At 38.2% G+C, this 137,796-nt stretch overlaps 1 protein-coding gene, 1 non-coding gene and 1 pseudogene across 4 annotated transcripts; all 3 read right to left on the minus strand.

The window, feature by feature from the left end:
- Positions 1 to 4,989: 4,989 nt before the first annotated feature.
- On the minus strand, positions 4,990 to 84,203 carry GCFC2 (GC-rich sequence DNA-binding factor 2). 3 transcript variants are annotated; one of them, XM_068976404.1, is made up of 18 exons: positions 83,950 to 84,203; positions 83,886 to 83,893; positions 80,139 to 80,264; positions 57,401 to 57,511; positions 56,128 to 56,225; positions 44,127 to 44,242; positions 36,854 to 37,040; positions 32,173 to 32,296; positions 31,102 to 31,183; positions 30,530 to 30,642; positions 29,302 to 29,501; positions 27,447 to 27,597; positions 21,490 to 21,611; positions 14,214 to 14,290; positions 12,338 to 12,404; positions 10,394 to 10,540; positions 6,060 to 6,184; positions 4,990 to 5,239 (listed from the first exon to the last, which is right to left on the minus strand). In XM_068976404.1, exons 1-18 carry the CDS (start codon positions 84,201 to 84,203, stop codon positions 5,119 to 5,121), a joined length of 2,229 nt encoding a protein of 742 aa, XP_068832505.1. In that variant the 3' UTR covers positions 4,990 to 5,118. The 3 variants fall into 3 exon arrangements, with proteins under 3 accessions (XP_068832505.1, XP_068832497.1, XP_068832487.1); XM_068976396.1 differs by having other exon boundaries at positions 57,290 to 57,511; XM_068976386.1 differs by lacking the exon at positions 83,886 to 83,893 and having other exon boundaries at positions 57,290 to 57,511; positions 83,933 to 84,203.
- On the minus strand, positions 59,476 to 60,898 carry LOC138090523 (vasculin-like protein 1 pseudogene; annotated as a pseudogene).
- Positions 84,204 to 109,940: 25,737 nt separating the features above from the next.
- Positions 109,941 to 110,048, minus strand: LOC138093645 (U6 spliceosomal RNA). The gene has a single exon (XR_011146127.1). It is a non-coding gene; the product is annotated as a U6 spliceosomal RNA (small nuclear RNA).
- Positions 110,049 to 137,796: the final 27,748 nt, after the last annotated feature.

Below are 137,796 nucleotides of genomic sequence, written 5' to 3' on the forward strand. Positions count from 1 at the left end.
AAGACAAGCCAAAAGCAAAGGAGAAAAGAAAAGATATACCCATTTGAATGCAGAGTTCCAAAGAATAGCAAGGAGAGATAAGAAAGCCTTCCTCAGAGATCTATGCAAAGCAATAGAGGAAAACAACAGAATGGGAAAGACTAGAGATCTCTTCAAGAAAATTAGAGATACCAAGGGAACATTTCATACAAAGATGGGCTCGATAAAGGACAGAAATGGTATGGACCTAACAAAGCAGAAGATATTAAGAAGAGATGTCAGGAATACACAGAAAAACTGTACGAAAAAGATCTTCACGACCAAGATAATTACGATGGTGTGATCACTCACCTAGAGCCAGACATCCTGGAATGTGAAGTCAAGTGGGCCTTAGAAAGCACCTCTATGAACAAAGCTAGTGGAGGTGATGGAATTCCAGTTGAGCTATTTCAAATCCTGAGAGATGATGCTGTGAAAGTGCTGCACTCAATATGCCAACAAATTTGGAAAACTCAGCAGTGGCCACAGGACTGGAAAAGCTCAGTTTTCATTCCAATCCCAAAGAAAGGCAATGCCAAAGAATGCTCAAACTACTTCACAATTGCACTCACTTCACACACTAGTAAAGTAATGCTCAAAATTCTCCAAGCCAGGCTTCAGCAGTATGTGAACCGTGAGCTTCCAGATGTTCAAGCTGGTTTTAGAAAAGGCAGAGGAACCAGAGATCAAATTGCCAACATCTGCTGGATCATTGAAAAAGAAAAGAGTTCCAGAAAAACATCTATTTCTGCTTTATTGACTATGCCAAAGCCTTTCACTGTGTGGATCACAATAAACTGTGGAAAATTCTGAAGGAGATGGGAATACCAGACCACCTGACTACCTCTTGAGAAACCTATATGCAGGTCAGGAAGCAACAGTTAGAACTGGACATGGAACAACAGACTGGTTCCAAATAGGAAAAGGAGTACGTCAAGGCTGTATATTGTCACCCTGCTTATTTAACTTATATGCAGAGTACATCATGAGAAACGCTGGGCTGGAGGAAGCACAAGCTGGAGTGAAGATTGCCAGGAGAAATTCCAATAACCTCAGATATGCAGATGACACCACCCTTATGACAGAAAGTGAAGAGGAACTAAAAAGCCTGTTGATGAAAGTGAAAGAGGAGAGTAAAAAAGTTGGCTTAAAGCTCAACATTCAGAAAACGAAGATCATGGCATCTGGTCCCATCACTTAATGGGAAATAGATGGGGAAACAGTGGAAACAGTGTCAGACTTTATTTTTGGGGGCTCCAAAATCATTGCAGATGGTGACTGCAGCCATGAAATTAAAAGACGCTTACTCCTTGGAAGAAAAGTTATGACCAACCTAGATAGTATATTGAAAAGCAGAGACATTACTTTGCCAACAAAGGTCCGTCTAGTCAAGGCTATGGTTTTTCCTGTGGTCATGTATGGATGTGAGTGCTGGACTGTGAAGAAGGCTGAGCACCGAAGAATGATGCTTTTGAACTGTGGTGTTGGAGAAGACTCTTGAGAGTCCCTTGGACTGCAAGGAGATCCAACCAGTCCATTCTAAAGGAGATCAGTCCTGGGTGTTCATTGGAAGGACTGGTGCTGAAGCTGAAACTCCAATACTTTGGTCACCTGATGCACAGAGTTGACTCACTCGAAAAGACCCTGATTTTCGGAGGGATTGTGAGCAGGAGAAGGGGACGACAGAAGATGAGATGGCTGGATGGCATCACCGACTCGATGAATCTGAGTTTGAGTGAACTCTGGGAGTTGGTGATGGACAGGGAGGCCTGGCGTGCTGTGATTCATGGGGTCGCAAGGAGTGGGACATATCTGAGCGACTGAACTGAACTGAATACCAAAGACTTGATTACTGTAGCTTTATAGTAAGTCCTGAATTCAGAAAGAACAAGTCTTCCAATTTGTTATTCTGTTTCAAGATTGTTTTGGCTATTTTAAGGTCTCTGTACATCTAGATAAACTTTAATTTTTATGTATTTTAATCAATCACTTTGTTCTTTTTTTTTTTAAAGCCTGATAGAATTTTGATAGGGACTGCATAACAATTGATATTAACCAATATTAGCAGAAGATACCTGAAACAATAACTGAGGTTTCCAATTTATAAACATGATGTCTATCTTTTTATTTAGGTTTACACATTTTTTTCTCAGCAATTTGTGTACTACACAGTGCACAGTCTTTCTATAGATTTATTCCTAGATATGTGATGTTTTCCAGGCTACTGAAGTATTACTGTTTTAAAACTTGTTTCCAATTAGATCACTAGTACGTCCCTAGGCTTTGAGTTTTGTAAGATCTTGCTAAATTCAAAATTTTTTTTTGGTAGAGTGCATAAGGTTTTCTATGTAAACAATCTTGTCATTTGAGAATAATGATTCAACTCTCGTGTTTTAATTTTTATGTCTCTTTCTTGACTGACTGCATGGTTAGGACTTACAGAACAATGCTGAGCAGAAAAGGTGAGAGGAGACCTCCTTGCATTAATACTTTACTATTAAGTATGATGCTAAATATGGATGTTCTTTTCCAGATGCTCTTTATTAAATAATTTATATTCTTGTTTTTGTACTGGGAAAGGGTGTTGAATTTTGTCCAATGCTTTTTCTGTAATCACTGGATAATCGTATGTTTTTCCTCTTTTATTCTGTTCATAGGTGAATTATACTGATTAAATTTCTAATGTTAAGCCGAACTTCCCTTCCTGGAATAAAACCTATTTGGTCATAATGTATTATTATTTTCCTTTTTATATATTGTTGGGTTCAGTTTGCTAGTATTTGAAGGACTTTTATTTCTATATTCATGAGGAATATTGGTCTATTTTGTTGTAATATCTTTTTCAGATTTTAGAGAGTCATCTACATAAAATAACCCAACTGTTCTGAGGTATATTTTCATGGCCACTGAAAAGTTCCTAAAAGCCATATAAAAAAGTAAAACCAAAAAGGTAATTTATCTGATTCTGTAAAAATTTTACTTTCTTTAAGTGAACAAAAACCTGAAAAAATCCAGAGAAAGAACTGAAGTGTGAGGTAAGTTGTTAACTCAAAGGTTTGTTTTTGTTAGTTGGCGTTTCTCTTCTTCATTCCATTCCATTTCTTCATCCATTTCACAGTAACAAGAAAAAACAAACAAACAAGAACTCTGCACTGAGGATTAGGCAATCTTCACAAACGTTTTTGAATATCCTTAGTTACAGTATATGATGGATAAAAATCCTGAGATTCAAACCCCAAGCATAATGAAATTTCAAAACTACTGGGAGTTTAAATCAGTTTGCAGTTTTAAAAGTAGTTCTAATATTTTCAATTTTACAAAAAGCAAGAGAAATCTCTCTACCCAAGTTAAAAATGTAAGGGATCATCTAACACACTTTTAATTACAAAGACAAAAATCATAGGGAAATTTCAGGTGTACACTTTTAACAATAAAAAATTATAAATTTAATAATAAAATATTTTCCACTTATATAAAAAATAAAGCTGTGTATAGACGCGTGTACATACTTTTTAAGTAGAGAAAAGTTCTGATAGGATAACTAAGTGAAAACAGCAGTTACTTCTGGGAATAATAATTGTGTAAGAAAACTTGACTTTTTTTAGCAATGGCTTGAATTTTCTAGATGAGATTCTGTTCTGTATAATTTGTATAACTAAAACAAACTTTAAGAAACTATTCATACCAGTGAGTCATGAATCTTCACTATAGTAGAAATCACATACCACTCTGCAAAAATTTATTACATGCAGCTTCAAAACTAGTGTTGATGATGTTAGAAGCCACATGCTCAGACTCTACATATAGAGTTCAAAGGCTGGTTCCTTATTCAAACTATTAAGCCGGACATATAATCAACTTTTTCCTGATTTATCTTTTGGGAAACAATTTGCAGAATACATTTAGGACTTCCTGAAAGTTATTTAAACAAATAGATTTAAGAAAAATTATCAGTAAACTTACTGTGAAAAATGTTCTCAATTTCTTTTTGATTCAATGACCTTACATCACATTCTTAATCACACACATTTTTAAAAAATGAATCATATGTTCTGAATATTTAAAATATTTATTTCCTCTCTAAGCCTACCACCACTGTGACACACACACAGAAAAGCATAACAAAAAATAGTAGTAACTACTGAACAAGCAATAACTTGGTACACCAAAACTCACACGCAAATTTAAAGAAAACGGCAAATGAGGAAAACTGTAACAGTGTGGGCACAACGTCAGTTATCTTTTTGTTTTGTTTTAATTTTGGGCCATACCATGTGGCTTGTGGGATCTTCCCTGACCAGGGGTCAAACCCATGCCCTCTGCAGTGAAAGTGCAGAGTCCTAACCACTGGACTGTCAAACCATCAGTATTTTTAAACTATAAGGCTCTTATAAATCCATAAGGAAAAAAAAATACTTCAAAAAGAATTACATATGGCCAAGAAAACAAGAAGTCACTCTCTAATAGTCAATATAAATAATTAAAATAAGATTTTTTTTTTCACCTATTAAGTACAAATGAGCTAAAAAAAATACTGCTGGCAGAGATTCATTGGCTGTTCTCAGACTTGTGTTAGAACAATATACTGGTATAGATTCTGAAGCACAATCTGACAACCATTGGTAGCTTTAAAATGCCTTAATCAGAATACTTACTAAGTAATTCATTCCAATTAAGATTTTCATTTTAACTCATACAAATGAGTTAAAAGCAGAGATTGCTAAAATGAAGAGAACTAAAAGATGTTTTTATGGTTCAGGCCAGAAGACTTAGCAAATCCAAAGCAGCTACAATAAGCTTCAAGTCCTTTCTTAAACTGGAAAAGTCATCAGAAGAATCAAACGGAAATATGTTAAACTCCTACTGTTCCTGTGTATTCAATTCCTGCAAACACTCATAAAGGGGAGGCTCAGTCTTTCGTGATACCAGAAGGCAGAAGATGGAGGGAATGGAGGGACAGAGTGCTATGCTTTTGGTTTAGGAAATCTCTCCTCCATTACTGGGAATAAAGAAAAGGCAACACCTTTTTTTCTTTTTCTACAAGCAAAACAGCCAAGTGTGACTATATTAAAATCTCATTTTAGTACTTTCCCATAAAGTTTATTCAAATTCTTTAATTACTGATCTAAGATGGTCTAGGTGATATTCTTCTATGAAGGATTCTGCTTGATTCAAAGCTTTTATTTTCACCAGAATAAGAATTATTTCTTTGACTTCATCCCTGAAAAAAACAACAAAAGGGCATTTTCCCTCTTAGAAATGCAGTGTATAAGGGCACAGTGAAACATCAGTAGTTAATCTGAAACAAAAACTTTAACTGATGCCAATATCTAAAATATACTGTGTAAAGTATTTAGATGCTACCTTCTCCACATAATCATGAAATTCCATCAGAGACTATTAGTGGATATATTCTGGCAAATTTTAATGTGAATGACTATAAAAAAGTAGAAAAAGCACAGAAGAAATCTATCATTAGAAATCTGAACAGTGGTGTGCTGCTATCAGCAGTTTATATGGACTATCATGGTGGAAGTATTTATCCCACAGATATAATCAGACGCTACAATTTGAGGGTTTTTTGTTTGTTTGTTTGTGATTTGAGGTGGTTTGCCAACACCACTGTATTCAAGTCCTTAAACATCTAGTGCTGTGAATGAGATCCAGCCACTGCTGGGTAAATGCCAGGTTGCAGATCTATACTTAACAAATGTTGAGATTTTGAAATGGCTGGGAAAATTAGAAAGACATGAAAAACATGCTTAAATAAAAGGCTTTTGAGTTACAGTTTTAATTCTAAATTCCCCTGTGATACAGTTTTCTGGAAGTGCTTATTTTGGAAGAGATTTGCATTTAAACATACGAACTAATATGCCTGAGGTGTAAAATACTGAGTGATTCTAAAGTTGCATATGAAAACATCTCCTAATTCTACAGTGACAGTCTCAGATTTTTAAAAGTAAAGTACAAATCTTTCTAAAAACTGCCAAGAACAGAAGCCTAAATAATGCTTATGGAGGTACAAATAAAATATGCATTACCTGATTTCATTTCTAGATAATTTACGTGCAGACTGCAGTAAAAACTGGATGAAATTTTCTAGCTGGGGAATGGATGTTCTCATGGCAGAGCTTTGGAACCACTTTTCTGGTAAATATGCTGCTATCTGATAATCAAAACACATGGTTGATTTTTAATGACAGTTATTAACTAAGTACTTTAACATAATCTCATTTAATCCTTATACTATTCATGTTAAGATTCCCTGGAAGATCCCCTGGAGAAGGGAAAGGCTAACCACTCTAGTATTCTGGCCTGGAGAATTCCATGAACTGTGTAGTCCATGGGGTCACAAACACTCAGACACGACTGAACAACTTTGACACACACACTACTCATGTTGGTTGTATTATTCTTCCATATTCTTTTATTCATGGTAAATAACTTTTGAGAATTTCCCCTTTCTTTGTTAAGGTTTTATACTTTAAAGAAAAATCATATTTGGATACCGAAAGCTTAAAGGAGACTACTCTTTATAAATACTTACTAGTACTTGTAATACTTTCATTACTCTCTATTCCTGAGTGATTAAATTGTACAAAACATAATCTATAACTAAACACCAGAAATGTGTAGACACAAAACACTTAGTTAACAAACCTATATTTGGCCCTTTAACAATGCAGGGAGTTAGGGACAGTGACCTATGCACAGATAAAAATCAGTATATTAACTTTACAGTTGGCCCTACATATCTGTGGTTCTGCATCCACAAGTTTAACCAACTGTGGATTGTGAAGTACTCTGGTATGTACTGATATTTATTGAAAAAAAATCCACATAGAAGTGGACCCATGCAGCTTAAATCTGTGCTATTCAAAGGTCAACTGTATAAAATAGGTATATTTAGTGTGATTTCACAATATGACATTAGATGACTTTGTGTATAACCTATATGAACAAATTAGAGTTAAGAAATCAAGGTCATTCTAAGATACACTGTATAAAAAATATATTACAGTTTTCTTCTAATTTAATACATTGCTTTAAATGTCAGTGGCAGCAGAAGGAGTCAATGTATGTGCATTCATTTGTTTCTTTTGGGGAAAAAAACCTCTCAAACAACACTTACTATCATCATGCTAAAGGTAATACATGACTTGGGGAAAAAGTTTTAGAAAAAACCAAAAAATGTAAACAAAAAGGAAAACTTCCTTTTTGGAGAAGGGAGAATTTTTTTAAAAAAGGAGAGAGAATGGGAGCAAGGAAAAATCTGAGATCATACTCTCTCTCTTGGTTATGTTAGTTGCTAAGGTCAGGATCAGTATGCACCTCTAGAAAGTAGAAAGTTGTACTATATATATATATATTAAAATACATTAAAAGAAAGTTCTGGAATGCATGTTTTCTAAAATAAATCTAGTTGGTCAACAGGGAAAACACAGTTGAAAATGATTTATTCTATTTCTTAATCACTTTTTTCAATTATCTAGAAAAAACAGATACACTAGTGGCCTAAGGCAGAAAGTCCTATAAGTCTTGTTATACAAACTCTATCTTTTTAGTTTTAAAACCAGCCCTTAACTGATCTGGAATTTAATGTCATTTACACTTGCTTTTCCCTTGTTTTGTATCACAAGGCTCAATAAAATTCTGAAGGAACTATCTAGCTTTCCCATAAATGATCCTGGGACTTAAAGCCACAGTGTTTTGATCTTGTTTTCCAGCCATAAACTGTGAAGAGAATGTCATATATCCTCTACTGCATAGTAGAGCCTTCTGGTGAAAGAGAACTAAACTGAAATCTGAAACACAACAGGATGGATGAGGATTGAACTATCTGATGAATAATATAGTTAAAAACTACACGATACGAAAACCATAGCTGGGAAAATAATCATTGTCTAGGAATCTGCCTGCAATGCAGAGACCCTAGTTTGATTCCTGGGTCAGGAAGATCCCCTGGAGAAGGGCTAGCCTACCCGCTCCAGTATTCCTGGGCTTCTCTTGTGGCTCAGCTGGTAACGAATATGCCTGCAATGTGGGAGACCGGGGTTCAATCCCTGGGTTGGGAAGAAGTCTTAGGGCTTCCCTTGTGACTCAGCTAGTGAAGAATCCACCTACAATGTGGGAGACCTGGTTTGATCCCTGGGTTAGGGAGATCTCCTGGAAAAGGGAAAGGCTACACACTCCACTCTACTCTTCTCTTGCCTGGAGAATTCCATGAATTGTACAGTCTATGGGGTTGCAAAGAGTCGGATACGACTGACTTTCACACTTTCAGGAACTGCTATCTAACATTACATATACATGTATACTAAAAAAAAAAAAACCTTATATAAGAATATAAATATTTTCCCACATTCTTAGAAAATTACGTCCATTGATTTTTTAACTTAGGATAATTTCCTAGAAGCAAAATTGCTATGTAAAAGTATGTGGACTTTTTTTTAATTTTGGCTGATGGTTCTGTGTTGTGGTGGACGCTTCTCTAATTGTGGCATGCAGGCCATCTAGTTGTGGCACATGGGCTTAGCTGCCCCGTGGCATGTGGGATCTTAGTTCCCTGACAAGGGATTGAACTCAAGTCCCCTGCATTGGAAGGTAGATTCTCCATCACTGAATCACTAGGGAAGTTCCCTAAAAGGGTATGAACTTTAAAGGTTTTATATCGATTGTGCCAAAAGAGTCTCCAGAGTTGTATTCCTCTTCCCACAGTGCAGAAACTATTTCCCAGAATTGCCTCTCCACACTTTCTAGGTGAATGATGTTCCTGGACAGATGTGGGGCTGTTGTTTCCCTGTGCTTATGACAATAACGGAATTACAATGAAAATAACAGCAAAAAAAACAAAAATCCTTACTGAATTATTTACAATTCTCTGATAATATTAATACTATTATATTATATTAATTATTACTATTAATATTTTCAACATGTTTAGAGGTTATTTTGGCATATTCTTTTTTGGGGGGGGATTGCTTTGCCTTTTGGTCATTTTCAATAAGCACATTCAAATTGTGTACAGATTTGTAGAGAGCTTTTAAAAAAATGTGGGTATTTATCCTTGTTATGCACATTATAACTTATTTCTCTGTTTTTCAACTTTCTTTCTATTTAACTTTTTATTATAGAAAGTTCCAAACATAAACAACAAGAGAAAGAATAAGTATGTGCTCAGTCGTGTCCAACTGTTTTGTGATCCATGGACCGTAGGCCACCAGGCTCCTCTTCCATGAGGATTCTCCAGTCAAGAATACTGGAGTGGGTTGCCATGCCCTCCTCCAGGGGATCTTCCCAACTCAGGGATCAAACCCAGGTTTCCCACACTGCAGGCAGATTCTTTACTGCCTGGGCCACAAGGGAAGCCACGAGGGAAGAACAGGTATGGTGAGCCCAATAAACCCATCTTCGAGTTTTAACAATAATCAAACAATCCTGCTACCTTTATTTATTTAATTGGAGGATAATTACAATATTGTGATGGTTTTTGCCATACATCAATACACCAATGAGTGGGCCAGGGGTATACATGGGTCCCCTCCATCCTAAACCCCCTATCCACTTCCCGCCCCACCCCATCCCATCCCTCCAGGTTGTCACAGAGTACCCTGTGTCACACATTAATTTCCCGTTGTTTGGCAATGTACATTTTTCAGTGCTATTTTCTCAAATCATCTCACCCTCTCCTTCTCTCACTGAATCCAAAAGTCTGTCCTATACATCTGTGTCTTTTTTGCTGTGTCGAATACTTCATGTTGATGTATGGCAAAACCAATACAATATTGTAAAGTAATTTTGTGTCTCCTTTGCTGTCCCACCCATAGGATTATCAGTACCATCTTTCTAGATTCCATATATATGTGTTAATATACAATATTTGTCTTTCTCTTTCTGACTTACTTCACTCTGTGTAATAGGCTCTGGGCTGATCCACTCATTAGAACTGACTCAAATGCAATCCTTTTTACAGTCCTGATACCTTTCTGTTTAATGTTTTTTGGTTGACCAAAAATCTTATCAAATCTATTACCTTTTCTCACCACTTTTTTTTTTTGCACTAAAGTTCAGAAAGGACTCCCTTAACATCAGGTATAGTCATTTATCTTCCTAGTACAATATTTTATAGTTTTTTTTTTTACACTTAAATTTTTTACTTTAGCTATACTTTACATTGGTATTTAAGTGAGAGGTGAGGCTCTAACAGTCATTTTGTAAATAGTCAACCAGTATACTAATTTTTAAATATTGGATTCTCCCGGATTTCTAGTCTGTTAAATTAATTTGTTATTAAAGTAACACAATTTAAATTATTTATAAAATTTTAATAACTTTTAAAAATGATAAAATGATGATCAATTTCTATACAACTTACCTGGCTGCACTTTTTAACAACATCTGGGCCAGGTATGGCATTGACAAGAGCTATAATAAGGTAACGATTCAGCAGCTTCCCTAGTCCTAACTCTTGCAAGGTGTCTTCTGGGAGGAGTTCATTCCAAAGAAGAATATTGCTGAAGAGCTAAAATACAACAAAATTTCAAGTGACTATGTACCTTTTCTCCAAAGGAAAACTGTAATAGTCTCCAACAAACAAAAAGCTGGTCAAACTGTAAAACTCTCACCACAATTAGCACTGTTGGGACCATCAATTTTAGAATAGAAAACATTTCTGAGTAAACACTTGATTCTTTTCAACCTGCACATATTTCTTCATCCTATCTTCTTTTTTTTTTAGGATAATTGCTCAAAATCTATTTCAAATTACCTTGCTGGAGCTTTTCCAGATCAATAATCTTCCTTCTCAATCAGTTCTCTCTTGGAGGCTGGGGCCATCGGATATAAGACTGCAGGACCCCAGGATTCATAAAAGCACTGATGTTAAAGCCAGTTGTATTGTTACCCATATGTGACCTTGAGAAATCAATCAAACCTGAGAACCTCACTGCTCTAATATAGAAAATAAGATTAATAATAACCTGTGAGTTTGGAGATATTTTGGGTAAAATCCTTTTAAGAAACTCTAATAAAATTCTAATCAAAATAATATGGGTTGCATTTCTCTCCTATAAATGCAGATCTTTATGTGAATTTTATGGTAGCTTCCATCTTCTTTCCATTACTAAATTTATTACATAAGTGCTAAACTACATCCTATTGTACTAACATGCAGTGCTTTTTCACAATGTCATTGTTGATGTTGCTCCCTCTTCCTGAAAAGCCTTTTTCCTGACCCAACCGTATGACAAGTATTGATTCACCCTATCAAAACTATTCTTGCTGAGGTCATTCATGACCTTATAATTATGGGCTTCCCTGGTGGCTCAGAGGGTAAAGCGTCTCACCTTGTAATTGTGAAATCCAGTAAACATTTTCAGTCTTCCTTCTAATTCTCTTCAGTGGCATTAATACTTTGTTCTCAAAAGCCCTTCATTTAGTTTTCTGATGCCACTCTCTTGTGACCATTCTTAGTTTAACAGCTTATTCATAAGGCCTGTCTGAAGACTTCACTTTGTCTGCCCACTGCTTCTTCTGCTCAGGTGTTGTCATTCATGACCATGCCTCCAAACACTGCCTAAATGTGACTGACTCCCAAATCTCCAGCTCAGATCTGTCTCCTGTAATTCAGACTCATGTATTCAAGTGCCTCCCTTTATCCCAAAGATATCTTACATCCACTATGTCCACTTATCTTTCCTTCCAAACATTTTCTTCCTTCTCCAATGCCCTCAAAGAATGCCACCGTAAGTTAATAGGGTACCAAAGTCAGAAACTTGGCTAGCACTCTACATTCTTCACGGTAGGATTAATTCTGTAATCAGTCATTGGGTTCTTTTGATGCTTCATCCTAAAAATCTTTTGAAACACTCTTTTCCTTACTGTCCCCATTGCCACTGATTCAGCACCAATTTCATCCTTTATTGTTTAGATTAGACCCAGGTTAGAGAACTATGGCCTGTGAGTTAAATCCAGCTTATGTTCTGTTTTCATAGAGTTGGTGAACTAAGAATGGCTTTTATAATTTTAAATGATTGAAAAATAGAGTACTTTAAGACATGAAAATTATATGACAGTCAAATTTCAGTGTCCATAAAGTAAAGTTTTACTGAAACACAGACATGCTCATTTATTTACATATTGTCTATGACTGCTTGCACTACAGTGACAGAGCTGAACAGTTCAACAGACATTATACGACCTACAAAAACTGAAAATACTTACTGTCTGGTTCTTTATAGAAGAATTTTTCTGATCGTCATTATATAGTAAACTTTTATGGAAAGAAAAAATTTTTTTATTTTTGCAGTTTTCTGCTTACCTTTAGACCTGACCAGAACTGTCTTTCTTGAAACTTTGCATGTGGTGATGTTCTGTTTTCTACAGCACTAATTTAAAGCAAAAGAAAGAAAATGCAAGTAACTGTTCATCTTTCAGAAACAGAGTTTAAAGAACTGAATGGTTACTTTTTTTTTAATCGACCAAACTAAGTCTTAACAATATAATTGAAGGTGCTCTGGTGATATCTAATAAAATTACTAATGTATGTACACTCTTATTCAACAAATCCATGTTTGAGAATGCCTTCTATAGATACATTTGCATATGTACAGGATACTGTGTCCATAAAATTGTTCACAACACTGTAACGGTTTACTGCTTACATGTTCATCAACTACAATTTGGCCATATAATGGCATATTGTACAGCTAAAAAAGCATGAGGAAACATCTGTGGATGATACAAAAAGATCTCAAAGATGTACTAAGTCAAAGTAAGGCACAAAACAATGGTTGTGACTATAATATACTTACTTTGCTACAAAAAAGAGGGGGAAATAAGATTAATTCTAATTGCATTGTAAGTATTAAAATTCTATCTAAAGTATTTAATTCTAAATGCAGAGAGAAATTCCAAAAAGGTAAAAAAAAAAAAAAATTACCAACAGTGAGTATTCCTGCATGTATACAGAAAAGAAGGCAAAAACTGGGTGGATGGAAGTCACGAGCAGGAGAGAATAAGACTTTTCATTCTAAACATTAGTAAAAATTTTAAATACACATTCTTACTTTTTAACTGTGCAGATATATTAGTTACCTAAAACATTGAAAGTGAAAGTCGCTCAGTCATGTCTGACTCTTTGCGACCGCATGGACTATACAGTCCATGGAATTATCTGGACCAGAATACTGGAGTGGGTAGCCTTTCCCTTCTTCAGGGGATCTTCCCAACCCAGGAATCAAAGCCAGGTCTCCCGCATCGCAGATGGATTCTTTACCAACTGAGTCATCAGGGGAGCCCTGAAGGCTCTAAAACATTACAAATCTTAATTGTTGTTGTTAAATCAGGTCTGACTCTTTTGTGACCCCATGGAAGGTAGTCTGCCAAGTTCCTCTGTCCACGGGATTTCCCAGGCAAGAATACTGGAGTGGGTTGCCATTTCCTCCTCCAGGGCATCTTCCCAACCTAGGGACTGAACCTGCATTTCCTGCATTAGCAGGTGGTTTCTTTACCACTGAGCAATCTGGGAAGTCAACAAACCTTAATTCGGGTGAATTTTTACATGCAGGCATCTTTTCAGGATTCAAATTAACTAGCAAACTTAGTTCTTTTTTCCTTTCCATAGAACTCTTTGATCATGTGAGTACTCACTGTAGAGTGAGCTTCAGTCCATAATCCATTACTACAATTAATGCTTTCTTAGCAAATTACCAATATGCATCAAATACTCCTTGTCTGATCATTTAGAAGTATATATATATTTCAAAGATGTAGTTTCTGGCCCCTCAGTGATGTTCCAGGCCTTATTTTGAGCTTTCCGTGTCAGGCATTATTCTAAGCACTCTCTTCATCTTCACAGTCTCCTATGAGATAGGCATTAATTTAATGTCCATTTTATATACAAAGACACTGATGCATGGAAAGACGCTTGGTCTTGACCCAAGGCGAATCTGCACTCCAGAGTCTGTGTTTCTAACTACCTGGCTATCCAACTGTCATGTTCTCAGGACTATCATTACATCATACATGGCATATAGAAGGGGATTAAGAAATATTTGCTGAAATATCAATTTACATCTTAATAGGTATGTGTGTTTTGAAAACAATATGTTTAATTTCTTCTACATTATACTCTTAAATGAATCTGTATTGCAGGAGTAATTATTTCATAAAATCTAGAAATTAGCAACTCTTACCTCTTTGGATACAGAGGAATAAAAACATCATCTTCTATTGCCTTCTTCATTCTTGAAACAATGGATTTAAGTAAATCCTATTTTTAAAAAATGCAAAAGCATCAGTGACAGTCATAGATAGAAAGGTATGAACCAAAAAAAAAAAGAAATGTATGAACCAAAAGAAGCAATTTTAACAGAATAGTGCAAATTTGTACACACTCAAAGACCTAGGTGTTACAGTAATTGTAAATTAGATACATGAGAACTTCATTCATCCATGTGGTTGCATACTGCAGTGGCTGGTGCCTTTTCATTGCAGCATAGTATTCTGTTGCATGATAGAACATTTATTTAGCTGGTCTTTGGTTTAGGGGTTATTATGAATCACGTTACTATATAAATTCCTGTAGAGCATGTCTTTTAGTATGCATGGGCATATATTTCTAATGGGTATATATGTAGAGATGGAATTGCTAGAATCCAGTTCATGTCAACATTGGAGAGAATGCCAAGTTGTTTTCTGAAATAGGGGTATCCCATTTATAGTCCCACTCATCAGTATGAGAAATCCTGATCCCCTACACCTTTAATAAGTCGTATTTTTAGGGTTTTTAAAAGCTTGCAATTCTGGTGAGTATGTCAGTTAGTCGGTTCAGTCACTCAGTTGTGTCCGACTCTTTGCGACCCCATGGACTGCAACAGGCCAGGACCCTGTGTCCATCACCAATCCCCAGAGTTTACTCAAATTCATGTCTATTGAGTTGGTAATGCCATCCAACCATCTCATCCTCTGTCGTCCCCTTCTCTCCCGCCTTCAGTCTTTCCCAGCATCAGGATCTTTTCCCGTAAGTCAGTTCTTCACATCAGGTGGCCAAAGTTGGGAGTTTCAGCTTCAAAATCAGTCCTTCCAATGAATATTCAGGACTGATCTCCTTTAGGATGGACTGGTTGGATCTCCTTGTAGTTCAAGGGACTCTCAAGAGTCCTCTCCAACACCACAGTTCAAAGCCATCAGTTTTTCAGTGCTCAGCTTTCTTTATAGTCCAACTCTCACATCCATACATAACTACTGGAAAAACCATAGACTTGACTAGATGGACTTTTGTCGGCTAAGTAATGTCTCTGCTTTTTAATATGCTGTCTAGGTTGGTCATAACTTTTCTTCCAAGGAGCAAGCATCTTTTAATTTCACTGCTGCAGTCACCATCTGCAGTGATTTTGGAGCCCCGCAAAAATAAAGCCTGTCATTGTTTCCACTGTTTCTCCATCTATTTGCCATGAAGTGATGGGACCGGATGCCATGATCTTAGTTTTCTGAATGTTGAGTTTTAATCCAGCTTTTTCACTCTCCTCTTTCACTTTCATCAAGAGGCTTTTTAGTTCTTCTTCACGTTCTGCCATAAGGGTGGTGTCCTTTACATATCTGAGGTTATTGATATTTCTCCTAGCAATCTTGAGCCAGCTTGGGCTTTACCCAGCCCAGCATTTCTCATGAGGTACTGTGCATATAAGTTAAATAAGCAGGGTGACAATATATAGCCTTGACGTACTCCTTTCCCAATTTGGAACCAGTCTGTTGTTCCATGCACAGTTCTAACTGTTGCTTCCTGACCTGCATACAGATTTCTCAAGAGGCAGGTCAGGTGGTCTGGTATTCCCATCTCTTTCAGAATTTTCCACAGTTTGTGGTGATCCACACAATCAAAGACTTTGGTATAGTCAATAAAGCAGAAATAGATGTTTTTCTGGAACTCTCTCGTTTTTTCGATAATCCAACGGACATTGGCAATTTGCTCTCTGGTTCCTCTGCCTTTTCTAAAACCAGCTTGAACATCTGGAAGTTCTCGGTTCATGTACTGTTGAAGCCTGGCTTGGAGAATTTTGAGCATTACTTTACTAGCATGAGATGAGTGCAATTGTGTGGTAGTTTGAGCATTCTTTGGCATTGCCTTTCTTTGGGATTAGAATGAAAACTGACCTTTTCCAGTCCTGGGGCCACAGCTGAGTTTTCCAAATTTGTTGGTATATGGAGTGCAACACTTTCACAGCATCATCTTTTAGGATTTGAAATAGCTCAACTGGAATTCCATTACCTCCACTAGCTTTGTGCATAGATGCTTCCTAAGGCCCATTTGACTTCACATTCCATGGTGTCTGGTTCTAGGTGAGTGATCATACCATTGTGATTATCTGGGTCATGAAGATGTTTTTTGTAGAGTTCTTCTGTGTATTCTTGCCGCCTCTTAATATCTTCTGTTTCTGTTAGGTCCACACCATTTCTGTTCTTTATTGAGCCCATCTTTGCATGAAATGTTCCCTTGGTATCTCTATTTTTCTTGAAGAGATCTCTAGTCTTTCCCATTCTATTGTTTTCCTCTATTTCTTTGCACTGATCACTGAGGAAGGCTTTCTTATCTCCCATTGCTATTCTTTGGAACTCTGCATTCAAATAGGTATATCTTTCCTTTTCTCCTTTGCTTTTCACCTCTCTTCTTTTCACAGCTATTTGTAAGGCCTCCTCAGATAGCCATTATGCCTTTTGGCCTTTCTTTTTCTTGGGGATGGTCTTGATCCCTGTCTCCTGTACAATGGCACAAACCTCCATCCATAGTTCTTCAGGCACTCTGTCTATTAGATATAGTCCCTTGAATTTATTTCTTACTTCCACTGTATAATCGTAAGGGATTTGATTTAGGGCAGACCTGAATGGTCTAGTAGTTTTCCCTACTTTCTTCAATTTAAGTTTGAATTTGGTGATACTGAATAGTTTGCCTTGGAAATGAACAGAGATCATTCTCGTTTTTGAGATTGCATCCAAGTACTGCATTTCGGACTCTTTTTTTGACTACAATGGCTACTCCATTTCTTCTAAGGGATTCTTGCCCACAGTAGTAGATATAAGGGTCATCTGAGTTAAATTCACCCACTCAAGTCCATTTTAGTTCACTGATTCCTAAAATGTTGACGTTCACTCTTGCCATCTCCTGTTTGACCACTTCCAATTTTCCTTGATTCAAGGGCCATTAGATGTCAGTTAAGAATGAGAAACAAACTTCTCTCCTACACCTTCCACAGATTGTTCTTAGTATACCTCTCAAGATTATGCAGAACAAATCTAATCATCCTTCCATATGAAAACTTCAGATTTTAAGATTGATATCTCACTTTTCTATATTTTCTCTTTCTCATACCATCTTAGGCACTCTCTATTTAATATACTTTAACCTAAAATTAAATGCAAATAGCCCAGGGAAATGAAGAAAGCACATATAACAATTTTATTCAAAAGAGCAGACACCTAAAGGATGAACTTCCATTAGTCTTTCTGCTACTCAAGTGACACTGTTGACTCATACTGAGTTTATGGACAATTACAATCCCCTCTGTTTTTCCTGTATTGCTTTAAAGTTGTGCCTCTCCCATCTTTTATTTATGCAGTTGAATTTTTGAACACAGTGGCAGGACATTATGTATATTCTTCTTACATATTATATTTTGAGAGTCAGTCCTTTTCTCAGTGTTTTGAAATTCTTTTGGATTCTAATTCTGTTATCCATAGATTTATGATAGAATTCCTAGTCTTCTGCCATTGAGAAATTTCATTAGCATGTATTTTACATACTCCAATTCAATAAAAATACCAAACAGAACAAAGCTGAGAGGATTCCAGCCTTATGAATCAGTATTCTTTAGGTATACTTTTACTGGTTTTCTTTGTATCTAACTGTACCCTATTTTCCCCCCATTTGATCTGTAAGAAAATTATAACATATTTAAATAATTATTTACTGTACCTGTACAGTATCTTACTTAGTGGAAGTAACTGAGATATTAGGAATATGGAAGAATATGCTTTGACAAATATTTGGTTTTAGGAACCCTATCAATGAGAGGTTACAGTAATCACTGCTTTCTTAAGTGTTCATAATCCATCTCTGCAATAATCTATTTTAGAACTTCAGAATTAAAACTATTCTCACCAGGCATTAGCTTACAGAATCATTTACTTTTCACTTGAAAATCAGGAACTGTGGTGTCTGATTGGTGCTTTTGGAGCCTTTCTCATTCTCTTCAATTCTTTGAACATCACTAAGAAAAACAGAGTAAGCTCACCAGCAAACTGTGTTACTAACCTGGAATATTACATAGTACACTGATTCTCAAGTAGGAGTAACTTTGCCATGCTTCAGAATATTTTATAAGTCTAGAGATATTTTTGGTTGTCAAGACTGGGAACTGCTACTAGCATCCAGTGAGTAGAGACCAGGGAGCTTACTGCACAGAACAGACTCACACAAAGAAATATTGGTTCCAAATGCCAAGAATGCCAAAGCTGAAAAGTCCTAATATAGTTGTAGTCTCCTACTAAAGCCAAAAACCCATTTCCAACATTCACAGTAGGAGGGTTTTCAGAATTAAGATTACCAGTATAAAAACTTCATGAGTGAATCCATAAACTGTTTAAAGACTTCAGTGGTTACAAAATGCCAGGCCTGCCACTGTTAAAAGTGATCTTTTAAAGTGACTTGGCCCTCTAGGCCCCAGCTTCCTCACCTGTAAAAATGTAATTAAAATCAACATGTTTTACAAGGTTTTGAGGATCAAATGTGGAAAATGTGGAAGTGTTTAAAAAACTGTACATGTAAATGTACTATTTACATTTAGACTATAATTACATAATCCCATGTAGAGAGCAAATATAGGATTATATAGCTGTTTGCTTGTTTGCTTGCTCTAACATACTCGTCTTGGTTCTATGCTTTGTAACAACACAAAATAAATTTATTCCTTCATCAAACATAAACATTACCTCCAAGTACATCTTCTTTCAAGTTGAATCTAATTCTTGCATGATTTTCACATGTTTTTATCCTGTTGGAGGTGAGTGGAAAATGCCCTTTCTCCTTCAGTTGCTATGATGTTCAAATCCTATTCTTTCCTTTAGGTCCTTGCTCGATGCCACATGTAACAAAAATTCTTTCACTGCTGAAATTTCTCTCTCCAGGCTCTTTTTTGAAGCTTCACAGCACATTATCTGAGCCTCTCATGGAGAGGCAACGTGGTCGGTGAGATGAGTTTGGGTTTTAAAGTGAGACTGAGTGCATGTGTGCTTAGTCGCTTCAGTCGTGTCTGACTCTTTGCAATCCCATGGACTGTAGTCTGCCAGGCTCCTCTGTCCATGGGATTCTCCAGGCAAGAATCCTGGAGTGGGTTGCCATACCCTCCTCCGGGGGATCTTCCCGATCCTGGGATCCAATTCACATCTCCTGTGTGTTCTGCATCACAGGCAGATTCTTTACCACTGAGCCTCTGGGGATGCCCAAAGTAAGACTAACCAAGGTACAAATCTTAGTTCTAACTCAAGGTACTGTGAACAGGTTTCTGTGATTCAGATTCTTCATCTGTAAGATGAAGCTATCATCTGTTATTTAAAAATTATTTATTTTTGGCTACTCTGGGTTTTCGCTTCTACTCAGGCTCTTCTCCAGTTGCAATGAGCATGGGCTTCTCTTGTTGCAGAGCACGGGCGCACAAGCTTCAGTGATTGCGGCTCCCAGGCTCTACAGCACAGGCTCAACAGCTTGGTACATGGGCTCAGTTGCTCCACTGCATGTGGGATCTTCCTGGACCAGGTATCAAACCCATGTCTCCTGCGCTGGCAGGCGGATTCTTTACCACTGAGCTACCAGGGAAGCCCTATCACCCATTTTTAACAGGATTGCTGGGACTAAGTGGGCTGACACAGGAATAAGACCTAACAGAGTACCGAGTACATAGCAGGAATTAGACAAGTAAGTCTTGCAATTCCCACTTACTTCCTACTTCAAATAACAGTTTATATGTAGCTTTTTTCCTCTAAGATTACATGATTCTTGATGGCAGAATCATGCTGGTATCCTCTTCTCTCTTTTTCTTCTTACAGCTTCCCTCCTTCTTTACTTGGAACTTATTGGTGCACAGAATATGAATATGACATGTCTCCTCGCTTTTCAACTACTCTGATTATTCCACTCTGGGTTTCCTCCAGTCTGTGAATCTCTCTCTTAATTCTCTTAAAACTCAACATAAAATTGTCTTACCCTTTTAACTGCATCAATCTACAATATTATTATCAACAAACAAAATGATTTTAAAAAGAGTACTGCAATAAAAGATTCAAGAAACTCTCACCACAGCCTCTGAAAAGTTCCTTCCTCTTTATGTCTTATGTTCAGTAAAACTCAATTCTACATTATGCTGAGAATCTATCCTATTAAACTTTGAATCCTCAAAGAGCTACCTGTTCTTGACTATGCAGATTACAGACAACGAATTAAAATACTGAATGTTAGTCTAGTTTTAAAATTACTTTGCCAACAAAGGTCTGTCTAGTCAAGGCTATGGTTTTTCCAGTAGTCATGTATGGATGTGAGAGTTGGACTGCGAAGAAAGCTGAGTGCCGAAGAATTGATACTTTTGAACTGTGGTGTTGGAGAAGACTCTTGAGAGACCCTTGGACTGCAAGGAGATCCAACCAGTCCATTCTAAAGGAGATCAGTCCTGGTTGTTCTTTGGAAGAACTGATGCTAAAGCTGAAACTCCAGTACTTTGGCCACCTCATGTGAAGGGTTGACTCACTGGAAAAGACTGTGATGCTGGGAGGGATTGAGGGCAGGAGGAGAAGGGAACGACAGAGGATGAGATGGCTGGATGGCATCACCGACTTGATGGATTTGAGTTTGAGTGAACTCCGGGAGTTGGTGATGGACAGGGAGGCCTGGCGTACTGCGATTCATGGGGTTGCAAAGAGTTGGACATGACTGAGCGACTTAACTGAACTGAACTGAAGGTCCTAGTATTACTAGATTTTTGCCAAAAGAACAAATGTAATTAGCTTTCTTTTCTTTTAGAAGGAATCAATGTGTACTAATGTATTTATGCTTGTTCATCTCTGCACGGCCAATGTACATTCACAAATCTGAAAAACAGGTGGTTGGGCCATGAGACCTGTTGAACAAATCAGACCATTGAACAGAGAGAAATATGCTAATAAGAATGAAAGTAATAATCTGGGTCTTACTGCATGTTTGTGTGTTCTATGATAATGATTATGATTTCTGTAAGAACATTTGGAAATATCAAGGTGTATCCTTTCATATTACTAATTATATTGAGCAACAAATGGTCGGTCCTAAATATTTTTCATCAATAGTGTTCTGATAATTGCTTCTGCATCGTCTGAAAACAAAGATTTATAATAAATTATATTGATTTAAAAGTAAATTAAGAAATTTATAATTCTAGACATTATTACCTGTTTGCCTTTATTAACTTCATTTTCACAAGTGGACTGTTCTTCAAGAATCACTCTGCACTGCGTTATTAAACTTGTTGTCTGTGTGGTTGACAAGGGATCCCAAATGAATTCTACAAAGCCTGAAACAAAAATTTTCAGTGGTACACAGTTTAGTTACTGGACTACTTTGCTTGTCACATATAAACAATTAAGGCCTTTTGCAAATGCTACTTCCCTCCTCTTGTGGTTTAAAAAAATCAAGGCCAATTGTACATTATGTATTTGCATACGTACTCAATTTTCTTGTCTTTTGGGGTTTTGCTGAAGTTGTATGGCTCAACTGCAACTCTAGGTATATCACCTTGTCACAGTGTTGGTGCCTGCAACCATGCAGTTAAAACATGACTGGAAAAAAGTACACTTTAAATTGATCACCATGACACTCCCGTGAGATCAAAACACTGCCCAGCGATCACATTTTGTTTCTCTGGCCCATTCTCTTTCCCTCTTGCAAGACAGTTATTTCCTGCCTTCTCCTTCCTCCTTGCTCTCAGTTTAATGGACTTTACTCTTCCAGATGACTATTTCTTATGATTTCTTTTCTCCACCCTTGCTCTCACTGTGAGTTGATTTGATGAGAAAAACAGAATCAAAGAGAAGAGAAGCTCCACAAGCACCTACCATAGCATCTACGACTCTAGCAGCATCTGTGCCCATAAATTCTAGCTTGCCTCCCATTTCCATGGATGAAGCACTAGCCTCCTTGCTAATGCCAACCTTTTATTTGTACAAAAGACTCCAACCCCTTTGGCTTACTTGAAGATTCTGCTCCTGGAATTCTGCCCTCTCACTTCAGTATCACCATCACTTCTACTGGATCTTTTCCATCACTCTACAATTTTTTCTCTTGTATTAAAAATAATCCCTCTGTTGACTCTACTTTCCTCTCTAGAGCTGCCCTATTTCTTTCCTCCATTTTACAACAAAATTACTCAGCAAATGTTGAAACTTTCTATCTCCAATTTCTTTCCTCAAACTCCTGAATTCACTTCAGTTAGGCCTTAGCTCCAGCTGTTCCCCTAAACTACTCTTATCAAGTCACAGATAACTTTCACATTGCAAAATCTAATGGCTGATTCTAGTCTCCGTCTGATTTAACAGCAATAACTACAACATTTTTTTTTTAAACTTGGCTTCCAGGATACTGCTGGTTTCTCACTGACCTCTCTAGTCTCCTTTATTGTCTGCTTGTATTCCTGTTTTCTTTCTAAATGCTGGACCTCAGGACTCAGGTCACTTATCCTCTCTTTCCTATTTATATTTATACCGTTAGTATGTCAAGTCAGTTTTGTGGCTTTAAATGCTATCTATGTGCTGATACACTCCAAATTTAAATCTCCTACATAGATCTGTCCTTTAGACTCATATATTTAACAGCCTAGTTGACAGCTCCATTTGGATGACAGGCATCTTAAACCCAACAGGTGTCAAACTGAGTTCTTGCCATACCTCCTACCCAAAACTTGCTCCTCTCAGTCTTTTCCATCTGAGAAAATGGCAACTCTGTCCTTCCAGCTGCTCAGGCCAAAAACCACTTAGTCATTCTTGATTCCTCTCTTTCTCTCTTGCTTCACAATCCATATCAAATTCTGTTAGTGTTAATACTTTTGAAATATATACAGAATTTGACCACTTTCCAGCCACCTCCATTTTTAACACTCAAGTCAAACCACCGTTGCTTAGATTACTGAAAAAGCTTCATAACTGATCTGCATACAGTTCATTCTTAACACAGGAACCAGAAGAAGTCTGTTTTAATGATAAGGCAGATCTTGCCACTTCTCTGCTCAAAACTCTCCAATTGCTTCTTGCTCACTTACAGTAAAAGTCCTTACAAACGATTATTAGGCCCCATATGACACAGCCACTGTTATCCTGCTAACCTCTTCTTACTGTCCCTATTGCTCACTCTACTAAAGTTACTCTGGCCTGTCTGCTGTTTTTCAAGTAAATCAGGCTAGCGCCTGCCTCAGGGCCTTTGCCTGTGCTGTTTCTACTGCCTAGGATGCTGTCACCTCAGACACTCATTTGGCCCACTTCTTTACTTCCTTTTGGAAATCTGCTCATTTGTGACCTTCCCAGGAAGCCCTTCCCTGGCCAAACTATTTTAAATTGCACTCCTCTTTCATAATTTGTATCTTTCCTCCTTACTTTATTTTTCTCCTCGGCCCTTGTAACTAACACACTATAGATTTTACTTGTTCATCGTTTGTCTCCTTCACAGAATGAAAGCTCCATAACATCAGGGATTATTATTTTGTTCACTGATGTATATGCTGAAGTTAACAACTGTGCTTGACTCTTGTAAAATACAAGTTAAATAATTTTTAAAAAATTTAAATAGGTAAAAAAAAAAAACACTCCAAACCAAATATAAAACTGATTTCTCAGGCATCTAGAAGGTTAGGCTTGTAATAATCTTGGAAATATTTGGCCAACTAATACTGAGAGTCTATTATGTGCCTAGCATTAACTATTAGAAATACAGCAATAAGATTAGGTTTGCCTCAGAACAATTTTGTCTAATGTCAAATACAAATATATTATATACATATAAGTATAGTTGTTTAGGTAAGCAATTATAATGTACCATCCTAAGGATTAGAGTACTTCAGGAACCCTGAGAAGGTATGCCTAACCCAGTTCCTAGAAATGATGTCTATACAGAGTTCCGAAAGATGAAGAGGAGTTAGTTAGCTACATGAAACAGGTATAGAGTTAAGGGATTTGTCAGGTGGATGGAGTGTAGAAGACGTAAAGGCCAAGGAGAAGACAGCTTCAGACCAGTAGAGGTGGAGATGAGGGGAAGGAGGAGCCAAGCTTGGCAAAAGATGGGGCTACAGAACTACTAAGTGAAGTGAAAGTCAGTGAAAGTCACTCAGTCGTGTCCGACTCTTTGTGACCCCTTGGACTATACAGTCCATGGAATTCTCCAGGCCAGAATACTGGAGTGGGTAGCCTTTCCCTTCTCCAGGAGATCTTCCCAACCCAGGAATCAAACCCAGGTTTCCCACATTGCAGGCGGATTCTTTACCAGCTGAGCCACCAGGGAAGCCCAAAGAACTACTAAACAGAGACAAAATCCTGAAAGTCCTAGAACGCATGTTAAAGAGATTAGACTTCAACCTAAAGGCAGTTTAGAATAAAGTGTTTTAAGTGAAGTATGACAGAATCAGACTTACATTTTAGATCACCATGGCTGAAGTATAGAAAATGGGTTAGAAAAAGGTAATGGATATGGCAACTGCTTATATAAAGAAGTAAGAAAAAAGCAGGAGTAGATGACTTGGAGGTTCTGGTTTGAATATGTGGGTAGGTGGAGGTACCATTTTCTAGAAAAGTAATATAAGAGGAACAAGTCTGAAACAAAGATGACAAGTGTGATTTTGCATTTGGAATTTGAGTTGCCAAGTATATATATTCAGAAGTTACTCTGATATGAGATCTGGTGCTCTAAGAAGAGATCTGAACTTGTTCTTCCAATTCTTTTTGATTGAAAATCAAGCAGAAAAGCACTGTCCAAAAGAACTTTCTCTGATGAAAGAAAAAAACATCTGACATCTGCATAATTTAATGTGATAGTCATGAGTGATATATGGCTACTGAAGAACACAGATATAGATGGCATTAGAGGAGAGTATGCAATTACCCAGGAAGCTCAAAAAGAGCTATTGTAAAGTGAAGTGTTTGGAATTTTCAGATGAATACTTAAATGAGGCATATATATTCTATGCTATCATTAATAACGCTAAGAGCTAAAAGTAAATGGCTAAAAGCACTCTCTTTCCAAGATACCCCACGATTGCACTGTAAATTATTCTGAGGAAAATCTTTAAAGTTTAGTCAAGTTGGCTGAGAAGCAATATAAAGCAGGTTGCTTTAGTTTTTAAGAGTTTGCAGACTTTCCAGTCAGAATCCATTCTCAGTGACATGCTGGAACAGATCCTTATCAAGTATAATTTCAGATAAAACAAGTTCAGACTGAGGCACAAGCATCAACGCCCAACGGCTCTGAGTGCTAGTAGGAAAAGTAAGGGAAATAAATGTAGTAATGTTTTTTTAAAGAAAGAAGAAACTCACCATACACAAAAATAAACTCAAAAGGGATTAAAGACCTAAATGTAAGGCCGGACACTAAAAAAACTTTCAGAAGAAAACACAGACATGACACTCTCTGATATAAATTGCAGCAAGATCTTTTTTGATCCAACTCCTAGAGCAATGAAAATAAAAACAAAAATTAACAAATGGGATTTAATTTAACTAAAAGAGTTTGCACAGCAAAGGACCATAAGCAAAATAAGAAGATAACCCTCAAAATGAGAAAATATTTGCAAACAATGCAACTAACAAAGGGATTAATCTCCAAAATATACAAACAGCTCACGCAACTCAATATCAAACAATAAGTAACCCAGAAGGCAGGGGATCTAAACAGACATTTTTCTAAAGAAGACATATAGATGGCCAGATAGCACATGCAAAGATGACCAACATCAGAAATGCAAATCAAAACTACAATGAAGCATCACCTCACACAGGTCAGAATCAGTTCAGTTCAGTCGCTCAGTCGTGTCCGACTCTGCGAGCCCATGAATCGCAGCACGCCAGGCCTCCCTGACCATCACCAACTTCCAGAGTTCACTCAGACTCACGTCCATCGAGTCGGTGATGCCATCCAGCCATCTCATCCTCTTGTCCCCTTTTCCTCCTGCCCCCAATCCCTCCCAGCATCAGTCAACTCAGTTTTCCAATGAGTCAACTCTTCGCATGAGGTGGCCAAAGTATGGCCACCATCAAAAAATTTACAAACAATAAATGCTGGAGAGGGTGTGGAGATAAGGGAACCCTCCTACACTGTTGGTGGAAATGTGAATTGCAACAGCCACTATGGAGAATAGTATGGAGCTTCCTTAAAAAGCTGAAAACAGAACTACCAGATAACCCAGCAATCTCACTCCTGGGCATATAACCCAGAGAAAAACCATAACTGGAAAAGATACACTCACCCCAATGTTCACTGCAGCATTATTTACAATAGCCAGGACATGGAAACAAGCTAAATGTCCATCAATAGAGGCATGGATAAAGAAGATATGGTAATATTCCATTATATACCATGGAATATTATCACCCAGACATAAAAAGACAAAAAATGCCATCTGCAGTAACATGGATGAACCCAGACTGTCATACTGAGTGAAATAAGTCAGACAAAGACAGACAAATATCATGTGACATGGTTTCTATGTGGAATCTAAAAATAAGGCTACAAACAAACTTATTTATGAAACAGAAGTAGAGTCATGGCTGTAGAAAACAAACTTACAGTTACCAGGGGATAAATGTGCGGAGGAATAAATTGGGAGATTTGGATTGACTAGACACACTACTATTATACAGATAACTAGTAAGAACCTGCAATACAGCACAGGAAAATCTACTCAAAACTCTGTAATGGCCTATATGGGAAAGGGATCTAAAAAAAAAATGTGGATATATGTATAACTGATTCACTTTGCCATACACTTGAAACTAACACAACATTATAAATCAACCATACTCCGATACAAATTTTTAAAAAAAGAAGGAGAAGAAATGTAAGGGGAGAAGTTAAGGGAAAGACATACACATAGTAGAGATCGAAGTGTGCCACTAATAAATGACTTATAAAAGTAACTAATAAAAATAATGCGAATGTCACAAATACTAAAGGTCCAAGAGTATCAGGGGTTTGATAGCCAATCACTTGCACAAACAAGCTGTTTTTAATCAGCTTAAATTATAAATCTGTTGATTTTTACTGTATATTACAGTTGTGTCCAAAAACAAAAAAATTGTGACTGTAACAGAAATTACTGATCTTATACTTAGCTAAAGAACAATTTAATTTTATCAAGATTATAAAATAGTACCTATAAGTCGAGGAATAACTGTTTTGTTGATAACAGTAGACAAGATTTTCTTATCAGAACTATCTTCCTTCTTTGAATCTTCCATACTGCAATCTATAAATTCTTCTACAGATGTGAACCATGGCATCTGTTTTAAACCTATGGAATCAAACTTATAAATAAAATTATCCAAGTTATAAATAAATTCTTAATCTTTATCTTTAAATAGTTAACTTTTTCAGTAATTACCAGAGCTTTTCTAAGGATCAAAGGAGAATAATTCCATATTTTAACCCAACGTATACAGTGGGCTACAGTTTATAGGGTCACAAAGAGTTGGACATGACTGAAGTGATAGCACTCACGCACATAATGGTACTAGACCACCAAGGCTAGACAGGATGACACGACTAACACATGATGTCTAGACAGTGAGACAGGATACTACATTTCATGCATTTATTCATGTCCAGAAATGCCCCATGTGTGTTCAGGACCTACTAAATGGCAGGTACTGTTAGGAACAAAATATACATTTATAACAACAGCAGTTAAAATACCCATGGAATTTGCTTTTAAAGTTATACTTACCTCATACAAAATTCACTTTTGGCTCTCCCAAGTCTCACTGGCACAAATGTATACTTTGCATGTGGCTTATCTTATTATTAAGCAAACAGCAGATGGCCAATTACTATTTGTTGAATGACTGAATGAACAGATCTTTGCTATGTGTGACAGAATACTCAATTCAGCTTGAGTGGTTAACAACTAGGCTGTCGTCCAACTAGCTACCTTAGGGATAAGCTTGGTTCCTAAACTACGAACACTGCATGGCCCTGAACCTAACAGAAAGTCTAAAGGCATGCATGACTAGGGTAGAGGAAGATCCACCTTAGTCAAACAAAAGGGATTCACCCTTTGTTAAATCTTTATTTTCAGCTCTGCTCTCTTCCTAGAATTTCATTTTCTCATTTCTGTTTGCTTAACCACATGGATGTCCCAACATAATTTCATTGTCTATAATGTAAAACTTCCTTGAAAACCTTTTCCCTCTTTGAAAAGACACCATTTCTATGAAAGGAACTATAATTGTCCTAATAACTTAGAATCCAAACCTTGGGGTCACCATTTTGATGTGTTTTGTTAGGGTTATTCACAGTAGTTTATTGACTCTTCATAAAATCACTTGTAATCAACCCTTTCTTTCTCTTTGCTTTGTCACTATCACCCTATGTGAGGAACTCATCTCCTTGGACTTGGGCTACAGCAACTGCCTTTCAGTATATCTTCATCTCTTTCTCTCTACCCTCCAAGTTAGCTATTGCTCAGAGCTTCCTAAACCATTACCTTCATCACGTCACTCCTCCCATTACCTATCAAAACAAGTTCGTATCTCTTGTTGACTCAGATCTATGCAGTCTCTACAAAACTATTTCTCCCCATGTACCTTTACAAAACACCTTCCTCGCTCTCTTCCTGTTTAAATTCTATATACCCTTTAAATCCTCATTTAAATTCCTCATCCTCATTGTAGCTTTCCTAGTCAAGTATTCACATTATGTCATCTCCAACGTCAGAACTCTTGGTACGTATTTTGAAATTCACTCAGATTGTAAAATTTTTATGGTCTAATATTATCTTTATTTTTTTGAGTGATCTTCAACTTACCACAGAAGATTTTTTTAAAGTGTTTCCTTTACTGATGTGTTAGCCTTAAAACAGAGTGAGACCCAAGAAATGGTAAATGACTACTCCAAAGCATGATTATTAATTTCATCTCTAAAGGTGAGGTATTTTATATTATAGTTAACCTGATAACAAGAGGATTTAAGTAACTAAATGTGATCAGGATTATTTTTTTAAGCTCATATACCTTAAGAGGGTTCCAGTCAATCAACTGAAATCGTATTAAGGGATTTAAAAGCTTTGGAATGCATAAACTAATGAAAGCTTCATAATAAGAATCAGGAAACTTTTCTCGCCATTGTTGAAATTTCAATAAAATATTCTGGATATTACAAAAATCACTGTGTACATCTTCAAAAATCTTCTTATGATCCTGTAAAATGTCACCTGTGAAGAAAATGAGCTTCTGTATATTACACATTTTACATTTGTGATTTTTGATTCCTATAAACATAGTTATGTATAACTTATGTAATCAACTGAGTTGAAAGTTATTTCTTGACATTAACATATAAATTAGTTTTTATTAAAAAAAACACACCTTAGTAACAACTGATACTGATAAAATCTATCACTTATTAAGCCCTTGCTATATGCCAAAACATTATAAACACATTATCTCATGTCATCATAACTATTCTCCCTAAAAGGTAAATGTTTCTAGCCTATCTGTTTACAGACAAAGAAAAAGCAAACAACAATATCAGATACAGTGAAGTCAAGTAATTCACTTAAGGTCACACAGAATAGATTCCCTCTTTGAACTGATCTATTTGACTGTAAAGCTGACATTCTTTCAACTGTACATATTTTACCTTCTTACAATGCTAAAAATGGACCTTACTATAAATTCAATTCAAATTCAAATTCTCGGAGATTGTAAAGGACAGGAAAGCCTGCCACGCTGCATGCAGTCCATGGCATTGCGAAGAGTTGGGACATGACTGAGCGACTGAACAACAAATAGAGACTTCCATGGTGGTGCAGTGGCTAAGACTCCAAGCTCCCAATGCAGCAGGCCTAAGTTCAGTCCCGGGTCAGGGAACTAGATCCCACAAGCCACAACTAAGACTTGGCACGGCCAAATAAATAAATTTTTTTAATTGAAAAAAATGATAATATAGAAAGCATGCAGCAGAGGAATGAAGCCAAAAATGTTCATAGCTCATTTATAACAGGAGATGAAACAGGCTGAGGGGAAAAAACTATAAAGATGCAGGAATACTCATCCTACTCATTCCACTTCTCCATTTTATCCGTTCTTTCAGAGGTAAAGACAAGTAAGGAAAAAAAAGTATTATTTTTTCTGAATTTTCTCAACTATTTTGGATAGCTTAATTAAGGGCAATCATGGCAAAGATTTTCTATCATTTCAGTACTTCAAATTAAGACACATCAGAAACTTGATAACTGACCTTGGCTTTTTTGGAAGTCAATCATGTCTGCTGAAGACAATTCATCATCACTAGATGTTCCCTCTTCATGAGTACAATTCCCAGAAAGAACCCTTGCTTGTCTTCTTCGTGCCCTGTATTTTGCAAAAAAAACAAAAATAAAATATGAAAATAAATGCTATAAAACAAAAAGTCATCATTACTTAAAATGCCAAGAAATAAACAATCATACTTTCACACAATTTTATATTAATATTTTTGACATTTTAGCTTTATTAATCTGAACTGATTCTCCCTCTTATTCTTGTTAGACACTCCTATGATTTGGAAAAAGGAGTAACAATGTATTTAGGACTAGCTTCCAGGTATAAGACAGTCCCAACCTGATAAATACCACTTTACACATTCCTTCTAACTGATCCAAATACACAAGTGTGCTTTAAGCCATGGGGTAGAGGACCACTTAACTAAATTTTGGTTTTACACCAGTCTCACAAATTAATATGCTATGTTATAGTTATTTATACTATATGATTAACTGTATTTAAACTATGAAAAACACTTGCTCAGTGATGCTTTAAGTCTTTAGTTACCTTCGAGATTCAACCTCTTCTAAAATCGATTGAGTTTTTTCATCTATAGCCAAGCTTTTATTTATTGATGTCTCAGGTTTGCCTGTTAATGAATAAAATTGATTTTATACTGTAAATTCTAAAAAGAAATACAGTGAAACATTTTGAAAACAAAAGTTATATTTTAGGTATGTATACATATTTGTATATATAAACATCCATACATAGACTATGCTTAAATTACATATTTCATCATGCAATGAAATTGCAATGTTAACTCTCTACCACAATATTAACAGGTATTGAGTTTGCTAATCTAAGAAAATGTACCTTGTCTGGTGAATATAGTTCAGCACTCGAGAACAGTAACAAAAATAAAGTTTCTTTCCCTTATATTCTTTTTCAGCAGTTTTCACCTTTTTCTTTTTTTCCTGTCCCTATGGTCAAATTCTAGAAACACATTACCAATATGTCATTCATATTATCTCCTATTTTAGCATATATGGTAATTTATGACCAACTAAATGTCATATATTTGAATCATTCATTTTGATTTTGCCTTTATCATCTACTTGATGCTGTGATCTCATTTCTTTCACTATACCCTGACAGCATCTTAAGCAAAGGAAGACATCTCTGCAAATACAAAATCAGTGTGAGAATTAAAGAGCTGCATCCAATTCTTTTATTAATATAATGAGATCTTATAGATGATTCTACACTGAAACGCAGCAGAATTTCTTTAACTTCCACAATCAATGGAAAATTTATAAAGTTAGACTTCTGACACAGTCTATATGTTTATGTCAAGTCATCTCAAAATAATCATTAAATGGTCATACAAATATTTTCTTTCAAACACTAAGTGATTAAAAGTCATAATTTTTATTTTTTTAGATTTGGACTTAATTTAAGGCATTTTGAAGCCCAGATTTTAAAATGGTTTGGGAATTTTAGAAGAGGGTAAGTGAAAGGTCAGTGGGAAAATACACAATAAACATTTTTCACACAGAAATAAAAATATTTTTATCTTTTAGCTAACAATTTAGCTTAATGAACAAAAAAATCACATTGAACATAAAAAACACTAACATGATAACTGTTGTAAATACGCTGATTCATGTTTTAATTCATCTTGCCTGCGTTTCATAAAGATCATGGCTTGTTTTAAAAGGAGTGCATGCATGGCTGATTCTATTTCTTGGATGTTGATAATCTGAAATACATACATAAGTAACATTTTGTGGGTGGTCATTAAATGAGTATAAAAAATAATTATAGATAAGTATATTATATGCTCAAATTTCATATAACAGAAACATTTCTAACACTATCACATCTCAATTAAATGAACATTGTGAGGAATAGACGTAGCTTCCAATACTTATAATACTAATAAAACTAGAAAATAAACATTGTACCAAAACAGCTATAAATAGCATAAATAATAAAACCTAACTTGGCTGGAGTCAGGAACATGGATAAAAGTGGATAGATAAGAAAGATTCTTTTTTGAGATAGAAGAGAAGGAGGAAATGATGACTGCTGCTATTTTTCACAGGCTGAGCATGTCAGACTGTAAGGGAACATCTGGAGAAACTGGTAAAATCTGAAAAAAATAGAGGACAGAAGAGACCTAAACAGACAAGAAAGCAAACTGTGAAGCAGAATTGAGTGATTAGTTAAAACTGGCATTCATATTATATATTTCTTGGGCAACAATTCCCCCCATTTCAATCATGTTCCATGCTAATGCTATGGATTCAAGCCTTTGACAGTATAATTCTTCAAGGATGAATGAAGAAAGTCACACTGTAATAAATATTTCAGAAAAGTAGCTACCAAATGGTATTAAAGGTAGTCGACTTAAAACAATAGGGGAGAAACTAATTTGGTAATCTTTTAAAAGTAAATTAAAAGTAATGAAGAAAGAAGAGTGTATTTTTAAAGTGGTTAGTCTACTCTAAGAAAAGGACAACTCAAGACCCCAATTTAAGGACTTAGTATGTATAAAACAAAAACAGGAATTATAATGGAAAAGAATGATTCATAAATCTGATTAACATAAAAATTTAAAAACATCTGATGTCATTGCTAATAGAGAAATGTGTATCAAAACTACAATGAGGTATCATATCACACTGGTTACAAAGGTCAATAACAAAAAGTCTACATATAACAAATACTGGAGAGGCTGTGGAGAAAAGGGAACCCACCTACACTGTTGCTGGGTGTATAAACTGGTGCAGCTACTATGAAAAACAACATGGTGGTTCCTTAAAAAACTAGAGTTGCCATATGATCCTGAAATTACACTCTTGGGCATATATCTGGAGAAAACTGTAATGCAAACAGATACATGCATCCCAATGTTCACAGCAACATTATTTACAAGAGCCAAAACATGGAAGCAACTTAAATGTCCCTGAAAGATGCCTGGATAAGGATGATGTGGTGTATACATGTATACACACACACACACACACACACATGCGCACACACACACACACACACACACACACACACACACACTGGCATACGACCCAGCCATATAAAAGGATAATGCCATTTGCAGCAGCAGGGATACACCTAGAGACAATAATACTAAGTGAAGTAAGTCAGAAAGAAAAAGACAAATATATTATGATATTACTTATCTGTAGAATATAAAATATGATAAAAATGAATCTATGGGGAGGAATAAACCAGGAGTCTGGGATTAGCAGATACTAACTACTATATACAAAACAGCAACCAGATACTACTGTACACCACAGGGAACTATATTCAATATCCTGAAATAAACCATAATGGAAAAGAATATGAAAAGAACATATATATATATAACTGAATCACTTTGCTATATACCAGAAACTAACACAACATTGTAAATCAACTATACTTCAATTAAACTTTGAACAGAAAAAAACAAAAAGCACACCTAATATCAAAAAAAGGACTTCCTGGGTAGCAGAGCAGTAAGAATCTGCCAGCCAAGCAGATGTGGGTTTGATCCCTGAGTCAAGAAGATCCCCTGGAGAATGAAATGGCAGGCCACTCCAGTATTCTTGCCTGGGAAATCCCATGGACAGAGAAGCCTGGCAGGCTACAGTTCATGGGGTAAAAAAAGAGTCGGACACAACTTAGTGACTAAACAACAACAACAAGTATCAAAAAACAACCTCAACAAAATCAAAAGACAAAACAAACTGGAATGTTTACCTACATCAAATAGGATAAAGCACTAACATTTTTAAGCAATAGAAAGCTGTTCATCATATACTGGGAAAAAGGAAAATAACTCACAAAAACAAACCCATGGAATGAACAAGAAGATAGCAGGGTAAAGGACACAAATAATTCACTAGAATAAAACTATATGTGTTAAGAAAACAAATGACTTGTGAAATCAAAATAAATATGTAAAAACTAAATACACTAGAAACTGATAGAATTTTTCTGAAGGATAATTTAGTAATGTTTCATAAGCCTTAATATATTTAGAAACTTTGACTTAGTAATTCAATTTCTAGAACTTTTCTTAAATAGACAGAATTTTAAAATTTTATATTGCTATTTCAGTCAGTTCAGTTCAGTTGCTGAGTCATGTCCGACTCTTTGTGACCCCATGGACTGCAGCCTGCCAGGCTTGCCTGTACATCACCACCTCCCGGAGCTTGCTCAAACTCATGTCCATCGAGTCAGTGATGCTATACAACCATCTCATCCTCTGTTCTCCCCATCTCCTCCTGCCTTCAATCTTACCCCACATCAGGGTCTTTTCTAATGATTAAGCTCTTTGTGTCAGGTGGCCAAAGCACTGGAGCTTCAGCTTCATCATCAGTCCTTCCAGTGAATATTCAGGACTGATTTCCTTTAGGACTGACTGGTTTGATCTCCTTGCAGTCCAAGGGACTCTCAAGAGTCTTCTCCAGCACAATTAAAAAGCATCAATTCTTTGCACTCAGTTTTCTTTATGGTCCAACTCTCACATCCATCCATGATTACTGGAAAAACCACAGCTTTGACTAGACGGACCTTTGTCAGCAAAGTAATGTCTCTGCTTTCTGATGCGTCTAGTTTGTCATAGCCTTTCTTCCAAGGAGCAAGTGTCTTTTAAATTCATGGCTGCAGTCACCATCTGCAGTGATTTTCAAGCCCAAGAAAATCAAGTCTATCACTGTTTCCATTGTTTCCCCATCTATTTGCCATGAAGTGATAGGACTGGATACCATGGTCTTCATATTTTGAATGTTGAGTTTTGAGCCAGATTTTTCACTCTCCTCTTTCACTTTCATCAAGAGGCTCTTTAGTTCCTCTTTCTGTCATAAGGGTAGTGTCATCTGCGTATCTGAGATTACTGATATTTCTCTAGGCAATCTTGATTCCAGCTTGTGTTTCATCCAGTCTGGCATTTTGCATGATATACTCTACATATAAGTTAAATAAACAGGATGACAACACACAAGCTTGACGTACTCCTTTCCCAATCTGTAACTAGTCTGTTGTTCCATGTCCAGTTCTAACTGTTGCTTCTTTACCTGAATACAGATTTCTCAGGAGGCAGGTCAGGTGGTCTGGTATTCCCATTTCTTGAAGAATTTTCCACAGTTTATTGTGATCCACACAGTCAAAGGCTTTAGCATAGTCAATAAAGCAGAAGTAGATGTTTTTCTGGAACTCTTGCTTTTTCTATGATTCAGTGGATGTTAGTAATTTGATCTCTGGTTCCTCTGCCTTTTCTAAATCCAGTGAACATCTGGAAGTTCTCGGTTCATGTACTGTTGAAGCCTCACTTGGACAATATTGAGCATTACTTTACTAGCGTGTGAGATGAGTGCAATTGTGCGGTAGTTTGAACATTCTTTGGCACTGCCTTTCTTTGGGCTTGGAATGAAAATTGACCTTTTCCAGTCCTGTGGCCACTGCTGAGTTTTCCAAATTTCCTGGCATATTCAGTGCAGCACTTTCACAACATTATCTTTTAGGATTTGAAATTGCTCAGCTGGAATTCCATCACCTCCACTAGCTTTGTTCGTAGTGGTGCTTCCTAAGGCCCACCTGACTTCACATTCTAGGATGTCTGGCTCTAGGTGAGTGATCACACCACTGTGGTTATCTGGATCACTAAGATCTTTTTTATATAGTTCTTTTGTGTATTCTTGCCACCTCTCCTTAATATCTTCTGCTTCTGTTAAGTCCATATTGTTTCTGTCCTTTATTGTGCCCATCTTTGCATTAAATGTTCCTTTGATATCTCTAATTTTCTGGAAGTGATTTCTAGTGTTTCTCATTCTACTGTTTTCCTCTATTTCTTTGCACTGATCACTGAAGAAGGCTTTCTTATCTCTCCCTGCTATTCTTTGAAACTCTGCATTCAGATGGGTATATCTTTCCTTTTCTCCTTTGCCTTTAGCTTCTCTTCTTTTTCAGCTATTTATAAGCCCTCTTCAGACAACCATTTTGCCTTTTTGCATTTCTTTTTCTTGGGGATGGTCTTGATCACTGCCTCCTGTACAATGTCACGAACCTCTGTCCATATTTCTTCTATCTGCATGTAAATATTGCTATTTACATGTTGCAAAATGATTACAAAAAATACCTAACTGTCCAACATTAAGGGAACATTTAATATTTCCAGTATGTCAAGTACCTAGTTATGAAGTACATAGTTATGGGATTTAAGCTAAAAAAAAAAAAAACACAAAAAAAAACGCATGGTAAGGGAATTTCTGTAAAAAAAAGAAATAATTCAATATTTATAGACACATACCTTTTCATTAAGACAGTCAATTAAATTTTCCACATAAATTTTCATGCTTTTATAGAATTTAAAACTTAGAGCTTGATTTGATGAATTCTCTAGGTTCTGGATGGTACTCTTTGAGTTCTTGATATCTTGTATATATTTTTCATATTCTCTTAGATGTGAGCGGTGAGTATCCTGTAGTAATGTTAGTCTAAATAAATAGAAAATAAACATAAAAATTGCTTTACATTACAAATTTATTTCTATTATAGTAAGCAGCAGTCTAATGAAAATTTTTTCAGAGCTACCTTATAAAGACCACCAAGGAAACTGACAATCATACAAACCTCGGTTTATAAGACCTGTGGAGCAAAGGAAAATTCCACGATAAGAGAGGCTTCAAAGGGAAAGGTAGCATAGGACATGGAGAGATTTTTAGGTGCTACGGCTAATCTCAGGGCAGCCTTAGAGGAGAAGTTAGTGTGGATCGATCAGAATTTGTAAACTAGATGACCTGCTAGAATAATCGTGCAAAGTCTCTTCAGTCATGTCCAAGTCTGTGACCCTATGGACTGTAGCCCGCCAGGGTCCTCCGTCCATGAGATTCTTCAGTCAACAGTACTGGAGTGGGATGCAATGCCCTCCTCCATACGTGTACTTACTTTATATAGGCAGTAACAGTCTTTCTTTTGCAATGTTTCAAAGGGTGGGTTATGTGCGGAGTCTGAGGTGGTCCAGTCTTCCAATCTTGATGAGCATCTCTGGACCTTTAATCTTGCCTCGGGTGGTTTCACTGCCTTCCATTTCTCTTCAAGCTGTTGTTTGGGACACTGCTCTGTTTTCACACTTCAGGTCTCCTGCTTTGAAGAGATGTAAGGGAGCTGCACACAATCTAGTCTTGATTAGACAAGGCCACGTGAGTGCAGGATCCAGTTGGTCCAACCTCCTAATCTTGATGAGCTTCTCTGGACCTTTAATCTTGCCTTGGGTGGTTTCACTGCTGTTCCTCCTTTGTTTAGCAACTGTTCTGCCATTTGGAACAGAGAGAGGGTCATGGAAACTAGAGTCTAGCCTATAATACGTGAGGGGAAAAAAAAAAAGGCCTCAATACCTAGGAGCTCCACAGGACCCTGCTAGGCTCAACACCTCCTTTTCTGTGATACTCCTCAATCTTGAGGACCACTGATTCCTTTCCATTTCTCTTCAAGCTGCTGCTCAGGACACTGCTCTTATTCACACTTTCAGGACCACTGGGTCTCCTGCTTTGCAGGATGTAAGGGAGCTTCCAGGCAAGGCGGAAACCTTGTCCCATTTCAGGTGAGTTTTCCAGCATAGCTTCACGAGCGATGTCTTAAAAATGTCCTTGTTGTTATTGTTGTTAAGTTGCTAAGTTGTGTCTGAGTCTTTGTGACCCCATGGACTGCAGCACTCCAAACTTCCCTGTCCTTCACCATCTCCTGGAGCTTGTTCAAATTCACATCTATTGAACTGGTGATGCCATCCAACCATCTTATCCTCTGTCATCCCCTTCCCCTGCCTTCAATCTTGCTCAGCATCAGGGTCTCTTCCAATGATTTGGATCTTTGCATCAGATGGCCAAAGTATTGGAGCTTCAGCTTCAACATCAGACCTTCCAATGAATATTCAAGGTTGATTTCCTTTAGGACTGACTGGTTTGATCTCCGTGCAGTCCAAGGGACTCTCAAGAGTCTTCTCCAGCATCACAGTTCAAAAGCAATCAGTTATTCAGTGCTCAGCCTTCTCTATAGTCCAATGCTCACATCCACACATGACTACTGGGAAAACCATACCTTTGACTAGATGGACCTTTGTTGGCAAAGTAATGTCTCTGCTTTTTAATATGCTGTCTAGGTTGGTCATAGCTTTTCTTCCAAGGTGCAAATGTCTTTCATTTTCATGGCTGCAGTCACCACCATCTACAGTGATTTTGGAGCCCAAGAAAATAAAGTCTCTCACTGTTTCCATTGTTTCCCCATCTATTTGCCATGAAGAGATGGGACCAGATGCCATGATCTTCATTTTTTGAATGTTGAATTTTAAGCCAGATTTTTCACTCTCCATCAAGAGGCTCTTTAGTTCCTCTTCGCTTTCTGCCATAAGGGTAGTGTCATCTGTGTATCAGAGGTTATTGATATTATTCCCGGCAATTCTGATTCCAGCTTATGTTTCATCCAGTACAGCATTTTGCATGATGTGCTCTGCATATAAGTTAAATAAGTAGGGTAACAATATACAACCTTGATGTACTCCTTTCCCAATTCAGAACCAGTCTGTTGTTCCATGTCCAGTTCTAACTGTTGCTTCTTCACCTGCATACAGATTTCTCAGGAAGTAGGTATGGTGGTCTGGTATTCCCATCTCTTGAAGAATTTTCCAGTTTGTTGTGATCCACACAGTCAAAGGCTTTAGCATAGTCAATGAAGCAGAAGTAGATGTTTTTCTGGCACTCTCTTGCTTTTTCTATGACCCAGTGGAAGTTGGCAATTTGATCCCTGGTTCCTCTGCCTTTTCTAAAGCCAGCTTGAACATTTGGAAGTTCTCAGTTTATGTACTGTTGAAGACTCACTTGGAGAATATTGAGCATCACTTTGCTAGCATGTGAGATGAGTGCAATTTGGTGGTGATTTGAACATTCAACCTTCTTAAGAAGGGTTTTTTGTAATTTCTGATCCTTTAGTGGTCTTATATTTGAAACACAAGAGTCCATGTGGAATTACTGTTAGATTAGTCTGTGGTATTCCTTAGAATAGAGGTATCTGTTAGTGTTAGTCACTCCGTCGTGTCCGACTCTTTGGGACTCCATGGACTGTAGCCTCTGTCCATGGAATTCTCTAAGCAAGAATACTGGAGTGGGTGGCCATTGCCTTCTCCAGGGGATCTTCCCAACCCAGGAACTGGTATTAAAGCCATTTGAGCATACTATGATTTGGTATGAATTTTTTGTTTTGTGACCTATATTTGACACTGTAAGTACATTAGAATTAGAGAATTAACTACCAATGAAATAAATTCATAATATTTGGACTTGAATCAAACAATTAAAAAAATTAAACTTTTGCTAATCTCCTTATGGGCTTCCCTGGTGGCTCAGTGGTACAGAATCTGTCTGCCAATACAGGAGATGCAGGTTCGATCTCCAGGCAAGATCCCCTGGAGATGGAAATGGCAGTGCATTCCAGTATTCTTGCCTTGCAAATCCCATGGACAGAGGAACCTGGTACGTCAGGCTTAGCTGCCCTATGACGTGTAATCTTCCCAGACCAGCGATTGAATCTGTGTCCTCTACGTTGGCAAGGTGTACTCTTAACCACTGGACCACCAGGGAACTCCAAGAGATAACTATTAATAGCAATAGATAATGGTTAGCTATGCTTTAGAAATGTATTTGTACTAAGAATCTTAAAATATAACCTAACTTTTGTTGCAGTTAACTTTCCCTGGAAATTTATGTTAAGAAATAATATTATAGTTTAAATGACTTATAGGAACAAAATGTTCATTATCTGTAGCATTATTTGTAATAGACAAATTTAGAAACCAAAACATCTAACATAGAAATGCAATATACCAACTATATGGATTAACAAAATATTACTATATGCTTATAATTTTTTACTGTAGTAAAAAACATGTAACTTATAATCTTAACCATTTTAAAGTACATTACAGTAGTATTAACTATATGCACACTGCTGTATAACAGATCTTTAGAACTTTTTCATCCTGCAGAACTGAAATTTTATACTCATTGATCAACAACTTCCCATTCCACTCCCCTTCACATGGGGCAACCACCATTCTACTTTTAGTTTCTAAGAGTCTGACTACTTTGTTTGTGTGCTTAGTTGCTGAGTCCTGTCTGACTCTTTGTGAACCCACTGACTATAGCCCGCCATGCTCCTATGTCCATGGAATTTGCTAGGCAAGAATACTGGAGTGGGTTGCTATTTCCTCCTCTAGGAGATCTTCTTGACCCAGGGATTGAACTGGTGTCTCTTGCATCTCCTGAACTGGCAAGTGGATTCTTCACCGCTGCAACACATCATACAGAGCTTCCCAACTGGCTCAAGTAGTAACGAATCCACCTCCCAGTGAAGGAACTGCAGGAGATGTGGGTTCAGTCCTTGGGTTGAGAAGATCCCCTAGAGTGAGGTTATGTTCTGTAATTCTCTAATCATTAGTGATGTTGAGCATCTCTTCCTGTTCCTTCACCACTTGTATGTCTTCGAGGAAGGTTTATTCCAATCCTTTGACCATCTTTCTGTTGGGTAGTTTGTTGCTGAATTATATGAGCTACTTACATATTTTGGGTATTAACTGCTTATCATATATATGGTTTGCAAATTTCTCTTATTCTGTTGGCTGCCTTTTCACTTTGTTTATTATTTCCTTGCTATGCAGAATCTAGTTTCATATAGTCCCAACTGTCTATTTTTGCTTTTATTGCTTGTGTTTTCTTCTTTCTTGGGTTCTTTGAGATTCTATATGTATTGGTATTGGAGAAGACTCTTGAGAGTCCCTAGGACTGCAAGGAGATCCAACCAGTCCATCCTAAAGAAAATCAGTCCTGAATATTCACTGGAAGGACTGATACTGAAGCTGAAACTCCAATACTCTGGCCACCTCATGCAAAGAACCAACTCATAGGAGAAGACCCTGATGCTAGGAAAGACTGACGGCAAGAGGAAAAGGACAACAGAAGATGAGATGGTTGGATGGCATCATAGACTTAATGGACATGAACCTGAATAGCCTCTGGGAGTTGGTAATGGACAGGGAAGCCTGGAGTGCTGCAGACCATGGGGTCACAAAGAGTCGGACACGACTGAGTGGCTGAAATGAACTGAATGTATTTTAGGATTTTTTCCCCTATTTCTGCAAAAAATGCCATTGGGATTTTGATAGAGAATGCATTACATCTATAGATTGCTTTGGGTAATATGAACATTTTAACTAAACTTTCTAAACCATGATCATGGATACCTTTCCATTAATTTATGTCTTCCACTTCTTTCAGCAATTTTCTGATGTATAAAACTTGCACCCCCTTGACTAATTCCTAAGTTATATTCTTTTTAATGCTATTGTAAATGTTTTCTAAATATATATTTTGGGACTTTTCATTGTTAGTGCACAGAAACAACTGATTTTCATCCTGCAATTTTGCTAGATTTATTAGCTCTAACAGGGTTTGTGTTTGTTTCTTTGTGTTAAATGAAGTCTTCAGGTTTTCCCATGTGTAAGATCATGTCATCTGTGAACAGAAATAATTTTACTTCTTGCTCTCCTACTTTGATATCTTTTTATTTTTATTCTCACCTGAATTCTCTGGCTAGGGCTTTCAATACTTTGTTGGATACAAGAGACAAGAACAGGCATCCTTGCCTTGCTCCTGACCCTACAGGGAAAGCTTTCAGTTTTCTATGACTAAGTATGATATTAGCTGTCCATTACTCCTATACAGTCTTTATTATGTTGAAGTATTAACAATTTCTCATAAAAGCATGCTTAACATCGTCAAAGGCTTTTCTTGTAATCAGCTGAGATGATCGTGTGGTTTTCACCATTCATTCTGTTTACATAGTGTATCACACTGATTTTCTTAAGAAACATTCTCATATTCCAGGAATAAATCTCACTTGGTCATGGCATATAATCCTCTTAACTTACATCTGCAAGTATTTTATTGTGGATTTTTACATCAGTATTCATCAAGGATATTGGTTTACTAATTTGCTTTTCTTATACTATCTTTGGGATTTGGGGAATCAGGGTAATGCTGACCTCAGAGAATGAGCTTGGGAATGTTATCTCCTCTTCAGCTTTTTGGAAGAGTTTGAGAAGGAATGGTGTTAATTCATCATGAAATGTTTGGTAGAATTAGCCAGTGAAGCCACCTCACACATATATAAGTATATAACTGCTATACTGTCCCAATGAATTGATCCTTTTATATTATACAATGGCTTTTATAGTCTCACGTAGTTTTTAACGTAAAATCCTTTTCTCCAAGTAATGGCACTCCTGGTCTCTTTTGTTTACAAACAGCATGGAATCTTTTTGTAAGACTTTCACTTTCATTCCATATATATCCTTAAGCCTAAGTGAGACTCTTGCATATGGTATAAGTTGTATCTTGCCTTTTTTTTTTTTTTTTTTTTGGCTTGGGTGGCTTGTGGGATATTAGTTTCCTGACCAAGGATTGAACCTGGGCCCTAACCACTAGACGGCCAGGGAACTATTGGATCTTGCTTTTCTTTTCAACCCATTCAGCCACTGTATATCTTTTGATTATAGAATTTAATCCATTTATATTTAAAGTAATTAGTGATATGGAAGGACTTATGATTGCCATTTTAAAATTGCTTTTTGTCTTATAGTTATTTTGTCCCTCTTCCTCTCCTGCTGCCTTGGGTTTTGTTATTTTATATTTTTAGTGATGTGTTTTGGGTCATTTTCATTTTCCACTGCATATCTTCTACAGGTATTTCTTTTATGTTTACCATGGGTTTACAAAAAATATTGCAATTCCAGTAATCTCTTTTAAATTGAAAACATTTAACTTCAATCTCATATGAAAACTCTATTCCTTTACACCTCTCCTGCCACCTCTTGTTATTGATACCACAAATTACATTAAACATTTTTGTATGTATTAACATAATATCATAATTATGTTTGTGTTTTTACCTTTTAAATTCAATTTCTAAATTAAAAGTGATTGTCATACCACTCTTACAGTATTCTGCACTTATGTATACATTTACCTTTACCAGAGAACTCTGTATTTTTATATGCCTCATGCTACTGTACAGTGTCCTTTCATTCAACTTGAAGGATATCTTTCATCAATTTTTGTAAGGCAGGTCTAGTGGTGTAGATAAATGCAGATTAAAAACAGTAAGTTAAAAAAAGCAGGATTTGATATTATTTATTGATTTTAACTACAAGATATATCTATTATGAACACTGAAAGACATATACAAAAAAGGTTTTTCCTATAACTCTTTAATATTATCATTTAATAATTAATAAAATATATATTTATATTTATGGCTGTGTCAGGTCTTAGCTGTAGCTCACAGGGTCAGTAGTTGCCCTGCATGTGGGATCTTAGTTCCCTGACCAAGGACTGAACCCAAGTTCCCTATACTGCAAGGCAGATTTTTAACCACTGGACCACCAAGGGAAGTCTCAATTAAAAATATTATAGTGCTAATTTTTTCACTACTAAATGTCTATAACAAATGTAAATTTTAAAATTAATATTACTTACCTAGTATTTAGTTTCTTCTTTATAATTTCTAAACTTACTGGTGGAAATGAAATGGAAGCATCAAACTTCTTCACTGTTTGAGATTCATGGCTGTAAGAAAGATGTATGTCTTGTCCCTAAAAATAATATGAAAATTTGTGTTGTTTTCAACATTCATTAGTCTTCCAAATACTAATACCATGAAAGCAGACTGGATACACTAAGGTCTCACCAGCTTAAAATTCCATGCCTCTGACATTCGTTATGGTTGTAATAAAATGTTTTTAAAATTATCACACAGTTTTAAAATTTAGAACTTTAAACTTACATGCAAGAGGCAAATTACAAAATCTCATTTTTCACAAAAGCTTGGTTTTCAGCGTTTTTAAAGCTAGCTCTATTTATGATCTAATATACTCTCAAACGGAGAAGGCAATGGCACCCCACTCCAGTACTCTTGCCTGGAAAATCCCATGGATGGAGGAGCCTGGTGGGCTGCAGTCCATGGGGTCGCTAAGAGTCGGACACAACTGAGCGACTTCACTTTCACTTTTCACTTTCATGCATTGGAGAAGGAAATGGCAACCCACTCCAGTATTCTTGCCTGGAGAATTCCAGGGACGGGGAAGCCTGGTAGGCTGCTGTCTATGGGGTCATACAGAATCGGACATGACTGAAGTGACTCAGCAGTACCAGCAGCAGCATACTCTCAAAAAAAACAAATACCAGAGGCTTCAATCAAGATGGCAGAATAGAAATGTAAGTAAAATGAAGACACAGAAGAACCACTCTCAATTAAAAGATCAAGAGAATTGCCTTAAAAGAACAATCACTGAAACAGACCCCTTCAGTCTAATAAACACTGATTTCAAAAAGGAGATAATGAAAATACTGAAGGAATTAAGAAAGGGTGTCAACTAAAATACAGACTACTCTAAAAAGGAACTAGAAACTAGAAAGAGGAGCTGAGAAAATTAGAAAACTCACTTGCCAAGATGAAAGCTGAGCTAAAGGCAATATAAATAGAAAATGAATAATGCAGAACACATAAGTGTTCTGGAAGACGGAATAATGGAAAACACCCAATCAGAGCAGCAGACAGAAAACCAAATGAAGAAAATGAAAGCAATGTGAGAATTATGGGATAATATAAAGAATGCCAACCTATGCATAACTGGAAAAAGGAAGAAAGGAAAAAGGGGATAGAAAATGCATTTCAAGAAATTATGGCTGAAAACTTCCCAAACTTAAACAAGGAAACAGATATCTAGGTATAGGAAGCACAGCAGTCACTTTAGTCGTGTCCGACTCTTTGGAACCCCACAAAATGTAGCCTGCCAGGCTCCTCTGTCCATGGAATTCTCTAGGCAAGAACACTGGAGTGGGTCACCATGTCCTCCTCCAGGGAATCTTCCTAACCCAGGGATCAAACCTGCATCTCCTGCATTGCAGACAGATTCTTTACCCACTGAGCCACCTGGGAAGCCCATAAGAAGCACATGGTCTCAAACAAGATGACTCAAGCAGTCATACACCAAGACATATTATCATTAAAGTGGCAAAAGTTAAAGAGAGGATTCTAAAGGCTGCATAAGAAAAACGAAGAATTAATTACAAGGGAACCCTCATAAGGCTTTTAACTGATTTCTCTACAGAAAACATTGCAAGCTAGAAGGGAGTGGCAAAATATATTCAAAGTCCAGAAAGGAAAAAAATACGCAACCTAGCATACTCTACACATCAAGATTATCATTGAGAACAGGAGAAAAAGAATTTCTCAGAAGAGAAAAAACTAAAAGAATAACAGCAATATTAATCTATCCTAGCAAAGAAGCAATAATCTATAGAAAAGAGAAAAAAGAGAAAATCCAAAATGGAAAGGAAATAACTTAAATGAGCCAGTATTCATATTAAATTAAATTTCACAAAAACATTTTTTATGAAAGCAATGATAAACAAAATGAACAGCAAAAGCATAAACGTGAAGATGTAGAAGAGGACATCAAAATCATAAAATGCTGAGTTGGAATGTAAAAATATGTAGATTTTTAAATTTTAGAATGTGTTTGAGGACATATGACTATCAGCCTAAAGGAAGTAGATATAGTAATGGGTTAACATACTTGAAAACAGTGTGGGTAACCACAAGTTGAGCTTCCCTTATAGCTCAGCTGGTAAAGAATCCTCCTGCAACACAGGAGACCTTGGTTCGATCCCTGGGTTGGGAAGATCCCCTGGAAAAGGGAAAGGCTACCCACTCCAGTATTCTGGCCTGGAGAATTCCATGGACTGTATAGTCCATGGGGGTCACAAAGAGTCGGACATGACTGAGTGTAAAACCACAAATTTAAAACATACAACAGAGTCACAAAAATCAATAAGAAGAGAACACAAGCATAATATGAAAGAAATCATCAAACCACAAAAGGGAAAAAAAATAATAAAGAACAAATACAAAATCAACTGGAAAATAAGGATAAAAATGGTAATAAATATACATCTATTAATAATTACCTTAACTGCCAATGGACTAAATGCTGCAATCAAAAGACAATGAGTGGCAGACTGGATTAAAAAACAAGAGCCCACAATATGCTGCCTACAAGAGGCCCACATTAGGGTGAACAACACACAGACTGAAAGTGAGAGGATGGAAAAAGATATTTCATGCAAACAGAAATGATAATAAGAAAGCATGGGCAGCAGTAATGGACTTTAAAACAAAGGTCATAAAGAAAGATAAAGAAGGACACTATATAACGATGAGAGAATCAACATAAGAAGAGTATATTACATTCAACATATATGCACCCAATATAGGAGTACCTGATTACACAGAACAAACACAGACATAAAGGGAGAAATGGACAGGAATACAACAGTAAGAGACTTTAATACCCTACTCATATCAATGGACAGGTCTTCTAGACAGAAAATCGACAAGGCAACAGAAATCCTAAATGATACACTAGAACATTTAGACTTAATTGATATTTACAGGACATTATATTTATATATATAAAACAATATACATTCAAGTGCACATGGAACATTCTCTGTGGTTGACCACATACTGGGGCACAAAAGAAGGCTAAATAAATTTAAGAGCACAGAGATTTTTGAAGCAGCTTTTCTGACCACAACAGCATGAAACTGAAATTAACCACAGAAACAGAAATGACAAAACAAACAAAAAACTCGATTACCTGGAGCCTAAAGAACTTGCCTCAAAAACAAAAAAAAAAGACAAAAAAACCCCAATGGGTCAATGATGAAAGCAAAGAAGAAATTAAAAGATACCTTAAGAAAAATGACAATGAAAAGATAACCATTCTATAGGATGCAATAAAAGCAGTTTACTTAGAGGGCAGTTCACAGTGATACAGGCCTTCTACAGAAATAAGAAAAATCTCAAATAAAAAATCTAACGCCTAAAAGAATTAGAAAAAGGAGAAAAAAACAAAACTCAAAGTCAGAAGAAAATAATAATGATCAGAGAGGAAATAAAGTAGGGATTAAAAATGATAGAAAGAAATCAATATAAACAAAGGCTGTTTCTTTGAAAGAATAAATAAGATTGACAAACCTCTAGCCAGTCTCACCAAGAAGAAAAGAGACAGGAATCACATAAGCAAACTGAGAAATGAAAGAGGAGAAATCACAGCTGTTATTGCAGAAATATAAAAAAACTATAAGAAAACACTATGAACAATTATATACTGACAAACTGAACAACCTGGAAGAAATGGACAAATTTCTACAAACATAACAGCTCATCAGAATTGAGTCAAGAAGAAACAACATACTTTGAAAAGACCAATCACTTGAAGTGAAACAGAATATGCAATTAAAAAAAACACAAAACCTCCCTACAAACAAAAGCCCAGGACCTAATAGCTCCCAGGCAAATTCTATCAAACATACAAAAAGAACTCATACTGATCCCTCTCAAAATCTTCCAAAAGACTGTAAAGGAGGGAGCACTCCCAAGGACATTCTATGAAGCCACTATTACCCTGATACCAAAACCAGATAAAGATACTATAAAAAAAGAAAATTATAGGCCAGTATCTTTGATGAATATAGATGCAAAAGTCCTAATAAAATGCCAGCAGCCTGAATCTAACAACACATAAAAAAGGTCATATACCATGACCAAATTGGATTCATCCCAGGATCACAGGGATGGCTCAACATGCACAAATCAATCAGTGAATGTGATTAACCACATTTGACACAGAAAAGACAAAACTACATGATCTTCTCAGTAGATGTAGGAAAAGCATTTAACAAAAGTCAACAGTCATGATACAAACTCTTAAGAAACTGGGTACAGAGGGAACGTACTACAATGTAATAAATGCTATAAACCTACAGCCAACATAATACTCAATGGTGAAAAATGGAAAACCTCCCTGGTAAAATCGATATCAAGGCAAGGACGCCCACTCTCACCTCTTCTATTCAACACAGTACTGGAAGTACTAGCCACAGCAATCAGACAAGAAAAATAAATAGAAGGTATCCAGACTGGAAGCAAAGAGGAAAAACTGTCATTTGAAAATGTAACATGATACACAGAAAACCGTAACAACCCATACAAAAACTATTTGAACTGTTAAACAAGTTCACAAACTAGCCAGGATACAAGATTAACACACAGAAATTTGTTGCATTTTTTTTTACACTAACAAGGAACCATCAGAAAGAGAAAGAATAAAAATAAACCCTTTAAAAATCACATAAAAACTACTTAGAAATAAACCACACCAAGGAGGTAAAAGACTCATGTGCTGAGAACTATAAAACATTAATGAAGGAAACTGAAGATGATTTAAAGAAATGGAAGACATCCCATGCTCTTGAGTTGGAAGAATTAACATTGTTAAAATGTCCATACTACTCAAAGCAATCTATAGATTTAATGTGATCCCTACCAAATTACCTATAACATTTTTCACAAAACTAGAAAAAATAATCCATATGAAACCACAGAATTGCCAAAGCAATCCTGAGGAAAACAAGCAAAGCTATAGGCATGACCCTCCCAAACTTCAGACAATCCTATAAAACTACAGCAATTAAAACAGTATGATACTGGCACAAAAAGAGACATGTAGATCAATGCAAAAAAACTAAGAAATCCACACAACTATGGCCAACTGGTCTTCAACAAAGGAGGCAAGAATGCAACAATGGAGAAAAGAATTTCTTCAGCAAGTGGTGTTGGAAAAGTCGGACAGCCACATGTAATTTAACAAAGTAAGAACATACCCTTACTCCATACACAAAAAATAAATTCAAAATGGTTTAGAGACTTAAATGTAAGACATCAGAAAACTCTTAGAAGAGAACATAGGCAAAACATTCTCTGACATATACAGATATTTTCTTAAGTCAAAGCAAATTAGAAATAGAAGCAAAAATAAATAAGTAGCACCCAATCAAGCTTATAAGCTTTTGTACAACAAAGGAAACCATAAACAAAATGAAGACAACTTATGATGTGGAAGAAAATATTGGGTTGGCCAAATATAGAACAAAATTTTTGAACAACCCAATATTTGCCAATGATCCAGCTGACAGGGAGATTTCAAAATCTACAAACAGCTCATACAACTCAATAACAATAACAACAAAAACAACCCAATCAAAAAATGGGTAGAAGATCTACACTGATATTTTTCTAAAGAGACACACAGCCAACAGGCACATGAAAAAATGCTCAACACTGCTAACCAATATAAGAATATAAATCAAAACTACAATGAGGTACTGCCTCACACCAGTCAGCATGTTGCTGTTGTTCAGTCACTAGCAGTGTCCGACTCTTTGTAACCCCATGGACTACAGCATCCAGGCTCCTGTACCAGAGCTTGCTCAAATTCATGTCCATCGAGTCAGTGATAGTATCTAACCATCTTACCCTCTGCCGCCCCCTTCTCCTTTTGCCCTCAATCTTTCCCAACATCATGGTCTTTTCCAATTCAGCTCTTCACATCAGGAAGCCAAAGAAATGGAGCTTCAGATTCAGCATCAGTCCTTCCAATGAATATTCAGGATTGATGTCCTTTAGGATTGACTGGTTTGAACTCTTTGTAGTCCAAGGGACTCTCACAAGTCTTCTCCAGCACCACAATTCAAAAACATCAATTCTTTGGTGCTCAGCCTTCTTTATGGTCCAACTCTCAAATCTGTACATGACTACATGTACGTGACTACCAGTCAGAACAGCCATCATTAAAAAGTATACACATAACAAATGCTGGAGAGGGTATGGAGAAAAGGGAATCCTCCTACACTGTTGTTGGGAATGTAAACTGGGGCAGCTACTGTGGTCAACAGTATATGGAGGTTCCTCAAAAAACAAAAAATAAAGCTGCTATATGGTCTTGCAATCCTACTCCTGGGCATATATCCAAAGATAAATATGATTCAAAAAGATACATGCACCCCAACATTGACCACAACACTATTTACAATAGCCAAGACATGGAAACAACCTAAATGTCCACTGACAGATGAGTGGGTAAAGATGAAGTGGTAAAGATAAAGATATATGTTAATACAACAGACTACTACTCAGCCATAAAAAAGCATGAAATAATGCCATTTGCAGCAACATGAATGGACCTAGAGATTATCACACAAAGTGAAGGAAGTCAGAAAGAGAAAGACAAATACCATATGATATCACTTAAATTTTGGGTCTAAAATATGACACAAATGAAGTTTTACCTATGAAACAGAAACAGACTCATAAAGAACATACTTGTGCTTGCCAAGGTAGGGGAGGTGGGAAAGGGACGTATTGGGACTTTTGAAATATCAGATGCAGATGAAACTTATGTATAGAATAGATAATCAAGAAGGTCCTAATCTAATAGCCCAGGGAACTATATTCAATATCCTGTGATAAATCATAATGGAAAAGAATATGAAAAAAGAATGTATATATGTATATATAAAACTAAGTCACTTTGCTGTACAGTAGAAATTACAATATTATAAATAAGATATACTTCAATAAAGTAAATTAAGAACAGCAACAAACCAAATATGTTTCTTCATTATAGAAGCTGCCGTCTAACTCCAGTTGAGTGAAAAGATAGCAAATAGAAGTCTGCTGGTGGGTTTGTAGGTAAAGCTTTTAATTTTGTTTAAGCCACCATTATTTGGGTTTTCTGTTACTTGCAAAAGAATGCATTCCTAGGTAATACATGTTGTAACACAGTATATTTCATATTACAAAGAAAGAAAAACAGCCAGAAACATCTCTGATCAAAAGAAAGAAAAAAAAAAAGGAAGAAAAAACCAAGCAAATATTTCTGTTCTTATTAATAGTAGTGAAAAAAAATAATTCAGACTGCAAATAACTGGAAAATAGAATGGCTCAGAGACTTCTAAATTACAACCGAAGGCTTACTTTTACTTAGCTTTTTAGTGTTAATAACATGAAGATTGTAAAAAATTTTCTTGCTTAAAAGAGCAAACCAAATTTCAAAGCACTCCTACTAAAAAGATTAAAAATAAAGTTGTTAATAATTTTTTAAAATTTTTAATTAAAATCATTATAATTTTGAGCCTTATAGCCACCTGCTCAGGTAGGTAACACTATGATTCCCACTTTATCATTCCCATTTTATTGTTGAGAAGACAAATTTAGAAAAATGAAATGATTTTCTCAGAGTATACAAGTATTTATTGAGCTCTCACCATATTAGGCACTATGGGATATAACACTGAAAAAAACAGTTAATAATTCTTGACTTCATGGAGAGTATATTTTAGTGGTAAAGTCAGAACCCAAATCCAGGACATTTGACCCCAAGTGTAATGCTTTCTGTTGTTAGTTTTGTTTTAACCCTATTTATGTGTTTGAATGTCACATTTAGGCATCTACCATACTTTTAACTGTAAAATTAAAAGTAAAAAAGATATAGATGCCTCAAGGGGCTTATAATATATGGAAAGCATTTATAATCTAGTGGGAAAAGAACATGATGTACATGGTATAGTGGGCTGAATGATGGCCTCCCAAAGTTAGGTCTATGTCCTAACCCCTGGAACCTCTGAATATAACCCTGTTTGGAAATAGAGTCTTTGGGGTTGTAATTAAGTGAAGAATATCAAGATGAGATCATCCTGGATGAGATCATCGAAGCAGGCCCTAAATCTGATGACACATATCCTTATAAAAGACACATTAAGCAGAGGCACAGAGAAAGCCATGTAAAGAAGGAGGTGGAGGACAGAAATTATGTGGTCACAAAGCAAGGAATACCTGGAGCTAACAGAATTTAGACAAAGCAAGAACAAATTCTCCACTGAGAGATTCAAGGCAATCCCTAACAAAATGCCAGGCTTCCCAGTGGGTAAAGAATCCACCTTCAATGCAGGAGACACAGGACATGGGTTTGAACCCTGGAGGAGGGCATGGCAACCCACTCCAGTATTCTTGTCTGGAGACTCCCATGGACAGAGGAGCCTGGTGGGCTACAGTCCATAGGGTTGCAACGAATCAGACATGACTAAACCGACCGAGCAAGTACACGAAAATAACAATGAAATTTTTCATGTAATAAGAACAAATAATCCTAACATTTATATGAAACCACAGAAGACCTTGAAATAGCCAAAGAAATCTTGAGGGAGAACAAAGCTAGATATATCAAGGTCCCAGATTTCAAACTACAGTAATCAAAACAACGTATTACTGCAACAAAAAGAGACACATAAATCAATGGAACAGAACAGATAGTCTAGAAGTAAACGCCTGCTTATATGGTCAGTTAATCTATAACAAAGAAGGCAAGAACATACAGTGAGGGAAAGATAGTGGTGGTGGTTTAGTCGCTAAGTTGTTTCCAACCCTTGTGACTCCATGAAGTGTAGCCCACCAGGCTCATCTCTCCATGGGATTTCCCAGGCAAGAATACTGGCCATTTCCTTCTTCAGGAAAAAAACAGCCTCTTCAACAAAATGGTGCTAGGAAAACTGGACACCTACATTTTTGCAAAACAAAGAAATTGGACCATCTTCTTACACCATTTATGAAAATCATTTCTGAAACCATAAAACTCCTAGAAGAAAACATAAATGATATGCTCTTTGACATCAATCTCAGCAATATTTTTTTTGGCTATGCCTTCTCAGGCAAGGGCAATAAAAACAAAGATAAACCAATGGAATTACAAACTAAAAACATTTTGTGCAGTAAAGGAAATCATCAATAAAACAAAAAGGCACCCTATTGAATGTGAGGAGATATCTACAAATTATATATTTCATAAATAGTTAATATCCAAATTATATTAAGAACTCATACACCTCAATATCAAAAAAAAAAAAAACCTGATCCAAAAATCCACAGAGGATTGGAAAAGATATTTCTTCAATAAAGAGTTAAAATGGCCAACAGACACATGAAACGATGCTGAACATCACTACTCATCGGGAAAATGCAAATCAATAAGACACCTCACACCTATTAAAACAGTTATTATCAAAAAGACAACAAATGGGACTTCCCTGGTGGTCCAATGGTTAAGAGGCTGCCTTCCAATACAAGGGAAGTGGGTATGATCCCTGGTTGGGGAACTAAGATCCCACACACTGCAGGGAAACTAAGCCTGTGTGCCACAACTAATGAGCCTGCATGCTCTGGAGCCTGCACACCACAACTAGAGAAGTTTGGGCATGCCACAACTAAGACCTGACATAGCCACATAGATAACAAATAAGTGTTGGCAAGGGTATAGAAAAAAGGGATCCCTTGTGCATTGTTCATGGGAACGTTCATTGGTACAGCAACCAGGGCAAACAGTATGGAGATTCCTCAAAATGAGGAAAAAAACCCACCATATCATCCAGCAATTTCATTCTAGGTAATTACCTGAAGAAAATAAAAACATTAATGTGAAAAGTTCTATGCAACCCTATGCTCACTGCAGCATTATTCACAGTTGCCAATAACCTCAGATATGCAGATGACACCACCCTTATGGCAGAAAGTGAAGAGAAACTAAAAAGCCTCTTGATGAAAGTGAAAGAGGAGAGTGAAAAAGTTGGCTTAAAGCTCAACATTCAGAAAACGAAGATCATGGCATCTGGTCCAATCACTTCATGGCAAATAGATGTGGAAACAGTGGAAACTGTCAGACTTTAATTTTGGGGGCTCCAAAATCACTGCAGATGGTGACTGCAGCCATGAAATTAAAAGACGCTTACTCCTTGGAAGAAAAGTTATGACCAACCTAGATAGCATATTCAAAAGCAGAGACATTACTTTGCCAACAAAGGTCTGGCTAGTCAAGGCTATGGTTTTTCCTGTGGTCATGTATGGATGTGAGAGTTGGACTGTGAAGAAAGCTGAGCGCCGAAGAATTGATGCTTTTGAACTATGGTGTTGGAGAAGACTCTTGAGAGTCCCTTGGACTGCAAGGAGATCCAACCATTCCATTCTGAAGGAGATCAGCCCTGGGATTTCTTTGGAGGGAATGATGCTGAAGCTGAAACTCTAGTACTTTGGCCACCTCATGTGAAGAGTTGACTCACTGGAAAAGACTCTGATGCTGGGAGGGATTGGGGGCAGGAGGAGAAGGGGACGACAGAGGATGAGATGGCTGGATGGCATCACGGACTCAATGGACATGAGTCTGAGTGAACTCTAGGAGTTGGTGATGGACAGGGAGGCCTGGCGTGCTGTGATTCATGGGGTTGCAAACAGTCGAACACGACTGAGCGAGTGAACTGAACTGAAGACAAGGAAGCAACTAAGTGTCCACTGATATGCAAATAGATAAAGAATATGTGGTGTGTGTGTATGTGCGTGTGTGTGCATGCACACACTTCGTGGTTCAGTTGTGTCCAACTCTTTGTGACCCTCTGGACTGTAGCCCACCAGGCTATTCTGTCCATGGGATTTCTTTTCATGCAAGAAATACTGGAGTGGGTTGCCATTTCCTTCTCCAGGGGATCTTCCTGACCCACGGATCAAACCCACATCTACTGTGTCTCCTGCACTGCAGGTAGATTCTTTATATATATATGTGTGTATATATATATATATAAAGTCTCATATATGTAAGATATATATATATAAAGCCATAAATCTATATATAAAGTCTCATATATATGTGTATGTGTGCGTGTGTGTGTGTGTATACACACAATGGAATGTTATTCAGCCATAGAAAAGAATGATATCATGTCATTTGTCACAACATGGATGGACATACAGAGTATTATGCTAAGTGTAACAAGACAAAGACAGTCTCTTTGATCTCACTTATATGTGGAATGTAATAAACAAAACAAAATAGACAACTTATAGATACAAAGAACACACTGGTGGTTGCCCAAGGGGAGGGGGAAATAAGTGAAGTGAATTAAGTTTTATAACTTCCAGTTATAAAATAAATAAGTCACAGAGATGTAATACAGTGTTCCCCAATCTTTTGGGCACCATGGATGGATTTTTCAGGAAACAATTTTTCCACAGATCAGGTGTGTGGGGGATAGTTTCAGGATGATTCAAGCATATTACATGTGTTGTGTGCTTTATTCCTAATTTAATGCTGCCACTGATCTGACAGAAGGTATTAATTAGTTCATGGCCCAGAGGCTGGGGATCCCTGATATAACATACAGCTAAAGGAACATAGTCAATTATGCTGTAATAATTTTGCATGGTGAAAGATGGCTACTAGACTTATCATGGTGATTTATTTCATCATGTATTTAAAAGTCAATCCCTGTTTTGTACACCTGAAACTAACAAAATACTGTATGTCAATTCTACTTCAATTTAAAAAAGAAAAAGAAGGGGGGGAGTAAAAGAATTCTTCCCCAGGGGCTTCAAAAGGAGCACAGTCCTACCAATACCTTGAATTGAGACTTCTAGCCTCAACAACTGTGAGAGAATAAATGTCTATTGTTTTAAGTCGTCAAGTTTGCAGTAATTTGTTACCACAAATACATATGGAATGAAACTAATACATATGGCATAAAAAATTACTACCTTTGTGATTTTAACAGCTTTCCTCATCTGCTGCTGCTCCCAAATATCTTGATTTTTTTCATCTTGACTATCGTCACTTGTTTCTTCATTTCTAGTTGCTAGAAAAAAAAGTTGTGTATAAATATTCCATATTTTTTCATTCTAATTAAAGTGAAGTGAAAAGCTGCACAGTCATGTCCAACTCTTTGTGACCCCATGGACTGTAACCTGCCAGGCTCCTCTGTCCATGGAATTCTCCAAGCAAGAATACTGGAGTGGGTTCCCTTCTCCAGGGGATCTTCCAACCCAGGGATCGAACCCAAGTCCACTGCACTGCAGGCGGATTCCTTACTGTCTGAGCCATTCTATTAGCAGCAACAATCACCAATTCAGGAGCTTATAAATGGCTTAGCAGCACTTTTTATGTGTTAACTTTTTCTTCCCAATACCTAATTCTGGGAGGAAGGCACTATTAGTATCCTCTCTTAATAAACAAATTTAGATAGCAGGAGGTTATATAACATAGCCCTGTATCAAAGGACTGTGTTGAAACCAGGCCTTGATTCGAGCAATTTGACTTCAAAATCTGCACTTATCACCACACTGTCTCACTGAAAACAGGTGGTCTCATTTATGAAAAAGCTTCGGAAAAAATGAAACACTTGGTTTCATCAGAGATTCTCATTTATGCCTGAGAATCTAAATATGTATCAAAAATAATTTCTGGGTTAATAGGAACCAAAATACCATTCAGAAATGATATTATCTGAAGTGACAAAAAATTGGTAAAATATTCCTTTTAATGGGAAATGTGAAAATATTCTTTGAGACTTAATGATTATTAGTTGAGGAAAACTTTTTACTAGAGTAGGGAAGATTTTAATATATGACACCTAAAATCCCTATAGATGCTTCCAAATATTTTATCAAAAACTCTACAAATTTGTTAACCTGTCAAGAAGGATCAAGTGGAGATCAGATAACAGTAAACATTATTGCACCCTTTGATAACATTCTGATACAGACATGTAAAATATTTTAGAAGCCATGATGTCAGTGATATTGGTATAAAACATTTTAGAAAGGAGATACTACATTATGTTTTTATGGATATACTTACCATAATATATTCTACTGAAAAATGCCTTAATATTCATATACTATAAATAAATTAAATACGTACTTGTTTCTTCAGCCATTCTTTGTCTAAGTGTTTGAGGCTTTGGGGTAAATGGCATTATATCTTTAAAATCATCAGGCTCACTTTCAGAATCTTCACTGTTTTTCTTCACACCAGAGTTGGTGAAGGTATGTTTTACATCCAAAGAAATATAGTCCTCTTGGGCCCTGGCCAATTTGAATTTTCTGTAGGTTGCTTGAATAAAAGCTGCATCAGGGATATTTACTGAAAGAAACAAAGAGGAGGACATTGAAAAATACCAAAAGAAAGAAATATTCCTCATAATTAAAGGGGAAAAGCACCATTTTTCCAATTTTTTCATTATTTTGATATAACTAAAAGATTCAAAATCTGCATCAATAACGGAAGATCTTTCGGCAGAGGTTAAATATAACATAAAGAAATGAAGCAAACCTAGAAGCATCAGAAAATAAACTGAAACGCCTCCAATTAATCTTTTATGTTTCTTATTCATCAGATGTTGTTGCTGACTTTTTGTTGAGGGCTAGCTACTTCTCCTTTGCAGAAGTTCTGAGATTACCCAGGTAGGGATGTGGAGAGGACTGAGCATGGAGTTACTCATGGAGCGTGGAGAGCAGAATGACAGGTGGGAGCGCAGTCTGACATAAAGTACAAGGGACAGCCTACTGTGACCTGCCCCTAGACACTGGGCATCCAGGCACACAGGGAGTGAGAGACTAAAACCCAGTACACACTCAGATCAGGCTCAAGGGCCTGCAGTAATTCTCACAGAAACAAATGTAAGTGAAAAAGTATAAAAGAAATAATCAGGTTATTTACCAGGATTAAAATATTAAAGGACATCTTTTAGTAGAGCCTTATTTCATTTTTTATTTTATTCAGTACAAACTTCAGTGATATCGACTCTTTCAACTCAAAATAAGTTTCTTCATGCACGATCTAAGTTGAAATTTATCACTACACTCAGGAAACAAACGGTTTCTTAAGGTAAACAAAATGGAAAGGGAAATAATCATTTCTAGTGCTTCAAAATATTAACAGGAATACCAAGTCACTGAGTAAAATTTTCTAACTTTTCTCACAAATTAGTCCAAATTCTTTGAGAAATAAAAGGATGCCATATAACTGGAGATATAGAAAAATTCTATTTTTTAATAAATTATTTTAATTGGAGGATAACTGCTTTACAATATTGTGATGGCTTTCGCCATACATCAACATGAATCAGCCATGGGTGTACATGTGTTCCCCCAATCCGGAACCCCCCTTCCACCTCTCTCCCTGCCTTATCACTCTGGGTTGTCCCAGAGTATTGGCTTTGGGTACTCTGTTTCATGCACTGAACTTGCACTGGTCATCTATTTTACATAGGATAATATACATGTTTCAATACCATTCTCTCAAATCATCCCACCATCGCCTTCTTCCACATAGTCTAAAAGTCTGTTCTTTTTTTTTTTTTTTAACTGATGCAAAATATTTATTCCAAGTTAGTTATTTTATGCAGTAGTTTTCCCCCTCAACAGACTTGTGATAACCACATCTTTTAAATCTGTAAATAATGTTATCAGAATAATCTTAATCTTTGAAATCTCACAAAAATTTATATTTTACAATCCACCCTGAATATCAAGGCTGCAAGAATAACACAACATTTCCTATATCCAAATATTTTACAGCTGTACCCAGAAGGAAAAAAAAAAAGGGAAAAAACCACATATGCTTGGTTAAGGGCTAACGTTACCCGAGCAGCCAGAAATAAAATAAAATATCCAAATTATTAGCATTAATTTAATACAATTATAACTTCAATAGTCACTTTGTCATTGACAATGATTGCTTGAGCACAGGGGTGAGTGCCCCAAGGGCTGGTAGTAGAAGCTGTTGCTGCAGACCAGTGTCTCCTCTCTGCACTGCCAGCTCCCACCTGTGCATTGCCCTGTATACACTGTGTGTGTGTGTGTTTTAAAAATCTTTCCCACCACACAAAGTTCTCTCTATGAAGCAGATAACAGGGAAGAACAACAACAAAAGCTAAACAAGCCAATCGCTCGCTCTCTCTTTGGGATATGATTATTTCCCTTGTGCATGAAGTATTCAACAATAAAATAAGAAAAGGAAAAGGAAAAGAACGATTTCTTCTGTATAACCCCTAAACACACAAGCTGAGTTTACTGGGTCAGATTTAACTGTGAGCATTTATACGCCTACTTCCAGGCATCGTCATCAGATGTCTCACTGCTACTTGTCTCCGTGTCTGAGTCCTCAAACTCTGCCCTGCAAGTGCTTCTCCAAGGGGAGAATAGGCTGGAACTTCGACTCTGCAAGAAGCCATTCTTTCCAAAGCCATTTCTTCTCAGCTGCTCTGTCTTCATGTGGAACTCTCTGAGCTCGTCCTTTGTGAGGGGAAGACAATTCTCGTCATTTTCAGGATACTCCTGCCATCGCATTGCTTTCAGTAACCTGTGCTCTGCTTCCAAAGAGTGCGAGAGGGCCTCCCCATCCTCCTCTACAGGGAGCGCGAGACCATTCTGGTGGCAGCCTTCCTCCCCGTTTTCCTTTGGTTCAGGTATGCTGTTGTCCTCTGAATCTTCCAACTTCTCACACTCTCTGCTCTCTGAGAAGTCTCCATTCCGGTCATCCTTCAGAGTCTTCAGGAACTTGCTCTTCCTGTCAGTAGTTCGGCGGGTCAACTTGGTCAGACGAGAGGAGCTGATCTCAATCGGAGGAGTGGTGCTGGCGGGACTCTTTGGGAGAGCTTAAAACTACACCACCAGCCAGTACTACTGGTTTGGTAACAGAGATTGGACTGGTAAAAGCAGACTCTCGGCTAGAGGAAAGGGGTCCTGATTTGTGTTCCATTCTGTTAGCTTTCCATACACTGGCCTTGGATGGAGGTGGTACAGGCTTAGGAACCAGGTTCTTATAGACACTTGGAACCATGGTTGACGATTTGTTTCCATTTGCATGGTGAGATCCTGGTGAGGTGAATGCAGCAGAGAAGGCAGCAACAGGATCTTCTTTGGAAACTTTTTTGATGACTAGCATTTTGGAGGGTTGCTTGGCACTAGGTGGGTTTCCCCACACTCCAGAAGGGGTCCCAATAGGTCTGCATGGCTGATTCTGTTTGCCAGCTTCTGGATTCAAAGAAGGAAAGTCCTCCTCTTCAAACTGCAACTTTTCCACCTTATCTTCTTTCTTCTCTTCCCTAATATCTGTAGGTGGCTTTTCCTGAAAGGCACAGCCTTTCCGGGAATGGAAGCTGCCATTCCAATGGCGATGGTTTCCTGTGCCACCCCCACTACGCTGGATCATGCCATCATGACCTCGTGAAGAGTCATGCCAACCAGATAGGTTCCCTGTGATTCCAGCATATGCTCCCTTAGAGACACCAGAGTCCACAGAATCATGGCGGAACAGGGAGGGCTGGTGCCATGAATCTCCTGTCGTTCAAAGAGGTCCATTGTTGAAAAAGCCATCAGAGGAATTATGTCTACGACGGCTTACTCCAAATCTACCATCTCCTCGGCGTAGGTGCTCTCCCTGTTTTTCAAAAGTCACTGTAGGTGACTTAGCTGACTGTGGTGTTGAGAAATTTAGCCAAGCAGGAACAAAGTCATGCTGTGCCATTTAGGTCCAGTGTCTCTTTTCAACAAGGTAAGGCATCCAACCTCATGGCCAGGATCCCAGAGTATAACCTCTGTGGTCCTGCTTCCTGAACTTCTTGAGTTGCCAGCTGGATTTCCACAAGGTTCTCTTGTTAAAAGGGTACTTAATTAGGCTGGCCAGCAGAAAGCCTTACAATGAAGCAAAAAGAATCCAGGCTCTGTGTGGATCAATCTCTCAGTCCCCTCAATTGCTCATCTTAAACTATCTAGTTCCTGACACGTTTCCCAAAGGGGAAGGGGAAAGGGGAAGGGGGAAGGGAACATAAAAAGTATTTGTTACATTTAAAAAATGGGGGGAAGGGGAAAGAGCTATATCAATGTTCACCTCATTCAACTTCCTTGAGTGATGGCACTATGATGTTGCTTAAATAGATAATACATGGACATTTGCACAGTGAATGCAAATACTGTTCAGAGCAAGGTCATAGCTTAGAAAGACAGAATGACTTTTGTTTGGTCAAATAATGTCATTGAAGTGATAGATCAAAAATAAAACACTGACGAGCTATAAAAGATCTTCGGAGTAGTCAACTCTAGTAGCAAAACATCCACATTACAAAGCCCTTAATTTATATCTCATTATTCTTACACAGCTGGTAAAAACAGTCTGCAGGTATGAGTTTATATTTGTCTTATCCTTCAAAATCTAAGGACATAAGAAAGCTTGTTAAAAAGAAAAAAACAAAAAAACAGGAACTTGATATGCTTTTCCCTCCAAGAATAGCAGCTTTCAAGGAAAATTTCTTGGTATAAAGCTCTCAAATGTTTCTTCTATTTCTTTGGTCTTCACTATTTATAAATTCACAGCAAAACTAAAACAAGTAGAAAGGCAGGGCTTAAGAACAGTCATGGAGAAAGCTCCAAAGTGAGGTTTTCTTCTCTTCCGTTTTCTGTATTTCACTCGTTCTGCCCGTTCCCAGAGACTAAACTGAGTTAATGGAAGGTAATAACAATCTTCTGCTTCAGTAGAGAAGTCACTTTGGATCCATTTTCATTTTTATTCAATCATTTAAAAGGCCACAGGAATCGGGCAGTGGAGGGGCTACAGTTAGGGACCAGTAGCGGCGTCTGAGGGTGCGTCCCCAGCTTCCTGATCCGGCAGAGGTGGAGAGCCCACAACCATAACAAAGGTCTTCCCAAAATCTAAAAGTCTGTTCTTTATATCTGTGTCTTTTTTGCTGCCTTGAATGTAGGATTGTCATTCTGTCATTCCAAATTCCATACATATGTGTTAATATACAGGATTTGTGTTTCTCCTGACTTACTTCATTTTGTATAACAGGCTCTGGTTTCATCCACCTCATTAGAACTGACTCAAATGTGTTCCTTTTTACAGCTGAGAAATATTCCATTGTGTATATGTACCACAACTTTCTTATCCATTCATTTACCAGTGGACATCTAGGTTGCTTCCATGTCCTGCTACTGCTGCTGCTGCTGCTAAGTCGCTTCAGTCGTGTCCAACTCTGGGCGACCCCAGAGACGGCAGCCCGCCAGGCTCCCCCGTCCCTGGGATTCTCCAGGCAAGAACACTGGAGTGGGTTGCCATTTCCTTCTCCAATGCATGAAAGTGAAAAGTGAAAGTGAAGTCGCTCAGTCGTGTCCGACTCTTGGCAACCCCATGGACTGCAGCCCACCAGGCTCCTCCATCCATGGGATTTTCCAGGCAAGAGTACTGGAGTGGGGTGCCATCGCCTTCTCCAGCTTCCATGTCCTAGTTATTGTAAACAGTGCTGCAATGAACATTGGGGTACAATGGGTCTCTTTCAGTTCTGGTTTCCTTGGTGTGTATGCCCAGCAATGGGACTGCTAGGTTGTATGGCAGTTCTATTCCCAAGTTTTTAAGGAATCTTCAATCTGTTCTCCATAGTGGCTATAGGAGTTGCATTCCCACCAATAGTGTAAGAGAGTTCCCTTTTCTCCACACCCTCTCCAGCATTTATTATTTGTAGACTTTTTGATGACAGCCATTCTGAGCAGCATGATGATACCTCATTGAGGTTTTGATTTGCATTTCTCTAATAATGAGTGATGTTGAACATCTTTTCATATGTTCACCTGCCATCTGTAGAGTCCTTGAACTGCAAGGAGATCAAACGAGTCAATCCTAAAGGAAATCCATGCTGAATATACATTGGAAGGACTGATGCTGAAGCTCCAATACTTTGGCCATGTGATGCAAAGAACTGACTAATGGAAAAAGACCCTGAGGAAAGACTGAAGGCAGGAGGAGAAGGGGATGACAGAGGATGAGATGGTTGGATGGCATCACCAACTCAATGGACATGAGTCTGAGCAAGCTCCAGGAGTTGGTGATGGACAGGGAAGCTTGGCATGCTGCAGTCCATGGGGTCGCAAAGAGTTGGACATGACTGAGCGACTCAACTGATGTCTTCTTTTCAGAAACGTCTGTTTAGTTCTTTTGTTCACTTTTTTAATTGGGATGCTTGTTTTTCTGGTATTGAGCTGCATGAGCTGCTTATGTATTTTGGAGATGAATTCTTTGTCATTGTTTCATTTGCTATTATTTTCACCCATTCTGAAGGCTGTCTTTTCACCTTGCTTATAGTTTTCTTCATTGTGCAAAAGCTTTTAAGTTTAATTAGGTCCCATTTATTTTTGTTTTTATTTCCATTACTCTGGGAGGTGGGTCATAGAGGATCTTGCTGTGATTTATGTCAGAGTGTTTTGCCTATGTTTTCCTTTAAGAGTTTTATAGTTTCTCATCTTATATTTAGATCTTTAATCAATTTTGAGTTCATTTTTGTCTATGGTGTTAGAAAGTGTTCTAGTTTCATTCTTTTACACGTGGTTGACCAGTTTTCCCGGCACCACTTGTTGAAGAGACTATCTTTTCTCCGTTGTATATTTTTGCCTCCTTCGTCAAAGATAAGGTGTCCATAAGTGCATGGACTTATCTCTAGGCTTTCTATTTTGTTCCACTAATCTATATTTTTGTCTTTGTGCCAGTACCATACTCTCTTGATGACTGTAGCTTTGTGGTATAGTCTGAAGTCAGGGAGGTTGATTGCTCCAGTTTCATTCTTCTTTCTCAAGACTGCTTTGGCTATTCGAGGTTTTTTGTGTTTCCATACATTGTGAAATTATTTGTTCTAGTTCTGTGAAAAATACCATTGGTAGTTTGATGGGGACTGCATTGAATCTATAGATTGCTTTGGGTAGTATACTCATTTTCACTATATTGATTCTTCCAATCCATGAACATGGTATGTTTTTCCATCTATTTGTGTAATCTTTGATTTCTTTCATCAATGTTTTATAGTTTTCTATATATAGGTGTTTTGTTTCTGTAGGCAAATTTATTCCTAAGTATTTTATTCTTTTTAATGCAATGGGGAATGGGATTGTTTCTTCAATTTCTCTTCCTGATTTTTCATTGTTGGTGTATAGGAATGCAAGGGATTTCTGTGTATTAATTTTATATCCTTCAACATTACTATTTTCATCGATTAGTTCTAGTAATTTTCCGGTGGCATCTTTAGGGTTTTCTATGTAGAGGATCATGTCATCTGCAAACAGTGAGAGTTTCAGTTCTCCAATCTAGATTCCTTTTATTTCTTTTTCTTCTCTGATTGCTGTGACTAGGCTTTCCAAAACTATGTCAAATAGTAGTGGTGAGAGTGGGCACCATTGTCTTGTTCCTGATTTTAGAGGAAATACTTTCAATTTTTCACCATTGAGGATAATGTTTGCTATGGGTTTGTTGTATAGGCTTTTACTATATTGAGGTATGTTTCTTCTATACCTGCTTTCTGGAGAGTTTTCATCATAAATGGGTATTGAATTTTGTCAAAGGTTTTTTCTCCATCTATTGACATAATCATATGGTTTTTTATCTTTCAATTCATTAATACAGTGTAACACATTGATTGATTTGTGAATATTGAAGAATCCTTGCATCCCTGGAATAAAACCCACTTGGTCATGATGAAAAACACTCTAATTTTTGAAACAGATAAAGAGAAACAGTTCTTAGAAATTACAGAATATACTTGACACCAGAACTAAGAAACTCATGAAGTGGTTGTTTAATTATAAAGCAGTGGGAGGGATTGGGGGCAGGAGGAGAAGGGGACAACAGAGGATGAGATGGCTGGATGGCATCACCAACTCAATGGACATGAGTTTGAGTAAACTCCTGGAGTTGGTGACGGACAGGGAGGCCTGAGGTGCTGCAATTCATGAGGTCGCAAAGAGTCGGACACGACTGAGCGACTGAACTGAACTGAAGTGGTGAACACCAGAAACCAACATGATCATTAAAAACAAGGAAAAGCAAATCAAGTCATTTACGTAACTAGAATTTTTTGTAAAACAGCACCAGGAAAATGATGCAGGTGTCTCTTCAACTTCTCAAAACACTCAGGATAATGTTAGCATTTCCTGACCTTGGGTGAACATTAGAACCACCTGGAAAGGTTGATAATCTGATAACTAGGCTCCTATCCAAAACATGGGATCTAAATTCAGTTGATCTGAGGCAAAGTTGAGCAGTGGTATGTTTTATAGCTCCCTCAGTTCAGTCGCTCAGTTGTATCCGACTCTTTGCGACCAGACTCTTTGCAACATAGACTGCAGCATGCCAGGCCTCCCTGTCTATCACCAACTCCTGGAACTTGCTCAAACTCATGTTCATCAAGTCAGTAATGCCATCCAACCATCTCATCCTCTGTCATCCCCTTCTCCTCCTGGCTTCAAACTTGCCCAATCTTTATAGTTCCCTAAGGGATTTTCAGAGAAGGCAATGGCACCCCACTCCAGTACTCCTGTCTGGAAAATCCCATGGATAGAGAAGCCTGGTAGGCTGCAGTCCATGGGGTCACTAGGAGTCAGACACGACTGAGCGACTTCCCTTTCACTTTTCACTTTCATGCATTGGAGAAGGAAATGGCAACCCACTCCAGTGTTCTTGCCTGGAGAATCCAAGGGACGGGAGAGCATGGTAGGCTGCCATCTGTGAGGTCGCACAGAGTCGGACATGACTGAAGCAACTTGGCAGCAGAAGCAGCAGGGGATTTTAATGTGCTACCAGGCTTCAGCAATACGTGAACCGTGAACTCCCTGATGTTCAAGCTGGTTTTAGAAAAGGCAGAGGAATCAGAGATCAAATTGCCAACATTCACTGGATCATCGAAAAAGCAAGAGAATTCCAGAAAAACATCTATTTCTGCTTTATTGACTATGCCAAAGCCTTTGACTGTGTGGATCACAATAAACTGTGGAAAATTTTGAAAGAGACGGGAATACAAGACAACCTGACCTCCCTCTTGAGAAATCTGTATGCAGGTCAGGAAGCAACAGTTAGAACTGGATATGGAAGAACAGACTGGTTCCAAATAGAAAAAGGAGTATGTCAAGGCTGTATATTGTCACCTGCTTATTTAACTTATATACAGAGTACATCATGAGAAATTCTGGGCTGGAGGAAGCACAAGCTGGAATCAAGATTGCCAGGAGAAATATCAATCACCTCAGATATGCAGATGACACCACCCTTATGGCAGAAAGTGAAGAGGAACTAAAAAGCCTCTTGATGAAAGTGAAAGAGGAGAGTGAAAAAGTTGGCTTAAAGCTCAACATTCAGAAAATGAAGATCATGGCATCCAGTCCCATCACTTCATGGGAAATAGATGGGGAAACAGTGGCTGACTTTATTTTGGGGGGCTCCAAAATCATTCCAGATGGTGACAGCAGTCATGAAATTAAAAGACACTTACTCCTTGGAAGGAAAGTTATGACCAACCTAGACAGCATATTCAAAAGCAGAGACATTACTTTGTCAAGAAAGGTCCATCTAGTCAAAGCTATGGTTTTTCCAGTGGTCATGTATGGATGTGAGAGTTGGACTATAAAGAAAGCTGAGCACAGAAGAATTGATGCTTTTGAACAGTGGTGTTGGAAATGACTCTTGAGAGTCCCTTGGACTACAAGGAGTTCCAACCAGTCCATCCTAAAGGAGATCAGTCCTGGGTGTTCATTGGAAGGACTGATGTTGAAGCTGAAACTCCAATATTTTGGCCACCTTATGCAAAAAGCTGACTCATTTGAAAAGACCCTGACGTTGGGGAAGACTGAAGGCAGGAGGAAAAGGGGACAACAGAGGATGAGATAGTTGAATGGCATCACCGACTCAATGGACATGAGTTTGGGTAAACTCCAGGAGTTGGTGATGAACAGGGAGGCCTAGCGTGCTGCAGTTCATGTGGTCGCAAAGGGTCAGACACAACTGAGCGACTGAACTGAACTGAACCAGGGTTATGATGATACACTTAGGTTCAAACACTCAAGTGCATGAATATAGAAAGAAAAATACTTGAACTGGAAGTGACTCACCTATCAGTCTCTCCCCTGGTGGCTCCAATGGTAAAGAATCTGCATGCAATGCAGGAGGCCAGGGTTTGATCCCTGGGTTAGGAAGATTCCCTTGGAGAAGGAAATGGCAATCCACTCCAGTATTCTTGCCTGGAGAACTCCATGGACAGAGAAGCCTAGCAGGTTATAGTCCATGGAATTGCAAAGAGGTAAACACAACTGAGTGACTAACACTTTCACTTTCACCTATCAGTGACTTAATGGGGTTTAATCAATAAATCACAAGCAGTGGACTAAATAGTCAGAAAACTAGTGTTACATAAAGCTAATCCTCTCTCAAGCTACAATAAGGAAATAAAAACTCAAAGAAGACTATTCCAGCCTGTCCTGTCTATATCTAACACCTACCTCAAGGGTTCCCACATAGCAGATACTGTTCATACATAAGATGAATTAATAATGTTAGTATATTGCTTTATAATAATAAAAATATCATATTCTTACAGATTTATAACTCATAAATAATTTTCACATATATTATCTGACCTAAAAAGTCACAGTTAGGAAGGTGATCAAGATGGCAGAGTAGGAGCTCATCTCTCCCCACAAATACATCAAATACACATCTACAAGTGGAACAATTCTCACAGAAAACCAACTGGAAACTAGCAAATCTACACAACCAAAGCTGCAAGAAGGATCTCCAAGTAACTGGGTAGGACAGGAAAAAAAGGGGCATTATGACAAGACCCATGTCCTTGGGAGAGACATGTAAGAGAGAAGGTCCACACTGGCAGACGCTTGTCTGAGGAGTACCCTTGCCAGCTGAGAAATCTGTTGGGACAGAGAGAGGGGCTGGAGAAGCCTAGACTTTATTTGAGTGCAGGCATGCTGACTTGCTAACAGTAAGGGTGAAAAGGAACTAGTTGCTGATGGCTGCTCCCCCACTGTTCTTCCCAAGCCTCACTTTACTTCCCAATCAGAAGCATGCACCAAGTAGGGCCACAAATACAAATACACTAAGTGCAAATAGAACCTGGGAGGGAACACCATTTACTTCTGTGGAGACAGTCTTGAGGGCCTGGGCTGTGGTCTTGGCTGAATCACGTAGCCCATTGTCAATGAAGGGGGTGGGTCTGGCTGTGGCACACCAGGTGGTACCACAGAAATGCACGGTGGCAGAATGCTAAGGCTCAGTGGAAAGGCCCTGGGCAGGAGCATGCAATAGTTCATTTCACAGCAGGAGTGTCCCAGCCCTGCCCACTCCACACTTCAGCATGGAGCTCAAATTAAGGTAGACAGGTCCTGGGAGAGGTCTGCCACAGAGGCAGCCTAGCCCAACGGCACCACCGCCTTGATCCTACAGCCACAGTGCCCCAGCCTCTAGACCCACTCCACAACAGAGCTTACCACTAGCTCTGGAATGAACCCAATGGAGAAAGAGATGTGAATTAAACTGTGTCTAAGTGGAACTGCAGATGCCTACACAGGCAGCACATGGCTTCACTGTGACCACACAGGCCCTACGTGCATCAATAGTCACCTCTTTTGGGGAAGGGCATGCACTCAAGTCTGATCAAACACAACCTTCAGGGCTTCTACTTCAATAATGTGAGCAGAGCCTGCCCCTAACAGAGCTGTGATAGCCTCAGAGAAAAGAGGCCCTGCCCACCACAGAGCCCAGGTTCTAGATACTATGACACCAATCACACTGCATGTCAAGGGGATAATGACCAGCAAATGCTGAGGAAAGATGTGCCTGGCACCCATACCAAAAGCAGCCCACACACCAAAAATATCTGACTCACATGGTCTACACAAGGACAGTCCCACATAAAAACAACCCTTCAAGACCACAGTAGATAAATGTTTCTCCTAAATAAAGCCTCTTGATGAAAGTGAAAGAAGAGAGTGAAAAAGTTGGCTTAAAGCTCAACATTCAGAAAACGAAGATCATGGCATCTGGTCCCATCACTTCATGGAAAATAGATGGGGAAACAGTAGAAACAGTGTCAGACTTTATTTTTGGGGCTCCAAAATCACTGCAGATGGTGACTGCAGCCATGAAATTAAAAGACACTTACTCCTTGGAAGAAAAGTTATGACCAACCTAGATGGTATATTCAAAAGCAGAGACATTACTTTGCCGACTAAGGTCCATCTAGTCAAGGCTATGGTTTTTCCAGTGGTCATGTATGGATGTGAGAGTTGGACTGTGAAGAAGGCTGAGGGCCGAAGAGTTGATGCGTTTGAACTGTGGTATTGGCGAAGACTCTTGAGAGAGTCCCTTGGACTGCAAGGAGATCCAACAAGTCCATTCTGAAGGAGATCAACCCTGGGATTTCTTTGGAAGGAATGATGCTAAAGCTGAAGCTCCAGTACTTTGGACACCTCATGCAAAGAGTTGACTCATTGGAAAAGACTCTGATGCTGGGAGGGATAGGGGGCAGGAGGAGAAGGGGACGACCCAGGATGAGATGGCTGGATGGCATCACGGACTCGATGGACGTGAGTCTGAGTGAACTCTGGGATTTGGTGATGGACAGGGAGGCCTGGCGTGCTGCAATTCATGGGGTCGCAAAGAGTCAGACACGATTGAGCGACTGAACTGAACTGAACTGAAATTCAGAGACAGATAAAGTAAAATGAAAAAGCAGAGGAATTACCCTTAATTAAAAGAACAAGAAGAAACCCATGAAAGAACAAATAACGAAACAGACCTCATCAGTCTACAGGCATTGCGTTCAAAAAGAAGATAATAAAAATTCTAAAAGAATTAAGAAATATTATCCATAGAAATGCAGATCACTGTAACAATAAACTAGAAACTATGAAGATGAACCAATCAAAATTAGGCAACTCAATTTCTGAGATTAAAATGAATAGCAGAATAAATAACAGAACACACAGTGATTGGAAGATAGAATAATGCAAATCACTCAATCAGAATAGCAGACAGAAAGACAAATGAAAAAAAATGAAAGCAACATATATGATCTACGGGATAATATAAAGCATGCTCATCTATGAATAATGGGGTTGCACAAGAAGAGAGAGAAAAGGGGACTATTAAAATATATTTGAAGAAATCATGGGTGAAAACTTCCTAAACCTTGAAGAAGAAACAGATAACCAGGCATAAGAAGCACAGAGGGTCCCAAATAAGATGAAAAGAGACTCACATCAAGATACACATCATAATTAAGATGGCAAAAGTTAAAGTGAATTTCTAAAGACAGCAAGAGAAAAACAAAGAGTTAATTATAAGGGAACCACCATAAGGATATCAACTGATTTCTCTGTAGATACTTTGCATGCCAAAAGGAGTGGCATGATAAATTCAAAGTCGTGAAAGGGAAAACCCTGCTACCTTGGATACTCTACTCTGTGCTTAGTTGCTCAGTTGTGCCCGACTCTTTGTGACCCCATGGACTATTGCCCTCCAGGCTCCTCTGTTCATGGGGATTCCCCAAGCAAGAATACTAGAGTGGGTTGCCATTTCTTCAACCAAGGGATCTTCCCAAACCAACGATCAAACCCAGGTCTCCTGCATTGCAGGAGGCTTCTGTACCATCTGAGCCACCAGGGAAGCCCCTGAATTCTTTACCTGGCAAGATTATCATCTAGAATAGAAGGAGAGATAAAGACAAGTAAAAACTATAAGAATTCAGTATTACTAAACCTACCCTAAAAGAAATGTTGAAAGGTCTCTAAATAAGAGAGAAACAAGAATCTATAGGAAAGGGAAAATCACAATGGGATGCCCAATATATAAGGGGATTGAAAATCACTTATCTATGTACTTCATAGATTAAAAAAAATTCTTGTAAAAGCAATTATAACTATAATGAACAGCAAAAGAATAAGCATGAAGATATAAAATATGAGATCAAAATTTTAAATGTGGGGGAAGGAACTATAAAAATGTAAATTTTTTACAACATATTTGACTTGTATGCCTATCACTTTAAAGCAAGTTGATATAGCTATGGGTCAACATATCAGTATTTGAACCCCACAGTAATCACAAGTTAAAAACATAGAATAGATTCATAAAAACCAAAAAAGGAAGGAACTCAAGCAAAATACTAAAGAAAACCATCACACCGCAAAAGGAAAAACAAAAAGAATCAGAAAACAAGTACAAAAACAATTGGAAAACAAGGTTTAAGATGGCAACAAATACATGCTATCAGTAATTTTACTTTCAAAGTCAATGGACTGAATGCTCCAAATAAAGAGTGGCAGGCTGCATAAAAAAATCAAGAACCTACGATACACTATCTATCAGAGACTCACTTCAGCATGAAAAACTCACACAGATAGAAAATGAGATGGAAAAAGATATGCAAATGGAAATGATGAGAAAGTGGTAGTAGCAATACTCATACAAAGGGCACTGTATAATAATAAAGAAGTCAATACTAGAAGAGGATTTACACTCATTCACATATATATACCCAATCTAGGATCACTAAATATATAAAGCAATAAATACTATTAGGCTGGTACAAAAGTTAACTGAGCAGTTTGGGATCATGAATTTTAAATCATTATAACTAGGCTCAAACATATCTTTATTAAACAAAATAGGAACCTGTCTCAGTCAACACATTTTTGCCAATAAGTTTATTTATTCCTGTAGCACAGAAATCCATGCTTTGGGATTCAATAAGCTCTTGGAAAGCGTTCTCTGCCTCCTGCTGGTTGTGGAAGCATTTTTCCTGCAAAAAGTTGTTGAGATGCTTGAAGAAGTGGTCAGTTGATGAGAGGTCGGATGAATATGGCAGATGAGGCAAAATTTCGTAGCCCAATTTGTTCAACTTTTGAAGTGTCAGTTATGCGTTGTAGTCAAGTGTTTTCATGGAGAAGAACTGGGCCCATTCTGTTGACCAATGTCAGCTGCAGGCACTGCAGCTTTTTAGTTCAGCTTACAATTTGCTGAGCATACTTCTCAGATGTAATGGTTTCGCTGGGACTCAGAAAGCCAGAGTGGTCAAACGGAGAGCAGACCACCAGTGACCATGACCTTTTTTTGATGCAGGTTTGACTCTGGGAAGTGCTTTCGAGCTTCTTCTCAGTCCAGCTACTGAGCTGGCCACTGCCATTTTTTTTAATAAAATCCACTTTATGTTGCACATCACAGTCTGAGAAATGGTTTGCTGTTGTTATGCAGAATAAGAGAAAATGACACTTCAAAACAAAGACTTCTTTGATTTTTAGTCAGCTCATGAGGCACCCACTTATTGAGCTTTTTTACCTTTTCAATTTGCTTCAAATGCCAAATGACTATAGAATGGTCTACACTGAGTTCTGCAACTTCCTGTGTGGCTGTTAAAAGGATTAGCTTCGATGATTGCTCTCAATTGGTCATTGTCAACTTCTAATGGCTGGGCACTACACTCCTCATCTTAAAGGTTCTTGTCTCCCTTGCAAAACTTCTTGAATCACCACTGCATTGTATGTTTGTTAGCAGTTCTTCAGCCAAATGCACTACTGATTTTGCAAGTTGCTTTATGACCCATTTTGACCTTGTTTAAAGGGAGAGGGAGAAGGTGGGATGATTTGGGAGAATGGCATTGAAACATGTATACTATCATGTAAGAAACGAAGTGCCAGTCTATGTTCGATACAGGATACAGGATGCTTGGGGCTGGTGCATGGGGATGATCCAGAGAGATGATATGGGGTGGGAGGTGGGAGGGGGATTCAGGATTGGGAGCTTGTATACACCCATGGTGGATTCATGTCAATGTATGGCAAAACCAATACAGTATTTCAAAGTAAAATAAAGTAAAAATTTTAAAAAAAATCACTCAAATTTGTTTTTTGTCTATAAGCATCATTTCTATAGTCTAAAATAAATATAAAATAAACAGCAAGCAGTAAATCATTAGCAAAAGAACACAAAGCAAGAAATATGCAATAAAATGATGTGTAACATAACCACATTTATTTCAGAATGTATTCCAATATCAAATGGCCAAGTTCAACAATGTAAAAACCACAGCTACTTTTCTGCCAACCTAGTAACAGATGTAAAGTCACAAACTGACAGGAATACATAACAGTAAGAGACTTTAATATTCCACTGACATCAATGGACAATCCAGTAAGGTGACAGATGAACTAAAAGAAAAGAATTCACACCAAAAAAAAATCTCTAGGGAAAATAAGTAGAAATCAATCACAGAAAGAAAAAATGGGAAAAATCAAACACAAGGAGACTAAACTACATGCTACTAAAAATCCAATGGGTCAACAATGAACTAAAAGTCAAAAATACCTCAAAACAAATGACAATGAAAACACAACCATAGGAAATTTATGGGATACAGCAAAAGTAGTTCGGGGGGTGGGGGGAGGGGCGGAGTTCATAGTGATGTCGTCTTCCCTCAAGAAACAAGAAAAATCTCAAATAAACAATCTAACCTAACACCTAAAATAATCAGAAAAAGAAAAAACAAAACCCAAAGTCAGCAGATGGAGAAGGTAATGGCAACCCACTCCAGTGTTCTTGCCTGGAGAATCCCATGGACAGAGAGGAGCCTGGTGGGCTACAGTCCACAGTCACAAAGAGTCAGACATGACTTAGAGACTAAACTACAAAAGTCAGCAGAAAAAAGGAAATAAGAAAGATTAGAGAGGATATAGATAAAACAGAGATCAAAAGAAAAATAAAAAGAACAATAAAAACTAAGAGGTGGCTTTTTGAAAAGATAAACAAAATTGACAAACCTCTAGCCAGGTTCACCAAGAAGAGAGAGGAACCAAATCAACAACATAAGAAATGAAAGAGGAGAAATAACCCTGATACCACAGAAATACAAAAAAATCATAACGGAATACTAGGAACAATTATATGCCAACAAATTTGACAACCAAGAAGGAATGAACAAATTTCTAAAACATTACAGCCTGCCAAAACTGAATAAAAAAGACACAGATGTTTTGAACAGACCAATCACTAGAAGTGAAACAGAATCAGTAATTTAAAAAAAAACTCCATATACATGAAAACCCAGGACCTAACAGCTTTATTAGGAAATTCTACCAAACATACAATGAGGAACTTAAACTTATCCTTCTCAAACTCTTCCTAAAGACTGAAGAGAAGGGAACACTCCCAAATTCATTCTATGAAGGCCACCATCACCCTGATACCAAAACCAGACAAAGACACAACCAAAAAAAAAAAAAGAAAATTATAGTGCAACATCTTTGATAAATATAGATACAAAAGTCCTCAGCAAAATATTAGCAAATCAAACCCAACAATACATAAAAAAGATTATACACCATGATCAGGCTGGATTCATCCTAGAGTGACAAGGATAGTTCAATATGGGCAAATAAATTAGTGTCATACACAACACTGACAAAAAGAAAGTAAAAAATCACGATTATCCCAAAAGATGCAAAAAAAGCATTTGACAAACTTCAGTATCCTTTCATGATAAAAAACTCTCACCAAAGTGTATATGGAGGGAATGCATCTCAATATAATAAAATTATTTATGACAAACCCATAGTCTACAATATACTCAACGATGAAAAGAATGTCTTTTCACTAAGTTCTGAATAAGAAAAGGATGTTCATTCTTACCATCTTTTTTTTTCTTAGTACACATTCAGAATTTATTCTAATACATTGTGAAGAACTTGGGTCAAAGGAGAAAAACATATTACCATCTCATAAATTAATCACAAAAGATTTAATCCTGCTAATATTTAAAGAAATGTAATAATTCTACACAACAGTGCTCTGTGTACTTGCCTGACTCCAAAGACCAAGCTTTTACATTCTATCATCTTGCCTCTAGCAAGCAACACAAAACCACTGCTGAAGGTGGTGAATAGGAATATATGTTCTATAGTTCTTGCTCAAATACTTAGTCATGTCTGACTCCTTGTGACCTATGGACTATAGCTTGGCAGGCTCTTCTGTCCACGAAAGTCTCCCAGCAAGAAAACTAGAGTGGAGTGCCATTTCCTTCTTCAGGGGATCTCCCCAACCCAGGAAGCGAACCTGTGTCTCTTACATCTCCAGCACTGGTAGGTGGATTCTTTACCACTAGCGCCACCTGGGAAGCCCCAAAGGAGAAAAACATCTCATAAAATAATCATAAGATTTAATCCTGTTTATATTTAAAGAAATGTAATAATGACTTGCTTCTTGAGAAATCTGTATGCAGGTCAGGAAACAGTTAGAACTGGACATGGAACCACAGACTGGTTCCAAACAGGAAAAGGAGTATGTCAAGGCTGTATATTGTCACCCTGCTTATTTAACTTCTATGCAGAGTACATCATGAGAAACGCTGGACTGGAAGAAACACAAGCTGGAATCAAGATCGCCAGGAGAAATATCAATAACCTCAGACAGGCAGATGACACCACCCTTATGGCAGAAAGTGAAGAGGAACTAAAAAGCCTCTTGATGAAAGTAAAAGAGGAGAGTGAAAAAGTTGGCTTAAAGCTCAACATTCAGAAAACGAAGATCATGGCATCTGGTCCCATCACTTCATGGGAAATAGACGGGGAAACAGTGGAAACAGCGTCAGACTTTATTTTGGGGGGCTCCAAAATCACTGCAGATGGTGACTGCAGCCATGAAATTAAAAGACGCTTACTCCTTGGAAGAAAAGTTATGACCAACCTAGATAGCATATTCAAAAGCAGAGACATCACTTTGCCGACTAAGGTCCATCTAGTCAAGGCTATGGTTTTTCCAGTGGTCAGGTATGGATGTGAGAGTTGGACTGTGAAGAAGGCTGAGCACTGAAGAATTGATGCTTTTGAACTGTGGTGTTGGAGAAGACTCTTGAGAGTCCCTTGGACTGCAAGGAGATCCAAACAGTCCATTCTGAAGGAGATCAGCCCTGGGATTTCTTTGGAAGGAGTAATGCTAAAGCTGAAACTCCAGTACTTCGGCCACCTCATGAGAAGAGTTGACTCATTGGAAAAGACTTTCATGCTGGGAGTGATTGGGCACAGGAGGAGAAGGGGACGACAGAGGATGAGATGGTTGGATGGCATCATTGACTCGATGGACATGAGTTTGAGTGAACTCTGGGAGTTGGTGATGGACAGGGAGGCCTGGCGTGCTGCGATTCATGGGGTCGGAAAGAGTCGGACACAAATGAGTGACTGAACTGAACTGAACTGAATAATTCTACACGGCAGTGCTATGTGTACTTGGTTTTTCTTCAAGGAATGAAACCTAAGAATTGTGCTTCTTATGTATTTATTATTTTATATAGGAGTATGGGCTTCCCAGGTGGCTCAGATGGTGTAGAATCTGCCTGCAAGGTGGGAGACCTGGGTTCCATTCCTGGGTCAGGAAGATGCCCTGGAGAAGGGAATAGCAATGCACTCCAGTATTCTTGCCTAGAGAATCCCATGGACAGATGAGACTGGTGGGCTACAGTATATGGAGTCACAAAGAGTCGGATATGACAGAGCTACTAACACTTTCACATAGGAGTACAGTTCATTAACAATGTTGTTAGTCTCAGATATACAGTGAAGTGATTCAGCTATACATATACATGTAGCTATTCTTTTTCAAATTCTTTTCCCATTTGGTTATTACAGAGTATTGAGCAGAGTTCCCTGTGCTATTCAGTAGGTCCTCATTGATTATCTGTTTTAAATATAGCAGTGTATACACATCAGTCCCAAACTTTCAATCTATGCCTACCCCCCTTACCCTTCTCCCCTGATATCCATAAGTTCATTCTCTGAGTTTGAGAGTCTGTTTCTGTTTTGTAAGTAGCTCATTTGAATCACTTTTTAGTTCTGCATATAAGCAATATCATATGATATTTGTGAGATTTATTAAAACCAAGAAATAATACCATTTACAGCAAGCAGTATGGATGGACCTGGAGATTATCATACTAAGTGAAGTAAGTTACGCAGAGAGACAAATAGCCCACCATTTCTATTCAACATAGTTTTGGCAGTCCTAGTCACAGTAATCAGACAAGAAAAAGAAATGAAACATATCCAAATTGGAACTGAAGCAATGAAGTTATCATTTTGCATAGGTGACATGACACTCTATATGGAAAACCCCACACATTCAACATAAAAACCACCAGAATAAATAAATTCAGTAAGATAGCCAGGCTACAAGATTAATATACACAAATCTGTTGTATTTCTTTACTCTAACAATGGAATATCAGAGGGAAAAAGTAAACAAACCCATTTAAAATCATATAAAAAAATCCTAGGGAAAAAACCTAACTAAGGAGGTAAAAGACCGAAGCCCCCCTACCTAAATGCTAAGAACAATAAAATATTGATAAAGGAAATTGAAGATGATTCAAAGAAAGGGAAAGATGTCTATTTAAAAAAACAGAGTTTAATACTATGTCACATTGGAAGAATTAATGTTATTAAAATGGTGATATTATCCAGGACAATCTTCAAATTTGATGCAATCTCTATCAAATTACCAATGACGTTTTTCATAGAACTAGAACAAATAATCCTAAAATTTATAAGGAACCACAAAAGAACTGCCAAAGCAATCCTGAGGATAAAGAAGAAAGCTGGAAACACAACTCTCCCAGACTTCAGATAATACTACAGAGCTACAGTAGAGCCCAGAAATAAAACCACACACCTACTGTCAATTAATCTTGACAAAGGAGGCAAGAACAGAACAAAAAAAAGACTCACAGATGTAGGAAAAAAACGTATGTTTACCAGAGGGGAAAGGGTGTCAGGGAGAAACAAATTAGGAGTATGAGATTGAACAAACTACTATACATAAAATAGATAAGCAATAAAGACTTACTGTACAGCACAGGGAACTATATGTAATATCTTAAAATAACCTAAATGTAAAAATAATCTGAAAAATATATATATAACTCAATCAGTTTGCTGTACACCTGAAACTAATACTGTAAGTCAACTATACTTCTATTTAAAAAAACAGAGGTTAATACTATGGCCCATTGGTAAGCAGTCTCTGCAACAATGAATATCTCAAGGCAGACATTCCAGTACAGGATCATTCTAATAGATGTATCATCTGAACAACAACAACAACAAAAATAAACGCACTGTATCTTCTATATACTTCCTCAATCTCATTTCTTCTTCTTTCCTCTCCAGAATAAAAGACAAAATAAAATGTTCCTTACAAGGCAAGTTTTCATCTTGCAATAACACCTTAGGGACCACGATAATCAAAAATTATCCAATACATTTCCAAACTCTGCCTTCTCTCCTTAGGTTCCCAGTGCTACCAACACTTTACAAGTACTACCTTACCCTGTCTAATCATGCCATAGCAGCATGTTAAATACAGTAACCACCAGCCACGTGTGACTATTTAAGCAAACTAAAAACCCAGTTCCTTAGTCACACTAGCCACATTCCAAGAATTTTACAGCCATGTGTAGCTAGTGGATAATGTACCGGATGGTGAAGATACAGGACCTTCATAGAAAGTTTTACTGGACAGCACTGTATCTAGAGTCTGAACAAAACTTTACTTGTTTACTAGACTTCAATTCTTAATACTGGCTTCATCACTAAGTACTTCTGTAGCTTAATGAACTTGTTTAAGAAAAAAAATTACAAGAACTTCTGGTTCGTGTTATTTCATATGTTAATAAAGCATTTGCTATTATATTATAAATCTTTAAAAATATATATTAACAATTATACTTCAAATTAACTTGTTTTCTTTATAAAGCTATACATTTTGTTTTGCTCAGAAGGGGTCTTAGGCTTTATGAGATGAAGAGAGTCCACAGCACAAGAGAAGTTAAGAACCATGAATTAGAGTAGGCCAAGGAAATATTTCTGGCTTTTTGGGCCATAAAGTCTGTTATGACTTCTCAGCTCTGCCACTGTAGTGCAAAAGCATCCATAAAAGCCATGAGCATGGCTTTAATAAAACTTTGTTCACAAAAGCAGATAGTGGGCCAGATTTGGGAGACAGGTGGTAATTTGCCAACCCTTGAATGGAATTATCTAAGACACAAAAATGGTCATGTCATCTATTTGCATAAAGTTTTCAGTAGTTTCCTCAAAACCCTGGATTATCTGACTTCAATCTGTTTCTTACTTTCTTTTTCTTCTTCTTTCTTAAAACTTAACCAAGAATTTTCAGCCCAACAACTACTTTTTAGCTCTCTGCACATTACTCTGGTTATCTTCCCTAGGTTTTTATATAATGTGCATCCTGTATCTGAAACATCCTCATAGACAAATTCTTACCATCTTTCAGACACTGAACAATGGTTAAGAATTCAGGCTCTGAGGCAGCCAGGGCCGAGAGTAGTTCAATATCCTTTTAGACTAACTCAGCTATTTAAAAGCAGAGTGAGGAGTGGAACTCAGCTCTCTATCATTAATTTTTTAAGCATTTATAGATCATTAACTATGCTCAGGTAAACATTATGCTGAACCTGAGATGTATAAGGCAAGACCCCTTCTCTAGCCCCAGTCAAACTGCTCAGCTAATGCCACATGGAACACAGTTTAATCTCTGTTAAGCTCTGCCCAAATTCTTGACCCACAAAGTTGTGGGACATAATAAGACAACTGCTATTATAAAATAAAATAAGTAAATAAATCCAAAACAAAACAAAACAAAAAGGATATAGGCTCTGCAGCAGATTCCCAGGTTGGAATCCTAGTGCTGCCTATTATAAGCCCATCTGACCTTGGGCATGTTATGTAATGGAAGTGACAGCCAATTTTGGTCCCTTGACAATAATTAGAAATAACTTACTTGCCCCATACTTCACTAGAGTTTTATCAAAAACAAGAATCACTGGTATAGAAAAATACTAATATTAGAAATAAAATTCTTAACCAAAATTACAAATATTACTGACCTACTGATGAAAACTCGTCCTCCAGAGTCCTAGAGCTGTTGGGAGATGAACTCTGATCATATTTACTTTCTGAAGAATGGTGTGCTCCATCCTCTTCTTCGGCTGAAAGATCAACCATTCTGGATTCTAACAGGACATTTTTTGAATATAACAAGAAAGATTCAGGATATTGGAATCAATAAATGAAATTCTACACAACACATAGTATATGTAAAATATGGTGTTTTAATTTTATTCCACATATTTAAAGTAGACATGCAGACCTTTCTTTAACTTCCTTTCTTTCTGAAATGAACAGTCTAATAAATATGCAACAATATATCCTATTTGCATTATCTACTTAACTAGTGAAATACTTAACTAGTGATATAACATGAAATACATACTATTAAAGAATGCAACAAAAAGAGGGAAGGGAAAAAACAAAAAGAGAAAAAAGTAAATGACCAAAGAGAGAAGGAATATTTAAAAGAGAAAAGACGAACAGTGGTAGTAAATAAGCAGATAAAGAAAAGAGCACTTAATGTATACTTGCTATGTGCTAGGCATACTGAAGTCTGTTTTACAAAATATATTTCATTTATTTCTCACAATTCAATAAAGTAAATGCTATTACTGATGAGGACACTAGGGACTGGAATGGCTAAATAACATGTCCAGTACCACAAAGTTACTAAATGGAGAAATCCAACTCTTGGATTCAGGCTGGTGGTAAGAAGTATTATAATGGGCACTGCAGTCTCAAACTAAATCATGGATCTATTTCCACTGTGTGATTCTGGAAAGGACACAGTCAATTAATCAATAAACAAAGATAGTATTAAAAGAGAACACCCCATAGAAGTGTTATCAGGACTGAATGAGCAAAACGTAAAGGAACTCATGGTATTATTGACAAAAAAGGACTTGTTGGTTCACAATTATTTTGTAATATTTGCGAATAACCTTAAGATTTAAGATTGCATAATAACTACTCTATCTTAAAAATGCTCTTTAAGGATTTCCCTGGCAGCCCAGTGGCTAAGACTGAGCCTTCCAATGAAGGGAGTGCAGGTTTGAACCCTGCTTAGGGAACGAAGATGCTACCAACCATGCATGGGTAAAAGATTCACTCAGAGCGCAAAACACACGGATGGATTTTAATCTAATTGAGCATAACAGCTTCCACGTATCATGCAGAAATTGGCACTTGCCTTCTGTCTATACAAGGATTAAATCACAAACTGCTATAGTCACTGATCTTCAACACATCCTGAAAGGAGTTCAGGGTAGAGGTCAGGAATGAGGCACTCTGTGCTTTGGAAAAATTGGCAGAACAGGCCTTCAGACAGGTATTTTCAGGAGATTTTATGAGCCCAGTTCTTGCATCCCCTCACATCTAGAAAAGCACTAAAATCATTAATGGTGACATTTGCTCCTCATGACTAGCAGCAAGCTTCTAATAAAGTGTGTTTCTGACTGCCCAACTCCTCTTCACTAAAATCATATATAATACTGACCTCTTCCCTACATCTCTGGAGCAGTTTCTTAGAGCTATATGAAATGCTGTCTCTTGGGCTACAGTTCTCATTTTGCCACAAACAAAACTTAACTCACAACTCTCACATTGTGTGTTTTTTTCATTTGACATCCGTTGCAAACTAACCTTTGAAAACCTATTACTTTTTGAGCTTCTTTGTAATACTAAAGTAGAATACTCTCAAAGAACTAAAAAGGCTATTAAATACTCTTAATCACCTATCTGTGGTTTTCTTCACACCTTCAAACAAAACAATATATTTCAACAGACTGAATGCAGAGATAGCTTTCAGAATTCAGCTGTCTTCTGATAAGCCAGACATTAAAGACATTTGCAAACTGAAAACAATGTCATTCTTACTATTTTTTGGAAAACAGTTGTTTTTCATAAAAATGTTTCTTACCCTTACATGTAATGAGTTAACTCTAAAAAGAATAAAAATGCATCTTCATTTCTAATATGGTAAACCTTATAGGGGCTTCCTCTCTGGTGGCTCAGTGGTAAAGAATCCTCAGCCAAAGCAGGAAACTCAGGCTTGATCACTGGGTCGGGAAGATGCCCTGGAGAAGGAAATGGCACTCCAGTATTCTTGCCTGGAGAATCCCATGGACAGAGAAGCCTGAAAGGCTATAGTCCTTGGGATCACAAAAGAGTCAGACATGACCTAGCATCTGAACAACAATAAACATCATAGATACAATCCACAGAAACAAAGGTTCTTTGGGATCTTTAATTATTCTTAAAGAGTATAAAGGGTAAACTTTAAGACCAAAGGGATAAGAACAAAACGTTTGAGAACCAAAGTTTAATCAGATGACTTACATAAAGCACAAAAATATTAAAAAAAAAAATCATGAACACTTCAGACAAACATGATTATGAACAATGACTAAGAAATCAACAAATCATTTGGACTAAAAATACTGGGGTGAAAATATTCCTACCTCATGACTATATAACCAAAAACTATATATATATTTTTACAGATACTTTATTGAAATTATACCATCTTGAAAAAAAACGTAACATATTTGTAACATAGGTTTGTTTTCTACATGGTATTTCATCCTGTGACAAATCAGAAATGTTGAATTATCATTCTACTGGTGACATTATCCACAGGTGACAAGCTGGATATTCTACTCATATTAACAGGGCAGGGATTAACCTCAGTTCATCAAATCTGGGTGTTATGTGTTCTGGAGTGCCATGGATTGAAGACAAAGTAGGTAAAAAGTGCCATTTACCTGGAGAAGCTGATTGCTTCTAGAGACTTTACAACTAAGTTCACGATGGAATATTTTTAGAAGTTCCTTTTAGACTGAAATATAATCTCAAATATTTTTATGTGTCTCTAAGTCAGAAGTTAATGTATTTATACTTCAAGACCCCACTTAAACAAGTTCCTTCCAAGTCTGTTTCTGTGTTTTTATTTCTTTCTCTAACTATATAGCTTTATTTCTAACTATATTATCAAACTCAATTCAAACTAGAACACATCTCATGTAAACAACTTTATGCTGCCTGAATCCTATTTTCAAGAAGGCAAAGGTACTTCAAAATTGCTGTATTGCATTTAACACTTTATTGGTAGTCTACAGCGTCACCAATCAGTGAAAGTCGCACAGTCGTGTCCCACTCTTTGCGACCCCATGACTATACAGTCCATGGAATTCTCCAGGTCAGAATACTGGAGTGAGTAGCCTTTCTCTTCTTTCCAACCCAGGGATCTAACTCAGGTCTCCCGCATTGCGCACGGATTCTTTACCAGCTGAGCCACAAGGGAAGCCCAATCTACTGTTAGTGACACACAGCGCTATGCTTATCTTTTCTTTAAATAACCGATTAAAAAAAAAAAGTCCCAAAGTCTGTCACCTAAGTTTTCCCAGCGTACCGGTTTGGTTAAGTGTTTTCGAGAAAAAGAACTGGGGACAGAAAGCACTTCCGCCTACCGAAGAGTATTAGGAATTTTTAAACTTTTGAGTGACAATTTAGGTTCTCCGTAAAGCATCAAGATTAAAACTCCAAGCGGTCACTGGTGAGGGTTCAGCTGACGATGCAAACACAAGCCCAAACCGCGCAGAGTTCTTTCTACGCCCCCAAGCGGCCCAGTATGGACATGCAGACAGCAGGCCAGTTCACAGACACGCATCTCCGCGATTCAACGCCGCTGTAGTAGGCACCGCGTTACGGAAACCTTTAGACAGTCCCGCGGACTTCCACCTCACCCGCCCCACTCCCCGCTCCGGCCGCCCACTCTGCTGCCCAGCGTCACCTGGGACGTCCGAGGACCCGTCCAAGCGCGGAGCCGCTCTCGCGGCGTGCCGGGAACTAGCCCAGGCCCGGCCGCGGCGGCGGCCCCGGCCCCGGCGGAGCAGTTCAGCCACCTCTGCGTGGCCTCTTCCACACGGCGGCCCTTCCACCGCAGGGTCCCGGGCCGCCTGCTCCCCCGTCGCCCCGGGTTCAGCAAATGTCTCCTGGGCGCCGTCGCTGTCACTGGAATCTGCTCGGCGCGGCCGGAACGTTCTTTTCGGCCTGTGAGCCATGGCCGAGGCCCCAGCGCCCCGCGCAGCTTCCTCTTCCCGCCGACTAACCCCGCCCCTCTAGGGCAACTACCCAGGCAGACGCTCCTGCCTTTCCACTGCTTGCTTGCATCGGACCCGCCCAGCTGAGATGTCAGCTTCGCCCTTCGCATGCGTGCTTTGCTTCTCTCAATCTGCTCGAGAGTTGGGGTTCCAGGGATGAGGTATGGGGGTGTAGAGCGTTCTCTTTGCTTTGCAAGGTGAGCTTGAGCAGATGGTCGCTGAGAAATTCTCGCAGACTCTGCCGTGGAGAGCAGCGCTCACAGGCTCCCTTGTACAAACGCTTTCGAGGAATCAGGCATTATGCCCACATCCTGGACTGGGACTGGATCTGCTCTTCTACTTTCTTTTTTTTTCTTTTTTGATTTGTACATGTTTTTATTTTTGTTGTGGTATTTGCTGCTCTTCTACTTTCTAGGGAGAGTGAAGTTCTCTCTCCAAACAAGCATTAAAGGAGAAATGAAGCATTTTGTATCAGTAAACAAGGATGTCACAGTAGTCAGTGATTCCAGCTCTCCAGAGCAATTGGGAAGAAAATAATACCTGTGATCCGGCTTTAGCTGCTCTTCAGTGAGTACTCAACATTCAGAAAACTAAGATCATGGCATCTGGTCCCATCACTTCATGGGAAATAGATGGGGAAACAGTGGCAGACTTTGTTTTGGGAGGCTCCAAAATCACTGCAGATGGTAAGCGCAGCCATGAAATTAAAAGATGCTTGCTCCTTGGAAAAAAGCTATGACCAACCTAGACAGCGTATTAAAAAGCAGAGACATTACTTTACCAACAAAGGTCTGTCTAGTCAAAGCTGTGGTTTTTCCAGTGGTCATGTATGGATGTGAGAGTTGGACTATAAAGAAAGCTGAGAGCCAAAGAATTGATGCTTTTGAACTGTGGTGTTGGAGAAGACTCTTGAGAGCCCCTTGGACTGCAAGGAGATCCAACCAGTTCATCCTAAAGGAAATCAATCCTGAATATTCATTGAAAGGACTAATGCTGAAGCTGAAACTCCAATACTTTGGCCACCTGATGTGAAGAACTGACTCATTTGAAAAGACCCTGATGCTGGGAAAGATTGAAGGCAGGAGGAGAAGGGGATGCCAGAGGATGGGATGGTTGGATGGTATGACCAATTTGATGGACACGAGTTTGAGCAAGCTCTGGTAGTTGATGATGGACAGGGAAGCCTGGTGTGCTGCAGTCCATGGGGTTGCAAAGAGTTGGACATGACTGAGAGACTGAACTGAAACTGAAACAGTGAGTACTGAGGAAAGCAGGGTACTGGCTGCCCGAGATAGCTGAGATGCATATGAAAGAAATTTCAGTGAGCCCAAACTCTTACATTTTCCCACACATAGAAAAACGCTAAATTCCTTGAGATATCTGGTTTTCTTTAATTCATAAAAATACTTTTGAGGTTAAGACTACCTGCCCTTTGTTGCATTCAGTTCAGTTCTGTTGCTCAGCCGTGTCCGACTCCTTGTGACCCCATGGACCGCAGCATGTCAGGCTTCCCTGTTCATCACCAACTCCTTCAGCTTGCTCAAACTCACGTCCATCGAGTCGGTGATGCCATCCAACCATCTCATCCTCTGACATCACTTTCTCCTCCTGCCTTCAATCTTTCCCAGAATTAGGGTATTTTCTAAGAGGTTAGCTGTTCACATCAGGTGGCCAAAGCATTGGAACTTCAAGCATCAGTCCTTTCAATGAATATTCTGGACTGATTTCCTTGAGGATTGACTGGTTTGGTCTCCCTGCAGTCCAGGGGACTCTAAAGAGTCTTCTCCAACACCGCAGTTCAAAGGCATCAGTTCTTCGGCACTCAGCTTTCTTTATGGTCCAACTCTCACATCCATACATGACTACTGGAAAAACCACAGCTTTCACTAGACAGACCTTTGTTGACAAAGTAATGTCTGTTTTTAATATGTTGTCTAGGTTTGTCATAGCTTTTCTTCCAAGGAGCAAGCATCTTTTAATTTCATGGCTGCAGTCACCATCTGCAGTGATTTTAGAGCCCAAGAAAATAAAGTCTGTCACTGTTTCCATTGTTTCCCCATCTATTTGCCATGAAGTGATGGGACCAGATGCCATGCTCTTTGTTTTCTGAATGTTGAGTTTGTCAGCCTTTTCACTCTCCTCTTTCACTTTTGTCAAGAGGCTCTTTAGTTCCTCTTCGCTTTCTACCATAAGGGTGGTGTCATCTGCATATCTGAGGTTATTGATATTTCTCCCGGCAGTCTTGATTCCAGCTTGTGCCTCATCCAGCCCAGCATTTCGCATGATGTACTCCAAGTACAAGTTAAGTAAACAGGGTGACAATATATAGCCTTGATGTACTCCTTTCCCTATTTGAAACCAGTCTATTGTTGCATGTCAGTTTCTAACAGTTGCTTCTTGACCTGCATACAGATTTCTCAGGAGGCAGGTAAAGTGGTCTAGTATTCCCTTCTCTTTAAGAATTTTTCCAGTTTGTGTGATCCACACAAAGGCTTTAACGTAGTCAATTAAGCACAGGTCGATGTTTTTCTGAAATTCCCTTGCTTTTTCTATGATCCAATGGATGTTGGCAATTTGATCTCTGGTTCCTCTGCCTCTTCTAAATCCAGTTTGAAATCCAGCTTGAACATCTGGAAGTTCTCGGTTCACATACTGTTGATGCCTAGGCCAGGAGAATTTTAAGCATTACTTTGTTAGCATGTGAGATGAGTGCAATGTGTGGTAGTTTGAACATTCTTTGGCATTGCTTTTCTGTGGAATTGGAATGAGAATAAAACTGACCTTTTCCAGTCCTGTGGCCACTGATGAATTTTCCAAACTTTCTGGCATATTGATTGAAGCACTTTCACAGCATCCTCTTTTAGGATTTGAAATAGCTCAGCTGGAATTCCATCATCTGCACTGGTTTTGTTGATAGTGATGCTTCCTAAGGCCCACTTGACTTAGCATTTCAGGGTATCTGACTATAGGTGAGTGATTACATCATCGTGGTTATCTGGGTCATTAAAATCTTTTTCATATAGTTCTGTATATTCTTGCCTCCTCTTCTTAATATCTTCTGCTTCTGTTAGGTCTGTACTGTTTTTCTCCTTTATTGTGCCCATCTTTGAGTGAAATGTTCCCTTGGTATCTCTAATTTTCTTGAAGAGATCTCAAGTGTTTCCCATTCTATTGTTTTTCTCTGGTCAGTCATTCCTCATTGATCACTGAGGATCAATTCAAATCTGACTCCTTCCCCCACCTCCTTAGAGCAGTTCTTTTAGGGCTACTTGAGAAGCTGTCTCTTGGGCTTGAAGTCCTAAAAATTCCCACCAAATAAAACATAGCTCTCAACCTCTAGGTTGTGACTATTTTCTTTAACTGACACAAACAGACAAAAAAAAAAAAAAAAACACAGCAACAACAACCCAGGTATGGGTGTATCTGAGATTGTCTTTGAAAGCTAAGCACTAAAATCTACACAGCAAAATCTGCACATAAATGATAGGTGCACAAATGAAAATCAAATGGTTGCTTCCAGGCATCAAAGCTTCAGTCAAGCCTGGTTAAATACTTTGGTCCAGAAGAAAACAATATGTATCAGAAAAAATGGTTGTTGTTTAAAAAGAAGTGCAGAGATAAGGACAACCCCACAGAATTACCTAAGAAATAGATAGAGCAATGAGGGAACAAAAAGCCTTTCCAGGTACCCATAATAATCACTACCTTGTATCATTTGCTCTGTCTCATGAACACTAGGAATTTTTTTCCCCAAGAGAGCATGAATAACGCCATACATCTTATTTGCCCCCATCATACCGACTCTTTGCGACCCCATGAACTATATGGTCCATGGAATTCTCCAGGCCAGAAAACTGGAGTGGGTAGTCTATCCCTTCTCCAGGGGATCTTCCCGACCCAGGAGTCAAACTGGGGTCTCCTGCATTGCAGGTGGATTCTTTACCAGCTGAGCTACCAGGGAAGCCCCCATTTATAGTACTATCTTATTGTTTTTCCTCATTATTGAGGTAGAATTGACATACAATAAATTTCACACTTGTCAAGTGTACACTTTGATGTTTTGCTATGAAATTGTCACCAAAATCAAGAGACTGAACATCTTCAGTGCCCTCTGTTATCTCTCTCCCTTGTTCTTCCCCACATCCTCTCCATCCCGAGGTAGCCTCTGATCTGCTGTCACTATAGATTAGTTTGCATTTTCTAGGTATTTATGTAAATGCAGTTTTACAGTATGTACTCTTTTGTCTTTTTTTCACTCAACGTAATTATTTTGAGATTCATCTATGCTTTCATGCCTCAGTTATTCATTCCTTTTCATTGCAAAGTATTTTTCCATTGTATGTATGTATTGTTGTTGCTATGTTGTTTAGTTGCTAAGTTGCATTCAGCTCTTTGCAACCCCATGGACTGCAGCACACCGAGCTCCCCTCTCCTTGACTATCTCCCAGAGTTTGCTCAGACTCATGTCCATTGAGTCGGTGATGCCATTCAACCATCTCATCCTCTGTCTTCCCCTTATCCTCTTGCCCTCAATCTTTCCCAGCAACAGGGTCTTTTCCAATGAGTCAGCTCATCTCATGAGGTGGCCAAAGTATTGGAGCTTCAGCTTCAGCATCTGTCCTTCTAATGAAGATTCAGGGTTGATTTCCTTTAGGATTGACTGAGTCCAAGGAACTCTCAAGAGTCTTCTCCAGTACAATTCAAAACATCAATTTTTCAGTGCCCAGCATTCTTTATGGTCCAACTCTCACATCCTGCATGACTACTGGAAAAGCCAGTATGTGTGTATAAAATGTGCTTATTCATTTATCTGTTGATGAATATCTGGGGGATTTTGTTTGTTTACTGTTACACACAAAACTGTTATGAACACCTCTGCACTAGTCTTCGTATGTGCTCAGTTGCTTCAGTCGTGTCTCGCTTCATGCGACCCACTCCAGTATTCTTGGGCTTCCCTTATGGCCCAGCTGGTAAAGAATCTACCTGCAATGTGGGAGACCTGGGTTGGATCCCACATTCTTCAGGAAGATCCCCTGGAGAAGGGAACAGCTTCTGGTTTAAAGAGCAATAATAAGACAGAGATTCCCTAGTCATGTCTGACTCTTTGCAGCCCCACACACTGTAGCCTGCCAGGCTCCTCTGTTCATGGGATTCTCCAGGCAAGAATACTGGAGTGGGTTGCCATTTCTTTCTCCAGGACAATACTAATTTATTAAATTAATAAAAGGTTATTAGGAAACTTTGCATTATTCATCTCATATAATTTAAAATTGCAGAGATTAATAATTGAAAGAAAATTGGCATATGAAATATTCCCAGGTTTTAGAAATTGATGTCATATTTACTCAAACAAATCATTTATTCCACAGTGAAATGACATTTTAGTTAGCTTCTCTGGCCATTAATCAGTGGGTCTTGAGCTCCCTCTAGTGAGAAATGTGCTACTTACAGAGGGTGGTGTCAATCTTTTGGAAATTGCCTCCTTTTCATTATAGTCCTTTTCATTCTCTATTGTTCTAAGTAATAGATATATTTTCAGTTTTAAGCCAAAACTATGTCAGATTTCTCAGAGAACAATTATTTTTGAGAAATTACATAAGTAAGGTATCTCTCTCTCCTTTGGGAATTAAAAACATTTATTAGTGGTACTAAAGAACCTACCTGCCAATGCAGGAGCCACAGGAGATCCAGGTTCTATCCCTGGGTCAGGAAGATCCCCTGGAGGAGGGCATGGCAATCCATTCCAGTATTTTTGCCTAGAGAATCCCATGGACAGAGGAGCCTGACAGGCTACAATCCATACAGTCGCAGAGTTGGACACAACTGAAGTAACTTTGCCTATTGTGGAAATGCATCCATAAAATTATGGACCTAATTTTGTTTCCATTTGTGCAGTATCTGTCTTTGAGTACTTAGTATGATGGTCCCTTGTCCTGAGATTGAAGAGTCATAATACCCTTGGGGATCGTGCTCCTGATGGTAAACTGCTGTTAGCCAAATTAGCTCTACAGATTGACCTGTTAGAAAATACTTTTAAGAAAATAATGCTCAAAATATTTAACATAAGATCTACCCTCTTAACAAGTTTTTAAGTGTACAGTGCAGTATTGTTAATTATAAACACAATGTTGTACAGCAGATCTCTAGAATTTTTACTTTTTAACTGAAACTTTTTACATGGTGTACTTTAATGCCCAATTTCTCCTCCTCTAAGCCTTTGGCAGTCACTGTTCTTTTTGCTTCTAAGAGTTTGGTTCTTCTATGTACCTCATGTAAGTGGAATCATGCAGTATTTATCCTCCTGTGATTTAGCATAATGTCCTCAAAGTTCATTTTGTCACATATAGCAGAATTTACTTCTTTTTAAATGCTGAATAATATTCTACTGTCTGTATATACCACATTTTTTTATCCATTCATTGGACAATAGACATTTAGGTGGTTTCCATACCTCTTGGCTGTTGTGAAAAGTGCTGTAATAAGTGTGAGAATGAAAATATGTCTTCAAGATCCTGATGTGAATTCTTTTGGATAAATACCCAGAAATAGGGTTGCTGGATCATATAGTAGTCTCGGGCTCCCCTGGTGGCTCAGTGATAAAGAATCTGCCTGCCAGTGCAGGAGACTTGGGTTTGATCCTTGGGTCAGGGTGATCCCCTGGGGAAGATAATGGCAACCCACTCCAATATTCATTTCTTTAGCCTGGGAAATCCCATGGATAGAGGAGTCTGTTAGGCTACAGTCCATGGTGTTGCAAAAGGATTGGACACAACTTAGTGACTAAATCAAGAACAAAAATGGTAGTCTTATTTTTAACTTTTTAGGAACTTCCATACTGTTTTTCACAACAACTGCACATTTCACATTCCTACCCAACAGTGTGCAAATATTCCAGTTTCTCTACAACCTTGCCAACGCTTGTTGACTGATTGCTCGATACTGACCATCCTAATGTGTGAAGTGATGTTTCACTGTGGTTTTGATTGGCCTTTCCCTGATTAGTGATGTTGAGCTAATAGGTTTTGTTGTTGGTAGTGGTTTTGTTTTGTCATTGAGTTGCAATAGTACCTTATATATTTTGGATATTAATCTCTTATCAGATACATGGTTTGTAAGTATTTTACTCCCTTCCTGTATGTTACCTTTCACTCTGATGATTGTTGCTCTTGCTAGGCAGCTTTTTAGTTTGATGTAGTCCTACTTGTCTATTTTTTATTTTATTGCCTGTGCTTTTGGCATCATATTCAATAAATCATTGCCAAGACTAGTGCCATAGAGATTTTCCCTTAAGAATTTTAATTTTTAATTTTAACAGCTTAAGATTTTTAAGTGTTTAATATATTTTGAAATTCTTTTTGTGTATGGTGTAGGATAAGTGTCCAATTTCATTCTTTTGCATGTGAATATCCTGTTTCCCCAACACCATCCAAGTGTGTTGTTTTAAGCTGATAAATATTGGAATAAATTGTCACACAACAGAAAATAAATAATGCAGCTCCTAAGTGAAACTGATGCTCCTGGTCTGAGGACCACGCTCTGAGTAGTCAGGAAGTAAAGGAAAAGAATAAGATCACTGAAGAAGGCTGAAGTAGTCAACAGAAGGCACTGGATCTGTGGTTTGAGAGTGTCTCAGCCACTGCACATGTTGCTGTTTGTCCCCCTGGTGCAATTACAACCAGCATAAAGAAACCAAATATTTGTGTGCACATATTGCTTCACCTGCAGAGAAGGCAATGGCACCCACTCCAGCACTCTTGCCTGGAAAATCCCATGGATGGAGAAGCCTGATAGGCTGTAGTCCATGGGGTTGCTAAGAGTCAGACATGACTGAACGACTTCACTTTCACTTTTCACTTTCATGCATTGGAGAAGGAAATGGCAATCCACTCCACTGTTCTTGCCTGGAGAATCCCAGGGACCGGGGCGGGGGCGGGGCGGGGGGGGGGGGGAGGACAGGGTGTGGAGCCTGGTGGGCTGCCGTCTATGGGGTCGCACAGAGTCGGACATGACTGAAGCGACTTAGCAGCAGCAGCATTGCTTCACCTGATCCAGAAGTTGCTAATGATTTGCAAGTGCCTTGAAGAAAGAGAATCATTGGATTTGCAAGTTCTCTTGAAAATTTTCTTAGGATTGGAAAATTATAATTTTCTGTAAACTGATGATTTCAGTTATCTCTACATATTTGTAACCCTTTGTTTTAGGTTTTTTTTTAAAAAAAAAACTGTTACTGAATTTAAGAACTTGAAAAAGTCAAGGTCATTGTTTCTCTCTTAGAATGTTTTACTGTGTAAGCCATCCAAACAGATCCTCCAAGAGTGTGGTGGGATAAAGAGAAATAACTGTACATCTTAAAAAGAAAAAGATGTACAAAATTGCTCATAACATACCAGCTCTATTCATAATAGCAAAATATAACTGGGGGAAGAGAAACATCTAACAACTGGAAAAGGAATAAACAAACTGTGGGATATTCATATAATGGAATACTATGTAATAAAAAGAATATATTACTGATATACCGAGCAACACAGATACATGTTTAAAACATTCTGTTGAGTGAAAGGAGCTAGACACAAAAAGACAGACACTGTATCAGTTCAGTCGCTCGGTTGTGTCCAACTCTTTGCAACTCCATGAACTGCATCACATCAGGCCTCCCTGTCCATCACCAACTCCCGGAGTTTACCCAAACCCATGTCCATCGAGTCGGTGATACCATCCAACCATCTCATCCTGTCATCCCCTTCTCCTCCTGCCTTCAATCTTTCCCAGCATCAGAGTCTTTTCCAATGAGTCAGCTCTTCACATCAGGTGGCCAAAGTATTGGAGTTTCAGCTTCAACATCAGTCCTTCCAGTGAACACCCAGGACTGATCTCCTTTAGGATGGACTGGTTGGATCTCCTGATTCCATTTACATGAAGTTCAAGAACAGGCAAAACTTGAGTCAGAACAGAGATCTTTGAGAAGGGGGTATTGAATGGAAAGTCCACAACAGAACCTTCTGGCATGATAGAAATGCTTCGTGTAGATCTAGGTGGTGGCTGCATGGATGTAAAATTCATTGAGCTGTATGCTTAAGATTTGTGCACTTCACTGTATATAAGTTATACCTCAAATTTTTAATGGAAAAAAAGGAGGTAATGGGATATAAGATATGGTAAGATATCTGGTGATGTAAATTTGAGATTTTTCTGCCCAGAAAATATTTAACCTCATAGATCTGCATGAGATTAATTGGGAAGACAATTTAGATAGAGAAGAGACCTCTAGATTAAGCACTAGGGAACCAGAGGCTGGGAAAAGGAAAATAAGTCAGCAAAATAGAGATTAAAAATGAGACAGAAAAAGAGCTGACGAACCAGGTCTCAGAGAAAATGAAGAATAGAATGGTCACCTGCATGAAGCACTACTGAGAGCTAGAGATGACAGAGAAGTGTTAGTACAAAAGAGAGACCCTGCTATCAAAATCAACTTGAAGGTACTCCAAGCACCCTGTACTTCCAACTCAACTCTCCCACCCATGACCTCAACACACAGCACTTAAGTCCTGAGAGCTTCTGGTTTAAAGAGCAATAATAGCTTTTAAAAAGTCTGTCTGAAAATCAGTTGTAAAATATTTCAAATTATTTTTAAAATTACCATATCAATAAAGCTTCAAGACCCAGTCTTACTCTCAAAACACACACACACACAAAGAATATAAAACTAAAGACCTTTTTTTCCCCTTAAAGAAGTCTTGAATCACTTTTTTTAAGTTATAAAAAAAAGTTCTGCAGAATAAGCAATTTGGACCAATTTTCTAAAGGACAACTGGAAATGACTATTTTAAAATATCTGTTTGAAAGCATACGAGAGCAAATAAGGCCATGAAGTCTTATGTGCCAAGATTCAGGAGAAAACAGAAAGATGGAAGTCTAGGTAGCTGAGACCAGTATTTGGGGCTCAGCCAATCTTCCAATTTCAGAATATGCAGATGTGAAGCTAAACAGAGCTTTGTACAGACTCATGGGGTTTGGGAACATGATCTAAGGCAAATCCTCAGGCTTTGGGTTGAGATGCAAAGGGTCACACTCTAGGAGTAGGTTGAAGAGGGCCTCATAAGCACTAAAGCCCAATTCTGAATTATCTCAGTTTTGGAATAGATTAAGTAGCTCTGAGATTGGTAGTGTCTGTAGCCACCTGTCAGGAGGAAACATAAATTCTCTCTTGAGGGAAAGGACACTACTTTGAGGCTTCAAATTATCTCTATAACCACATTTCAAAAAAAATTATAGCCAGGCATACAAGGAGACAAGTTGATGTACTCAAAAATCAAGGGAAAAAAAAGACCCAGAGGGGAACCAGAGAGTGGAGTTATCAGATATAGATTTTAAAATAGCAATGCTTAATATGTTCAAAGAGAAAAGACAAATTTGTCTCCTTTGTCAAAGATAAGGTGTCCATATGTGTGTGGATTTATCTCTGGGCTTTCTATTTTGTTCCATTGATCTATATGTCTGTCTTTGTGCCAGTACCATACTGTTTTGATGACTGTGGCTTTGTAGTAGAGCCTGAAGTCAGGCAAGTTGATTCCTCCAGTTCCATTCTTCTTTCTCAAGATTGCTTTGGCTATTCGAGGTTTTTTGTATTTCCATACAAATCTTGAAATTATTTGTTCTAGTTCTGTGAAAAATATGGCTGGTAGCTTGATAGGGATTGCGTTGAATTTGTAAATTGCTTTGGGTAGTATACTCATTTTCACTATATTGATTCTTCCAACCCATGAACATGGTATATTTCTCCATCTATTAGTGTCCTCTTTGATTTCTTTCATCAGTGTTTTATAGTTTTCTATATATAGGTCTTTAGTTTCTTTGGGTAGATATATTCCTAAGTATTTTATTCTTTTTGTTGCAATGGTGAATGGAATTGTTTCCTTAATTTCTTTTTCTACTTTCTCATTATTAGTGTATAGGAATGCAAGGGATTTCTGTGTGTTGATTTTATATCCTGCAACTTTACTATATTCATTGATGAGCTCTAGTAATTTTCTGGTGGAGTCTTTAGGGTTTTCCATGTAGAGGATCATGTCATCTGCAAACAGTGAGAGTTTTACTTCTTCTTTTCCAATTTGGATTCCTTTTATTTCTTTTTCTGCTCTGATTGCTGTGGCCAAAACTTCCAGAACTATGTTGAATAGTAGCGGTGAAAGTGGACACCCTTGTCTTGTTCCTGACTTTAGGGGAAATGCTTTCAATTTTTCACCATTAAGGATAATGTTTGCTGTGGGTTTGTCATATATAGCTTTTATTATGTTGAGGTATGTTCCTTCTATTCCTGCTTTCTGGAGAGTTTTTATCATAAATGGATGTTGAATTTTGTCAAAGGCCTTCTCTGCATCTATTGAGATAATCATATGGTTTTTATTTTTCAATTTGTTAATGTGGTGAATTACATTGATTGATTTGCGGATATTGAAGAATCCTTGCATCCCTGGGATAAAGCCCACTTGGTCATGGTGTATGATCTTTTTAATATGTTGTTGGATTCTGATTGCTAGAATTTTGTTGAGGATTTTTGCATCTATGTTCATCAGTGATATTGGCCTGTAGTTTTCTTTTTTTGTGACATCTTTGTCAGGTTTTGGTATTAGGGTGATGGTGGCCTCATAGAATGAGTTTGGAAGTTTACCTTCCTCTGCAATTTTTTGGAAGAGTTTGAGTAGGATAGGTGTTAGCTCTTCTCGAAATTTTTGGTAGAATTCAGCTGTGAAGCCGTCTGGACCTGGGCTTTTGTTTGCTGGAAGATTTTTGATTACAGTTTCAATTTCCGTGCTGGTGATGGGTCTGTTAAGATTTTCTATTTCTTCCTGGTTCAGTTTTGGAAAATTGTACTTTTCTAAGAATTTGTCCATTTCTTCCACATTGTCCATTTTATTGGCGTACAACTGCTGATAGTAGTCTCTTATGATCTTTTGTATTTCTGTGTTGTCTGTTGTGATCTCTCCATTTTCATTTCTAATTTTATTGATTTGATTTTTCTCTCTTTGCTTCTTGATGAGTCTGGCTAGTGGTTTGTCAATTTTATTTATCCTTTCAAAGAACCAGCTTTTGGCCTTGTTGATTTTTGCTATGGTCTCTTTTGTTTCTTTAGCATTTATTTCTGCCCTAATTTTTAAGATTTCTTTCCTTCTACTAACTCTGGGGTTCTCCAATTCTTCCTTTTCTAGTTGCTTTAGTTGTAGAGTTAGGTTATTTATTTGACTTTTTTCTTGTTTCTTGAGGTATGCCTGTATTGCTATGAACTTTCCTCTTAGCACTGCTTTTATAGTGTCCCACAGGTTTTGGGTTGTTGTGTTTTCATTTTCATTAGTTTCTATGCATATTTTGATTTCTTTTTTGATTTCTTCTGTGATTTGTTGGTTATTCAGAAGAATATACAATGGAGTAAAGACAATCTCTTTAACAAGTGGTGCTGGGAAAACTGGTCAACCACTTGTAAAAGAATGAAACTAGATCACTTTCTAACACCGCACACAAAAATAAACTCAAAATGGATTAAAGATCTAAATGTAAGACCAGAAACTATAAAACTCCTAGAGGAGAATATAGGCAAAACACTCTCAGACATAAATCACAGCAGGATCCTCTATGATCCACCTCCCAGAATTCTGGAAATAAAAGCAAAAATAAACAAATGGGATCTAATTAAAATTAAAAGCTTCTGCACAACAAAGGAAAATATACGCAAGGTGAAAAGACAGCCTTCTGAATGGGAGAAAATAATAGCAAATGAAGCAACTGACAAACAACTAATCTCAAAAATATACAAGCAACTTATGCAGCTCAATTCCAGAAAAATAAACGACCCAATCAAAAAATGGGCCAAAGAACTAAATAGACATTTCTCCAAAGAAGACATACGGATGGCTAACAAACACATGAAAAGATGCTCAACATCACTCATTATCAGAGAAATGCAAATCAAAACCGCAATGAGGTACCACTTCACACCAGTCAGAATGGCTGCGATCCAAAAATCTGCAAGCAATAAATGCTGGAGAGGGTGTGGAGAAAAGGGAACCCTCCTACACTGTTGGTGGGAATGCAAACTAGTACAGCCACTATGGAGAACAGTATGGAGATTCCTTAAAAAATTGCAAATAGAACTACCTTATGACCCAGCAATCCCACTCCTGGGCATACACACCGAGGAAACCAGAATTGAAAGAGACACATGTACCCCAATGTTCATCGCAGCACTGTTTATAATAGCCAGGACATGGAAACAACCTAGATGTCCATCAGCAGATGAATGGATAAGAAAGCTTTGGTACATGTACACAATGGAGTATTACTCAGCCGTTAAAAAGAATTCATTTGAATCAGTTCTGATGAGATGGATGAAACTGGAGCCGATTATACAGAGTGAAGTAAGCCAGAAAGAAAAACACCAATACAGTATACTAACACATATATATGGAATTTAGAAAGATGGCAATGACGACCCTGTATGCAAGACAGGAAAAAAGACACAGCTGTGTATAACGGACTTTTGGACTCAGAGGGAGAGGGAGAGGGCGGGATGATTTGGGAGAATGGCATTCTATAATGTATACTATCATGTAAGAATTGAATCGCCAGTCTATGTCTGATGCAGGATACAGCATGCTTGGGGCTGGTGCATGGGGATCACCCACAGAGATGTTATGGGGAGGGAGGTGGGAGGGGGTTTCATGTTTGGGAACACATGTAAGAATTAAAGATTTTAAAATTTAATAAAAAAAAAAAAAGGAAAAAAAAAATTAAAAAAAAAAATTAAAAAAAAAAAAAAAGATCATGTGATTATAAGCCAGGAAACCAAGATTTGATCCTGGGCAGCTTGACTGCAGAGATAGAGGCATTTGGCCACTTCCTTATATGTTGCTAGTATTATAAAAAAAAAAAAAAAAGACAAATTTGTCAAATAACACAGAAATTAAGAACACAATAAATAGGTTTAAAGGGAGATTAAACAGTACAAAAGAAAAATCACTACTCATTTAAAAAAAAATACTTGGACCATATTAAAATTAACACTGTTCATTTGTAAAATTAGCTAGCCAGTGGAAATTTGCTATATGACACAGGGAGCTCAGATCTGGCTCTGTGACAACCTAGAGGGGTGGGATGGAGTGGGAGGTGAGAGAGAAGTTCAAGAGGGAGGAGACACACGTATACCTATGAATGATTCATGTTGCTATACAGCAGAAACCAACACAATATTGTAAAGCAACTATTCCTCCAATTAAAAATAAATAAATTTTGTATAAAGACCTATTGTTCAACAAAATATATTAAAGTGAAAAAAGAAGCCAAAAGTGTTTATGTACAAAGGAAATATGTTCAGAAAGTATAACGAACTTCTGTAAATACGAAAAAGATAACCCAACAGAAAATGGGCAAAAGACTCGAATGGACACTTCACACAAGAGGATATTCAAATGACTAACAAATATAAATGGTGGATAAATTTAAAGATATAAAAGACTGAGAGCTTTTGGTTTTAAAATACCCTTTCCTGGGACTTCCCTAGTGGTCCAGAGGTTAGGAATCTATGTGCCAATGCAGGGGAAACAGGTTTGATCCCTGGTCCAGGAAGACCCCACATGCCATGGAGCAACTAAGCCCCTGCACCACACCTACTGGAAGGCATGCTCTAGGACCCATGCTCTGCAACAGGAGAAGCCATTACAGTGAGAAGCCCCAGCACCAAAATGAAGAGTAGGCCCCACTCTACAACTAGAGAAAGACAGCACGCAGCAACGGAGACCCAACATGGCCAAAAATTTAAAATACTCTTTCCTTAAATAAATAAAAATTTTAAAAACCCTTTCTTCCATATTTCTGAAGCATGTAAATAACATGTATGATAATTATATTTTTAAAATACATTTAGGATTAAATAAAGTAAGATGTTGGAAGAAGATAGTTGTGGTGCAGGGGCTCAGTTGCTCTGTGGCATGTGGGATCTTCCTGGACCAGAGCTCAAACTTGTATTTCCTGCATTGGCAGGTGGATTCCTAACCACTAGACCACCAGAGAAGTCCTGGAAAAGGGTTCTTTAAAACCAAAGCTCTTTGTCTTATTAATAGTACATATTTCTGAATATTTTAAAAGTTATAATTTTTTACTTCTAATGGATAACATTCACCTGGTTCAAAAACCAATAAATTATAACACATGCATCAAGAAGTCCCTCACCCTGTCTTTCCCTCTACCCCACAAGAAATTATGATTGTTTCCTGGGTATCTTCCCAGAATTTATTTATGTGGAAGCAAGAAATGATCATAAAATCTTATTCTCCTCTCCTACACAAAAGGCATATCTTACTTGCTAAGTTAAAAAGCCCAAGTACAAGAGTATTTTAACTTAGCAAGACATCCTGGAGATCTTTCCATATCAGTACACAGGGAACTTCCTCATTCTTTTTCACAGCTGCATAATGCTCCACTGTCCATATGCATTATAGTTTTTAAAATCAGCCCTCTGAGGGTTATTTGGGTAATTTTCCACCTAATTACAACCAACAGCCCCATACATCATTTCATATGTAAGCAAGTGTGTCTATAGTAATTCTTCAAAGACGGATTTAGTTGAATCAAAGCATAAATACACCTACAGTTTGGTAAACACTAGGGCTGTGACATTCTCCTCTTCCATCTGCACTGAGGCAATGCCTATTTCCCCATATCCTCTTACAGAGTATGTCTCCAGACATTTCCTTGTTTGCCAAGCTGATAAGTACATAACAGTAACTCCGTGCAGCTTCCCTGGTGGCTACATTGGTAAAGAATCCACCTGCAATGCACGCGACCTGGGTTTGATCCCTGGGTCTAAAAGATCCCCTGGAGAAAGGGAATGGCAACCCACTCCAGTATTCTCGCCTGGAGAATTCCATGGACAGAGGAGACTGGCTAGCTACCGTCCATGGGGCCGCAAAGAGGACACTTTCACTTTTTCATTACAACTGATGCTAAACATCTTTTTGTATGTTTGAGGCCTATTTGTAATCATTTTTCTGTGAAGTCTTTGTTCCCTGGTTCTTTGCCTATTTTTCTAGTGGGTTTTGAATGTAAATTGTTAGATATTTTACAATGAGTATTCAATATATATTTGTATGGGGGGGGGGGTAGGGAATTATTCAAGAAGGAAAAACAGATGTTAAAACTCCAGTCATAAGAACAAATATATCAGCCTTTCTTCCAGGAGTCTGGAATCCGGTCAAGAGGTAGCCGTGAGCTACACACAACGATTGTCCTATCGCGGTTGACAAGAGCCAGGACCCAACAGCGCATGCTCGGAAGAGTCTCCCCAATCCGGATGTCTCGTCCGCGTGCTCAGCGGTTTCCTAACGGAACATCTGTTGCGCATGCTCCTAAACCCGCCCTACTGGGACATTTCCCACAAAAAACTGAAGGCGTTTGCGCCTGCGCGTTGCGGATGCTGTGAGAGTCACCTGGCCACCTGCTTTTGGAAAACGTCCCCGACTTGAAGAAGGAATTCCACTACAAAACCAGACTTCTTCCCATGGCTCTTAAACAAACAAAAACCCCCACTGCATCACGTCAGTGGGTATTCATCACCGCCTCTCTAAACAGTATCTAAAACGAGTGTTTCAAATTGATGCTTTATATTGAGGACGAAATAGATGATAAAGGACTTTAAAACGTGTCAGGAGTTTAACAGTAAACTATTTACTTACTAGACAGAGAAAGAGACGCGCAGAAAGAAAAGGCTGGGGAGCGGGGGTGGCGGGAATCTATTATTCACAGAGAAAAAGATGCTTTTCCAGTTTGGTTGAGATGGAGAATTAAACCTTACCGAAAGGTACCATTGACTCCAAAAAGGATGCTGCACCAGTCATGTTTCTGCATTTTGTGAGACTTTTTGAAAGCTCTGGAGACAGTGCCCAAGGTTTTTAAACTAAATCCTTAGAGAGGTGGTTCTGGATGCTCAAAGACTGTTTTCCCCAATAAGCTATAATGTTAGCTCCACTCTCCTCACCCTGCAAAGCATCTTGTGTTCAATAGCTGGTTATATATGGCCCGAAGAAGTTTCTTTAGGGACCAGACAATTTTTTAAGTAACTCATGCCAAGCATTACCCTCGTATTTTAAATTTATTTTTCTAAATAAGTTTGGAATGTCAGATAGTACCTGCTACAAAGTGGGGGAGATGGTGATGGCTGAACCAAAGATTTCTTTGAAGTGCTCAGCTTTTCCTACCATTTCAGAAGCTGTCCATACCTAGCCAGATGTTTCACCAAAGCTCTAATAGGACAGCTTATTTCAGAAAATGGACTGAAGCCATGGCTGTGTAAATGCAGCTTTGCACCACCACGACACTCCTGGTTGGAGCCAGTTGGACCAGGAGACCTGTCCCTAAACTAGTGTATCCTGTGTCCTGTTCTTTATTAATGTTTAGTTATAAAATGCACTTACTGTATTGACCACTGTGAGGGTAAATTCTTTAATAGCTACTTTGGGTCAGACTTCTACATTAGAATTTCTTTTTATCTTTTTTCCTGAAGCTTTAACTATTTATTAGGTGATGCTTATTGGAATTTAGTAAAGTGGATATTGTTGATGGCCATTGTTAAAGCATGTTCAGTGGCCTGTGGGGACAGAGGTGCAATTAGGGTGGATTTTTAGGAGTCAGTAGAAAAAGCATGTGTATACCAGTGGCCTTCAAACTAGGGCACACAAAGACTTTCCAAGGGACCAATTTTCAGGTCCTCAGTTTCATATGAACTATTTTCTAAAATTGTGTTTTCCTAAAAACACTCTTCCCAAGAGCAAGCCTGTGTTGCGGGTACAGCTTCCCCCTTCCCATGTCAGCTTTCACAGTCACTGCTTTTCCCTTTTTACAAAAGAAGGCATACATCTCTGTATAACAACAGCATGTTGCCCAGGATGTAAAATGTCCAGGGATGACAAGCAAAGGGGACAGTTTACAACACTGAACAAGGAATTGAAAAAAGAGAAACTGTTGACTGCAGCCAGGACCCAACAGTGCCTGCTCGAAGAGTCTCCCCAATCTGGACATTCAAAGTTATTTTGAACATTGGGTGTTTTCATAGTCTTTCCTTTCAACCAAATTGAAGATGACAGATAACAATGTGATGACAGTACAAAAGTCTTTTGGGGCATTAATTTAAGAGTCCAAAGAAATGATTGATATTGCTGTATCAATTTCTTCTACTTCTACTTAGTAATGTGAACAAGCTTCTTCCCACATAAAAATGAAAAATTGGAATGTAAACTGATGCTGAGCCCAGCATTCTGAGCAGTAAGCTATGCTCAAGAACACAAGCCAATCAGGAAAACTCCTGGTGATCCAGTGGTTAGGACTCCAAGCTTTCACTGCTGAGGGACCAGGTTTGTTCCCTGGTTATGGAACTAAGAGCCCACAAACCATGCAGCCAAAAAAAGACAAAAAATGAGAGAAAATATGTAAGCCAATCAAAAAAAAAAATCTACTCACTTCATTAAGATAGGATTTCTAGAATTTCTCTGGTGGTCTAGTGGCTAAGGCTCCCAATGCAGGGGGTCTGGGTTTGATCCCTAGTCAGGGAACTACATCCACCATGCCCTAACTAAGAGTTTGCAGGCCACAACTAAAGATCCCGCATGCCTCAACTAAGACCTGGAGCAGGCAAATAAAAAAGAATGGTACAGGGAGGAAGGAGGGAGAGGGGTTCAGGATGGGGAACACGTGTATACCTGTGGTGGATTCATGTTGATGTATGGCAAAACCAATACAATATTGTAAAATAAAAAATAAATAAATATGTCAATTTGACATAAAAAAAGATAGCATTTCTAATAAAACTTTACTTTAGTGTGATTTTGCTGTGTTATGTTTTAATAATTACAATGAACCCACGAGACACTGTTTAACTTTTAGAGGCTTCTGGTCACAGGAAAACTGTAAACTGTATACTGTTTTTCAAAGAAGTATGATAGGTAATTAATAAAAGACTTCGAAGCAAAAATATATTAGGGTAAAATTCTGTGAGGGAAGTAAATTAGAACTAGGAATTTAAAAGAATAATGAATAATTATTTTTAAAATTAATAATTTTATTGATTTTAAATAATAAAATTTGTGTGCTAAAGATGAGCTTTTTAAATTGTTTTTGGTTTTTTAGTGAATGATGAGTATTATAATTAGATGTACTGAATATATTTTAAAGAATGATATAGCAGTGTTAAAACACCAATACATGCAATATTCTGGAAATTACAGCCTTTCCAACTATATAAACAGCATGAAAAAATTTAAATGTTAAACTAAAAATGTTTGCCAAGGGGAAACTAAAAACTGAAAAGCTATGTGCCAGGGGGGTACATAGCTTTACCAAATCTCCCAGGGCAGGCAAAAACAAACAAACAAACAAAAACTTTGAAGACCACTGCTGAAGAAAAATTCAAGTTTTGCTGTGAAGGAGAATGGCAAAATGGAGTAGTGGCTGAAGGGTAAATGTTGAGTCAAGAGCAATGATTTAAAATATGAGTTGAGACATGTTTTGAAGCTGATGGGTATGGAGAGGGGGGAAATTCTCCTCTACCCTCTGGGTTCAACCTCAGAATTAAACGGACATTTAGATGAGCAGAAGAAAAGCATACAAGTTTCGTTAAATTTTTACATGCACATGGGCCCTTCACAAGAGACTGAAGATATGAAGAAGTGACCAGATTACAAAGTTTGTATACCTTTTAGACAGAGACACAATAAACTTGTGAAGAAATGACAAAGGTTTGAGCTGGTCTAGTAAATTATAAGAAAGTGGCTATGACATGTATGGGGGCAGGTTGAAATAGATGAGTTATTTTATTTAGTAAGTTTGTTTGTAGAGATTTGTTTCAGCATTGATTCCCAGTCTATGGTGAAAAGGGTTTTCTTCTCTTCCTGATACATGGAGAACACCTTTCTCTTGGAAAATTTTATGGCCTGTTTTTAGGTAGAAAAAAAGGAGGTCAAAGAGCTCTTCCTGTGCATCTGCTGTTTCTTAAGTGACTTCGGCTCAAAATAATATACCAAAAAGGCATATTTGGGGATGGCATACCCTGATAGAGCTGATGTAGGAGAGGGGAGTGGCATTCTTAGCAAGGTGACAACCCAAAGGATCCAGGCAGAAACAAAGTCAATTTTGATGCAGGAGGCAAGGAAAAGGTGGCTGCAGGTGTAGGTAAATCATATATATGTAATGAAAGGACTTTTTTCTTTTCAGTAAAAAATGGAGTGGGATGGGGCATTAGTTGAGAGGGGTGGATGTTGTGAGAGTTTAGGAGATGTTGAGAAGTGGGTGATAAATACATTACATGTAAGTATAAGCTTATCTGAAATCTACATAGCCTAGATAGAGGTCCAAATGTGTCTGGTGGCCTATAGAAAAACTTATGTTTTTGCTTTATGGAAGGGAACTCTAGTGATGGAATTCTTGCTGAGAGAGAAAACATTAAAATTATTTTCCTATTATCCAATCCCATACAAATATTATTGCAGTTTTCAGTCTTATTTCAACATTTTGAAACCTCACAAATCTCAAAATGTCCTTGACATTTGATATATATTGTCACCTCTGACTCTGAAAAACTATGTTGGAATACCAGAGAATCATCACTGATATTTTTCAGATATTTTCACACACATTTTAAGTCAAATTTGAGAAAAAAAAATATGATAGTCATATAAGTCAAATAGTGATAAAAGTCCTTGTTATACCAGAAGTGAATATGGAATTTTTATTTTAAAACTCTGCTAAAAGTGTTTTGTTACTAAAATCAAATTTGTTTTGTTTTCTTTATTGAAATCTGACAATGGGCGCTGAGTATTTTAAAAATTGTATTGGTCTTTTTAAAGCTAATCGATTTTTGTCAAATTGGTCACTTGATAGAAAATATATTTCCTTACTTCTTAACATGCCAATTATGTGAAACTAAAATACTAAAAAATAGAGCTATCATATTTAAAAGTTTAAATTTGTCATACAAATACATTTAATATACCATATGTCTTGGGAGCTCTCTCCTAAATACCAACTGATTAAAATATAAACTTCATATTTCATTATATAGAATTTTTTAATTTAAAATATTGAACCTACATGGCAAGGAACAGAACAAAACAAAACTTTCTTTAAAAAGCAGAACCGGGGGATTCCCTGGTGGTACAGTGGATAGAAATCAACTTGCCAATGCAGGGGACATGGGTTTGATCCCTGGTCTGGGAAGATTCCACCTACTGTGGAGCAGCTAAGCCCGTGTGCCACAGCTACTGAGCCCGAGCTCTAGAGCCCAGGAGTTACAACTACTAAGATCCCATATGCTGCATGGTACAACCAGGAAAATATTAAAAATAAATAAATAAATATACTACAAATACGCTACTATCTAAATCCTGAATTTCCGTTCCTAGATTTAGGAAATCCAAAGAGATCGTGTTATTTGTTCTTGAGTTTCAACTGATAGCAGGAGTTTAGATAGAAAGAGGATGAGATGGTTGGATGGCATCACCAACTCAATGGACATAAGTTTGAACAAACTCTGGGAGTTGGTGGTGGACAGGGAAGCCTGGCATGCTGCAGTCCATAGGGTCGCAAAGAGCTGGACATGACTGAGCGACTGAAATAAATTATTTAAAAGCAATCTTGAGAAAGAAGAATGGAACTGGACGAATCAACCTGCCTGATTTCAGGCTCTACTACAAAGCCACAGCCATCAAGACAGTATGGTACTGGCACAAAGACAGAAATATAGACCAATGAAACAAAATAGAAAGCCCAGAGATAAATCCACACACCTATGGACATCTTATCTTCGACAAAGGAGGTAAGAATATACAATGGATTAAAGACAATCTCTTTAACAAGTGGTGCTGGGAAAACTGGTCAACCACTTGTAAAAGAATGAAACTAGAACAGTTTCTAACACCATACAGAAAAATAAACTCAAAATGGATTAAGGAACATAGGCAAAACACTCTCCGACATAAATCACAGCAGGATACTCTATGACCCACCTCCCAGAGTACTGGAAATTAAAGCAAAAATAAAAAATGGGATCTAATTAAAATTAAAAGCTTCTGCACAACAAAGGAAACTATAAGCAAGGTGAAAAGATGGCCTTTGGAATGGGAGAAAATAATAGCAAATGAAGCAACTGACAAACAACTAATCTCAAAAATATACAAGCAACTCCTGCAGCTCAATTCCAGAAAAATAAACGACCCAACCAAAAAATGGGCCAAAGAACTATTCAGACATTTCTCCAAAGAAGACATACAGATGGCTGACAAACACATGAAAAAATGCTCAGCATCACTCATTATCAGCGAAATGCAAATCAAGACCACAGTGAGGTACACACCAGTTAGAACGGCTGCGATCCAAAAGTCTACAAGCAATAAATGCTGGAGAGGGTGTGGAGAATAGGGAACCCTCTTACACTGTTGGTGGGAATGCAAACAAGTACAGCCGCTATGGAGAACACTGTGGCGGTTCCTTAAAAAACTGGAAATTAAACTGCCTTATGACCCAGCAATCCCACTGCTGGGCATACACACCGAGGAAACCAGAATTGAAAGAGACACGTGTACCCCAATGTTCATCGCAGCACTGTTTATAATAGCCAGGACATGGAAACAACCTAGATGTCCATCAGCAGATGAATAGATAAGAAAGCTGTGGTACATATACACAATGGAGTATTACTCAGCCATTAAAAAGAATACATTTGAATCCGTTGTTTGTTTGTTTTTTTTAATCAGTTCTAATGAGGTGGATGAAACTGGAGCCGTTTATACAGAGTGAAGTAAGCCAGAAAGAAAACACCAATACAGTATACTAACACATATATATGGAATTTAGAAAGATGGTAATGATAACCCTGTATGCAAGACAGCAAAAGAAACACAGATGTATAGAACAGACTTTTGGACTCTGTGGGAGAGGGAGAGGGTGGGATGATTTGGGAGAATGGCACTGAAACATGTATAATATCATGTAAGAAACGAATCGCCTGTCTAGGTTCGATGCAGGATACAGGATGCTTGGGGCTGGTGCACTGGGATGACCCAGAGAGATGGTATGGGGAGGGAGGTGAGAGGGGGGTTCAGGGTTGGGAACTCATGTACACCCATGGTGGATTCACGTTGATGTATGGCAAAACCAATACAGTATTGTAAAGTAAAATAAAGTTAAATTTAAAAAAACACTAAAAAAAAATAAAAATAAAGGTTTAAAGCTCTATTTTTAAAAAAAAAATTATCCAAAAATTTTCTTGAATATCAAGTCCCTGAGTTTGGATAGCAAGGGTTGCCTAGAGTGTTATTCTACACATACATGCATAAAAATGTTATAATTATTCAGATGTATCATCTATCAAAAACTGTGCATCATTCAGTACTTCTCTCTCTTCCCTCATCCCTAAAACCCAATCAAGTCCTGAACAGTTGCATCTCCTAAAGTGAAAGTCACTCAGATGTGTCCAACTCTTTGCAACCCCTCTGGCTCCAGGCCAGAATACTGGAGCGGGTAGTCTTTCCCTTCTGCAGATGATCCTCCCAACCCAGGGATCGAACCCAGGCCCTGCTGCATTGTGGGTGGATTCTTTACCAGCTGAGCCACAAGGGAAGCCCAAGCCACAGGGGAAGCCCAACGATACTAGCGTGGGTAGCCTATCCCTTCTTTAGCAGAGCTTCCTGACCCAAGAATCGAACCGGGGTCTCCTGCGTTGCAGGTGGACTCTTTACCAACTGAGCTATCAGGGAAGTCCTGTATCTCCTAACTCAAATCTATTTCCCTCCATCATTCTCACTCAATCCAAAAGTGTCTTAATGGTCACCATGTATATCAAGTCTCTTTGGTCCATTCTTTCCAGAAAACAAAAAAACAAAAAATATTCTAGACATTGTATTCATGCCGCTGCTCTGTCTCATTTAACACCCTTCAGTGGTTCATCATTGTCCTTAGGATCAAAGCCTATGTCTCCAGGGCTTCAGTCTCCAGGGCTTCATCTCACATTTTTTCCTGCTACTCTGACTCTGTTCCAGGTGCATCAAACTAATTACACTTGCCTTTCCATTAGAGATTCAAATCCTATCTCCAGGCTTTCTTTATTCTGTCTCCACCTTCCTAGAACAATGTCATCCCTTTCCTATGAATAGCCTCTACTTCAGCTCTATTCCTCAAATGTTACTTTCTTCGGAGAGGCATCTCCTGATCTCCCCTCCCCTCACCTGAAGGGTAGATTAGGGGTCTATTCTCTGAATTCCTGTTGGAACTCATGCTCTCCACTGCACAGCAGTCTATTTTGTGAAGTATCTTATCTCTACCCCCTAAACTCTAGGAGTGTAGCCACTATCCTTAGCTCTTAGCACAGGACTGACACACAGTTAAGTACATGCTCATAAATACTGCTGCGTGGATGAATTAACATTTCCAGTAAAATTACTATCACCTGCTTCACAAACTCAAATACCTATGTATTTGCAATGCTTTTGTTTTTTCCAGACAACTGCTTAATCACCCAAAGCCCTTTTAGCAGGATGCCCATTATATCCCACCTGGAGAACACTCCCCCATAGATTGCCCAGATATCACAAGCAATGACTTATGCATGTTATAGTGGGTTCTGTTCTCTTCTTAATTAGAGATCAATTGATCTAATGCCACTGATCAATTGGCTAATGCCATAGTTTCTCATCTCACACTGTCACTTTTGGAAAGCCGTCCCCCTTGATCCAAAAGGCAGTGCTTGTCCACTGCTTATAGACGAGGCCCTTGTAGGTCTATATTCCTGCTATGAGGCTGAACAAGGAAGACAACTTAGTTTGCTTGCCAAGGATGTTCCACAGTTGGCCTCCCAAGGGCCCACTCTTCACAATCAACTGAGCAGGTCACACACAGTCACAGGAGGGCTGGGTCAGGATGATTCAATGTGCAGCAGTTCCAGAACCATTATTTCTTCCTTTCTCTACAGCAAGCATCACTTGCCAAAAAATGAGACGGTTTAAAAAAAATTTTTATAGTAACACAGAAAGTCCTGCTATGCCTTTCTCCCAGGACATTCAGAGCTCCTTACTACTTGCCTATCCTAAGTAAAACTTCCCTCTGTCATTCTCTACCCTAAACTGTACTATGCAAGGAAAAACAAAGACTTGATCTTTTGCAGAATACTTTTCTGGTCAGGCATCCTGTCATGTCAAGAAAAAAGACACAGGCATGGGAAGATACTGAGCTAGTTAAAATGTGAAAACTTAAGTCTATCCTCCAACTAGTTGGTCTAATGATTTAGCCTCTTTAGACCTCAATTTTTATCATCTGAAAAAGCAGGAGACACTTAGATCCTTTCCAGCTCTTTGGAATTCTATAATTTCAATACTTTAAAAATCAATTTAGTTGAAATATAATTTACATATAATAAAAGGCATTTCAAGTGTTTGACAAATTTATACCATAATCAAGTTATAGACCACTTCTGTCACCCCAAAATGGAATTTCGACTTCCATCACAGCTCCCCTCATGCCCCTCTGCAGCAAATTCCCCAGAATGGGGCAACCACTGATCTGCTATCTATTGCTATAGATTCAATTTTTCCTATTTCCAGATTTCATCTAGATGGAATGTTACAATATATACTCTTTCTAGTTTATTATTTTTTAACATTTATGTATAACAAAATAGAAGAATTCTTCGTAAGTTTGTGTCGTCTTTGCACAGAGGTCATGCTAATCTTTCCTGTATAGTTCTAGTTTTAGTATACATGGTGCCAAAGTGGGCACGGTATGTAAAACACAGTATATAAAGACTTCTTTCATACATGGGTTTTTTGTTTTCGCATTGTATAATATTTTTGTGATTTACTCCTCTTATTGCCTGTTCAAGATATTTTAAATGTATTTTTAAAAGCCAACAGTGTTTTTAGACCGGATACTTTTTTGGATACCACCATTCAAATATTAAAAAGTTAAATAAACTTGAGTGATTTCTTCATTTCACATAGTATCTGTTTATTAGCAAAGAAAAGGTTCCCATGCTATTTATTTTCAGAATCAATTGCTTTCACAAGTGAAAATGTAATGGTAGTCCATATAAGGATGGGATCAGAGCAGGGCAACAGGGATAACACTATGGCATCAGGTCATCGCAACCCATTGTGAGGACAGCATTGGAGAGAGTGGTGGGGGCAGCATGCGGGTGGTTAGGAGATTGGCTCACATGGATGATTCAATACATGAGAAAATATATTTCAGATAATGGTAGCCAGATAGATCACCAACTGAGATGGAAGAAACAAAACCAAAAAGGGAAATGTTAGATGAATCCTGCAGTACTGAAATGGGTTTGGCATTACCAGTGTGAATTAATAGTTTATAATATAGATGAATAGTTACAGAAATAAATATGGAAGTAAAGTATATATTTATATTTCCTAGCTCTGACCACAGTGTGGGCCCAGAAGCAGAAATATCCCAGTAGAAATGAACACATCTAGGACCCAGACATTGGCTTCTAAATACCACTCGTCGCTAAAAGGAACCAGTCTTCCTTGAAGACTCTGATTCCAGAGTGGAACAGGGAAAACACAAGTTGAGCTTGGAACATCTTATTGTGCTGAGAAGATGGAAGTTCCAAAAATAAATGATGGGGAGATGTCAAGAGGAAACAGTATCCAGCTTGATGGGGCTCCCGCTGGTCAAGTCTGGGATAATTTGAGCATCAAACTGATATTTAATTAACTCATTGAGTTAAAAAGGATGCATGCAATAAACAAATGAATCAAATATGTGGATAAGAGACAGCTTTTTCTTATAGTAAGAGAGAAATAGAAAAATACCATTTGGCAACTATCATAGTAGTAGTTGACTGAAGGAAGAATAATCAGTGGGTTCCAATACTAATTAATAAAAATGTTATGAGTAACTATATGTTAGTATAGTTTCAAAGTATTTCCACATAAAATACTTTTAATTACAAAGAAGAAAAATAACTTCATAACCGTGAACTTCCAGGTGTTCAAGCTGGTTTTAGAAAAGGCAGAGGAACCAGAGAGCAAATTGCCAACATCCGCTGGATCATCAAAAAAGCAAGAGAATTCCAGAAAAACATCTATTTCTGCTTTATTGACTATGCCAAAGCCTCTGACTGTGTGGATCCCAATAAACTGTGGAAAATTCTGAGAGAGATGGGAATACCAGACCACCTGAACTGCCTCTTAAGAAACCTATATGCAGGTCAGGAAGAACAGTTAGAACTGGACATGGAACAACAGACTGGTTCCAAATAGGAAAAGGAGTACATCGAGGCTGTATATTGTCACCCTGCTTATTTAACTTTTATGCAGAGTACACCATGAGAAACGCTGGACTGGAAGAAGCACAAGCTGGAATCAAGATTGCCGGGAGAAATATCAATAACCTCAGATATGCAGATGAGATCACCCTTATGGCAGAAAGTGAAGAGGAACTAAAAAGCCTCTTGATGAAAGTAAAAGAGGAGAGTGAAAAAGTTGGCTTAAAGCTCAACATTCAGAAAACGAAGATCATGGCATCTGGTCCCATCACTTCATGGGAAATAGATGGGGAAACAGTGGAAACAATGTCAGACTTTTTTTGGGGCTCCAAAATCACAGCAGATGGTGATTGCAGCCATGAAATTAAGATGCTTACTACTAGGAAGGAAAGTTAGGACCAACCTAGATAGCATATTAAAAAGCAGAGATGTTACTTTGCCAACAAAGGTCCATCTAGTCAAGGCTATGGTTTTTCCAGTGGTTATCTATATATGTGAGAGTTGAACTGTGAAGAAAGCTGAACACCAAAGAATTGATGCTTTTGAACTGTGGTGTTGGAGAAGACTCTTGAGAGTCCCTTGGACTGCAAGGAGATCCAACAAGTCCATTCTAAAGGAGATCAGTCCTGGGTGTTCTTTGGAAGGACTGATGCTAAAGCTGAAACTCCAGTACTTTGGCCACCTCATGCAAAGAGTTGACTCATTGGAAAAGACTTTGATGCTGGGAGGGATTGGGGGCAGGAGGAGAAGGGGATGACAGAGGATGAGATGGCTGGATGGCATCACCGACTCGATGGACGTGAGGTTGGTGAACTCCGGGAATTGGTGATGGAAAGGGAGGCCTGGTGTGCTGCGGTTCATGGGGTCGCAAAGAGTCAGACACGACTGAGCGGCTGAACTGAACTGAACTGGAGATTAGAAGATATGATCTTACTCAAATGATCAAGTTTAATAGCACCAACAAAGGACAAATTGCCGCTGTGCCACTCAGTAGGATATGAGGGTTTACTGGACAAATCCAAATCAAGGACAGTCTATAAAATTCCTTTGCTTTATAATCTTCAAAAATGTCAAGGGCATGAAACTCAAAGACCCAGGAACTGTCCCAGATTGAGAGAGTGTGATGAGACATGACAGCTAAGTACAAGGCATGAATCTAGACTGGATCCTTAATAGGTAATATAAAAAATATAATTGGGACAATTCACAAAACTTGAATGCAGTCTCTGGGTGTATGTGGGAATTCTCTGTGCCAATTTTTTCCTGTAAGCTCTGAATTATTTCAAAATAAACTTTTAAAAAGATTAACTCCATTAGTTTTAGAAATCATTTTTTGTATTTATTATGTTGGCCAGAATTCCTTAGAACTATTTTCCTCCCCCTGCCCACGCCCCCCCCCACTTTTTTGTGTGTGTGTGAAGAATGCTTTTGGATCTGTTAGGATGTATTTGCTTGCAAGTAACAGGAAATCCAACTCAACTATTGAAACAATAAAAAAAAAAAAAGCATGTTCTCACACAATATCCTGAAGTAGTTTAGCCAAAGACTTTTACTAAATTGAAATCCGTTTTTCAGTGTAGGAACTTTGTCCTCTTTTGGCTTTCTTCCTGATTGCAATATGGTTTCAGCAATTCCAAGCTTCATGTTATGACATTACAAAATCCTGAGGTCTGAAAGGGAAGAAGCGTGCATCCCTTACTCACACCTATTTTTTAAATAGCAGAGAAATTTCCCAGAAACGTTACAACATACTTTCCCTCACGTCTCATTATCCATAATCACCTGCTCATTCTTAAATGAATCACTGGCAAGGGGAGTTGAATCACCATTACTAGCCTGGACTAATCAAAATTCATCTTCTGGGGCTAGTGAAGGGTTGGCTTCCCTTATAAGCATCTTACTACTTAACACTTGAGAAAATCTAGAATTCTATTAGCCAAGAAGGAAGGGAATGGCTGCTGGGTAAGCAACCCAACATCACCTGCCACACAATGCTTCTCAATTTGATTGAATAATCTTTAAAGATTTCTTTAGCGATCTCTCTTTTCCAGTTTTCTCACCTTCTGAGATGGCCCACAATCTGTCTGTGGGGTATATATCTCTCTAAACAAACTTTTCACTTTACAATGGCCTGCTCTTGAATTCTTTTCTTCACAAAGTCAAGAACCCTCACTTGGTGGCTGATCCCAGGGACTCACTCAAGACCCCGGGACATGACCACCCTCTCATGTCCCATTTTTTCCTTCAACGTAATGATTTCAAAATAAAATTGTTTTTTAAATCAAAACTATGTAAAGAGTTATGCTCAGAGAAGCCTAGCTTTCCCTAACCTCTCCACCTTATTCCTGCGCCCCATCTGATTATAATGAAATAATCAGTTTTGTCTTTTTTTTTGATTGATGTCTTCCGTTTCTTTTTGCAAAATTAAACGTATTTATTGTTGAACTAATGTGGATATGTTGTTAAGTAAAACTGAGTATACTGTTTAAAAACTGTCTATGAATTTCTTATTTCTATTTCATAAACAAAAGACTCTTACTATATACATTTCTTGCTTCTCTGCTCAATACACCCACATCAATTCACAGAAATAGGGCTTCCCTGGTGGCTCAGTGGTGAGTAGTCCACCTGCCAATGCAGGGGACATAGGTTTGATACCTGATCTAGGAGGATCCTAGATGCCTCAGAGCAACCACAACTACCAAGCCTGTGCTCTAGAGCCCGGAGCTCTAGTGAGGCCATGTGCCACAACTGCTGAAGCCCTCACAACTACTGGAGCCCATTCTCCACAAGAGAAGCCACTGCTGTGAGATACCTGTGCACTGCAACTCGAGAGTGGCCCCCACTCACCACACTAGAGAAAGAAATAGAAAAAGGAGAAGCCTGTATAGCAATGAAAGCCAAGCACAGCCAAAAGTAAATAAATAGAAACCACGTTAAAAAATTCATAGAAATAATCTTTGCCCTTGTTCTTGGTAATGGTAGTCAGTACTCTAATGTGCTGAAAGTGAAAGTCGCTCCATGTCCAGCTTTTTGCGACCCCAAGGACTATACAGTCCACGGAATTCTCCAGGCCAGAATACTGGAGAGGACAGCTCTAATTTGTTGCTGCCCTATTTATTCAACCAGTTTCCTGCTAATGGACATTTGAATTGTTTTCACATTACTGCTATTGTGTATGAGTAGTGTTATAAGGACTAATTTTACTTTTGTATCATTTTACATTTGTCAGGATGTAATTTCATAGTAATTTCCTGGAAGTGGCATGGTTGGTTTAGTCGCTAAGTCGTGTCCAACTCTTGAGATCCCACGGACTGTAGCCTGCCAGGCTCCTCTGTCAATGGGATTCTCCAGGCAAGAATACTGGAGTGGGTTGCCATTTCCTTCTCCAGGGGATCTTCCCAACCCAGGAGTTGAACCCAGGTCCCTCACATTGCAGGCAAATTCTTTACTGACTGAGCAATGAGGGAAGCCCAGAAGTGGCGTTGCTGGGTCAAAGGATAAATGCACATGTATATTTGCTAGACATTGCCAAATTTCCCTCCTTAAGGCAGTACAATTTTATTCTTCTCAAATTTTTTTTTGTCATTTTGAAAGTTGAAAATTGGTACTTCACTATAGTTTTAAGCTGTGTTTCTCCTATAGTACACTCAGCACCTTTTTTTTGTTTGAAGGCCATTCATATATCTTTTTCTGTGAACTGTCTATCTAATATTTTGTTCCTTTTTCATCAGTTTTTGTCTTTTATATTTTTCATCTTGATTTTTAAATAAGTATTATATATTAGTGAGATTCAGTTCAGTCGCTCAGTCGTGTCTGACTCTTTGTGACCCCATGAATTGCAGCATGCCAGGCCTCCCTGTCCATCACCAACTCCCGGAGTTCACTCAAACTCATGCCCATCGAGTCGGTGATGCCAACCAGCCATCTCATCCTCAGCCCTATGTAATAAAACCTTTAATATTTTCTCCAAGTTGCAATCTTTCCTGACTTATTTATTCATTTTCTTTATGCCATGAAGTTATTTTAAAAAGTAGTCACCAGTCTTCTTCATTGCTTTCCCCACTCCAAGATTACAGAGGAATTCATACACACTTTTTCTACTTCTTTTTTCATTTAATTATTTATAAATAGCTCTCGATATTTTGAGATTCTACTCTAGTATATGATCAGGTACAGTGCAAATCTGTCATTTTCAAAATATTCAGTTGTCCCAAGGCTTAATTTGTTAAAAGTCCATCTCTCCCAGTAGGCTTGAGATGCTACCTGTGTCATATACTCAAATTCTTTATTTTCTTGAGTCTATTTCTAGATCCTAGTAGATCCACACCCAGTTTCAGTTGTAGAGATTTCACAGAGTGCTTTCACATCTTATAGGGCCAGTCTATTCTGCACACTGCATTTCATTTCTTTTTCAAGATTTTCCTAGCTCTTCCTGCATATTTTTTTCCATATAAATTTCACTATCAATTCATCCAGTTCCATGAAAAACATGGCATTTTTATTGTAATTACACTAAATTTGTATCTTATTGGGGGAAAATGAACAACTTTATAATATTGTAAACCTATCCATGAACAAAGGTTGCTTTTCGTATATGTTCAAGTAAAAAACAAACATTAATGAAATAGGAAACAAAAATACAATGACAGAATTGTAGTTTACCAGGAAATGACCAGTCCATACTAATTATTCTTTAACAGAGCTTTTATGGTATTATCTTTAACAGAGCTTTTATAGTATTATCACAGGATATACTCAGGTTACATTTACCTCTGTCCAGGCCCTCTCTGTCTCTATAATGCACAGTTTAATACAGAAAATATGGGTTTCACTATGTCACATATTACACAAGTTTATGGAATGTTAGTGGTGCAGTGGTAATGAATTTGTCTGCCAATGCAGGAGACACAAAAGCTGAGGGTTCCATCCCTGGGTTGGGAAGATCCTCTGGAGGAGAAAATGGCAACCCACTCCAGTATCCTTGCCAAGAAAATTCCATGGACAAAGCAACGTGGCAGGCTACAGTCCATTGGGTTGCAAAGAGTCAGACATGACTGAACGACTAAGCACACACACACAGAGGATTTTGCAATATACATCATTTCTCTAAACTAAAAAATAGGGAGAAATAGTTTGTCAGCTTGCTAGCTAGCTGAGTTTTGACAAGAATCTTTTATAAACTGTTTTGCAAATTTGAGAAAATTCCTGTATTTACAAAGTAACTGTATAGTCTTGCTAGCTGGGCTCTTAAAAAATGCTCTCTGTACTAAATTTTTTTAAATTTCATCATCTAGGAATGAGAAAACTTTTATTCACATTAGCGAACATGGTCTGTAACTCACCTCATGCGTTTCATAAGAGTCAGTCAGTCAGTTCAGTCACTCAGTCGTGTCCGACTCTTTGCGACCCCATGAACTGCAGCACGCCAGGCCTCCTTGTCCATCACCAACTGCCAGAGTCTACACAAACCCATGTCCATTGAGTTGGTGATGCCATCCAACCATCTCATCCTCTGCCGTCCCCTTTTTCTCCTGCCCTCAATCTTTCCCAGCATCAGAGTCTTTTCAAATGAGTCAGCTCTTCCCATCAGGTGGCCAAAGTACTGGAGTTTCAGCTTCAACATCAGTCCTTCCAATGAACACCCAGGACTGATCTCCTTTAGGATGGACTGGTTGGATCTTCCTGTAGTCCAAGGGACTCCCAAGAGTCTTCTCCAACACCACAGTTCAAAAGCATCAATTCTTCAGTGCTCAGCTTTCTTTACAGTCCAACTCTCACATCCATACATGACTACTGGAAAAACCATAGCTTTGTCTAGATGGACCTTTGTTGGCAAAGTAATGTCTCTGCTTTTTAATATGCTGTCTATGTTAGTCATAACTTTCCTTCCAAGGAGTAAGCGTCTTTTAATTTCTTGGCTGCAATCACCATCTGCAGTGATTTTGGAGCCCCAAAAAATAAAGTCAGCCACTGTATTGATCTTCAAACATTTTGGTTTGTGGGGGTGGGACTGAGGGTGAGGAAGAATGGGTCATAATCTTAAATTTCTTCATCCAATGGCTTTTTTTTTTTCCTAAAAGCTGGTTCTTTGAAAATCTGATAAAATATATTAGCCTCTGACAAGATTGAGGAAGAGAATGACTTCCCTGGCTGTCTAGTGGTTAAGACTTCATATTCCAATTCAGGTGGTGAATTGGAAGATTCCTGGTTGGGGAGCCACAATCTCACATGCCTTGGGGCCAAAAAACCAAAACATAAAACAGAATATTGTAACAGATTCAATAAAGACTTTTAAAAATGGTTTACATCAGAAACATCTTTAAAAAAAAAAAATATAGAGGGCAACTGCTGCTGCTAAGTCACTTCAGTCATGTCCGACTCTGTGCGACCCCACAGACAGCAGCCCACCAGGCTCTACCGTCCCTGGGATTCTCCAGGCAAGAATACTGGAGTGGGTTGCCATTTCCTTCTCCAATGCATGAAAGGGAAAATTCAAAGTAAAGTCGCTCAGTCGTGTCCGACTCTTAGCAACCTCAGGAAATGCTAATTAGAAATGAAATTTATGGGACTTCCTGGTGGTTGAGAGGTTAAGAATCTGCCTTGGAATGCAGAGGACATGGGTTCAATCCCTGGTTCAGGAAGATCCCACATGCTGTGGGGTAGCTAAGCCCAACCATCACCGAGCCCACAGTCCTTAGAGCCTGTGTTCTGCAACAAGAGAGGCCACCACAATGAGGAGCCCATGCATCTCAATTAGAGAATAGCCCCCACTCACTGCAACTAGAGAAAGCCTGTGAGCACCAATGAAGATCCAGTGTAGCCAAAAACAAATAAATATTTTTAAAAATTAAAAAATAGAAATTTATGGAAAAACAGATGAGGCCATGTGATAGTGTTCAAAGCAACAGAATTTGAGGCAAAGTTATGTAAGCCATTACCAGGCCTGCCCACATGAAACTGTCTCTTCCCCATCCTCTGATAAGCATGGCTTCTTGGAAGCCTGTTTTAAAAAGTGTGGAGTCAGAAGATAGTAAGAGCCTGGGTCCTCGAATTACCAATTCAGGAACTGTCTGCTAATGAAGAATATGTATTTGAAATTTACTCAAATGACATGTAAACTTCTATTGTACTTGAGCCCTTTGGGGGGTTTGTAAACTTCTATTGTGCTTGAGCCCTTTGAGGGGTTTGCAATTAGAATTACCTTACACCAGGATTCAGTGTGTAAAAAATTCAGCATCTCAAACTAGTGGAGGAAAGAATTCTAATATGTGTATTTATTGTCAGCATGGAACCTGGGTAACCATCTGAAAGAAACACAAAGTTGCATCCATACTTCACATATTATACCATGAAAACTTTCAAATGAATCAAACACTTAAATAGGAAAAATAAAATCATACACATTCTACAAGGAAACATGGAGAATTTCTTTATAGCCTTTAAATGTGAAGACCTTTCTACACATGACTCAGAATCTAAAGTCATGAAAGATTAGATTGTTAAACTTGAGAAGCTTAATGTAAAGAAAGGACCAAAACACACCATTCACCAAGTAAAAGGAAAAATGATAAATAGAAAACTTCTTCACTTTGTTCTCTCACCCCTAAGGGTGGTGGTTGTACCTGCAAATACTCTTGTACCTCAATATCTTCTTTTCATTTTTTAAATTCTCCATTGTCTGCTTTCTAGTATTGACACCCATCTATTAAAACACCTGGGCTTCCCTGGAAGCTCTTCTGGTAAACAATCTGCCTGCAAAGTGCGAGACCCTGGTTCAATTCACTCCAGTATTCTTGGGCTTCCCTGGTGGTTCAGCTGGTAAAGAATCTGCCTGAGATGCGGGAGACCTGGGTTCAATCCCTAGCTTGGGAAGATTCTACTGAAGGAAGGCATGGCAACCCACTCCTGTATTCTTGCCTGGAGAATCCCCATGGACAGAGGAGCCTGGTGGGCTACAGTCTATGAACTTGCAAAAAGTTGAACATGACTGAGCAACCCAGTACATAACAGCACAGTGCAGCCCAGCACACTAAAACATCTAATATGTTTCTATTTGCTGACATACAATCGTTTTATAGCCTTTAATTTTTAAACCATGTAAACTATTTTTAAAAATAAGAAAGAAATAGAACAAGGTGGTTGGACTTAATCAGATACAAAGGTCTTTATAAAGCCATAGTAAATTAGACACTGTAGTTCTAGCACAGGATTAGACAAAGATCAATGGAAAAAAGTAGGATCCTGGCAAAGCTTATACATATTCAGAAACATGACACTATATGACAGGCATCATTATAAGTTAAAAATGAGGCAGAAATCATTTTATATTTAAATGGAAAAAAATAAGAATCAGATCCTCATTTTATAGCAGAGCCAAAGTCAATATCAGGCAGATTAAAGATCGAAGTGTGAAAACACAAAACTTTAAAACTTCTGCTAGTAACTAGTCCTATAAATTTTGAACAAGAAAAGATTCCTTTTAAAAAAGCAACATTCATTTATTTGGCTACTCTGGATCTCAGCTGCAGCACTGGGATCTACAGCTGTAGTATTCAAACCCTTAGTTGTGGCATGTGGGGTCTAGTTCCCTGACCAGGGATTCAACCCAGACCCCTGCACTGGGAGCTCAGAGTCTTAAGCCACTGGACCACCAGGGAAGTCCCAAAGGAAGGATTTCTTAAATAAGATGCAGAAACTACTAACCATAAAGAAAAAAAATTGGCAAAAATGACTACTCTGAGCCACCAGGGAAGCCCCATATTAAAATTAAATTCCATTAACGAAGGATCCTTAAACAAAGTGGAAAGCAATGCCACAGTCTGGAAGATAGAGTCAATACAGGATTAGTAGCCAGACTATAAAGATATGCTGCAAAATCATATTTGAAAAACTCAATAGAAAAGTGGGCAAGGGATAAAAACAGGCAATTTTCAAAAGAGTAAACACATATGGACAAAAAACATCTGAATATATGCCCAACCTCAGTAATAATTAGGGACATACAAATAAAAATAACAAGTCACTGTTTCATACTCACTGAACTGATAAAAATTAAAGTCTATCAGTATGTGGTAACCATTCACAAACATTCAGACTCTCAAGGGAGAAACTGGAATTCTGAGGTGATCACATGATTTGTTTTGGCCAATTAAATGTGAGCAGAAATGATGTGTGTCACTTCTGTGCAGAAACTTTCACAGCCAGAGTGGAAGCCCTTTAGTTCTCTGTCCCTGCCTCTCAGAAGCATGTGTCAGGATGGATCCTCTCAGCCCAGGTTCCTGAGTGACTGCAATGAATAGCCTTTCACTGCTGACCTGCACTGCAGTTGCAGCATGAAATAAACTTTGGAATTAAGCCACTGGTGGTTCTCGGTTGTGTGCTTGTGTGCTAAGTTGCTTCATTTGTGTCCAAATCTAATGGAGTGGATTTCCATGCCCTCCTCGAGGGGCTCTTCTCCACCCAGGGATCAAACCCACGCCTCTTCTCTCCTGCATTGGCAGATGGGTTCTTTACCACTAGTACCACCTGGGAAGCCCAGTTCTTGGTTGTTGTGGCTTAATTTAGTCATCCTAATTGATATAACCTTCACTGTTGGTGACAAAGCAGAAATGATGGGGACCTTCACATATATGCTAGCAGGCCAGGCGGTGGGGCAACTCTGGAGAACAGTTCACTTGTGCAACTCACAGATGCACAAAGACGATGATCAAATGTTTCTACTGCAGTATTATTTTACAAAAAAAATTTTCAAAATAAACTCAATGCCTATTTACAGGAAATAAACACATATTTTTGTAGATTCACAGAATAGATGACTATGGAGTAGCTAAAATAAATAAACAGAAGTTACCTGTCTCAAAAATGTATAAATCTCAAAAATGCAGAGCATAAAAAATCAAATGAGATACATAGAATGCGTTCATTATACTAAATTTAAATAGTATTTTATGTTGTGGATACATAGTATATGTAATAAAAGTTTAACAACATGCATGGGCATAACAGACCTATAGAATAAATATATCAAAGCACTATTATGGGAATAGGCAATTCTGGTATTGAAGAAAAGGCATGAAACTTAAACTTGATATTTTAAGTGGTGCTCCTTGTTTTTTTTAAAATCCTTTTCTTCCTTTTTCTCATTTGCCTTCTAGGATTCCTAATGTATTTCAGCTAAAATTCCTTTTAACAGTTCTTTCCTCAATATTCTGTTTCCCTTTACAACCAATATGCATATGTGTACTTGGCAAGGAAGACTAAGCAAGCATCAAGCTTAATGAGACTTAAACTATGGTTTTCTTGTACTTTGGTGCCACCTTATGGCAGCACTCTGGTGAGTGCACTGTACTGTAGCACATATATGCTGCTGCTAAGTCGCTTCAGTCGTGTCCGACTCTATTCGACCCCATAGACAGCAGCCCATCAGGCTCTCCCATCCCTGGGATTTTCCAGGCAAGAACACTGGAGTGAGTAGCACATATATTGTGCAACATATATGCTTTCATATATTCTGAAAACATCAGAATATATGCTTTCTTGATTTTTTTTTATGCTCCTGAACACAACTTTGGCTGAGGTTTACAGTATTGGTCACTTAAAGATGGAATGTCACATAAAAGAGTTCTCAACCTCTCTCACAACAGTCACCTGGTGACCTTTAAAAAAATACTAACTTAGCACCCCAATACATAAGGCAAATGCTAACAAGTATAAAAGGGGAAATTAACAGTAATACAATAATAGTGGGGGACTTTAATACCTCAGTCACATCTATGGATAGATCAACCAAACAGAAAATTAGCAAGGAAACACCAACTTTAAATGATACAATGGACCAGGTAGACCTAATTTATATCTATAGGGCATTTCACCCCAAAACAATGGATTTCACCTTTTTCTCAAAGGCACAAGGGACATTCTCCAGGATAGATCACATCCTGGGCCATAAATCTAGCCTTGGTTACATTTTTAAAAATTGAAATCATTTCAAGCATCTTTTCTGGCCACAATGTATCTGTATATCAATGTATCTGGTCACAAGTTGATGTAAGATTAGACATCAACTACAGGAAAAAAAACTATTAAAAATACAAACATATGGAGGCTAAACAACATGCTTCTGAATAACCAATAACCAATAATCAAAAGGGAAATCAAAACATACATAGAAACAAATACAAATGAAAACACAACAACTCAAAATCTATGGGATTCAGTAGAAGCAGCGTTAAGAGGGAGTTTCATAGCAATACAAGCCTACCTCAAGAAACAAGAGAAACATCAAATAAACAACCTAACTTTATACCTAAAGGCAACTAGAAAAAGAAGAAAATAACCCCAAAGTTAGTAGAAGGAAATATATCATGAAAATCAGAGCAGAAATAAATGAGAAAGGAATGAAGGAGACTATAGCAAAAATCAACAAACTAAAAGCTGGTTCTTTGAGAAGATAAATAAAATAGACAAACTGTTAGCCAGACTCATCAAGAAAAAAAGAGAGAAGAATCAAATCAATAAAATTAGAAATTAAAGTGGAGAAATCACAATAGACAACACAAATACAAAAGATCATAGACTACTATGAGCAGTTATATGTCAATAAAATGGACCACTTGGAAGAAATGGACAAATTCTTAGAAAAGGATAACCTTCCAAAACCGAACCAGGAAGAAACAAAAAATCTTAACATACCCATCCCATATGGAAATTGAAACTATAATAAAAAATCTTCCAAAAAACAAAAGCCCTGGACCAGATGGCTTCACAGGTGAATTCTACCAAAAATTTAGAGAAGAGTTAACACCTATACTACTCAAACTCTTCCAGAAAACTGAAGAGGAAGGTAAACTCCCAAATTCATTCTATAAGGCCAACATTATTCTAATACCAAAACCAGACAAAGATACCACAAAGAAAGAAAACTACAGGCCAATATCACTGATGAACACAGGTGCAAAAATTCTCAACAAAATTCTAGAAAACAGAATCCAACAACATATTAAAAAGATCATACATCATGACCAAGTGGGCTTTATCCCAGGGATGCAAGGATCCCTTGATATTTGCAAATCAATCAATGTGATACACCATATTAACAAACTGAAAGATAAAAACCAGATTATTATCTCAAGAAATACAGAGAAAGCCTTTGACAAAATTCAGTACCCATTTATGATCAAAACTCTCCAGAAGGCAGGCACAGAAGGAACATATTTCAACATAATAAAAGCCATATACAACAAACCCACAGCAAACATTATCTTCAATGGTGTAAAATTGAAAGCATTTCCTCTAAAATCAGGAATAAGACAAGGGTGCCCACTCTCACCACTACTATTCAACATAGTTTTGGAAGTCCTAGCTGCAGCAATCAGAGAAGAAAAAGAAATAAAAGGAATCCAAATTGGAAAAGAAGAAGTAAAATTCTGTTTGCAGATGACATGATCCTCTATATAGAAAACCCTAAAGACACCACCAGAAAATTACTAGAGCTAATCAATGAATATAGTAAAGTTGCAGGATATAAAATTAATATGCAGAAATCCCTTGCATTCCTATATACTAGCTGAGAAAACAGAAACAGAAATTAAGGAAACAATCTCATTCATCATCACAACAAAAAGAATACAATACTTAGGAATAAATTTACCTAAAGAAACAAAAGACTTGTATATAGAAAATTATTATAAAACACTGATGAAAGAAATCAAAAATGACACAAAGAGATGGAGAAATATGCCATATTCAGGGATTGGCAGAATCAATGTAGTGAAAATGAGTATACTACCCAAAGCAATATATAGATTCCACACAATCCCTATCAGGCTACCGACAGTATTTTTCACAGAACTAGAACAAATAACTTCCCAATTTGTATGAAAACACAAAAAACCTCAAATAGCCAAAGCAATCTTGAGAAAGAAGAATGGAACTGGAGCAATCAACCTCCCTGACTTCAGACTATACTACAAAGCTACAGTCATAGAGACAGGCACAAAGACAGAGATACAGATCAATGGAACAAAATAGAAAGCCCAGAGATAAATCCATGCACCTATGGACCATGGTGGCTCAGAGGGTAAGGCGTCTACCTGCAATGAGGGAGACCTGGGTTCAATCCCTGGATTGGGAAGATCCCCTGGAGAAGGAAAAGGCAACCCACTCTGGTACTCTTGCCTGGAAAATCCCATGGACGGAGAAGCCTGGTAGGCTACAGTCCATAGTGTCGCAAAAAGAGTCGGACACGACTGAGCGACTTCACTTTCACATGGCCACCTTATCTTTGACAAAGGAGACAAAAATATGCAATGGAGAAAAGACAAGCTCTTTACTAATAAGTGGTGCTGGGAAAACTGGTCAACCACCTGTAAAAGAATGAAAATAGAATACTTTCTAACACCATACACAAAAATAAACTCAAAATGGATTAAAGATCTAAATGTAAGACCAGAAACTATAAAACTCTTAGAGGAAAACATAGGCAGAACACTCTCTGACATAAATCACAGCAAGATCCTCTGTTATCCACCTCCCAGAGTGATGGAAATAAAAGCAAAAATAAACAAATTTGATCTAATTAAACTTAAAAGCTTTTGCACAATGAAGGAAACCATAAGCAAGTGAAAAGGCAGCCTTCAGAATGGGAGAAAATAATAGCAAATGAAACTACTTATGAAGAATTAATCTCTAAAACATACAAGAAGCTCATGCAGCTCATATCAGAAAAATAAATGACCCAATCAAAAATTGGGCCAAAGAATTAAACAGACATTTCTCCAAAGAAGACATACAGATGGCTAGCAAACACATGAAAAGATGTCCAACATTACTCATCATCAGAGAAATGCAAATCAAAACCACAATGAGGTATCATCTCACGCTGGTCAGAATGGCTGTCATCAAAAAGTCTACAAGCAATAAATGCTGGAGAGGGTGTGGAGAAAAGGGAACCCTCTTACACTGTTAGTAGGAATGCAAACTGTTATAGCCCCTATGGAGAACAGTGTGGAGATTCCTTAAAAAACTGGAAATAGAACTGCCCTACAAGCCAGCAATCCCACTGCTGGGCAATCACACCGAGGAAACTAGAATTGAAAGAGACACAAGTACCCCCAATGTTCACTGCAGCGCTATCACCTAGATGTCCATTGGCAGATGAAGGGATAAGAAATGGTGGTACATACACACAATGGAATATCACTCATCTATAAAAAAGAAAGCATTTGAGTCAGTTCTAATGGGGTGGAGGAAACTGGAGTCTATTATACAGAATGAAGCACGTTAGAAAGATAAACTCCAATACAGTATATTAACGGATACATATGGAATTTAGAAAGACGGTAATGATGATCCTATATGCAAGACAGCAAAAAAGACACAGATGTAAAGAATAGACTTTTGCACTCAGTGGGAGAAGGCAAGGGTGGGATGATTTGAGAGAACATCATTGAAACATGTATATTACCATATGTAAAACATATGACCAGTGCAAGTTTGATTCATGAAGCAGGGTACCCAAATCCAGTGCTCTGGGACAACCCAGAGGGATGGGGTGGGTAGGGAGGTGGGAGGGGGGTTCAATGTTGGGGGATACACACACGCCTGTGGCTGATTCATGTTGATACATGGCAAAACCCACCAAAATAATGTAGAGTAATTAGCCTCCAATTAAAATAATTTTTAAAAAAATACTAACTTAGGACTTCCCTGGTGGTCCAATGGTTAAGAAGCCACCTGCCAATGCAGGGGATGCAGGTTCGATTCCTTGTCTGAGAAGATTCCACGTGCCTCAAAGCAACTAAGCCCCAGTGTCACAGCTACTGAGCCCACATGCCCTTAGAGCCTGTGCTCTGCAACATGAGAAGCAACCACAATAAGACTTCACAGCACATCTAGAGGGTAGTTCCTGCTCACCAAAACTAGAGAAAGCCTGTACACAGCAACGAAGAGCCAGCACAGCCAACTAAAAAAAAAAAAAAAAAAACCCAACTGATAAACTCATTAAAAAAAAAAATACTAACCTAGACCTACCTACTCCAAAACCACCATCAGAGAGACTCACACTGATTTGTTGGACAAAGATAGATGTCACTTAACAAAAATTCAGCTACACTACTTATTGGGTAAAAGTCATGTTTCTTCCCTGAGTATATGACTCCATACACTTAAACACTATCATATTATCATATCACTACTTATTGTTAGAAATGAATATACTTTAGAGACCCTTTCCCTCAAGTATTTGTTCCTGATATAAAATAATTTTGACAGTTGCCTGCATTTCTTGCTGAAGCTTCACTTTTTCTTAATTTTTTTGAAGTTCTCATAATTTCAATGAGCAATAGTTTCTGGTTGCCTCATTTATTTTTTAATTTGGGAAATATATTATCTATAGATAAGCATAGTCTAAAACAACAATCCACCGTTCAAAAAGAACAAACATGAACCCTGTATTGCTTGTTTCATATATAATTTTGCTAACAGCATTAGAGGTGTAGGGAGTCAAGATCAATAACAAGAGCAGTGAGAACATCTGACTGCTAAACTGTGGCCATGTTGGGAATGTAACACAATTTAGAGAAGAGAGAGGTCAGCAGATTCATGGAAGAGGTTAGAGTTGAGTAGGGACTTGGAGCTAGAGGAAAACTTCAGCAGGTAGCAAAAAGCACATGAGCAATCAAGATGGGGGGAACAGCATGAGGTAAGGCCAAAAAACGAGAATGAGCATAATACAGTTGTTTCAAAATAATAATGATCTACTAATGTTTCACATCTTTTGAACATTTACATAGGCCAGGCACGTTTTAAGTGCTTCACACACGTTACCTGGTTTAACACAGTATTACTGTCACCCAGAGCACACTACTCGGGTCATTCTTTTCTGTTCCTCTTAGACAAACTGCCATGTCTGGGACTCAGTTTCTCCACCTGTTTAAAAAAAAAGGCAGATAATACTGCACTGTGCGTATATGAGTGTACAGGTAAACACAAGAAAAGACTACATAGAAAATGATATACTTGTTAGGGTAAATTGGTAGATAAATGGTGGTAATTCTGTTTATTTACTTTTTTTTTTTTTTTTTTTTTGAGGAACTTCCAGACTGTTTTGCAAAGTACAAAACAGCTGCGCCATTTTACATTCTGACCAGGAGTGCGTGAGGATTCCAATTTTGCACATTCTTGGAAACATCATTAGGTGGCTTTTTGCTCATAACCATTCTACAAGGTATAAAGTGGTAATTCATTGTGGCTTTCATTTGCCTTTCCTTGATGGCTAATGAGGTTGAGTATCTTTTCAAGCAGTTTTGGCCATTTTCTTTGGAGAAATGTCTATTCACATCCTTTATTATTTAAAAAAGTGGGTTGTCTTTCTAATGCTGAGTCTTAAGAGTTCTTTACATATTCTGGGTGTAAGTCCCTTATCAGATATATGATTTGTAAATATATTCTGCCATCCTATGGGCAGTCTTTTCACTTTCTTGATTGCATCCAAATGTTTTCAACCTGGTGAAGTCCAATTCATCTACTTTTGCTGCTGTTGCTTGTGCTTTTAGTGTCATGTCTAAGTATCCACGGCCAAATCCAAAGTTAAGACTTACCCCTGAGCCTTCCTCTAAGAGTTTTACATTTCTTTTGTTAAGTTTGTTCTTCAGTATTATTTTTGATGTTATTATAAAGGATTCTTTTAAATGTTATTTTCATATTTTTCTAGTGTATAAAAATGGATTTTTGTATATTGATCTTGTGTCCTGACATCCTGAACTTAATTATATGTTCTAATAGTTTTTTTGGTGGATTTCTTGGGATTTTCTATACACAAGATAATGTCATCTGTGATTAGACATGGGCTTCCCTCATATTCAGTTGGTAAAGAATCTGCCTGCAATGCGGGAGACGCTGGTTTAATTTCTGGGTTGGGAAGATCTGCTGGAGAAGGGATAGGCTACCCACTCCAGTATTCTTGATTAGGTATATTTACTTTTTCTATTTGAATGCATTTCATTTTCTGACATTGGAGACAAATTGCAAACCAACAAATATAGAAAAATAATGAAACAACAATGTCAGATTTGTGATTTGTACAGGAATAAACTATGATGATGTAATGAGTGACTTGGGTAGCTACCTCAGATTGGGTACATAGAAATGCCTCCTGGGAAGAAATCTAAAATCTGAAGTATACTCTTAGCAGTGGGACAGCTAATGTAAAGGAACTAAAGGTTGGGAATGAGTTTACTTACTGGAGGAACAGGTAGACCATGCGACTGGAATGTAGTAATAAGAAGGAAGAGGAAACCTAACAGGCAGCCAAGGGCTAGGCCGAATGTGACTGTATAAACCTGGGCAATGGAAATTGGTTTTTTTTCTCAGTTTGAAGAAGTGCTACTGCAGTGTTAAGCAGGGAAGTGATGTGATCTGAATCACACTTCAAAATTACTGTAATTGTTTTGTGGATAACAGAAGTTGAAGTGGGAGCTGGAAGCATGTAGATGCTTGGAGATGTTACTAACCTGGGGTGATAGGCTACAGCGATGGAGAGAAGCGAATGGATACAGCGTATGTACGGGACTTGCTGATGAAATTGGATGTGGGGAGTGAAGGGAAAAGAGGAATGATGAATAATTTCTAGATACTCAGCTTGTGCACTTGAGTGGGCAGTGGTGCCATTTACTGAGCACACAGGGAGTTGGTGGTGGGTTGGGGAGCTACATCACAAGTCATGCTTCTATCATGTCAAGTTGGTGACACTGATATTCCAAATACAAACGTCAAGTAGGCAGTTGGATTAAACAAGACTAGAACCACAGAGAGGGAGCTGGGGTCACTTGTTTTCAGCGTGAAGGAGCTGCCAGTAAGGCAGAAGGCACTCTAGGAGAGAATGTTTTAGGCAATCCACAGTGAAACTGTTTCAAATGCTACAGGCCTAGTATGTGAGTTACTTTAGCTCCCTGGAAGTTTTTCTCCACCTGGAAAATGGGGATAATACCCGGTCTGGGGGTTGCCTGTAAGACTAAAGGCAAGAGGCACTCAGAGAGCCAGCAACATCTCAGCACATACATTTAGCAACTACACTTCTACCACCACCTCTAGTTCATAAGAACTGGTCTTGGCATAGGCAAGCAGAAAAAGCAAAACCAGCTACATTTTTCTGAAGGAAAGATAACCTTGGAAGAAGAGCTGCTCTAAAACAATGGCTGCAGCCTCACTCTCCTTCAGTACACCTCACTGAAAACAGCACATGTCACTACCACCTATCAGGAAATAGATTTCCTACCTGACTCTTCCTATAAATCCTCTTTACACTGCTTAAGTAAAGCAAGACTTTCAGTATAACAAAATAACAAATGATGCCACAGCAACTACTTAAGTATTAAGCACCTCTCACCTTTCTTGCATTGAAGACACATCAGTCTTAACAACTCAAGTTAGAGGAAAAGGAGTATCCATCTCTCATTTTAAAAACTTTAAGGCCAATTCCCAAATATTAAAATAACAATGCAGGAATAATACTAATTAATATTTCTATTAGCCAGAAAACATTGTATTATTGATCTCTAAAACATTCACTCCTCCAACTATCCTTTTGGAAATATCATTCCCATATCATCCTTCTCAATAGATCAGCCTTATCATTATTATTATTGGCTGTGAGTGAGGCATGCAGGATCTTATTCCCTGACCTTAGTTTTCAGGCCAGGTACTGAACCTGTCCCCCCTGCCTTGGAAACTGGAGTCTTAACCACTGGACTGCCAGGGAAGTTTATCTGTGCTCAGTCATGTCCAACCCTTTGCCACCCCTTGGCTCCTCTGTCCATGAAATTTTCCAGCCAAGAATACTGGAGTGGATTGCCATTTCCTTCTCCAGGGTATCTTCCTGACCCAAGGATTGAACCTGTATCTCCTGAACTGCAGGCAGATTCTTTACCACTGTGCCACAGGGAAAGCCCTCAGGGAAGTCTCTAGATCAGTTTTAAATGAGAGCATTAAGCCTATTAGTTCGCTGATTCCTAAAATGTCAACATTCACTCTTGCCATCTCCTATTTGACCATTTCCAATTTGCCTTGATTCATGGACCTGACATTCCAGGTCCCTATGCAATATTGCTCTTTACAGCATCAGACCTTGGTTCCATCACCAGTCACATCCACATCTGGGTGTTATTTTCGCTTTGGCTCCATCTCTTCATTCTTTCTGGAGTTATTTCTCCACTGATCTCCAGTAGCATACTGGGCACCTACTGACCTGGGGAGTTCATCTTTCAGTGTCCTATCTTTTTGCCTTATACTGTTCATGAGGTTCTCAAGGCAAGAATGCTGAAGTCGTTTGCCATTCCCTTCTCCAGTGGACCACATTTTGTCAGAACTCTCCACCATGACACGTCCATCTTGGATGGCCCTACACAGCATGGCTCATAGTTTCACTGAGTTAGACAAGGCTGTGGCCCATGTGATTAGATTGTTTAGTTTTCCGTGATTGTGGTTTTCAGAATGTGGAGTACAGAATGAAGCAGGGCCAAGGGTAATACAGTTTTGCCAAAAAAATGTACTGGTTATAGCAAACACCCTCTTCCAACAACACAAGAGAAGACTCTACACATGGACATCACCAGACGGTCAACACCGAAATCAGATTGATTATATTTTTTGCAGCCAAAGATGGAGAAGCTCTATATGGTCAGCAAAAGCAAGACCGGGAGCTGATTGTGGCTCAGATCATGAAATCCTTATTGCCAAATTCAGACTGAAATTGAAGAAAGTAGGGAAAACCACTAGACCATTTAGGTATGACCTAAATCAAATCCATAATGATTATACAGTGGAAGTGAGAAATAGATTTAAGGGACTAGATAGAGTGCTTGATGAATGATGGACGGAGGTTTGCAACATCGTACAGGAGACAGGGATCAAGACCATCCCCATGGAAAAGAAATGCAAAAAAGCAAAATGGCTATCTGAGGAGGCCTTACAAATAGCTGTGAAAAGAAGAAAAGCAAAAAGCAAAGGAGAAAAGGAAAGATACAAGCATCTGAATGCAGAGTTCCAAAGAATAGCAAGAACAGATAAGAAAGCCTTCCTCAGTGATCAATGCAAAGAACTAGAGGAAAAGGAGAGAATGGGAAAGGCTAGAGATCTCTTCAAGAAAATTAGAGATACCAAGGGAACAACATTTCATGGAAAGAAGGGCACAATAAAGTACAGAAATGGTATGGACCTAACAGAAGCAAAAGATATTAAGAAGAGGTGACAAGAATACACAGAAGAATGGTACAAAAAAATTCTTTATGACCCAGATAATCACAATGGTGTGGTCACTGACCTAGAGCCAGACATCCTGGAATGCGAAGTCAAGTGGGCCTTCAGTTCAGTTCACTTCAGTTGCTCAGTCGTGTCCGACTCTTTGCAACCCCATGAATTGCAGCACGCCAGGCCTCCCTGTCCATCAACAACTCCCAGAGTTCACTCAGACTCACGTCCATCGAGTCCGTGATGCTACCAGCCATCTCATCCTCTGTCATCCCCTTCTCCTCCTGCCTCCAATCCCTCCCAGCATCAGAGTCCTTTCCAATGAGTCAACTCTTCGCATCAGGTGGCCAAAGTACTGGAGTTTCATTCAGCTTTAGCATCATTCCTTCCAAAGAAATCCCAGGGTTGATCTCCTTCAGAATGGACTGGTTGGATCTCCTTGCAGTCCAAGGGACTCTCAAGAGTCTTCTCCAACACCACAGTTCAAACGCATCAATTCTTTGGTGCTCAGCCTTCTTCACAGTCCAACTCTCACATCCATACATGACTACTGGAAAAACCATAGCCTTGACTAGACAGACCTTTCTTGGCCAAGTAATGTCTCTGCTTTTGAATATACCATCTAGGTTGGTCATAACTCTTCTTCCAAGGAATAAGTGTCTTTTAATTTCATGGCTGCAATCACCATCTGCAGTGATTTTGGAGCCCAAAAAATAAAGTCAACCACTGTTTCCACTGTTTCCCCATCTATTTCCCATGAAGTGATGGGACCGGATGCCATGATCTTCGTTTTCTGAATGTTGAGCTTTAAGCCAACTTTTTCACTCTCCTCTTTCACTTTCATCAAGAGGCTTTTTAGTTCCTCTTCACTTTCTGCCATAAGGGTGGTATCATCTGCATATCTGAGGTTATTGATATTTCTCCTGGCAATCTTGATTCCAGCTTGTGTTTCTTCCAGTCCAGTGTTTCTCATGATGTACTCTGCATAGAAGTTAAATAAGCAGGATGACAATATACAGTCTTGATGTACTCCTTTTCCTATTTGGAACCAGTCTGTTGTTCCATGTCTGGTTCCAACTGTTGCTTCCTGACCTGCATACAGATTTCTCAAGAGGCAGGTCAGGTGGTCTGGTATTCCCATCTCTTTCAGAATTTTCCAGTTTATTGTGATCCACACAGTCAAAGGCTTTGGCATAGTCAATAAAGCAGAAAATAGATGTTTTTCTGGAATTCTCTTGCTTTTTCCATGGTCCACCGGATGTTGGCAATTTGCTCTCTGGTTCCTCTGCCTTTTCTAAAACCAGCTTGAACATCAGGAAGTTCACGGTTCATGTGTTGCTGAAGCCTGGCTTGGAGAATTTTGAGCATTACTTTACTAGCATGTGAGATGAGTGCAATTGTGTGGTAGTTTGAGCATTATTTTGCATTGCCTTTCTTTGGAATTGGAATGAAAACTGACCTTTTCCAGTCCTGTGGCCACTGCTGAGTTTTCCAAATTTGCTGGCATATGGAGTGCAGCACTTTCACAGCATCATCTTTCAGGATTTGAAAGAGCTCAACTGGAATTCCATCACCTCCACTAGCTTTGTTCGTAGTGATGCTTTCCAAGGCCCAGTTTACTCACATTCCAGGATGTCTGGCTCTAGATTAGGAAGCATTATTATGAACAGAGGTAGTGGAGGTGATGGAATTCCAGTTGCTTCCACTCAATATGCCAGCAAATTTGGAAAACTCAGCAGTGGCCACAGGACTGGAAAAGGTCTGTTTTCATTCCAATCCCAAAGAAAGGCAATGCCAAAGAATGTTCAACTACCGCACAATTGCACTCATGTCACACACTAGTAAAGTAATCCTTAAAATTCTCCAAGCCTGGCTTCAACAATACATGAACTGTGAACTTCCAGATGTACAAGTTGGTTTTAGAAAAGGCAGAGGAACCAGAGAGCAAATTGCCAACATCTGTTGGATTATTGAAAAAGCCCGAGATTTCCAGAAAAACATCCATTTCTGCTTTATTGACTATGCCAAAGCCTTTGACTGTGTGGATCACAATAAACTGTGGAAAATTCTGAAAGAGATGGGAATACCAGACCACCTGACCTGCCTCCTGAGAAAACTGTATGGAGGTCAGGAAGCAACAGTTAGAACTGGTCATGGAACAACAGACTGGTTCCAAATAGGAAAAGGAGTATGTCAAGGCTGTATTTTGTCACCGTGTTTATTTAACTGAGAAACACTGGGCTGATGAAGCACAAGTTGGAATGAAGATTGCCGGGAGAAATATCAATAACCTCACATATGCAGAAGACACCACCCTTATGACAGAAAGTTAAGAAGAACTAAAGAGCCTCTTGATGAAAGTGAAAGAGGAGAGTGAAAAAGTTGGCTTAAAGCTCAACATTCAAAAAACTAAGATCACGGCATCTGGTCCCATCACTTCATGGGAAATAGATGGGGAAACAGTGGAAACAGTGGTTGACTTTATTTTTTTGGGCTTCAAAATCACTGTAGAAGGTGAATGCAGCCATGAAATTAAGACGCTTACTTCTTGGAAGAAAAGTTATGACCAACTTAGACAGCATATTAAAAAGCAGAGACATTACTTTGTCAACAAAGGTCCATCTAGTCAAGGCTATGGTTTTTCCAGTAGTCATGTATGGATTTGAGAGACTATAAAGAAAGCTGAGCACTGAAGAATTGATGGTTTTGAACTGTGGTGTTGGAGAAGACTCTTGAGAGTCCCTTGGACTGAATGAAGATACAACCAGTCCACCCTAAAGGAAATCAGTCCTGAATATTCATTGGAAGGACTGATGTTGAAGCTGAAACTCTAATACTTTGGCCACCTGATGCGAAGAGCTGACTCATTGGAAAAGACCCTGATGCTGGAAAGATTGAAGGTGGGAGGAGAAGGAGATGACGAGGAGGAAGAGGATGAGATGGTTGGATGGCATCACCAACTCAATGGGCCTGAGTTTGAGAGTTGGTGATGGACAGGGAGGCCTGGCGTGCTGCAGTGCATGGGGTTGCAAAGAGTCGGACACGACTGAGTGACTGAACTGAACAGCAGCCTCTTATAATTGGACTGGCTACGTAGCCCCTATGCCTTTTAACTGCAAGGTGTGAGAATAGTTGCGGATTGAAGAATTACTTCAAGATTTTGAAGATAAAAGGTATTTTGTTTTTTTTGTGGGCCTCCCAGGTGGCTCAGAGGTAAAGAATCTGCCTGCCAAGCAGATGTGGGTTTGATCCCTGGGTCAGTAAGATCTCCTGGAGAAGGAAATGGCAACACACTCCACTATTCTTGCCTGGGAAATCCCTTGGATGAAGGAGGCCAGTGGGCTACAACACAACTGAGTGGGCACACACACACACACACACACACACACACACACACACAATTAGCATGACAGGGCTTCAGCTTCAGCTTCCAAAGCACTCAGCACAGCTCACAATACCTGGCTAAGAGTTCTGAAGAAGGACAATAACAAAATGGTGCAACAGTTATCAATCACCTTTTCTGCAATATTTTATCCCGTAAATGTTCGCTGAATCTTTACCAGGTTAGTTTTTTATTTTTTTAAAGTGAAGTTGCTCAGTCATGTCCAACTCTTTGCAACCCCGTGGACTGTAGCCCACCAGGCTCCTCCATCCATGGGATTCTCCAGGCAAGAATACTGGAGTGGGTTGCCATTTCCTTTTCCAGGGGATCTTCCTGACCCAGGGATTGAACCCAGATCTCCCCCATTGCAGGCAGACGCTTTAATCTCTGAGCCACCTGAGAAATGTACAAAATTCATTTCTTCCATGAAAAGCTATGATCTGGAGCCCATCTGAACTTTTTGAGAAGATGGAATGATTCAGATCAAGGGACTCTGCAAACAACTTTTGTCATTAATGTTTATTTCAATTAAATAAATGTGAATTCAGAATTAATGTAAGATAAAACCTCCAAGTATTTAGCAAAACAAATGCTATTATGAGTTTGATTAAAATATTTGTGTTACCTGTGTTATGAACTACAGACATTCACAAAATTTAAAGCACATTCTGAAGAAAATAAAATTCTGATAAATTCTGTTTGTAAAAATCAATTCAGTGGTACAGTCCCCCTGGGGAAGAACCAATCTGCCTTGCTACCATCAATTAAAAATCAAATGAGATATTTTCCTCTTTCAGTTGTGACCGTCACAGTACTATATAACACATACAAACCTAAATCGTTTTGATCAGAGAATACAGTAAATAAGACTGGTATTTAACAGGTCTTACAGATCATGTAGTATAAAACATTTTCTTTTGCAAATAAAATGTATAAACTATTTCAAAAATATCAAACCAGTGAAAAATATGTTGACTGCAACAAAATTTCCAAACAGAAGTTCAAAAATCTTGGCAAAGCTATGCATATAACATCAAATAAAATCTAGCTTTATTTACCAAATAAAATATTCATTAAAAATACATAACACTTCAACATTTCAATAGAAATTGCTGTTCTGTCATACATGATCAAGTCTGTTTTCTAAATAATTTGAAGAAAATTTCAATTATAAGATAAATGAAGACTAAAAATAAAAACAATGCAAATTAAAGTGTTTTAGACACCTACATATAAGTAATTTCTAAACACATAATTGTTATATGATTATGGTTTGGAACAAATTTTCCCTGAGCACTCTTTCTGCTTGGTTAGAAAAACTGATTTTTCCTGAATAATTCAATTTTTCATCCATCAAGTGTATCTGGGAATCCTTCCTTCCAGACTCTCTAAAGTAATAACTGATTATAACCATTTTAAGGGGCTATGTGAATGGCTATAGAATTATGGTTGAGTTTTAGTGCCCTGAAAACTGTACAGTGGGTGTCTTGTACAACCGAAATGATTTACTATCCTAAAACTATCAACAGTTGCTTTAACAAATTCAGCACCCAAATTTGTTTTAACAAATTCAGCTGTTTTAACTAGCTTCACAGAAGAAAGAAGTAATAATCAGTAATTCCAGACCAATAAATACATATTAAAAACTGAAAAAAGAGTTGGATTAACATTGTGATTTCCCTGGAATAACACTGAAAAAAATTAAGCCTTCTGCCCAAAACAGGAAATACTTCATGTTAAAACTTTACGTAATTCAGTTTTGAGATCTGTCACTCCTTAAAAGTCATGCAAGCATAAAATTAGCGTCACTGGAAATTTCGTCGCATAAATGGCAGTTCTCAATGCTATCACAAGATTCACAGCCCAAAGACACACTATCATCAGTGCACATGTACAGTACCACTGCTAGATGTGTTCCCCTAATTTTTTAAGATCTTAAAAAACTCTTAGCTATTTGAGAGTTTAGGCCTCTTCTCTTTCAAATAAATAAAGCATAACAAATACCTGGGAGTCTTAACTATGTAAATTTCTAAATACTAATTTTTAACATAGCCTAGCATCACAGTGATAGCTAACAGTGAATGATGTTGGATTCGTGATCTCTGAAGAAGATTTCAGCTTCAGGACTAGGGACCAAGCTTGATCACTCTAGAGCTTTTGTGTAGGAGAGTTCTATTAAAGCATAAAAAGGGACAGAGAAACCTTCTGACACAGACATCAGAAAGGGGATGGAAAGTGTCCCCTCCTCCATAGTCTTATCAAGGCCTTATATACTTTTATCAGACCCACTCCCAAAACATACATCTTAAATTAACAAGATTCAACTAACAATAGAAAGGTCTTACCAGACTCACTCTCACAACAAACATCATAACAAGATTAGTCAGAAGGTTCTTGTTAAGAAGGATAAACATGTCCTAGAGCAAGACACATTGCTGTTACATAATCATTAAAGTGAAGTAGCTCAGTCGTGTCTGACTCTTCGTAACCCCATGGACTGTAGCCTACCAGGCTCCTCTGTCCATGGGATTTTCCAAGCAATAGGACAGGAGTGGATTGCCATTTCCTTCTCCAGGGGATCTTCCCGACCCAGGGATCAAACCCAGGTC

The sequence above is a fragment of the Capricornis sumatraensis genome, chromosome 1 (assembly GCF_032405125.1).
Source record: "Capricornis sumatraensis isolate serow.1 chromosome 1, serow.2, whole genome shotgun sequence".
NCBI classification, from domain to species: Eukaryota; Metazoa; Chordata; class Mammalia; order Artiodactyla; family Bovidae; genus Capricornis; species Capricornis sumatraensis.

Bases quoted from the DNA above. Each gene is read 5' to 3' on its own strand.
- GCFC2 (XM_068976386.1), bottom strand. From the start codon at position 84,203: ATGGCTCACAGGCCGAAAAGAACGTTCCGGCCGCGCCGAGCAGATTCC. The intron at 80,265-83,932 runs GTGACGCTGGGC...ATGTCCTGTTAG, and splicing joins CGGGTCCTCGGACGTCCCAG to AATCCAGAATGGTTGATCTT. The intron at 14,291-21,489 runs GTAATAATGTCT...TTTTAAAAATAG, and splicing joins AAGTTAATAAAGGCAAACAG to GATTTACTTAAATCCATTGT.